Below are 115,644 nucleotides of genomic sequence, written 5' to 3'. Positions count from 1 at the left end.
TGTACTGCTGAAGCCTGGCTTGGAGAATTTTAAGCATTACTTTACTAGTGTGTGAGATGAGTGCAGTTGTGCAGTAGTTTTGGCATTGCCTTTCTTTGGGACTGGAATGAAAACTGCCCTTTTCCAGTCCTGGGGCCACTGCTGAGTTTTCCAAATTTGCTGGCATATTGAGTGCAGCACTTTCATAGCATCATCTATCAGGATTTGAAATAGCTTAACTGGAATTCCATCACCTCCACTAGCTTTGTTCATATTGATGCTTCGGAGAAGGCAATGGTAACCCACTCCAGTACTCTTGCTTGGAAAATCCCATGGATGGAGGAGCCTGGTAGGCTGCAGTCCATGGGATCGGATCGCTAAGAGTCAGACACGACTGAGCGACTTCACTTTCACTTTTCACTTTCATGCATTGGAGAAGGAAATGGCAACCCCCTCCAGTGTTCTGGCCTGGAGAATCCCAGGAATGGGGGGGCCTGGTGGGCTGCCATCTATGGGGTCCCACAGAGTCAGACATGACTGAAGCGACTTAGCAGCAGCAGCAGCAGCAAGGCCTACTTGACTTCACATTCCAGGATGTCTGGCCTTAGGTGAGTGATCACACCATCGTGATTATCTGGGTTGTGAAGATCTTTTTTTGTACAGTTCTTCTGTGTATTCTTGCCATGTCTTCTTAATGTCTTCTGCTTCTGTCAGGTCCCTACCATTTCTGTCCTTTATTGAGCCCATCTTTGCATAAAATGTTCCCTTGGTATCTCTAACATTGTTGAAGAGATCTCTAGTCTTTCCCATTCTATTGTTTTCCTCTATTTCTTTGCACTGATGACTGAGGAAGGTTTTCTTATCTCTCCTTGCTATTCTTTGGAACTCTGCATTCAAATGGGTATATCTTTCTTTTTCCCTTTTGCTTTTCACTTCCCCTCTTTTCACAGCTATTTATAAGGCCTCCTCAGACAGCCATTTTGCTTTTTTGCATTTCTTTTTCTTGAGGATGTTCTTGATTCCTGTCTCCTGTACAATGTCGCGAACCTCAGTCCATAGTTCATCAGGCACTCTTGTCTATCAGATCTAGTCCCTTAAATCTATTTCGCACTTCCACTGTATAATCAAAAGGGATTTGATTCAGATCATACTGAATGGTCTAGTGGTTTTCTCCACTTTCTTTAATTTCAGTCTGAATTTTGCAATAAGGAGTTCATGATCTGAGCCACAGTCAGCTCCCAGTCTTGTTTTTGCTGACTCTGTATAGAGCTTCTCCATTTTTGGCTGCAAAGAATACAATCAGTCTGATTTCGGTGTTGACCATCTGGTGATGTCCATGTGTAGAGTCTTCTCTTGTGTTGTTGGAAGAGTGTGTTTGCTATGACCAGTGCGTCTTCTTGGCAGAGCACTATTAGCCTTTGCCCTGCTTCATTCTGTACTCCAAGGCCAAATTTGCCCATTACTCCAGGTGTTTCTTGACTTCCTACTTTTGCATTCCAGTCCCCTATAATGAAAAGGACATCTTTTTTGGGTGTTAGTTCTAGAAGGTCTTGTAGGTCTTTATAGAAATGTTCAACTTCAGCTTCTTCAGCATTACTGGTCAGGGCATAGACTTGGATTACCGTGATATTGAATGGTTTGTCTTGGAAACGAACAGAGATTATTCTGTTGTTTTTGAGATTGCATCCAAATACTGCATTTCGGAGTCTTTTGTTGACTATGATGGCTATTCCATTTCTTCTAAAGGATTCCTGCCCACAGTAGTGGGTATAATGGGCATCTGAGTTAAATTCACCCATTCCAGTCCATCTTAGTTTGCTGATTCCTAGAATGTTGACGTTCACTCTTACCATCTTCTCTTTGACCACTTCCAGGTTGCCTTGATTCATGGAGCTAACATTCCAGCTTCCTATGCAATATTGCTCTTTACAGCATTGAACCTTGCTTCTATCACCAGTCACATCCACAACTGGGTGTTGTTTTTGCTTTGGCTCCATCCCTTCATTCTTTCTGGAGTTATTTCTCCACTGATCTCCAGTAGCATATTGGGCACCTACTGACCTGGGGAGCTCATCTTTCAGTGTCTTATCTTGTTGCCTTTTCATACTGTTCATGGGGTTCTCAAAGCAAGAGTGTTCCAGAAAAAACATCTATTTCTGCTCTATTGACTATGCCAACGCCTTTGGCGGTGTGGATCACAATAAACTGTGGAAAATTCTTAAAGAGATGGGAATACCAGACCACCTGACCTGCCTCTTGAGAAATCTGTATGCAGGTCCGGAAGCAACCATTGGAACTGGACATGGAACAACAGACTGGTTCCAAATTGGGAAAGGAGTACGTCAAGGCTGTATATTATCACCCTGCTTATTTAACTTCTATGCAGAGTACATCATGAGAAACGCTGGGCTGGAGGAAGCACAAGCTGGAATCAAGATTGCCGGGAGAAATACCATAACTTCAGATATGCAGATGACACCACCCTTATGGCAGAAAGTGAAGAAGAACTAAAGAGCTGCTGAAAGTGAAAGAGCAGAGTGAAAAAGTTGGCTTAAAGCTCAATATTCAGAAAACTAAGATCATTGCATCTGGTCCCATCATATCATGGCAAATAGATGGGGAAACAGTGGAAACAGTGGCTGACTTTATTTTTCTGAGCTCTAAAATCACTCCAGATGGTGATTGCAGCCATGAAATTAAAAGATGCTCACTTGGAAGGAAATTTATGACCAACCTAGATAGCATATTAAAAAGCAGAGACATTACTTTGCCAACAAAGGTTCGTCTAGTCAAGGGTATGGTTTCTCCAGTGGTCATGTATGGATGTGAGAGTTGGACTATAAAGAAAGCTGAGTGTTGAAGAATTGATGCTTTTGAACTGTGATGTTGGAGAAGACTCTTGAGAGTCCCTTGGACTGCATGGAGATCCAACCAGTCCATCCTAAAAGAGATCAGTCCTGGGTGTTCATTGGACGGACTGATGCTAAAGCTGAAACTCCAATACTTTGGGCACCTGATGCGAAGAGCTGACTCATTGGAAAAGACCCTGATGCTAGGAAAGATGGAGGGCAGGAGGAGACAGGGATGACAGAGGATGAGATGGTTGGATGGCATCACCTACTCAATGAATTTGGGTTTGGGTGGACTCCAGGAGTTGATGATGAACAGGGAGGCCTGGCGTGCTGCGATTCATGGGGTTGCAAAGAGTCGGACACTACTGAGCGACTGAACTGACTGACTACTCCAATTCTATGATGTCTGTATCACTATTCCAATTCTAGTGAAGAACAAAATGAAGATTAGACTTCTATATTGTTTACACACTGCATTAGACCTTGTGAATATAAATAGTACAAGATTTATACCTCCTACTTAAGTGACAAGGAAGGCATTTAAGATTAGATTTCAAAGTCCCTAATTGTGTTTTTCTGGCATGTACAAAAATTCTGTTGTATAACACGTTGGATCTATCTCAAGCATAAAAATGCACAGACTTCTCTTATTCTGTATATAAAATATATTCATATATATACATATATTTAACTTAGACTATAATAGCTATCAAGTTATATTTCATTGATTGACTTCCAAAAAGTTCATTATTTTTTATAGATTTTTAAAATATTTATTTTGACTGTGCTGGGTCTGTGGCTATGTGCAGGTTTTCTCTAGTTGCAGTGCATGGTCATCTCACTGAGGTGGCTTCTCTTGTTGCGGACGCAGTTCTAGAGCACATGGCCTTCAGTAGTTGTGGCACATGGGCTTAGTTTCCCTGTGGCATGTGGAGTCTTCCTGGAACAAAGATCAAACCCATGTTCCCTGCATTGGCAGACAGATTTTTAACCACTGGACCACCAGGGAAGTCCAAGCTCATTCTCTTCTTTTTCCCTTTGTAATTATCTGTGGCTTACATTTTTAAAAAATTATTATTATTTAATTATTATTATTATTTTTTACTTTACAGTATTGTATTGGTTTTGCCATACATCAACATGAATCTGCCACGGGTGTACACATGTTCCCAATCCTGAACCCCCTTCCCACCTCTCTCCCCATACCATCCCTCTGGGTCATCCCAGTGCACCAGCCCCAAGCATCCTGTATCCTGCATCGAACCTAGACTGGCGATTCGTTTCTTGTATGATATTATACATGTTTCAATGCCATTCTCCCAAATCATCCCACCCTCGCCCTCTCCCACAGAGTCCAAAAGACTGTTCTATACATCTGTGTCTCTTTTGCTGTCTCGCATACAGGGTTATTGTTACCATCTTTCTAAATTCCGTATATATGTATTAGTATACTGTATTGGTGTTTTTCTTTCTGGTTTACTTCACTCTGTATAATAGGCTCCAGTTTCATCCACCTCATTAGAATAGAACTGATTCAAATGTATTCTTTTTAATGGCTGAGTAATACTCCATTGTGTATATGTACCACAGCTTTCTTATCCATTCATCTGCTGATGGACATCTAGGTTGCTTCCATGTCCTGGCTATTATAAACAGTGCTGTGATGAACATTGGGGTACACGTGTCTTTTTATCTGCTCCTAGTACTTTGGCCACCTCATGCAAAGAGTTGACTCATTGGGAAAGACTCTGATGCTGGGAGGGATTGGGGGCAGGAGGAGAAGGGGACGACCGAGGATGAGATGGCTGGATGGCATCACAGACTCGATGGACATGAGTCTGAGTGAACTCCGGGAGATGGTGATGGACAGGGAGGCCTGGCGTGCTGCGATTCATGGGGTTGCAAAGAGTTGGACATGACTGAGCGACTGAACTGAACTGAACTGAACTTTTTGATGCATGAATTTGAGCCTGCTCAGAGAAGGCAATGGCAACCCACTCCAGTACTCTTGCCTGGAAAATCCCACAGATCGAGGAGCCTGGTGGGCTGTAGTCCATGGGGTCGCTACAAGTCAGACACGATTGAGCGACTTCACTTTCACTTTTCATTTTTGTACATTGGAGAAGGAAATGGCAACCCACTCCAGTGTTCTTGCCTGGAGAATCCCAGGGATGGGGGAGCCTGGTGGGCTGCAGTCTATGGGGTTGCACAATCGGACACGACTGAAGCAACTTAGCAGCAGATATATATACCAACTTTCACTTTCTGTTACAGTATCACTCAGATGTAGCACCATCAATAGTAAGAAAAACACTGCCATTAACACTCTTTTCTGTAGAGTTCTAGTTAGAAGAAATAATTAAGAGTCTTAATGTTTAAGCCATTGCTACATGGATATTCTGGTTCATGCTACTCAAAGCACAAATAAAGAAATTCAGTCTATAGTTAAAGCTTCTGACCTAGATGGCTTTATTTAAGTATCCTTCCAGATTTTCAAAGACTAAATTATTTACTTCTTATGTAAACAGTTCAGAAAAACAGAAAAAGTGGAAATATTCTCCAGCTCTTTCCATAAGACCGTGATAGCCACGATACTAAAACCAGACAGGGAGAGAAAGAAAAAGGCCAATCTCATAAAAATTCTAAATAAATTATTAGTAAACTGAACCTAGCAGTGGATTGAAAAGAGAATATGATAGGTCTAATTGGGTTTATTCCAGGAATGCAAGGAGGTTTAACATTCAAGACAAAACACACAGTCACTGTAAATTACCATATTAACAGATTAGAGGAGGGAAAACTGTGGTCATCTGGGAAGAGGAAGAACAAGTATTTGAATTCAGTACCCATTCATGATAAAAGCTCTTTATTGTTGTTGTTCAGTTGCTCAGACTCTTTGTGACCCCATGGACTGCAGCACACCAGGCTTCCCTATCCTTCACCATTTCCCGGAGCCTGCTCAAACTCATACTCATTGAGTCAGTGATGCCATCGTACCGTCTCATCTTCTGTCTTCCCCTTCTCCTCCTGCCTTCAATCTTTCCCAGCATCAGGGTCTTTTGCAGTGAATCGGCTCTTTGCATCAGGTGACCAAAGTATTGAAGCTTCAACTTCACCATCAGTCCTAATGAATATTCAGGATTGATTTCCTTTAGGATTGAATGATTTGATCTTCTTGCAGTCCAAGGAGTCTCTCTAGAGTCTTCGCCAACTCCACAGTTCAAAAGCATCAGTTCTTTGGCATTCAGCCTTCTTTATGGTCCAACTCTAGTATCCATCCGTACATGACTACTGGAAAAACCATACACTATACAGACCTTTGTTGTCAAAGTAATGTCTTTGCTTTTTGATATGCCATCTAGGTTTGTCATAGCTTTTCTTCCAAGGAGCAAGTCTTAATTTCATGGCTGCAGTCACCATCTGCAGAATTTGGAGTCCAAGAAAATAAAGTCTGTCACTGTTTCCATTGTTTCCTGATCTATTTGCCGTGAAGTGATGGGACCAGATGCCATGACCTTAGTTATTTGCCATGAAGTGATGGGACCAGATGCCATGATGTTAGTTATTTGAATGTTGAGTTTTAAGACAGCTTTTTCACTCTCCTCTTTCACCTTCATCGAGAGGCTTTTTAGTTCCTCTTCACTTTTTCCATAAGGGTGGTGGCATCTGCATATCTAGGTTATTGATATTTCTCTTGGCAATCTTGATTCCAGCTTGTGAGTCGTCCAGCCTAACATTTCATATAAAGTACTCTGCATATAAGTTAAATAAGCAGGGTGACAGTATACAACCTTGATGTACTCCTTTCCCAATTTGGAACCAGTCAATTGTTGCATGCCCAGTTCTAACTGTTGCTTCCTGACTTGCATACTGGTTTCACAGGAGGCAGGTAAGGTGGTCTGGTATTCTCATCTCTTTAAGAATTTTCCACAGTTTGTTGTGGTCCACACAGTCAAAGGCTTTAATGTAGTCAATGAAACAGGAGTAGATGTTTTTCTGAAACTCTCCGGCTTTTTCAATGATCTGATGGATGTTGGCAATTTGATCTCTGGTTCCTCTGCCTTTTCTAAATCCAGTTTGAACATCTGGGAGTTCTCATTTCACATACTGTTGAAGCCTGGCTTGGAGAATTTTGAGCATTACTTTACTAGCATGTGAGATGAGTGCAATTGTGTGGTAGTTTGAGCATTCTTTGGCATTTCTTTGGGATTGGAATGAAAACTGACCTTTTCTAGCCCTGTGGCCACTGCTGAGTTTTTCATATTTGTTAGGGGAAGCACACTGACTGAAACCGCCCACCCTGGCCAGGCCCTTTAGTAACCATTCTCATGAGTTGTTTTATGACAGGAGATCCTGGTAAGGAATACAGAACTAATAAGCCACCACCAACCGGAAGAGTTTGGGAAAGGTCTAAAGGAGGCATTGCATATCCATCCACTTCCCAGAATCCCTCTTGCTAGCATCCATCTTGGCTGAACTATGCCTGCGCCATAAAACCCGAGACTGTGAGCCACGTGGCAGAGCTGTTCTCCTGGGTTCCCTTACTCTACTGCTCTCCACCCAGGTGCCCTTTCCCCATAAAATCTATTGCTTTGTCAGCACATGTGTCTCCTCAGACAATTCATTTCCGAGTGTTAGACAAGAGCCCGCTCTTGGGGCCCAGAAGGGGGGCCTCCCACTTTCTGTAACATATTGAGTGCAGCACTTTCACAGCATCATCTTTTAGGATTTGAAATAGTGCACCTGAAATTCCATCACCTCTGCTAGCTTTGTTCGCAGTGATACTTCCTAATGCCCACTTGACTTTGCACTCCAAGATGTATGGCTCTAGGTGAGTGGTCACACCCTCATGGTTATCTGGGTCATAAAGATCATTTTTGTATAGTTCTTTTGTGTATTCTTGCAACCTATTCTTAATATCTTCTGCATCTGTTATGTCCATACTGTTTCTGTTTATTGTGCCCATTTTTGCATGAAATATTCCCTTGGCATCCCTAATTTTCTTGAAGTGATCTCTAGTCTTTCCTGTTCTATTGTTTTCCTCTATTTCTTTGCATTGTTCACTGAGGAAGGCTTTCTTATCTCTCCTTGGTATTCTTTGGAACTCTGCATTCAGATGGGTATATCTTTCCTTTTCTCCTTTGCCTTTATCTTCTCTTTTCTCAGCTATTTGTAAGGCCTCCTCAGACAACCATTTTGCCCTTTTGCATTTCTTTTTCTTGGGTATGGTTTTGATCACCGCCTCCTGTACAGTGTTATGAACCTTTAGCCATAGTTCTTCAGGCACTCTATCAGATCTAATCCTTTGAATCTATTTGTACTTCCACTGTAAAATCATAAGGGATTTGATTTAGGTCATACCTTAATGGCCTAGTGGTTTCCCCTACTTTCTTCAATTTAAGCTCTTAGCAAACTAAAAAGAAAACTTTCCTAATATGTTAAATCTACAAAAAACGTAAAGTGAAAATCATTTTCAACATTAAAACGTTATAAGAATTCTCTCTAAAACCAGGAACAAGGGAAGTATATCTACCATTTTGCCACTTCTAAACAGAATTGATCCTTTTGAACTATGGTGGTGGAGAGACTCTTGAGAGTCCCTCGGACAGCAAGGAGATCAAACCAGTCAATCCTAAAGGAAATCAGTCCTAAAGGAAATCAGGATGAATATTGGAAGAACTGAAGCTAAAGCTCCACTACTTCGGCCACCAGATACAAAGAACTGACTCATTGCAAAAAATCCTGTTGCTGGGAAAGATTGAAGGCAGGAGGAGAAGGGGATGACAGAGGATGAGATGGTTGGATGGTATCACTGATTCGATGGACATGAGTTTGAGCAAGCTCCAGGAGTTGGTGATGAACAGGGAGGCCTGGTGTGCTGCAGTCCATGGGGTTGCAAAGAGTTGGACAGGACTGAGTGATTGAACTGAACTGAACTGAACTGAAGCAGTATTTTATAGATAAAAGTCCTAGACAGGGAAGTAAGTCAAGAAAAAGAAATAAGAGATAGGAATAAATCTAACTAAATATGTGGTAGATGCAAGGAGTAATATTAAAATTTATTGAAAACATTAAAGAAGCTATAAATGAATAGAAGAATATACCATGTTTACATATAGGAGGACTCAGTGTCAAAAAGATACTAATTATTCCAAATGTATCTATAAATTCAATGCAGTCTAATAAAAATCCCAACAGTATTTTTCTAGAAACTTGACAAGTTGATTCTAAAAGTTATAATAATTAATATATAATATGGTATTGTTGGTACTAGTATTGGTAAATCAATGAAATAGAATATAGGGCTTAATAATAGATTCCTCCCTAAAAGGATTAATTTGATATATAATTAAACATTGCATTTCAGGTCACTGGCTGATGAGGTAGTCAGTAAAAAGTGTTGGGATAATTAGCTATTCATATGGAAAGAGAAGAAATAGTATCCTTTTCACATCAAAATAAATTTCAGGTTCCGTAAAGCCCTAAAATAAACATCTCTACAAAGCAGAGAATAGGAGGATTTGGAGCTAAGTGACAATAATTCAATAACTGGAGCAGTACATTCCACCTGGTACCAATTGGTACCAGTACATTCTATCTTTCTTCTAGGTCATGTATGTGTGTGGTTAGTCACTCAGTCGTGTCCAACTCTTTGCAACCCCATGGACTCCTCTGTCCATGGGGATTCTCCAGGCAAGAATACTGGAGTGGGTTTCCATGCCCTCCTCCAGGGGATCTTCCTAATCCAGGGATCAAACCCAGGTCTCCTGAATTGCAGGCAGATTCCAAACCCAGGTCTCCTGCATTGCAGGCAGATTCTTTACTGTCTGAACCAGCCAGTTTCACTATATCTTATCTTTCATCTCGTCCTCCCCAGTCCATTCTCTATACCAGCAGAATATATGCTCTAAAATGAAAATTTTATTGTTACTCCCCAGTTTAAAATCCATTCATGGCTTCTCATTATCCTCAGTATAAAATTTAGAACCCTCACTGTGGCCTGCTGCATGCTAACATCTCTAGCCTCATCTCTTACTTCACTACCCTCACTCTCCCTTCCCTGCAGGGTAGATTCCAGCTCTTTTGAACTTTAGATCTTGAAGTACAATACTGTCTGGCCTCTGGATCTTCTCATGACAGGCTCTTGAATTGGAATACTTTTTCTTACCGTGTTTCACTTGATTAAATCTTCTTCCTCATTTAGTCCCATCCTAGGGGTCGTTTCTCTGGTAAACTTCCTCTGACACTCTAAACTAGATTAAGCATCCTTTCTAAAATCTCCAATATTAACCTCTAAGTTTACCTATTATTATCACATCTATCAAATCATATGATAAATGCTTGTTTGTTCCTTACTGATTTCTTCCAGTTCATGAAAGCAGGGGTTGTTTATCTAATTGACCACTATTACATCACAAAGGCTTAGCACATTGTTGTATAGGCATTCAAATACTTATTAAATTATCTCAAATATAATTTCCTTATTCTTTTTCTTTCCTGCCTACCTATCCATAATATGACTTTGAAGTGTATACATTTTTATTATTTTATTCCTAAAAAAATTGTTTCTAGGGAATTCCCTAGAAGTCCACTGGTTAGGACTCCAGGCTTTCACTGAAGGGGATACAGATTCCATCCCTGCTTGGGGAATTAATATCCTACATGCTGCATGCAGGGCAGCCAAAAAAAAATTTTTTTTTTTTACTTCTAGTAATGTTTTCATGATAGCTAAATCCACTAGCACATGGGTCAGCAAACTATTTCTATAAAGGATTAGTTAGTAAATAGGTTAGACTCTGTGGACCACAGCATCCATTGCTGCTGCAGTTCTTCTTCTCCTTTCTCTTCTTCTTTTGCTGTTAAAATTCTTTAAACATGTAAAAACTATTTACTATACTAAATAGGTCATGGGTCAGATTTGGTTCACATGCTATAGGTTGCCAATCTCTGCACTAAAACACAATTTGAGTGCTATAGATTTTGTTAAAATTAACTCAGCCAATTAAGTCATTCATTGCTTTTGTAACTTGATGATTTAGATTGAATATTACTATTGCCACTGCAGAAACTGAAAACTGAAGCAAAGAAGGATTAGATGACTTACCTCAGATCGTACTTTCTGTGTAGTAGAGCTCAGACATGTTGTTCTCATGCATCATTTATGTCTTAAGTCAGTCCTAAAATATTCTACCTTTGTAAATAAACTGGTAGAAGTGGAATAAAAGGAACTAAGGGTTTCAGTTATTCTAATGGTCAGAAACATTATTAACATTTTTTAGATCCTAACATTGAAGGAACACCCCAGAACTAGGTCCATTGGATAAGAAGATTGTGTCAAATATGTATGATTAAAGCATGTTGCATTAACAGAAGGACTGATGATGAAGCTGAAGCTGAAGCTCCAATGCTTTGGCCACCTGATGCGAAGAACTGACTCATTGCAAAAGACCCTGATGCTGGGAAAGATTGAAGGTGGGAAGAGAAGGGGACGACAGAGGATGAAATGGTTGCATGACATCACCCACTCAATGGACAGGAGTTTGAGCAAGCTCCAGGAGTTGGTGATGGACAGGGAAGCCTAGTGTGCTGCAGTCCGTGGGGTCACAAAGAGTCAGACACGGCTGTGCAACTGAACTGAACTGAAAGCATGTTGCAATAAATATGTCATGATGCCTTCCCAAGGAGTGAGAAAAGGTCAGCAGTGTCATCCAGGCCATAGCCTTATGCAAACTGACCTCATCTAGAAAGCAAACTATTTATTCCAATCATTTGGAAGCGATGGAAGTTGGTGATAATTGAATTCTGGCAGTTGGTTCTAAATAGTTACCTACAGAATCTTTACCCTAAAAGAAGTCCCAGATCTTCCTTTCACTAGGAGATGTTTTTTTCAATAGATTTTATTAGCAAAGTGAAAGTCACTCCATTGTGTCCAACTCTTCGCGATCCCATGGACTGTATAGTCCATGGAATTCTCCAGGCCAGAATACTGGAGTGGGTAGCCATAACCTTCTCCAGGGGATCTTCCCAACCCAGGGATCAAACTCTGGTCTCCCACATTGCACGCTGATTCTTTATCAGATTTATTAGAGAAGTATAGAATTGTGTTTTAGGGTTGCTTGATTGATTTTGTCTTTTAAGTGTTAGGCAATGCCAGGATCTTTGGTAAACCAGAGTTTTCAAAGATGAATTAGAGCTATGAACTCCAATTAGTTCATTTACCTAAGAGAACTGGAAGACAGTGCTTTAGTTTCAGCACTCTTATAATTAAAAATTAGTACTTGAAGACTGACCATATTTCTTATCTTGATTTCTATTAAGTTGTCCATTTGATGAATAAACTAGATAGAAAGAGAAGGAAGAAAAGATATAGTCCTTCATAAGTAGCTTTTATTCTAGGTGGAGATAATCACCACTTACTTACAAGAAAGACTTTATACTTATCCTCTCATTTTGTCCTTTGCTTGAGGCTCTTCATCAAGGCAAAGCCCTTTAAACTCAAGCAGGACCATGTCCAAAATCTTAAATTGCACTATCCTTAAAAGGACTTTTGTCTTCCAAACAAGTCAGATAATGTTGGAGCTTTCCATTAGTGAGTCATGCTGACCAAACATAGTTTCTGTGTTTTTCTTGCCATAAACTTTTAATCTCTTTCTTTCCTATTGAATGACTACTGTGAATGCAAAACTCAAAGTTAACAAGCTCTTGTATAGAGTACTTTCATGATTTAAGACATTTCTATGATCTAGGCATTGACAGCAGACTATATGGTCAAAGAACAGTTTTTTATTTTAGTAGATAAACAATCCAAATTTTTACTTTTGGTGCACTGTCTGTGGCAGTTTTAAAACATTCACAAATTCTTTGATATTCCTTCCTGCAGGAAGGTAGGGCCCCTCCCCTTGAACATGGATAGTACTGAGGGGCTTGCTTCTAATGAATAAAATGTGGCAGAAATGACAGTGTGGCATTTTTGAGACTAGGTCATAAAATGGCCTTGTGGCTTCATCCTTTCTATCTCTCTTGAATCATTGGTTCTGGGAGAAGCCAGATACCATGTCATAACGATACTCAAGAGGCTCTATGGAGAGATCTACATGACTTCAGCCAGCAATCATGTGAGTGAGCTAATTTGAAAGCAGATCCTCAGGCAACATCTTGACCACAACCTCCTGAGAGACCTTGAGCCAGGACCAGCTAGCTAGACGCTAGTGAATTCCTGACCCACAGAAATTATGAGGTGATATGTGTGTGTTGTTTTAAGCCACTAAATTTTGGAGGTAATTTGTTACACTGACATACCATCATGTAATATTTTGTAGTAAAAGTTTTGATAAACATTTTATGTCTTATAGATAAGCCAACCAACATTGTATTTAGTTCTCCTAAAATCTTAATTTTGTCATTATTTCTTTGGACTATCTTGGACTGAGAGATATTCATTAAAGTCATTATTATAATAGCATCACTAGCATTTTTCTATTTCTCCAAACTTCTCCTGTAGTTGCTACTTTATAAAAGTTGTTGCTGTGTTATTTGTTGCATAGATATTCACGACTATTATATCTTCATAGTGAATTATAGCTTTTAGCACTATGAAGTGTTATTTAATGCTCTTTTTTTTGCTTGAATATTACCTTGTCTGATATTATTATAACTATTGATTTTAAAATTTGCATTTACCCAGTACCTCTTTGTTCATTCTTTTAGGCTAACTTATATAAAGCCAAGAATTAGGTTCTATTTTGTGAGTCAGTCTGAAAATCTTTTTCTCCTAAGTGCATTAACCCTACACACACACACACACACACACACACACACACACACACACACACACAACTGCTGTGTTTGATCTCAGTTATATCATCTTTATAAATACGAAAAGTCCATGGTCTTCCAAAAAACTGTGTTCAATTTTCTTTGCTCTTTGTTTTTCTCTTGATATTTATTTTTTGTTTTAATGATTCCCTTTTATACCAGTATTCACATTATACCTTGGTACTTTTTTCTTTATACATTGCCTATTCGTTTCCAGCTTGGAGCACTAATGAAAGCACTTGAAAGCACCTTCTCTTTCCTCTGCGCTCTCCACCATCCAATTTTAGTTATTCGCGTTATTTTTCTTAATGTTTATTCTTGTGTTCCTAAATATGTTTTGGTTCATATGATTCAGTTTTGGCCTTAAATGACATTCCTTTTTTAAAAAAGAACTTTTATTTGTTTATCGATTTTTGGCTGTGCTGGGTCCTCACTGCTGCACACTTTTCTCTAGTTGCAGTGAGCCGGGCTACTCCCTGGTTGCGACACATGAGCTTCTAATTGCAGCGGCTTCTCTTGTTGCAGAGCACAGGCTGCAGGGTGCACAGGCTTCAGTAGTTGCAGCTCCCAGGTTCTAGAGCATAGGCTCAATAGTCGTGGCACATGAGCTTAGTAGCTCCAAGGCATGTGGGATCTTCTCGGACCAGGGATCCAACCTGTGTCTCCCGCATTGGCAGGCAGATTCTTTACCACTGAGCCACAAGGGAAGCCCCTAAATGACATTCTTTAATTCCCACTTTTAACCTTTTAGACAATCAGTGAGGTTATTCTACTTTTTCCTCATTCCCCCATCTCTCATTTTTTTTCAGTTCTGACTGTATTGTCAGAGCATGTAACGTTTATTTACTATTCTTATTCTCACCTTTGTTTTAGCCTTAGATATATAGCCAAATATATCCATTGAACACTACCAATCCCTTTGCTGAAGTTTTCTCAGTCCTGTCTTAGTTGGGAACACTTTGTTCTCTGGAAGGACTCCTAAGTATAATATTCCCAAGGTTTAGCATGCTGAATTTTTTTCTCCCTAAAGCCTTGCTATTTATGAGACAGTTTGTCTGCATTTAAAATCCATGGTGCACATTTTTTCCCCTTGATTATATTGTAGATGTTGCTTTACTATTTTCTGGCTTTGAATGTTGCTGAGAACTCTGATGACTAACTGGTTTTCTGTCCTTAGAAAGTGACTTGGTTTTCCTGCCAGGAAGCACAGGAAGTTTTTTTTTCCCCTTTATATTAAAATGTAATAATTTTCTATGCTAAATCTAAGAGTTGATTTTGGGTCTGTTTAACTTGGAATATGGTATGCCCTTTTAATGCGTGGATTTGGATCTTCTTCCCCTACACACTCTACCCCCCACCCCAAAAAAGTGTATTGAATTATAGTTCTGTTACATTATTTTTATTTTCTTCATCAAGACATTCAGAAATATGTGTTGGGTGTTGCTCGTCTGATTTCTAGATCAGTTTCTCTTTGATCCTTTTAATCTCTTTGCTTTACCATCCTTATTTCCATCCTCTGTGTCCTAAGTGTTATATTTGGTCCTAGTTACTCTTTTCTGTTGTTTTAGGTTGCATTCCCTGGGACATAGACTCTGAGACAGAGATTTGAATGCATGAAGTATACTGGAGAGTACCTTTGGGATCAATATTTGTGTTGCTGTTAAGGAAGGAGAATTGGACAGAAGGAGGAGCTGAGCTGTAATTAGTGGTATGCTGATGAAAGTTTAACAACCAGTTCTCTGGAGCAGGGGGAGCCCTGATCTGTTGCATTTTCCAGCATGTGTGTGTGTGTGTGTGTGTGTACTAAGTCACTTCAGTCATGTCCAACCCTGCGACTTCATGGACTGTAGGCCACCAGGCTCCTCTGTCCATGGGATTCTCCAGGCAAAAAGACTGGAGTTCCTCCAGGGGATCTTCCCAACCCAGGGATCAAACTCATGTCTCCTGCAGCTCCTGTATTGTAGGCCGATACTCTATGCTGAGCCACTGAGGAAGCCCTTTCCCGAATGTAAATACTTCCATCTTGGCAAATTCTAAGCTACCAACATGATGTCACTGAGCATGGATCTGCATAGTAATACCCATACAGATGCAATAGATATAACCTCAAGAGCATAGATAATAGTAAATGTAATAAAATGATTAGGAAGTAATGAATATTGGGTATTGATTACCTTGGTTTTGAATATAATTTATTTAGTTTTAACTTCTATATAATCTAAATTTTAGTAATGGATTATGGCTAACAACCTGTTTGCAAAATTCCTAAAAATGGTAATTGGCTCCAGTGCATTACTGACCATGACCAGTCACAATAAAGATTTCAGCTCATACCATGAAGAGTTCTGAAGTTGCAATGGCCCTTCAGCACCTCTCCTCCTTGAGGCAAGGGCCTTGTCCCCCGAATGCAGGTAGACCCTGGGGAGAGGGTTAGGCCTTGGATGAGGGAGTTTTCTTTGGCTAAAGGAAATAGAGGACTCATCCTCCAACATTCCAGCAACTTGGGGTATGAGGGTTTCAGTCCCAAAGGGAGTGTCTGGGGAGTATATCACAGGATCCATTACAATTAATTATCTTGTAGTTTAGTCTTAATTCTGCTTTGGGACAGCATTTTTTTCTGGTATCTGGTATACTTTAATTTGTCAAAACTTGTGACTCTTGTTTCTGTTTTTTTTTTTTTTCCTTATAGTAATTTTGTATAGATATTGATTTTTTGGTTATTTTCATTCATGTTCAAATATGTTGGATTTTTCTGGGTCAGCTCTCACTTTTGCAGAGAATGGAGAGGCTTTTGTGGGCCTTTTCTGGTTTTTCAGCTCAACCACTCCCTCTTCTGTTGCTATAGTGAAGAGCAGCTTTCTTAATTGTAATGTGTATGTGGTGGTGGTGTTTTGTTTGTTTTTTGTAGTCAGACTTCTGATTCTCTTGTTCTTTTTTTCAGTACTTTACTTATTACAGTAACTATTTCTCTTTCTTCCAATTACTATTGGCTACTGTCTCCAAGGAACAATGACTACTTTCCGAAGTGCCTTCTCCAAAGGGCACTTCTCTTCCAAAGGGCACTTTCCAAAGTGCCCCTTCCAAGGGCCCTTCTCAAGACTACCGTCTTTGTTCCTGTGAATTTTCTGAGCCATATATATTTTAACATTTATTTTTATTTATTTATTTGACTGCTCTGGGTCTTAGTTGCCCGATGTGGGATCTTTGATCTTTGCTGTGAAGTGCAGGATCTTTAGTTGTGGCATGGGATCTGATTCCGATGTTTTGACTTCTCTTGCCAGTGATGATCTGCCATTTTTCAGACCAGATCTCAGCTGTTCCCGATAAAGTTTGGGTTATTTCCTCCTTGGACATGAATCCTTGATGTTGCTGGGTTCTACCATCACCAAGACCCTCCATATTCCCTTACTCTTTCAAACAGATTCTGTGACCACAGATAAACTTGTAGGGGTTCCAGATGGTCTCTTCTGTATCTTTCTCAACCTGCATATAAATTAGAGATTGTAGGATTTTTTTTTCCCTGTATTTAGTATCAGTTGTAGGAAGTTTTATTTCATTTATTTTTGGCTGTGCTGGGTCTTTATTTCTCTTTGGGCTTTTCTCCAGTTGTGGAGAGTGAGGGATAATCTCTAGTTGTGGTGCATGGGCTTCTCATTGCAGTGGTTTCTCTTATTGAGGAGCATGGACTTTAGGGCTCATGGGCTTCAGTGGTTGCAGCACGTGGGTTCAGTAGTTGTGGTTCCTGGGTTCTAGAGCACAGACTTAATAGTTGTGGCACACAGGCTTAGTTGCTCTGAGGCATGTGGGATCTTCCCAGATCCGGGGTTGAACCTATGTCTCTTGCATTGGCAGGCGGATACTTTACTACTGAGCCACCAGGGAAGCCCCAGTAGGAATTTTATTTGTTTTTCTTTTTGCTCCCTACAGTTTTTTGGAAGAGGTATGGGAAGAGTTGTGGGTTTCTCTGGTAGCTCAGCTGGTAAAGAACCCACCTGCAATGCAAGAGACCACGGTTTGATTCCTGGGTTGGGAAGATCCCCCTGGAGAAGGGATAGGCTAACCCTACCCCAGCCCCAGTATTCTTGGGTTTCCCTGGTCACTCAGATGGTAAAGAATCCACCTGCAATGAGAGAGCCCTGGGTTCAATCCCTGGATTAGGAAGATCACCTGGATGAGGGCATGGCAACCCACTCCAGTATTTTTGCCTGGAGAATCCCCGTGGACAGAGGAGACTGACAGGCTACAGTCCAAAAAGAGTTGGTCAGACATGACTGAGCTGCTAAGCACAGCACAGCACATGGGAAGAGTCATAGAATGCCAGAATGTGTATTTGTTTTTATTAATAATATGCATAAATAATATTGTACTTTAAATATCCTTCCATTTTTTTCACTTCTCATGGTTTAAAATCTGTCTGTGCACTATATGTATAGTAGGTTGTTGCTTTTGCTGATACATTTCTTCTCATCTCCATCCACTCTATTTTATGTACCTGTTCCCCTGGTTAATATACCTGAGTTGGTTCCACTAACCTGCTACCTTCCTGGAAGAACATCTTGACTGTTGAATTCAGTTGTATAATATTTATTTGTATCTATTTTTTAAAATCTATTTTCATTAGTGATGTAGATTATGATTCTCTTTTCTTGTACCGTATGTCTGATTTTGGAATAAATTTTTTCCCTCTTTTTCTATTTTCTGGAGCAATTTAATTGACAAAAGGATTAGTGGTTCCTTGAAGTCTTGGAAACTCACTCTAAAATCATGTAAGCCTAAGGCTCTTTTCTAGGGAGTAAGGTCTTACTTACTTTTCAATTTATTTATGGTATTTGGTTTGTTTATATTTTAATTTCTTTTGCCAATTTGGCATTTTATAATTTTAAAAAATCATATACTGCAGGTAAGTTTTTTAGTGTATTAGTCTATAATTAACCATAATACTCTTTTCAATCTCTGCTGTATTTGTAGCTGGTTCCCTTGATTTTGTTATGTGATCTGAATATTCACATATTTTTTGCTGATTAACTCATTAGGGATTTGTCCATGTTACTCATTTTTGTAAATAAAACAGCAAAAATAAGATCTAATACATCTGAAGTTACAATAAATGTTAACCAGTTAAATAAGACAAAAACTCAGATTGGAGCTTAGACTGGACATAAATTAACAATATATTATTTATAAAATACACTTTAAAAAAATATGGACAAATTGAAAGTGGAGATATAAGTAGATGTTTCAGGCTAATATGAACAGAAACATCAAACAAATAAATGCAGAAACAAAATAGATATATTCAAGGTAGAAATTCAAGGTGAAAAGTATCAGGGACGAAGTCTAAGGAGTAGGCAGACTATCAGGAGCTCAACCACGTGAAAATATCAAGTTGATAGCTGGATACACAGGACTAGAAGGCAGGGGCAAAGTTCAGAAGCAAAATAAAAGCTGAGACACAAGTTTGGAGTCATCAGCATATACATGGTATTTAAAGCCATAAGACTGAAGCTATCAAGGAAGTGTATGCAGGAAAAGAGGTCCAAACAGTAAACTTTGAACTATCCCAACATTTTGCCATCAGAGAGATGAAGAGGAACCAGCAAAATGATGTAGAAGCAGCCAGAAAGATAGGAGGCAAACCAGGAAAGCATGATGTCCTGGAGCCATGTGGAAAAGAAGATTACAAAGAAAAAGAGTGATTGGCACTTTCAAATGTAGCTGACAGGCCAATTAAGAGTAAGGCCAAGTAAAATGACCTTTAAACTTAACAATCTGGAGGTTGTTGGCAACCTTGCTAGGAGTAAGCTGGAAGATGGAACTGGGGCAAAGACCTGATTAGAGTGGGTTCGAGAGAGGAAAGAAATTTGAGACAGTGAGTTTACACAGTATTTAAAAGGAATTTTTCTGTGAAAAGGGTGAGAGAAATGGAGCAATAACTGGCAGAGGAGGTAGATCTAAGAGAGTTGTTTGTTTTTAAGTTAAATGTTAAGAAAATTAACATCATGTTAGAGAGGAAAAAGTCAGTGGTACTGAGAGAAATGGGAGAATTACTGAACGGATGTCCTTGAATAGAAGAGGTCTAGTGTGCAAGTAGAGAAGCTGGCAGTAAATAGGCAGCGTACAGTTAAGTTCATCCACAGATAACAAGAGAGAAAGAAGACTATAGAAGCACAAATTTAGATAATTAGAGACTAAATTTGGTGGCTAATAATGGGGCTTCCCAGGTAACTCAGTGGTAGAGAATCTGCTTGCCAGGAGCTGCTGCTGCTAAGTCACTTCAGTCGTGTCCGACTCTGTGCGACCCCGTAGATGGCAGCCCACCAGGCTCCCCCGTCCCTGGGATTCTCCAGGCAAGAACTCTGAAGTGGGTTGCCATTTTCTTCTCTGATGCACGAAAGTGAAAAGTGAAACTGAAGTCGCTCAGTCGTGTCTGATTCTTCTCGACCCCGTGGACTGCAGCCCACCAGGCTCCTCCATCCATGGGATTTTCCAGGCAAGAGTACTGGAATGGGTTGCCATTGCTTTCTCCGGAGATGCAGGAGATGCAGGTTCAATCCCTGGGTCAGGAAGATCCCCTAGGCTAGGAAATGAAAACCCACTCCAGGATTCTTGCCTGAAAAAATTCCATGGACAGAGGAACCTGGTGTGCTACAGTCCATGGAGTCTCAAAGAGTCAGACAAGAACTGAGCAAGTACACTCTGCTGCTGCTGCTGCTGAAGTCGCTTCAGTCATGTCCGACTCTGTGCGACCCCATAGACGGCAGCCCACCAGGCTCCCTCGTCCCTGGGATTCTCCAGGCAAGAACACCGGAGTGGGTTGTCATTTCCTTCTCCAATGCATGAAAGTGAAAAGTGAAGGTGAAGTCGCTCAGTCGTGTCTGACTCCTAGTGACCCCATGGACTGCAGCCTACCAGGCTCCTCCATCCATGGGATTTTCCAAGCAAGAGTACTGGAATGGGTTGCCATTGCCTTCTCCAAGCAAGTACATACAGGTGGCTAATAATCTGAGTTAATCATGATTGTTTCCATTTTCTCAGTGCAGTAGGGAGCTACATGACTAGCCAAGAAGGAAGATGGAAGAGAAGGCCTCAGAGATCTGAAGGGACAGGAGAAAATACAGAATTTTCTTCCAGGACAGTGAGAGTAATGGATTAGAGAAATAGAGTATATTTGCCAGGCAGTACTATGGGCCACTTGAGGTTAATGATTATTTGAAGTAAGATCAGTCAGCAAGTTTAAATGTTTTCCTGAAGCCACATTCAGCTTCCGGAGTGCAGTTATGAGATAGACAGAGAAAACTGAACTTAAGCTGAGCTGTGATCAGCCAGGGAGTATTTCAGAGCAAGAAAGAAACAAGTGAGTTCAAGTTTAGAGCGTATATCAGAAACTGGTTATAATTATCAACTATGGAATTCTAGCTGGGTTACAAAGGAAGTGAGGACATGTAGGGATGAGAGACAGTAAGCAGGTAGTTAAATCAATAAAGGAAAGGGCCCTGTGGAATTCAAAAGGATTGTTGGAGTTGGGGTACTAGAAGGAGCAAGCTGGAAATAGATGATGTTTGGAGAATGAATTATTTGAAACTGAGACTATGTATGGAAGGGTTGCAGTTTTCCTCCCCCTACCCCCACCCCCACTTTTTTTGTGATGACAAAGTCAAGGTTATGATTAATGGATCAAGGGTTATATCTCTGAAGAAGAATAGATCAAAGAATTGTGAGGCCAGGTGTTGGAAAGAGCTATATGAACATTGAAATTGCCAGTGATGACTGCTGGCTCATTCGGTAAAGAGTCTGCCTGCAATGCAGGAGGCCCGAGTTCGGAAGATCCCCTGGAGAAGAGAATGGTAACCCACTTCAGTATTCTTGCCTGGACATTTCCATGGACAGAGGAACGTGATGGGCTACAGTCCATGGGGTCGCAAAGAGTCGGACATGATTGGGCAACACACACACACACACACACACACACACACACACACACACACACACGACAGAAGTATTGGATAAAGTTGCAGTGAGTCAGGAAGAGGTAAAAGATTTCAAGAGAGAGAGCATGGACGGTATTCAGTCTAATGACAGGAGATTTAAAGTTGACTCTTATTAGAAACTAGGAGAGAATGATCTGGAAGTAGCATTGAGGAGCAAGGAAGATCCCCACCTCATTTCCAGGCCAAGTGAATAAGGGGGATGAGAGTTAAAAGAGACAACATTTGACGGACTTCCCTGGTGGTCCAGTTAAGAATCCGCTTGCTGGTGCAGGGGATGTGGGTTCAATCCCTGGTCTGGGAAGATTCCGCATGCTGTGGGTCAACTGAGCTCATGTGCCACAATTACTGAGCCCCCCGGGCCACAGCTACTGAAGCCAGAGCTCCTAAAGCCTGTGCTCCACAACAAGAAAAGCCACCTCAAGGAGAAGCTGGAACACTACAGCTACAGTAGCCGCTGCTCACCAAACTAGAGAGAGCCTGGGCAACAGCGAAGACCAAGTGCAGCCAAAAATATAAAATAATTAATTAATTTAAGTAAATAAATAAAATAGACATCATTTGAGTGGGTGGCAAGTGAGGAAGTATTATCAGTATTATCAGGGAAGAGCAAGGGGTCAGTTGTTGCTTTGCATATTTTGAGGTTACAGTGTCATAATCATCTTTATTAACAATATAGGTGCATGATATTATCTCTATAGTCTTTATCGACTATCTCCCTTTGCCCCGATGATACTTCTTGCCTTGAATTTTATTTTTGCCTGTTATTACATGTCTGCTTTGCCTTGGCAGGTGTTGGGTGGGGTGTACGTATTTGTCTTTTTCGATCTCTTTGTCTGAACTTTGTCCTGTCCTCCTTTTTAAAATTTTTAATGGCATTTAGTTGATCTACAGTGTTGTGCTGCTTTTTGCTGTGCAGCAAAGTGAGTCAGTTACACATATATCTGCTCTTTTTTCAATTCCTTTTGTCCTGTCCTTCTTTTAAGTGTGTCTCTTGTAGACATTATATTGCTAGATCTTTTTAGATTAAATCTGAAAATTTTATCTTTTCTTGGTAAATTAAACTAATAAATTATTTTTTATGTTGAATATTTTATTTCATCCTAGTTTAAATTTTCTTTCATTTTTTCTTGCTTATTTCCTTCTATTAATCAGTTTTTTCTATGGGTTTGAAAAGTACACATTTTATATTTGTTCTTCCATTGGTTATCTTTAACTTGTTAAGATTCTTACTTGTATTTATCTTTTCCAACTTACTAAACTTATCAACACCTATCTGTGCCTTCGCCCTTAATGGTACAGATACTTTTAAAAAATATTTATTTTTTTATTTGGCTGTACTCGTTCTTAGTTGCGGCATGCATGATTCTTAGTTGTGGCATGTGGGATCTAGTTCCCCGACCAGGGATCAAACCCTGGTCCCCTGCATCGGGAGCAGAGAATCTTAGCCACTGGATCACCAGGGAAGCCCTAGGACAAATCCCTGAATATACACTCTTACCTACCTCTGGATATTGCACTCTCCCCCTACTTTGTTATATCTGGTGTGTGTGGGTGTGTATAACGCTTATGTATATATGTATATACAATGTTTCTTAGACACCAACAAGCTTTACAAAATTATTTTCTCATTTTTACTATCTTTATATTTTATAGCATTTCCTAAAATTTTCATTCAATAGATTACTTCCTTCAAGAATACTTTTAAAAGGGGTCTTAATGACAATCTGATGAGACCTTGAAGGTCTGAGAATATATTTGTTATACCCTCACGTTTAAGCGATAGCTTAGTTGACTATAACTTAGCTTCAAAGTTTCTGTTTTTAATATTTTAAAAATATTTATTATTTTCCTGTCCTTACTGTTGCTCCTAAGAAGTCTGACATCATTCTGATTCATTTTCTTTGTGGGTAAGCTGCTTTGCTTAGAATTTTCTCTTTGCTCTGGAGTTCTTAAATTTCATTAAAATATCAATAAGTATTCAATTTTCCCATATCAGCCTAATTTATACTCCCTATATACCCTTCCAATATCAATCTTTCTTTGAAGGTTCTCACTTTTTTAAAAAAATATATCATCTTCCCTACAATAACTTTTTTCTCTCCTGTTAGTGAAGTCACTCAGTTGTGTCCAACTCTTTGCGACCCCATGGACTATAACCTACCAAGCTCCTCTGTCCATGGGATTTTGCAGGTAATAATACTGGAGTGGATTGCCATTTCCTTCTCCAGGGGATCTTCCCAACCCAGGGATCGAACCCAGGTCTCCCACATTGTAGACAGACGCTTTACCGTCTGAACCACCAGGGAAGTCTCCTATTATATAAATGCTGTCTTTTCTATGTCTGAATTCTTTTTTTTTTTTCAATTTATTTATGTTTATTTATTTGGCTGCATAGGATCTTAGTTGCAGCACGCAGGCTTAGCTGCAGCATAGCATGTGGAATCTTAGTTCCCTGACCAGGGATTGAACCCTCGTTCCCCACATTGGAAGGAGAGTCTTAACCACTGGACCACCAGGGAAGTTTCTCTAGCCTCATATTTACTAATTTTTGTATTTTTTCATCTGTATTCCTTCTCAATATCTTCTAGAAAAGTTTCTTGACTGATCTTAGGTTATGTCCATTTTGCTGTTTATATCATCTAGTGAGTTTATTTCAATTATGCATTGAATAGTCAGTAATCCTACTTGGCTCTTCATAAATGTTTGTTTCTGCTTCATTATCAATATCCTCTTGGGAACATTTATTTGGCTTATTGTTGTTGTTCAGTTGCTAAGTTGTGTCTGACTCTTTGCGACCCCATGACCTGCAGCATGCCAGGCTCCCCTGTCCTTCACTGTCTCCCTGAGTTTGCTCAAACTCATGTCCATTGAGTCAGTGATGGCATCCAACCATCTCAGCCTCTGTCGCCCACTTCTCCTCTTGCTCTCAATATTTCCCAGCATCAGGGTCTTTTCCAGTGAGTCGGCTCATCATATCAGGTGGCCAAAGTATTGGAGCTTCAGCTTCAGCATCAGAACTTCCAATGAATATTCAGGGTTAACTTCCTTTAGGGTTAACTGGTTTGATCTTGCTGTCCAAGGGACTCTCAAGAGTCTTCTCCAGCACCACAGTTCGAAAGCATCAATTCTTCAGAACTCAACCTTCATGGTCTTTATTTGACTTGTATTCTAGTAATTCTTTCATCTAGAGTAGGTTTTAATTTATTTTCTTCCCAACTGTCTAGGTACTTTTCCCTGTGAGGTCATTTTCTTTCATGAGTATCCATTATCTCAGTGGGTAATGGAAGGAGAATGAGGTGGGAAGTGTCAAAACCTAGGCTTTAGCTTGTATACCACTCCTGATGAGTGAGACAGTCCAACTTTGAATATCCTTATGTGTATTGCTCTCATCAGAGGGCTTTGCCCCTTGGCGAACTTCTCTATATCCAAGGCTTTGTTCTTTTCTAAAGATGTATTTGTCTAGCCCTCTGGGTAAAGAGAAAGCCTATGAGGAAAGGTAGGAGGAAACCCTTTGATGCTTGTTTCTTGAATCAGAAGTTACTGGGTTTTTTTCAATCCAACTTTCCAGTAGTGTTCCCCTGTGAACCTACTTTCTGGTATTGTAGGAGAGCTGATGGGAAAGGTAGTGATCTACTCTGGGCAGTGGTGGATAGAAAAGAGTCCAACTCAAGATTTCTCCCCAGATCTACTCTCCATGTTGGAAGCCTGGCCCTCCTCTGTCCAGGGCTTCTATCTCCCTTCTTTATCAAATCGTAAGTATCTCCTGACCCTCCAGGGATTTCTGCTGGTTTCATTTTCATTTTTTTTTTTCCACCCATTCATTTCTTGTTTCTGAGGTATCTTTAGGCTTAGGTTGGCATGGGAGGTATACTGTGCCACTTTGTCATTACACCAGGGATCATTTTGTAACAGCCTACCTTAAAGCTTGAAGCCTACCTTTAAGCTTTGTGTTTCCAGCAATTTAGAGCAGAAGATATTCTTTCTTGAATGGTAGTAGTCTGGAAATGAAGGTGTTTAGCCTGAAGAACTATAGGCAGAAATAAAAGCATAGGATAGGCAAAGCAATGTATATACATGAAAGAGCAAAATAGGCATTTTACTGAAATGTTGAAATTTACTTTCAACATACTTGTATTTAATTTTACAGTCACCTGGGAATCTTCTTAAACCTGGAAACAAGACAAGAAAAACTTATTACAAGTTGCTTTTGAACACATTTGTGGGAATACAGATGATTCATAGGGAAATTGAGTGCCTCCAGAAATCAAAGTTAAACTAGAAAAATTAATATGTAAGCCATATATACAAAAGTCACCTTAACAAGGCAGAATGTCTCCCAGGATAAAATCAGGAACAGCAGGACTTGACAGTAGTTTATATTTATTAGACAGTATTCTTATACCTAAAGTTAGAACATGGCCTGAATATTGACAATGGTTGTTATTTCTAGGCATAGACTTGTCTGTGTTTTCCAGATTTTTTATGATGAATATTCATTACCTTTGTAATTGGAAAAAAATGATTTTATGGGATTTTCATAGGGAAATCTTCATATAAATATACAAACCTCTACCAGGATATTTGCTGCAGCATTGTTTGCAATGTTGAAAAAGATCCAAATTTCTATCAGTGGAAGAACTGTTCAATAAATTATGATAGACCTACATAATAAATATCATATAAACAATAAAAGTGATGCTGTAAGTCTATATTAATGTAGAAAAATTTCAAAGATTCACGTTAAGTGAAACACAAAGTAGGTTAAAAGGTGTGTCTGACATGAGTCCATTTTTGCAACCAAAAGTAAGTGCATGGAAATTTTTTGAAAAATATATGCTAGAAGTTACCTCTCGGTCTTAACAAATAAGTTGAACAAAGTTAAAAATCAGCAACTCTTCTTTGATTCTTCAGAGAAGTGAGGTCACAGGGCAAACCACTGCCCCCAAATTGGAGAGACAGATGATAGAGAATTACAGCTTAGCTAAATCAGAAGCTCATGAGCAGAAGCTTCTGCAGGAACCAGTGCCTGGTAGAAAACCTTAAACTGTAACTGATGAATGGTTGGAGGCTCAGTATGAACAAGTCTGAGAGTTAAAAAATCCAGAGGACCTAGTCAATGGGACCTCCAGAAACTCTACTAAATCCTGACAGTGAAGATTGGAGAAAAATCCCCTGTTTAACCCAGAGGACTGGGGAAGGTAACCATTCTGAAGTAGAGCAGAGCCTTCTGTTCTTCTTAACAAATCTACCCTCAAGAGAAACTATTTACCAAAGTCTAACACGCTGGAGTTTTATCAGGGCCTAACCTGCTTGAAGGAAATACCCAACTCCAGTCAGCCCTAGCCATCCTGTCCCATCTAAGGTGAGGTAAGGGTCAGGGGTACTGGCAAGCATTGGTAAAGTTCACAGTCCAGAGGTACAGGTTCTCCAAAAGATGAGACCTAATCACAGAGCTGTAAAATGTTTCCCCTTCTCCCATACTTCACTACCATACCACTAGGGGCCTATTTGCCAGAGTTCCTTTCACCTAATATATCATGTCTGGATTTTAATTTAAAACTTACAAAGCACACTAGAAGAAAAGCACAGTTTGAAGAGGCTGAACAAGCATCAGAACCAGAGTAAGGTACAGTAATGATATTGTAGTTAAGATAATTACAATCATAATTAACTATGATTAATATGCTAAGGATGTTATGAAAAAGTAGACAGCACACAGGAATACTGTATAAGTGAATTTTCTTTAAAGAAGACTTTTCAAGAGAAATCTTAAAATATTTTGAACTAAATTAAAATGAAAATAGGAACATCAAATATTTTGAGCTGCAGCAAAACAGTGTGCTTAGAGGGGAATTTATAGCATTGAGTGCACATGTTAGGAAAGAAGCTTCCACCTTTGGAAACTAAAAAATGAGGAGCAAACAAAATCCAAAATAATCAGAAGAAAAGTAATAATAAAAATTAGAGCAGAAATTAGTAGAGAAAAACAGCAGATTTAACTGGGCACCTTGGTCAATTATGTGTTTATGTTTTTAAGTACAAAGCCAAATGTGTAGAAATATTAACACCATATTCAGGATCATGGTTTCTCTGGCACATGAAGGAAAAAAAGGTCATTGGTTAGGGGTACAATGGAGAAATTCACTTTTATGTGTGTTTGTACTATATATTTTTAAGTTTTGCTTTTTGGGTTTTTCTTTTCTTTTGTAAAGAGCATATTTTATTTCTGCATATGCAGATTTTTAATATTACTATGTTTCTTGCAATCTGAAATATCAATAATAAATACTGAAACAACTTTAATAGCCCTCTAGATAAAGTCCGGGGAACCTAATATGGATTACAAACACCTTCGTGGTTTCTCTGACCCTACTTACCTCTCTAATCTTAACACTTCGAGTTTGTACATAACAGTCTCACCAGGCTGACCAATTTTCCTCAAAAGACCTCATTCCTTCTCTCCAGCACAGCCATTCCTCCTCCTTTATCACCCATCTTTCTCTTGATATTAAATCTTTGCTTAATTGTGCATATCTTTAGGAAAACTTCTCTGGCACTTTTTCTTTGTCTGGGTTGAATACTTCTTTGTCCTTCCAAAACATTTAGCACTTTCCCCATCACTTACCACTTAATCATATGGTATTGGAACTGTTGATTTACTTCTCTATAGCTCCCATTAGAATATAAACCCCAAAAGTACAGAAAGTTATGTCTCACTTATTCTAACATCCCTGGCCTCTGCTTAGTACTTAGCAATAATAGGCCCTCAATAAATATTTTTATAGAAATTATTTAGTTAATTAATGATAGTCTGGCTTATTTAGCATTCTTGAGGCAAGCTATAATTTTATTTTTAATGTGAACCCAGTTTTCTAATCAGTATTTAGTTGGAATCATAAAATATTACCATCCCATAGTGTGGTTAGAAATTATTTCCTGGAAACAAATAAATAATGAAACCCAAAACAGAAATCATTACCTGGAATAAAATTCTCTTCAGTCATTCATATAACAAAGTTTGGGTTAAACTAGGTCTTGCTGTTGTTTTTAGGATTAGCTCATAGTAAGTGTTCATCAGATTGTATAAACCATTCTTAGACAAATGTGATAAAATTCTTAAAGTTGCATTTTGTTTTTATAAATTCAAATTTTGGACTATAATAGGTATTACTCTCATATATGGTAAATATGTACTGATACCACTGCATTTAAATGAATCAAATAAAAATGCCATTGTTTCTTATGTTTTCTTCTTAGCTTACCCTTTTGCTTCATTTTCCCTAGAGTCTGTGTGCTGCTAACTAAAGATTGTGATTTTTGAACAGCTCCTAACCTCATTTGTTAAAAAAAAAAAAAATTATACCTTAATAGAATAATACAACTTTGCTTTTCAAATAGAAGTTTATATAGCAAAATGTTAGCAGCAGTATTATCCCTGAATGGCAGAGGTCGAAAGTAATTTATCTTCTTTGTTATACTTTCTTATGCTTTATATATTTTTGAAATTTTTAATGAAAATATTTCAAATTATATATTGTTGAAAACTGTTCCTTTGGGAATTCCCTGGAGGTCCAGTGGTTAGGACTCGGCATTTTCACTGCTAGGGGCCTGGGTTCAATTCCTGGTGGGGGAACTGAGATCCCACAAGCCATGCAGCATGGCCAATAAATAAATAAATGAAAACTTCTTAAAATTAAAAAAAAAATGTTCTTCTGATAGTTGCTATCTTTTGTAATTCATCAGTATCTTATCATCCCCTACTTTGATTGTTACCTCTTTGGAGACAGAAACATATATGTATTCATTCATTCAACATTGAACTTTTTTTAATATTTCTAATGGGTCAAAATGTCAGACCTCTTGGGATACAAAGAGACAGATGCATAAACAGATCATTATAATACATATGGTAAATACAATGATAGAGTAATAAGCTTAGGATATTATGGAATTTGGGGAAATGGCACATGATGGCAATATGGAAGATTAGGAAAAGCTTTCCTCAGGGAGATAAAATATAAACTAATTAAGTCAGTAATGTTGTTGAGCTGTAACAGAATCCCTGACTAAGGATGGTTGAAGCTAAGAAGTTATTCATTGCTTGTCTAACAAAAAGGCCAGGGGCAAGTGTACTCAGGGTTGCTCTAGTAACTTAATGTCATCAAAGATGGGGTTTTACTTATCTTCCTCCTCTATAATTCTTGGTGTATTGTCTTTTTGGTCCCGTGGTTATCACCTCAGGGTTGCCAAAGATGACACTAGCTCTAAGCATCACATAACACATCAAGGCAGGAAGAGAAATTTTAATCCCAGTCACCCCTGTGGGAAACAGGAAGAAAGGGTACTGGGGGGATAGGGAGGTTTCTGTTTGTATATATTTTTAATTTTAAAAATTTATGAGATAAAGTAAAAGAAGCAATATGTTATTGGTCCTGAATTTTTTCACATATTGTTCCTTCTGCCTGGCATCCATGGTCTCTTGAAACTTTCTCACATATTGTATCTCAGTGCCTCATTTATAGTACCTGGCACATAGTAAGTAGTGAATATTTTTGAAAGTAAAGCAAAAGGCAGAGCAAAAAGAGAAGCAGCTGAACACAATAAGCAGCTAATCTCCCTAAAATATATTGTCTAAAATCAGGGAAGGTAAGTAATAAGGTGATTACAATACATGGTAGGTGCAAGGATAGTGTTAATTACAAGATACTAGTAAGATTATGCTCAAAATACTTCAAGCTAGGTAGGCTTCAGCAGGACATGAACCCAGGACTTCCAGATGTACAAGCTGAGCTTAGAAAAAGCAGAGGAACCAGAGATCAAATTACTAACATTTGTTGGATCATAGAGAAAGCAAAAGAATTCCAGAAGAACATCTGCTTCTGCTTCATTGACTCCATGAAAGTCTTTGACTGTGTGGATCACAACAAACTGGAAAATTTCCAAAGAGATGGGAATAACAGACCACCTTACTTGTCTTCTGAGAAACCTGTATGTGGGTCAAGAAATAACAGAACCAGACATGGAGCAATGGGCTGGTTCAAAACTGGGAAAAGAGTATATGACAAAGCTGCATATTGTCACCTTGCTTATTTAACTTACATGCAGAATTATGCAGAGTAAATCATGTGAAATGCTGGGATGGATGACCCACAGACTGGAATCAAGATTGCCAGGAGAAGTATCAACAACCTCAGATACGTAGATGATACCTCTCTACTGGCAGAGAGTGAAGAAAAACTAAACAGCTTCTTGATGTGGGTGAAAGAGGAGAGTGAAAAAGATGATTTGAAATTCAACATTCTAAAAACTAAGATCATGGCATCTTTTTCCATCCCTTCATGGTAAATGGAGAAAAAGTGGAAACAGTGACAGATTTTATTTACTTGGGCCCCAGAATCACTGTGGATGGTGACTGCAGACATGAAGTTGAAAGACACTTGCTCCTTGGAAGGAAAACTATGACAAATCTAGGTGCAGTGTATTAAAAAAGCAGACACATCACTGACAACAAAGATGTGTATAGTCAAAGCTATTATTTTTCCAGTAATCATATATAGATGTGAGAGTTGGACCATAAAGAAGGCTGAGCACCAAAGAACTGATGCTTGCAAATTGTAGTGCTGGAGAAGACTCTTGAGGGTCCCTCAGACTTCAAGGAAATCAAACTAGTCAATCTTAAAGGAGATCAACCCTATTCATTGGAAGGACTGATGCTGAAGTTGAAGCTCCAATACTTTGACTACCTGATGCAAAGAGCCAACTCATTGGAAAAGAGCCTGATTCTGGGAAAGATTGAAGGCAAAAGGTAGAGGAGGCAGCGGAGGATGAGAAGGTTAGAGAGCATCACCAACTCAATGGACATGAGTTTGAGCAAACTCCAGGAGATAGAAGGACAGAGGAGACTGGTGTGCTACAGTCTGTGAGGCTGCAAAGAGTCAGACACAACTTAGTGACTGAACAGCAGCAACAAGATTACATAATGTTTTTGCTATTATTTTACTTTATTATAGTAAAATTTTCAGTGTCTTATTTCATGGTATCTGCCACCTAAACAAATTTATGAGTTGATGCTGTTTCTTCTTACCCCAGGACTTGGATTTCACCAGAATAAATGAGACTGCTACCACAGATTCTTTCAGGCTACAAAGTTCAGTCTTCTAAATTGTTGGTTTAGAACATTAAATAATTCCCTTTCCTGAAAGAGGTAATGCAGACTCTAAAACTCTTTAGTTCCACTGGAATGATTTCCAATGATATTTTAAAATCTGGTTTAACAGAATTTGGAAACGTGGAACCACATGACTACCACCTTACTTATTGTTTCCAAGTGTATTTAGTGTATCCTGGGATATAAGCCCTGAATTTCCTTCAGATTGGGCCTAGATATGACAACTGAATTTAAGGTCATGTTGCTGAAGCATGAAGTGAGCAAAAGCATTTTACAATGGTCTTTCTGGTATTTTCAACAATAAATCCCTAAGTGGAATTCAAAAGTGGACTGATCTAGTGTTAGATTAAGTTTTGCCATATTATAACTGTTTTTTTGCCTGTTTGTTTGTTTATATTATTCCAATAGGCCCATGAAAAGAGCCACTAAAAGACTAATGCTGAATTTATGGGTACTTTTTTATAACTGGTGTGAGTTTGATGTCACACCAAGAACCTACTTTTGGTAACTTCCTCGTGCTGTAAGTCAAGTTAAGGAAACAAAAGGTACACGACCAAAGGCCCAATTATCAGAGTTCGCCCAGTCCTTAACTTACCTTGATTGAATACATGTAAGAGATCTTATGAAGGCTGACTGAACATCTAACTGAAGCAGCATAGGAATATCTGGGTACCCACCCAGCTGTGCCCAGAGTGAATGCATTGATGTCTTCTCTGTTATTGGGTAACTCGAAGTGGATAGATCTGCATTCCAGATGGCTTGCAGTTGGTCGTCTTTTCTAGAGAATCAGAGAGCACTCCTTAAGCGTCAGACTCTCCTGAGCTCCAAAGCCATTCAAGATATAATTCCTATCATCCTTCCTTTTCTTCACCACCACCGATAGAGCTTCCCTGTTCTTCCCTTTCCACCTGTCCTATAGAGCTCCCACTGGCACTGAGGAACTTTAGTTATGATCACTTCAACTGAGAGATGGATTAAAAAAGCAGAATTTGCAGAAATAACTTTTTTTTTTCCTGAAAGTTGCCTTTCCATGACTTTATCTACTAATACATTTTAAACAACTTTCTAAGCTTCATGGAGTATGCATTCCATATTCAGGCTATTGCCCTACCTCCACAACAATCTTTTCCCTTTCTTTCCCAAAGTTTCTACCTTTTTTTTTTTTAAGAAAATGTTTCTAAGTTTCTTCATTGTGTATATTGAAATAATTTGTTTCTTACTAAGGAAGAATCAACTTCATTTTTTAAAGGAACTCAAAACTAGATGTTAAAGTTTTAAGTAGAAATAAGCCTTTTGCAGACTAGCTAAGAAGATTAATACTTGCACCACCAATATCCACTGCACCATATCATAACTGTGGAGAAGGGGAATCTCTTGGGCAGAAAAAAAAAAGTATTAGGTTCCATTTATTATCCAAAGAAAGTTTAATGTCAGTCTTTCCTACCACACACCTAAATTTATTGAGAATGTTATACTTCCTGTTCTCTTCTTTCAGTAGCTTTGAACATGGCTGTTGAACAGATTTGGTAGAGGCAGGTATTTGCTTTTTTTCAATGACCAAAGGGGTAGGTTGATCGAGATTCAGTTTATATATCTCTTGAAGCTAAAAGTAAATAAATCAGAAAGAGGAAATCATGAAAAGAAATGGCCAAAGTCTTTAGGATGATCTTCTGAGCTGGCCCTAGTTTCCTCTTCCAAATTCTCTTTCTCCATGCCTTTTCTCCCTTCCTCTGAGCACTCTTCAATCAGTACCCACCTCCAACACACAGTTTCAGAGTTGGTAGCCATTAACATATAAAGACCATGGTCCTGCTTTAAGTTCTAGTTTTAGTTCTCTCATTTCCTAGCTTTGTGACTTTGGGTTAGTTGCCAATTTCATTGGCACCTCTTTCTTCTCATTTCTAAAACAAGAATAATAATACAAGGTTGTTGTGAGAGTTGCATAATATGTTTGGAAAACTTCACAAATTGTGAAGAAGCACTGTGCAAATGTAATGATAGCTAACATTGACTGTCAGATGCTTTCTATACGTTAACTTGCCTGCAGTGTGGGAGACCCGAGTTTGATTCCTGGGTCAGGAAGATCCCCTGGAGAAGGAAGTGGCAACCCACTCCAGTATTCTTGACTGGAAAATCCCATGGATGGAGGAGCCTGTGGGGCTACAGTCCAAAAGGTTGCAAAGAGTCGGACACGACTGAGCAACTTCACTTTCACTTTCATTTAATATTTACAGTCTTATAAGATAGGTGCCATTATTATCCTTGTCTTACATATGGGGATATGAAGCTCAGAAAATTTAAGTGGCTTGCCCAGGGTCTCTTAGCTAGTATGTAGTAAAGCCAGTCTGGTAGCAGAACCAACTTCTGGACCACAATTCTGCATCCGTGTAAGGTATTTATGCATTTCTACCCTTTTATTCCTTTTGTTTTTCCCTCTCCTTTCTTAATAGCGTCATACCTACTTCATTACCTAGATTCTAGCTTTCCTGACCCCAGACCTTTATTCATCTTTTGAAATGCCCTAGACATTGTCATTTCTGTTAGACAGCCCATGACATTGCCAATTCATCGTGCCTTACTCCATCTACCTTGGTCATATTTTCCAAACCCAGAACTATCAAGAATATCCATTTTTAAGGTGCGAGAGTTTTAATATTTATATATTGTAACCTAGAATGTAATTTCTGGACAGTTCCCTGATGGCCTAGTGGTTAGAATTCTCGGCCTTCATTCCAGGCCTGGGTTCAGTCCCTGGTTGGGAAACATGGCTGTGTGGCACAACCAAAAAAAAGTAACTTCTAAAAACTTCACAACATGTCTATAATAAGAAGTTTCTCTGTACCTTCTAGAGTAGCAAGTAAGCTAATCTTGCTAATTAATTACTTTAGTGAAACAGAATGATGTACAAATAGAAAATATTCCTAGAACTCCAAAAACTTTGCAGAGCTGCATGCTGGAGAAAGTAAGGGCAGCGTGTAATTCCAGAGCAAAGAACTCTTATCTCAGCTCTGTAACTTTTGGAAGGTCACTATCACTTCCAAAAGCAATACTGCTGGTTATCAGAGTGAATTCACCCATTCACACTGGGTGAATGTCAGAGTTTAACAGGATCTTCTGTGCCTGGTACTATGTAAGCAAGTTAATTAACTCTTATCTCCTTTTTTGTAAATGCTTGATATTAAAACTTGCTTTCTGATAGTTTTGAGGAAAGAAGTAAACACTAAGAATCAGTTGGAGAGCAATGACTTCAAGAGGTTTCATACCTAGAGGCTGGTAAATGTGGGTTGACTAGGAAGGAGTTGAGCATTTCTGGAAGTCTCTCCCATTCTTACAGGCTTCCAGGTGGCGCAGTGGTAAAGAATCTGCCTGCCAGTGCAGGAGATGCAAGACACGTGAGTTCAATCCCTGGGTTGGGTAGATCCCCTGGAGGAGGAAATGGCAACCCACTCCAGTATGCTTGCCTGGGAAATCCCATGGACAGAGGAGCCTGGCAAGCTCTTCTGGGTTGCAAAAGTCCATAGGGTTGCAAAAGGGTTGACACAACTGAGCAACTAAACACCACCATCAATAGATATAATTAAGTTAAGGATCTCAAGATGAGATCATCCTGGTTTAATCAGATGGGTCCTAAATTCAATGATACATTGGCTTTATAACAGAAAAGAACAAAAAACACACTGGACAGAAGGCCACGGAGAAGACAGAGGCAGAGACTGGAGTTATGCAACGACAAGCCAAGGATTGTCTATAGCCACCAGAGTCTAGAAGAGAAGCTTGGAAAAAATTTCTCCCTCAGAGGGTCTGGAAGGAACCAAACCGTAAGAGAACACATTTCTGTTGTTTTTAAGCCATGAAATTTGTAATATGTTAACAGCAGCACAGGGCATTAATATACATGGTATCTCTAGGGAACTGTTATTAATAGTTTCAAAACCTGCCCCTTTCACTTTTCTTACAACAGACTGGGGAGAGGGAGTAGAAAACAGATTACCTGGCTGAAAAAGTACATCATTTTCCTTAGGCACTGATTCCGTTTCTGCTCTAGAGAATTCTGCTTCTCTGTCCAGATCTGCATCACCTTTTTTTGATAATCATCAATCCTCTTCAGCATTATGTAGAGGTTCTGGGTCTCATAACTTCTTCCAGTATCCTGGATGGCTAGTAATCGTTTAATTATGTTGTTCCTTGGAAAAATTAACAAGAATTAGGTTGATAAAATTTCTGACGCTAACTCAGCTAACCTGGCCTCAGTTACTTCCCATTCTCATCTCATCCTTAGTAAGAAGAGATGGTAGAGGGGTGGCAGGCTTGCTTAATGTGACCATCATCTAGTTCCCTATGTGACCAAACTTGCAAAACTCTATATGACTGTCAAATATTTACTTAACTCCGCACAGAGTTTTTAGTGTTACAGTAGTATTGCTTATTATTTTTTAAAGAAAGTTAAGTCACACAGTCGTGTCCAACTCTTTGTGACCCCATGGACTGCAGCCTCCCAGGATGGAAAATTCGTCCATGGGATCTTCCAGGCAAGAGTACTGGAGTGGGCTGCCATTGCCTTCTCTTAAAATACAGTAATATTTTAGTAGTGATATATATAAGACATATAGAAGGTATTTAATACCTTGAAAAAGACTGTCCTTGCCTTCAAAACACTTACAAGCCAGGTTAGAAGACTCATAAAAATTAACTATGTCAGATAATGAAATAAATGCTAAATAGCAGTTGATCTGTTTGAGCTAACAGGAAAACATAATTAATTCTAACAAGAGGAATAAAGAAGGCTCCATAGGAAAATTTGAATACAATCTGGAGGATGTAGTACTCTCTGTTTTTTGTGCCACAACATTTGGGCCTAGATAGTTTTTTTCCATCCCCATTCTACAGGGAGAAAAAGGAATCTGAACAAATTTTCAAAAGTCACATAATTAATTAATGACAGATTTAGGAAGCAAACCCAGATCTTTCTTTCCACAATACCGATATTTCTCAAAGTGTGGACCCTAATCACCTGGACTGATTCATCTTGTGGGGAGGAGGGAGGGTGGTACTTGTTGAATATGGGGTACCTCCCCAGACCTTTTGAATAAAAAAGCTTGGTGGTAGGCTTCAGGATCTGTATTTTAAACAAAATCTCAGGTAAACCTTACAGCCACTAAAGTCTGAGAAAAGGGGAATGAAGAATTCCAGATTGAGGGAATACTATAAATACAGGCAAGATGATGAAAGTTATATTTTGGGAGTGGTGAATAGTATGGAACTTTTTAGACCGCAGATATGTGAAAGGATACATATTGGAGGATAAGACTGAAACAGCTGGATTATGAAAGGCCTTAGAAAAAGGTGTGTTGTGGTGTTTGGATCTAGGGGGAGGTGGGCCATGGGAACACACTGAAGATGTTTTTCTGAATGAATGTGCTTTTCATATAGAGAGGGGCTTCCCCAGTGGATCAGTGGTAAAGAATCTGCTTGCAAGCAGGAGCTGGAGGAGACACACGCTCAGTCCCTGGGTGGGGAAGAGCCTCTGGAGGAGGGTGTGGCAACCCACTCCAGTATTCTTGCCTAGAGAATCCCATGGACGGAGGAGCCTGGCGGGTCGCGAAGAGTCAGGCCAGAAATGACTGAAGCAACTTACTGCCACACATGCCATACATATATAGAGAGAGGTTGTGGGGGGAAGGGAATAACATTTAGGTCTCCTTTACAGGTTGTAATTAATAGTATAGAATGTACTGTATATATGGATCATTTAATACTTAAATATATTAGCTTTCTAAATTATTTCATTTTAAATTAATTTTCCAATAGCCTCCAGGCAGACACTTTAACCTATGAGCCACCAGGGAAGCCCCTCATATCCCATAGGTGATTTTTATTTTTCTACTTCTATGATCATATTTATTACATGTGTTTTTTCCCAGTTTTTTTATTGAAAAGTATAGTTGATCTACAATGTTGTGTCACAGCAAAGTGATTCAGTTATTTATATATATACATGTGTATAAATAGTATAAATATTATAAATGTATTTACATAGTCTCTTTCAGATTATTTTCCATTATAGGTTATTGCAAGATATTAAGCATAGTTCCCTGTGATACATGTGTTTTTAATCACATGTAATCATACACAGGCATCTCCTGCATCATTTCTCCATGTGTTACCAAATTCCTATCACATCCATTCCTATAAATAAAGGTGTTCTCAATTAAGCAATTGGGTAGCATTCTAATGACCATATTTCATATGGATTTGAGATATAAGCAACTGTGTATATTTATAATTGAGGTATTCACTGCAGATGGTGACTGCAGCCATGAAATTAAAAAACGCTTACTCCTTGGAAGAAAATTATGACCAACCTAGATAGCATATTGAAAAGCAGAGACATTACTTTGCCAACAAAGGTCTGTCTAGTCAAGGCTATGGTTTTTCCAGTGGTCATGTATGGATGCGAGAGTTGGACTGTGAAAAAAGCTGAGCGCCAAAGTATTGATGCTTTTGAACTGTGGTGTTGGAGAAGACTCTTGAGAGTCCCTTGGACTGCAAGGAGATCCAACTAGTCCATTCTAAAGGAGATCAACCCTAGGTGTTCTTTGGAAGGAATGATGCCAAAGCTGAAACTCTAGTATTTTGGCCACCTCATGCGAAGAGTGGACTCATTGGAAAAGACCCTGATGCTGGGAGGGATTGGGGGCAGGAGGAAAAGGGGACGACAGAGGATGAGATGGCTGGATGGCATCACCCACTAGATGGACGTGAGTCTGAGTGAACTCCGGGAGTTGGTGATGGACAGGGAGGCCTGGTGTGCAGCGATTCATGGGGTTGTAAAGAGTCGGACACGACTGAACGACTGAACTGAACTGAACTGACTGATATTTATATAAAATTGAGATATAAATTTAAACTAAGTTTAAGGTGTATAATGTGTTGATTTGATGATACATTTATATACTGCAATATGATTACCACTGTAGTGTTAGTTAATCCCTCTATCATGTCACATTTCTTTCCTGTGATGAGAAAAATTGAGATCTGGTCTCTTAGCAACTTTGAAGTTTACAAACATAGTTTTGTTTTGTTTTGTTTGTTGCACTGGGTCTTCATTGCAGTGCATGGGCTCTTGGTTGCAGTGCCTGAGATTCTCTAGTTGCGGAGCACCGGGTTAGTTTCCCCTCTGCAAGTGGAATCTTAGTTCCTGGACCAGGGATTGAACCTGTGTTCCCTGCATTGGAAGGTGGGTTCTTAAACACTGGACCACCAGGAAGTCCCTATAAATACAGTGTTGTTGACTGTAATCACTATGCTATGTATTAGATCTTCCCAATAAGTCTTATTTTCCACATCAAATCTTTCCTGCCGTTTTTCTCTCTATTCACAGTCTTTTAGATTTTTCCTGTAGTTTTTCCTTATTGAAATTATATGTCCCTACTTGGAAAAGTTTGCAGTTTCATTTCAAACTTAGAGATTTTATTGTTTATGTGTTTTAAAATATAATCCAATATCTAATTACCCAGTCTAGTAGCAACCACTGAGGTATCTCATTATTTAAAATTTTCTATCTAGAAACATTTTTGTTCATTTCTTCCTACCACTTGTTCCCACTCTTTTAGCAAATTGTACTTATATTGATAAAATACTGCCCTCATTCTAATAAATATTTTATAGTATTTGATAGAGAATTATGATTCAAAGGAAGGTGCTTTAACATTTACTGAGCATCTACTATGCATCAATCATTGTGCTGGAGATGTTGTTTCTATTTTAAATTTTATGTTAAATAAAACATTTTAATAGTTTAAAATATATTATTTCATTTAATCGTCACAATCATTCTTTGAAGTATATATCATTACATTATCAGTTTTACAAATTTGAGTCAGCACATTAAAATCTTAGAGACGTTTAGAACGAGAAATTTGAACCAAACTCTTCCTGACATGAAAGAGAGAATATGACTAAGATTTGGATATAAAACTATTACTACCCTCCTACACTGTCAATGGGAATGTAAATTGGTATAGGTGTTATAGGCACTATGGAGAACAATACAGAGTTTTCTTAAAAATCTAGAAAGAGTTACCACATGATCCTACAATCCCACTCCTGGGCATATATGCAGAGAAAACTCTAATTTGAAAAGATACATGCACCCATTGTTTATAGCAGCACTGTTTGCAGTAACTAAGACATGGAAGCAACCTAAATGTTCTTTAACAGATGAATGGATAAAGATGTGGTGTGTGTATATATATATATAAATGAAATGCCATTTGCAGCATTTGGATGGACCTAGAGATGATCATATTAAGTGAACTAAGTCAGAAAGAGAGAGATAAATATCATATGATATCATTTATATTTGGAATCTAAAAAAATAATACAGGGAATTTCCTGGTAGTCCAGTGATTAGGGTTCTGTGCTTCTACTACAAAGGGCATGGATTGGACTCCTAGTCAGAGAAGGCCAAAAAAAGAAAACAGATACAAATAAACTTATTTACAAAGCAGAAATAGACTTACAGACATAGAAAATAAACTTACGGCTACTAAAAGGTTAACCAGGGGGTGGGGGAGATAAATTAGTAGTTTGGGATTAACATACATATACACATTTACACATATACACATCATTAACATATACACATTTGCCAACAAAGGTCCATCTAGTCAAAGCTATGGTTTTTCCAGTAGTCATGTATGAATGTGAGAGTTGGACTAAAAAGAAAGCTGAGCACAGAAGAATTGATGCTTTTGAACTGTGGTGTTGGGGAAGACTCTTGAGAGTCCCTTGGACAACAAGGAGATCCAACCAGTTCATCCTAAAGGAAATCAGTCCTGAATATTCATTGGAAGGACTGATGCTGAAGCTGAAACTCCAGTACTTTGACCACCTGATGCGAAGAGCTGACTCATTTGAAAAGACCCTGATGCTGGGAAAGATTGAAGGCAGGAGGAGAAGGAGATGACAGAGAATGAGATGGTTGGATGGCATCACCAACTCAATGGACATGAGTTTGAGTAAGCTCTGGGAGTTGGTGATGGACAGGGAGGCCTGGAGTGCTGCAGTCCATGGGGTCACAAAGAGTCAGACACGACTGAGTGACTGAACTGCACTACACACATTTATGAAACAGGTAAACAACAAGGACCTGTACAGCACAAGAAACTATACTCAGTTTCTTGTAATAACCTATAATGGAAAAGAATCTGAAAAAGAATATATATATATATATATATACATACATATATATGTATAACTGAATCACTTTACAATTAACACAACATTTTGAATTAACTATATTTCAGTTTTTAATAAATAAACAGTTTATTGCTAAAGAGTGCTAACTGCCATCTGAGCTGGTAGAGTTTTGCCTCAGAGCTGATGATTGCTGACTGATTAAGTAGTAGCTGCTGAAGTTTTGGGTGGCTTTGGTGATTTCTTTTTTTTTTTTAAATAATTTTATTTATTTATGGTGTGTTGAGTCTCCGTTGCTGCGTGGGCTTTTCTCTAGTTGCAGCAACAGGGGGCTCCTCTCTAGCTGGAGTGCGTGGGTTTCTCACTGCAGTGGCTTCTCTTGTTCCTGAGCGTGGGCTCTAGAGCTTTCTGCTTTCAGTAGCTGCAGCGTGTGTGCTCAGTAGTTGCAGCTCCCAGACTCGAGCACAGGCTCAATAGCTGTGGTGCATGGGCTTAGTTGCTGCAAGGAATGTGGGACTTACTGGATCAAGGATCAAACCCATGTTTCTTGCATTGGCAGGTAGATTCTTTACCACTGAACTATCAGGGAAGCCCTGGTGATTTCTCAACATAAGACAACAATGAAGTTTGCCATATCATTGACTTGTCCTTTTATGGATGATTTCTCTGTAGTGTGCAATGCTATTTGATAGCATTTTACCCACAGTAGAACTTTTTAAAATTGGAGTCAGTCCTCTCAAACCCTGCTACTACTTTATCAATGAAGTTTCTGTAATATTCTACATCCTTTGTTGTTATTTCAGCAATCTTGTCAGCATCTTCATCAGAAATAGATTCCATCTCAGGAAACCACTTTCTTTGCTCATCCATAATGCAGCTCCTCATCTGTTCAAGTTTCATCATGAGATTGCAGCAATCCAGTCACATCATTAGGCTCCACTTTTAATTCTAGTTCTCTTGCTATTTCCACATCTGCAGTTACTTCTTCCTCTGAAGTCTTGAACACCTCAAAGTCATCCATGAAGGCTGGAATCATCTTCTCAACTCCTGTTCATGTTGATATTTTGCCTTCTTTCTATGAATCATGAATGATCTTTTAAATAAAATATTTATGTATTCTGGCTGCATCGAATCTTAGTTGCAGCAGGCAGGATCTTTGTTGCAGTGTATGGACTCTCTAGTTGTGACACGTGGGCTCAATAGTGGTGATATGCAGGCTCAGTTGCTCTGCAGTGGGATCTTAGGTCCCTGACCAGGGATCAAAGCTGCATCCCCTGCATTGCAAGGTGGATTCTTAACCACTGGACTGCCAGGCAAATTCTAGAGTGACCTTAATGGCATCTAGAAAGGTGAATGCTTTCCAGAAGGTTTTCAACTGACTTTGCCCAGATCCATCAAAGAAATCATTATCTATGGCAGCTACTGTATAACCTTATTAAATGTATAATAAGACTTAAATGTCTTGAAAGGCAGAACTAATCCTTGATCCGTGGGCTGCAGAATGAATACTGTGTTGGCAGGCATGAAAACATCATAAAATCATTCTGCATCTTCATTAGAGCTCTTGGGTGACCAGGTGCATTGTCAATGAGCAGTAATATTTTAATCAGCTTTCTTCACAGTCCAACTCTCACATCCATACATGACCACTGGAAAAACCATAGCCTTGAAGAAGGCTAAGCGCTGAAGAACTGATGCTTTTGATCTGTGGTGTTGGAAAAGTCTCTTGAGAGTCCCATGGACTGCAAGGAGATCCAACCAGTCCATTCTAAAGGAGATCAGTCCTGGGTGTTCTTTGGAAGGAATGATGCTAAAGCTGAAACGCCAGTACTTTGGCGACCTCATGCGAAGAGTTGACTCATTGGAAAAGACTCTGATGCTGGGAGGGATTGGGGGCAGGAGGAGAAGGGGACGACAGAGGATGAGATGGCTGGATGGCATCACTGACTCGATGGACATGAGTTTGAGTGAACACAAGGAGTTGGTGATGGACAGGGAGGCCTGGCGTGCTGCGATTCATGGGGTCGCAAAGAGTCGGACACGACTGAGCGACTGAACTGAACTGAACTGAACTGGCTGACTAGACAGACCTTTGTTGGCAAAGTAATATCTCTGCTTTTCAATATGCAATCTAGGTTGGTCATAACTTTCCTTCCAAGGAGTAAGCGTCTTTTAATTTCATGACTGCAATCACCATCTGCAGTGATTTTGGAGCCCCAAAAAATAAAGTCTGACACTGTTTCCACTGTTTCCCCATCTATTTCCCATGACGTGATGGGACCAGATGCCATGATCTTCGTTTTCTGAATGTTGAGTTTTAAGCCAACTTTTTCACTCTCCTCTTTCACTTTCATCAAGAGGCTTTTTAATTCCTCTTCACTTTCTGCCCTAAGGGTGGTGTCATCTGCATATCTGAGGTTATTGATATTTCTCCCACAAGCTTGATTCCAGCTTGTGCTTCTTCCAGCCCAGCGTTTCTCATGATGTACTCTGCATAGAAGTTAAATAAGCAGGGTGACAATATACAGCCTTGACGTAGTCCTTTTCCTATTTGGAACCAGTCTGTTGTTCCATGTCCAGTTCTAACTGTTGCTTTTTTAAAATGTAGCCACCTTCATTATTTTAGCTGTATCTGGATAACTTGCTGCAGCTTCTTTATCAGCACTTGCTGCTTCACCTTGCATTTGATGTAATGAAGAGGCTTCTTTCCTTAAACATCATAAATCAACCTCTGCTAGATTTAAATGTTCTTCTGCAGCTTCCTCAACCTCTTTCAGCCTTCACAGAATTGAAGAGAATTAGGGCCTTCGTCTAGATTAGGCTTTCCACTAAGGGAATGTTGTGGCTGGTTTGATCTTCTATCCATACTACTAAAATTTTCTTCACATCAGCAATAAGACTATCTTTCTTATCATTTGTAAGATTCACTAGAGTAGCACTGTTGATTTCCTTCATGAACTTTCCTTTGCATTCACAACTTAGCTAATTGGTGCAAAAAGCCTAGGTTTCAGCCTTTCTTGGCTTTCAACTTGCCTTGCTTGCTAAGTTCATTCATAATCTAGCTTTTGACTTAAAGTGAGAGACTTGAGACTCGTCCTTCCACTTTAACACTTAGAGGCCTTTGTAGGGTTATTAATTGGCCTAACTTCATTATTATTGTGTGTCTCAGGGGATAGAGAAGCCCAAGGAGAGGGAGAGAGGTGGAGGAATGGCCAGTTGGTGAAGCAATCAGAACACACAAAAGATTTATTATTTAAATTTGCCTCCATCTTATGTGGATATAATGCATCATTCCTTGAAACAATTACTCTTTTCACACACACACATACACACACTGTGCTTCTTGCTTCCTTTCTTTGTTCTGCTAGACTCTCTGCCTTTGCTGCCTTAATGACTCTTTTTTTTTAAATTTTTATTTTTACTTTATTTTACTTTACAATACTGTATTGGTTTTGCCATACATTGACATGAATCCACTACGGTGTACATGTGTTCCCAAACATGAACCCCCCTCCCACCTCCCTCCCCATAACATCTCTCTGGGTCATCCCCGTGCACCAGCCCCAAGCATGCTGTATCCTGCATCGGACATAGACTGGCGATTCGATTCTTACATGATAGTATACATGTTTCAATGCCATTCTCTCAAAATCATCTTAATAGTTCTTTGAGACATAATTCAAAAGTGTGAAGGCCTAGAAGCTTCACCTAACTCTTGTGTCTGCTCAGTCTTCTGTATAGAGTTGGTGATATACCATCATTGTTCTTTCCACCTCATTCTATATAGTCATCTGTTTGTGTGATTGTTTCTGAGGAGACTTTGAGTGCCCTCGAGGCAGGGATATGGTTTATCCATTTTTGTATCCTTCCACCCTCCACCCCCTGGGCCTAACTCAGTCCCTGTCATATTATTTAAATGTTGATGATGAACTAAATGATAAGTTAAATCCTATCTATCTATCACTACCACATTTAGTATCTTTAAGAACTTTCTTCAATACATATGGAAATGAAATGTTTCATTATCAGCACATGGTATAATTTTATATCCTCTCCATCATTCTTCTCAGGTATATTAATACTGATCATGTGGTAATATAACTCTAAAACAGTATTTTCATATTTAAATATGAAATATTTACTTACAGAGGCTCTACAAAAATTTCTTTATAATAATAAAGAAATAATTTATATTATTATAAAAATAATTTATATTATTATAGTTTACATTTTCTTTCCAATACAATGTTACAGTCTTCTTGACTCAGGCATTTTTATTATGGAATTGTTCATCTGTCTGTATGTAATTCCTTGTTAGACATTGTTGGTGATTTGATCATTATAACATTAAATAGTAAAGAAGAGCTTACTGAAAAATGAATGAATTGATCCTTGATGGGATTAAAGTTATGTGTATAAATTAAATATTGTGAAATGTTGATCTATCTATTTCAGTTTTTAAATGATTTTACCAAAACAGGTCACATCATGTCACTTAGGTCTTCAAAATCTTCAATAATTATAAACAAACTTAATTGCCATATAAAAATTAAATTGTCAAAGGACTTCCCACAAAAGCACCAAGTTCATATAGTATCACAGGTAAAATCTGTCAAATATAAAAACAACAGCTAATTTTATCATTAAATTGTTCTACAGCATAGAAAAGAAAGTTTTTACATTTTTAAAATGATGCCAAACTTAAAATTATACCAAAACTTAAAATTATACCAAAACTTAAAATTATACCAAAATTTGACAAAGAAAGCACCAAAATAAATAAATAAACCACCAGTCAAACTTATGAATGGATTTCAGTACAAAATAAAATCCTAAATAAAATATTAGCAAATGTAACACCCTCAAAGAAGGATACTGGGTTGGCCAAAATGTTCATTCAGGTTTTTCTATAAGATGCTGCAGAAAAACCCAATCAAATTTTTTGCCAACCCAATACAAATAGGATTTATTCCAAGGATGCAATGATAGTTTAAAACATTAGTCATATTAATAAATATTAGGAGAAAATATTTTCTCTGATAACCATGATAATGAAGTGCTGAAATCATATTTAACAAAATGTAATTTAATAAACTTAACAAAATTAAATATTCACTCTTAATTTTAAAGAAATAATGAAATGGGCTGAAGGATACTTCTTTAATATGACAAAATGTATTTCAACCCAAAAGCCAGCATTTTTTAGTGACAGATACTAGAATGATGTCCTCTATCATCATTATATTTTTAATCAATTCATATTTGCTGCTGCTAAGTCGCTTTAGTCGTGTCTGACCCTGTGCGACCCCATAGACGGCAGCCCACTAGGCTCCCCTGTCCCTGGGATTCTCCAGGCAAGAACACTGGAGTGGGTTGCCGTTTCCTTCTCCAATGCATGAAAGTGAAAAGTGAAAGTGAAGGTGCTCAGTCGTGTCCAACTCTGTGCGACCCCATAGATGGCAGCCCACCAGGCTCTCCCGTCCATGGGATTTTCCAGGCAAGAGTACTGGAGTGGGGTGCCATTGCTTTCTCCCAATTCATATTTACATTTTAGTAATTAGCAGTGAAAGAATGACTTAAATTTTGGCATTCTGAGTTACAAAGGAATGGATAAAATAACTCCCCTCAAAATGAAATTGATTAAGGTTAAAGATGTTTTGCAGCTTTTTTAGAAAGGAAAATATAAATATAAACAATCCTTTTAAACATTCTTGAAGGTGAATTTTTCCTAGAAAAAAATAACATGAGGCCATGGAAAGGCACTACTAGCTGTTACTCTGGGTAAGTCAAGTGAACAAAGGTGGCCTGGTGCTGGTGGCCACATCACCAATATTTTTTAATACAGTTTTTAAGGTTTTAATCAATTCAGGCAGTCAAGAGACAGAAATGAGATATTTAAAAATTGGAAAAATCTAGATGTAAAAACATTATTATTTACAAGGGATATGATTATGTAATTGGAAAACTCAAGAATATCAACTGAAAAACTATTACATGCTTTTGAATACAGTAAGATGAATATGCCATTGAAATTGCATATGAAATGATATGCATATGAATATGCACATGAAATTGATATAGAGAGATCTAGCCTTTCTTTATACCAATAACAATCAGTTAGAAGGTGTCATAGAAGGAGAGAGTCCGTTTATAACATCAAAAATAAAAACTACCAAGATACACACTTATGGAAGAATATTCAAGAGCTTGACGAAAACTTTAATAACTCCAACAGAACACATACACACACACATACACACACACCTGAACAGAAAAAAATGTATATCATTTTCTTGAGTAGGAAGACTATGTTAGTAAAGATAAGCTAGGTTTTGCTGTTTTAACAAATAATCCCCAAATCTCAGTGACTAAAAACAACAAAAGTTTATCTGTTGCTCATAGTACAAATCCATCATCGCTTTGCAGAAAAGAACTTCATTTTATACTCTCCGGAACACAGGGTAACAGAACAGCCATCATCTTGAACACTATAGCTTATCATGCCAATGGAAAAGGAGACTCTAGAGGGTCTCAAACTGACAATGGCAAGCTCAGCACAGAAAAGACACACAATTCTGGTCACATCTCATGGACAAGTACTAGGAAACAGTAGTAATAACTATCACAAAGACTCAGCATCATAAAAATAAAACTACAACAAATAACAGTAATTCAAGTCTATGCCCCAACCAGTTATGCTGAAAAAGCTGAAGTTGAAAGGTTCTATGAAGACCTACAAGACCTTCTAGAACTAACACCCCCCCAAAAAAATGTTCTTTTCAACAGAGGGGACCGGAATGCAAAAGTAGGAAGTCAAGAGATACCTGGAGTAACCTGAAAATTTGGCCTTGGATTACAAAATGAAGCAAGGCAAAGGCTAACAGAGTTTTGCCAAGAGAATGCACTGGTCATAGCAAAGACCCTCTTGCAACAACACAGAGAAGACTCTACACGTGGACATCACCAGACGGTCAATACTGAAATCAGATTGATTATATTCTTTGCAGCCAAAGTTGGAGAAGCTCTATATAGTCAGCAAAAACAAGATCGGGAGCTGACTGTGGCTCAGATCATGAACTCCTTATTGCAAAATTTAGATGTAAATTGAAGAAAGTACTCGCACTACCTGGGAAGCCCCAAAATACTAATAATCAACTATTCAAGTACTATAAGAAATCTCAAAATAATTTTTTAAAAATATATTTCTCAGAGTGGAAAGGGCTTTTTAAAATAAGGCACAAAGCATTATTGAAAATATTAATATAAACATGAACTCCTTATTGTCAAATTCAGACTTATATTGAAGAAAGTGGGGAAAACCACTAGACCATTCAGGTATGACCCAAATCAAATCCTTTATGATTATACAGTGGAACTGAGAAATAGATTTAAGGGACTGGATTTGATAGACAGAGTGCCTGATGAACTATGGACAAAGGTTCGTGACATTGTACAGGAGACAGGGAGCAAGACCATCCCCAAGAAAAAAAAATGAAAAAAAGCAAAATGGCTGTCTGAGGAGGCCTTACAAATAGCTGTGAAAAGAAGAGAAGTGAAAAGCAAAGAAGGAAAGGAAAGATAGACTCATTTAAATGCAGAGTTCCAAAGAATTGCAAGGAGAGATAAGAAAGCCTTCCTCAGCAAGCAATGCAAAGAAATAGAGGAAAACAATAGAATGGGAAAGACTAGAGATCTCTTCAAGAAAATTAGAGATACCAAGGGAACATTTCATGCAAAGATGGGCTCAATAAAGGACAGAAATGGTATGGACCTGACAGAAGCAGAAGATATTAAGAAGAGGTAGCAAGAATACACAGAAGAACTGTACAAAAACGATCTTCACGACCCAGATAATCACGATGGTGTGATCACTCACCTAGAGCCAGACATCCTGGAATGTGAAGTCAAGTGGGCCTTAGGCAGTATCACTGTGAACAAAGCTAGAGGAGGTGATGGAATTCCAGTTGAGCTGTTTCAAATCCTGAACGATGATGCCGTGAAAGTGTTGCACTCAATATGCCAGCAAGTTTGGAAAACTCAGCAGTGGCCACAAGACTGGAAAAGGTGAGTTTTCATTCCAATCCCAAAGAAAGGAAATGCCAAAGAATGTTCAAACTACGGCACAATTGCACTCATCTCACACGGTAGTAAAATAATGCTCAAAATTCTCCAAGCCAGGCTTTACCAATACATGAACCATGAACTTCCAGATGTTCAAGCTGGTTTTAGAAAAGGCAGAGGAACCAGAGATCAAATTGCCAACATCTGCTGGATCATTGAAAAAGCAAGAGAGTTCCAGAAAAACATCTATTTCTGCTTTATTGACTATGCCAAAGCCTTTGACTTTGTGGATCACAATAAACTGCAAAATTCTGAAAGAGATGGGAATACCAGACCACCTGACCTGCCTCCTGAGAAATCTGTATGCAGGTCAGGAGGCAACAGTTAGAATGGGACATGGAACACAGACTGGTTCCAAATAGGAAAAGGAGTACGTCAAGGCTGTATATTGTCACCCTGCTTATGTAACTTATATGCAGAGTACATCATGAGAAACGCTGGGCTGGAAGAAGCACAAGCTGGAATCAAGATTGCCAGGAGAAATATCAATAACCTCAGATATGCAGATGACACCACCCTTACGGCAGAAAGTGAAGAAGAGCTAAAGAGCCTCTTGATGAAAGCGAAAGAGGAGAGTGAAAAGTTGCCTTAAAGCTCAACATTCAGAAAACGAAGATCATGGCATCTGGTCCCATCACTTCATGGCAAATAGATGGGGAAACAGTGGAATCAGTGGCTCCAAAATCACTGCAGATGGTGATTGCAGCCATGAACTTAAAAGACGCTTAGTCCTTGGAAGGAAAGTCATGACCAACCTAGATAGCATATTAAAAAGCAGAGACATTACTTTGCCAACAAAAGTCCGTCTAGTCAAGGCTATGGTTTTTACAGTATGGATGTGAGAGTTGGACTATAAACAAAGCTGAGTGCTGAAGAATTGATGCTTTTGAACTGTGGCATTGGAAAAGACTCTTGAGAGTTCCTTGGACAGCAAGGAGATCCAACCAGTCCATCCTAAAGGAAATCACTCCTGAATATTCTTTAGAAGGACTGATACTGAAGCTGAAACTCCAATACTTTGGCCACCTGATACGAAGAACCGACTCATTTGAAAAGACCCTGATGCTGGGAAAGATTGAGGGCAGGAGGAGAAGGGGATGACAGAGGATGAGATGGTTGGATGGCATCACCAACTCAATGAACAAGAGTTTGAGTAAACTCCAGGAGTTGGTGATGGACAGGGAGGCCTGGTGTGCTGTAGTTCATGGAGTCACAAAGAGCCGGGCACTACTGAGTGACTGAACTGAACTGAACTGAATATAAACATATAAAAATATAAATTATTTAGAAAGCAAAACCCACCAAAAGGAGAGTCTAAACACAAGTGGGGAAAGTTTTGTAGTTTATATCACAGACAAGGGGCTAATTTTCTCAATATTTGAACAGGTCCCAGAAATCAATTAAGAAAGCAACAGAAATAAAAACAAAAATAAACAATTGGGACCTAATTAAACTTAAAAGCTTTTGCACAACAAAGGAAACTGTAAGCAAGGTGAAAAGACAGCTTTCAGAATGGGAGAAAATAGTAGCAAATGAAGCAACTGACAATTAATCTCCAAAATATTAAAGCAGCATATGCAGCTCAATACCAGAAAAATGAATGACCCAATCAAAAATTGGGCCAAAAAACTAAACAGACATCTTTCCAAAGAAGACAAATGGCTAATAAACACATGAAAAGATGCTCAACATCACTCATTATCAGAGAAATGCAAATCAAAACCACAATGAGGTACCATCTCATGCCAGTCAGAATGGCAGCTATCAAAAAGTCTACAAACAATAAATGCTGGAGAGGGTGTGGAGAAAAGGGAACCCTCTTACACTGTTGGGAATGCAAACTAGTACAGTCACTATGGAGAACAGTGTGGAGATTTTTTAAAAAACTGGAAATAGAACTGCCATATCACCCAGCAATCCCACTTCTGGGCATACACACTGAGGAAACCAGAATTGAAAGAGACACATGTACCCCAATGTTTATTACAGCACTGTTTACAATAGCCAGGACATGGAAGCAACCTAGAGGTCTATTGGCAGACGAATGGATAAGAAAGCAGTGGTACATATACACAATGGAGTATTACTCAGCTATATATAAAAAAAAAGAACACATTTGAGTCTGTTCTAATGAGGTGGATAAAACTGGAGTCTATTATACAGAGTGAAGTAAGTCAGAAAGAGAAACACCAATACAGAATATTAACACATATATAGGGAATTTAGAAAGACAGTAACAACCACCCTATATGTAAGACACAAAAAAGGCACAGATGTAAAGAACAGACTTTTGGACTATATGGAAGAAGGCAAGGGTGGGATGATTTGAAAGAATAACACTGAAACATGTCTGTTGCCCTGTGTAAAATAGATGACCAGTGCAAGTTCAATGCATGAAGCAGGACGCTCAAAGCTGGTGTTCTGGGACAACCCAGGGAAGGAGTGGGGAGGGAGGTGGGAAGGGGCTTCAGGATGGGGGGACACATGTGCACCCATGGCTGATTCATGTCGCTACATGGCAAAAACCACCTTAATATTGTAAAGTAATTAGCCTCCAATTAAAATTAATTAATTAATCATTTTAAAAAGCAACTTGATAACCCAGCTGAAAAATGGGCAAAGCATTTGAATAGCATCTTTACAGAAAATAAAATACAGATGGTTCTTAACTCTATGAAAAGATGCTTAACTTCAATCTATAATAAAAGTAATGCAAGTGAAAGCATGGAAGTGCCATATTTCATTCATTACATTGACAATGAACAAAAAAGTTGATAGTATTTGTGGGGAAATACTCTTTTATAATGCTGACTGATATATAAATTGTTCCAACCTCTTTGGAGAACAATTTGACAAAAAATTTATCACAATTACAAAATGCTTACCCTTGATTTAGAAGTTCTACTTTTAGGAACATACATACATGTATACATATGTATATACAAGATTGTTCATTGAAGTATATTTTTATAATGCAAAATATTGAAAACAGCATAAATGTTATGTTAACCTCATCAAAAGTTAAGTAAATTCTGGTAAATCTAGACTTTGGAGAACTATAAAACTGTAAAATGAATGAGTAGACTCTTTATATATTAATATCTAAATTCTAGCTTGTTATGAAAAAATCAAACATTGTAATTTTAAATGTATAAAGAGTGGGATAAAAGAGCCTATGTTCTTTGCTACATATGTAGAAAGTATCTCTGGGTGGAATACCTGGGTAGCCCTGAAGGAGGGGCCTAATGGCCAAGAATAAGAATACTAAGGAGGCTTTTCACGCTATTTGTATTTTTTAAAATACTGCACCAGGTGAATGCAATTATTTATTTTAATTTAATATAACAAAGAAAAAAAGACATGAAGGAACTGGAGAATGACCAGAAACATGTTATTTCAGATTCTCAAGTGGATGAAAGTGCTTATGTGTAAAAACAGATTTAAAAGACTAGGAACAACAACAACAAGAAGACTAGGAACATTCATTCTGGGAAGAGAAAAACACACTATAGAGTAGAAAATATTTCAACAATTCTAAGGTAAGCAGTTTTGAAATGAAAATTTCTGTCTATACACTGAATGTCTTTCTTTTACACCTTGTTATTCCAGTGCTTAGTTTTTAAATGAATTCAGTTCTCAGAAATGTAAATATCATGAGAACAGGGTACTTTGTTTTATTCACTGCTATATCCATAGCATCTAGAACAGTGCTTGCCAAATAGTACGTATTCAATAAATATTTGTTGAATAAATGACATAGATTGTTTCTATAATTAATGATAGCTTTTTCTATCATTGATCTTAGTTTGACATATTGTAATTTTAGGTTAGAAAAATTCTCCAAATAAGATAACACAGTATTATAAATTAACTATTTTAAAAAGGGGAAAGAATTTCTACAATAAAAAAAATGTTTTTAAAATCCCCAAAATAATAAGTTGGCAACCTCTAACACAAAGGCCAAGAATTGGCAGGCTAATTTCAATTTAAAAAATCAAGACTAGAACATGTTTCCTGTAGGTCATTCTAGCATCAAAGCTTCTATGGCAACATGAAGTACATAAACCTGCCTGACATCTCCCACTTTAATAGATCTTCTGTCCAACTTCACTGCAATAAAAAGTAAATTTAAAAAAAAAAGAATCATAGGTCTTCTGGTGAATGCAAGATTAAAGTAATTCAGAATAACTGCAAGCATTTCTAAACTTTTGAAGTTGATATTTTGGAGATCAACCATGAGCCTCAAAATATATTTTAGAATCTCTGCTAGAGATATATATGAGTGAAACGGGTGTTATATGACATTTCTTATTTCTAAAAAATATACCTCCTTTTGATATCTTAAATATGCTTCCATCTTACAAACCTTCTATAAGAGAATCTTTTAGAACACCTAACCTGACAAATACATATATACTGACAGGGTAATGAGGGAGGATATTTGAAATCAGGACTAAATCAGACAACTAGACACATAATATTTACATCTACCTTGCACGCTGGATCAGTCTATAGGCATTGTACTTGCGGAATAGGTATCCCAGCCGAACTTTGTCTGTACGAAGTGTCTCGATTATGAGATTCCTAGCTTCTGTGTGTAGCTGTGAAGGGAGTATAGAAGCTTTTGTGGCCTGATTTAAGAGTATCAGGTTCTTCCGCTGAGCCTCCACATCAACAAAATAGTTCTGTTCTTTGAGCTCTTGGGGATAGGAAGTGGGCACCATCATCTTGGGTTGCCTGGTATCTGAAACTGAAGTCAGTACCCAGGGCTTATTGATAGGGGGAAGTTGGGATTTCTGGTCCCATTCAGAAGGTGAGCTCTGCCGTGTTTTGAGTAGTTGAGTAGTAATAAGAGAAGGTAGTGGAGTTACAGGCCTAATGAGAGTAGTAGGAAGGGTCCCCTCATCAGCATAAGGGGCTTGAGATACTGGTGTCTTGTAATCGGTGAGATGGGACTTAAACATTCTAAATCGTTCCACGGCAAAAGGATCTTCAGGTATCTGGATTTCTTCAGAAGTGTCAGAGACCTCTGCTGTTTGGAACTTCTTAGTGGTGAAAGGGGCTTGAATTACCTTGAAACTTGGAGCACTGGGATGGACTGATACTGATTTCAATTTCAGAGAAGAAATAATTGACAATCTTTCCTTCCTTTTCTCAGAGACAGCAGAGAACAAATCTTTCTGTGGCTTTCCAGGGGTTGAGGGAGTCAATGGTGTTAGGGGACGCCCAGGGGTGGGAGAGACCCATAGAGGGGAAGCTTGCCCAGGAAGGGTCCTTGGTGGCAGATGCTGCCCAAGGGTAGAAGGGGCTTGTAACCCAGGAGATTGCTTATGAGTGGCAAAGGTCTGGGATGCCTGAAACTGCTCAGAGAGTGTTAAGGGTCCAGATTTCAAGAGCTCCTGAGGGATGGAAGTAGTCCCAGAAACCAAGTGCTTCCTAGGAGAGAGAGGAGCCCAGATTTGGGGAATCTGTGCAGAGGTGACTGGGACTCCAGATATAAGGGGCTGTCTGAGGTCATGAAAGGGCTTCAATATCAGAGGTGACTGGGGTGTCATAGAGTCCCTAGATATGAAGAATTGCCTGGAACTAAGGAGGGCCTCTGGTTCAAAGGGCTGCTGTGGAGTGGGAGAGAGCCCAGATATTGGACTGGGAACTGGTGTTGGGAATGGAACAGAGGTTGATAGATCCTTAGACATTAGGGTCTGTCTGGAAGAAGGAGAAGTCTGTGGTGCCAGGGGCTTCCCAGGGTCTGAAGGAATCCTCATTCCCAAGAATTTCTCAGAGGGGGCTTGTTTAAGAGGAAACCTTGACATACGGAAAGGAGTAGAAGGCACCTCAAATACAGGGAACTCCTCAGCAATAGCAGCAGATGATACTGGGGACTCCTTAGGAGTGTGAGGAGCATGTTTCGTGACAGATTTATCAGTAATGGAAGAGATCCCAGTTTTCAGTGTATGTCCTGAAGGAGGACTAGCCCAGGGTGGTAAGGGGTGCTCCTTAAAGAGAGGAGTTCTTGATGTTAGGCCCTGCACAGGCCTAACAGTAATACCCACGGACCAGGCCTCCCCTGGGGTGAAAGGAGCTTCCAAAGGTTGGATTTGTTCTGGGATGTGGGGATATTCTAAAGTATACACTTTATCTGAGGTGAGAGGAACCCCTAATTTTGCAAACTGTTCATGAGAGAGAGAAATCCCCAATGCTTGAGCCTGTCCTAAAGTGAAAGGGGCCCCCAAATCCTGAGGCTGTGGAATGATGACAGGGATTCTCAGTGCCTGAGACTGCTGAGGGGTAAGAGTGATGCCCTGAGCCTGTGCCTGCTCAGGGGTGATGTGGCTCCTCAGTGCCTGGACCTGTTGAGAAGTGAGAGACACCCAAGGTACCTGGGCCTGATCAGGAGTGAGAGTGATCCCTAGTGCATGGGCCTGCTCAGAGGTGACATGGATCCCCAGGGCACGGGCCTGTTCAGGGGTCACATGGATCCCCAATGCCTGGGCCTGCTGAGGGGTAAAGATGATGCCCTGAGGGGTGGCAGGGATCCCCAAATCCTGAAACTGCTGAGGGGTGAGAGTCAGACCGTGAGCTTCACCCTGCTGAGGGGTGATAGGAATGCCTAGTGCCTGAGCCTGTTGAGGGGTGAGAGAAACCCCCACTTCCTGGATATGCTGCAGGGTGACTGAAATCCCCAGTGCCTGGGCCTGCTGAGGGGTGAGAGTGATCCCTGGTGCCTGAGCTTGTTCAGGGGTGAGAGTGATCCCCAGTGCCTGGGCCTGCTGAGGGGTGAGAGTGATCCCTGGTGCCTGAGCTTGTTCAGGGGTGAGAGTGATCCCCAGTGCCTGGGCCTGCTGAGGGGTGAGAGTGATCCCTGGTGCCTGAGCTTGTTCAGGGGTGAGAGTGATCCCCAGTGCCTGGGCCTGCTGAGGGGTGAGAGTGATCCCTGGTGCCTGAGCTTGTTCGGGGGTGAGAGTGATCCCCAGTGCCTGGGCCTGCTGAGGGGTGAGAGTGATCCCTGGTGCCTGAGCTTGTTCAGGGGTGAGAGTGATCCCCAGTGCCTGGGCCTGCTGAGGGGTGAGAGTGATCCCTGGTGCCTGAGCTTGTTCGGGGGTGAGAGTGATCCCCAGTGCCTGGGCCTGCTGAGGGGTGAGAGTGATCCCTGGTGCCTGAGCTTGTTCGGGGGTGAGAGTGATCCCCAGTGCCTGGGCCTGCTGAGGGGTGAGAGTGATCCCTGGTGCCTGAGCTTGTTCAGGGGTGAGAGTGATCCCCAGTGCCTGGGCCTGCTGAGGGGTGAGAGTGATCCCTGGTGCCTGAGCTTGTTCAGGGGTGAGAGTGATCCCCAGTGCCTGGGCCTGCTGAGGGGTGAGAGTGATCCCTGGTGCCTGAGCTTGTTCGGGGGTGAGAGTGATCCCAAGTGCCTGGGCCTGCTGAGGGGTGAGAGTGATCCCTGGTGCCTGAGCTTGTTCAGGGGTGAGAGTGATCCCAAGTGCCTGGGCTTGCTGAGGGGTGAGAGTGATGCCCTGAGCTTCAGCCCACTGAGTGATAGGAATCCCCAAAGCCTGAGCCTGCTGAGGAGTGAGAGAAGCCCCCACATCCGGGATATGCTGTGGGGTGACTGAAATCACCAGTGCCTGGGCCTGCTGACGGGTGAGAGTAATCCCTGGTGCCTGAGCTTGTTCACGGGTGAGAGTGATCCCCAGTGCCTGGGCCTGCTGAGGGGTGAGAGTGATCCCTGGTGCCTGGGCCTGCTGAGGGGTGAGAGTGATCCCCAGTGCCTGGGCCTGCTGAGGGGTGAGAGTAATCCCTGGTGCCTGAGCTTGTTCGGGGGTGAGAGTGATCCCCAGTGCCTGGGCCTGCTGAGGGGTGAGAGTGATCCCTGGTGCCTGAGCTTGTTCGGGGGTGAGAGTGATCCCAAGTGCCTGGGCCTGCTGAGGGGTGAGAGTGATCCCTGGTGCCTGAGCTTGTTCAGGGGTGAGAGTGATCCCAAGTGCCTGGGCTTGCTGAGGGGTGAGAGTGATGCCCTGAGCTTCAGCCCACTGAGTGATAGGAATCCCCAAAGCCTGAGCCTGTTGAGGAGTGAGAGAAACCCCCACATCTGGGATATGCTGTGGGGTGACTGAAATCCCCAGTGCCTGGGCCTGTTGTGGGGTAAGAGTGATCCCTGGTGCCTGAGCTTGTTCAGGGGTGAGAATGGTTCCCAGTGCCTGGGCTTGCTGAGGGGTGAGAGAAACTCCCACTTCCTGTATCTGCTGAGAGGGGACAGGAATCCCCAGTGCCTGGGCCTGCTGAGAGGTGAGAGTGATCCCTAGTGCCTGACCTTGTTCAGGGGTGAGAGTGATCCTCAGTGCCTGGTCCTGTTGAGGGGTAAGAGTGAGGCCCTGAGCTTGAGCCTGCTGAAGGGTGATAGGAATCCCCAGTGCCTGAGCCTGTTGAGGGGTGAGAGAAGCACCTACTTCTTGAATTTGCTGAAGGGTGACAGGTATCCCCAGTGCCTGGGCTTGCTGAGGGGTCAGAGTGATCTCTGATGCCTGAGCTTTTTCAGGGGTGAGAGTGATCCCAAGTGCCTGGGCCTGCTGAGGGGTGAGAGAAACCCTTACTTCCTGGATTTGCTGAGGGGTGACAGGAATCCCCAGTGCCAGGACCTGCTGAGGGGTCAGAGTGATCCCTGGTGTCTGAGCCTGTTCAGGGGTGAAAATGATCCCCAGTGCTTGGGCCTGCTGAGGGGTGAGGGTGAACCCTGGTGCTTGAGCTTGTTCAGGGGGAAGTGTGACCCCCAGTGCCTTGGCCTGCTGAGGGGTGAGCGTGATGCCCTGAGCTTGAGCTTGCTGAGGGGTGACAAGAATCCCCAGTGCTTGGGCCTGTTGAGGGGTGAGAGTAATCCCTGGTGCTTGAGCTTGTTCATGGGTGAGAGTGACTCCCAAGGCCTTGACCTGCTGATGGGTGAGCATGATGCCCTGAGCTTGAGCTTGCTGAGGAGTAACAGGAATCCCCAGAGCCTGGGCCTGCTCTGCACTGAGAGCCGCTCCCAAACCCCGAGGCATCTTAGGAGTAGTAGTTTTCCCCAACGCCTGAACCTGATTAAAGGTGTCCATGATTTTCAGTGCCTCGGCCTTTTCAGAAGTGAAGTCAATTTCCTTTGCTTGGGCAAGCCTAGAGGTAAGAGTGATGGACTTTGCAAGAGACGCTCCAGAAAGAGGAGAGGGTCCATGTGAGGAGGATTGTGTGGAGATGGGAGTAGTGATTGGAATGCGATGCTTTCCTTCAGCCAGATCCCCTAATTTCTTAAGGTTCCCAGTGAAATCTGTTCTTTGGTGTGTCTGCGGTATGTCTTTCTGTGTGCTCTCCCACCTGTGAGACAATGTGATTGAAGTCTGACTGAGCACCTGTTCTAGTTGTTCATATGTCTTCATCTCCTTTGCAGTTTTTTGCTTCTGACTTTCATAGTCCCCTACATTTCTCCTTGCCTTCTGCTTCTCCTCTCTCTCCAAACTGCTTTCTTGCTCCAGATGTCTCACTTCCTTCTGAACCTGCATCATCTGCTGTCCTTTCTCCTCCAAAGGCACACCTTGTTGTTTTGTTGTTTGTTTCCATGCCTCCAACTGCTGCTGCTTTGACTTCTGATACCCTTCTCTCTCCTCTTCTCTTTGCTTTTGCTTCTCATCTGACTCGATCTGCTTTTGTATCTTGAGTTTTTGCTGTCCCTTCCACACCTCTTTTTCCTGCCATTGTTTCTCTTTCTGTTGCCTTTGCTTTCCCTCCTTCACTGGGAGCCATGCCTCTTCCTTCTCCAAATTCTTCTTTATCATCTCAAACCTCCTTTCTTCTAGCTCTTGTTTTTCCTTCTCTTTATAGTCTGTCCCTACTGTAGAGGCTTCTGGAACATTCCTTTCACTTTCTATTTCGGTCAAGATCATTCTTATTAAATTGTCAGTTAGTGGGTCAAGCCTCTCCTGTGAAATTAAGGTGCTAATTTCTGACTGTGCACTAGTTGGTTCCTGAGAATGCCGTTCTGGCATAAATGAGACTGCCTTTCTTAGTTTCAAAGGTTTCTCTCCAATTTGTCCTTCATTTTTTATATCTTTGTATTTTCTTAAGATTTTTGTCACAGTTTCAGCCACTTTATGGAAATATTCCTCCATTTTTGTCTTTATGATTCCTAATTTCTCAACTTCTGATCTTTTTGATAATAACTCTTCTTTTGACACAGTCTTTTTATCCCAGGGCTTTCCTATGTTATCAATTTTCTCTTTAAGGAATGACTCTATGGCTTTCTGAAATTCTTCTAGGTTACTCTGTTCACTTTCGTGATCTGGAATACCTGATTTAGCAAGTTCAAGAGACTTGAATTTCTTCGTGAAGACTGACATATCTTTCTCTTCAGATTTTTCTTCTTTTCTTGTAGTGCTTCCTGGAGAGATGTGGTGTTTCTTTCCTTTTATTTTCTCAGAGGAAGGATCAAGTTTGCTCCACCTGGATGGCTCTGGTGTGCTACTCATCTCATTTCTGCCATCTTTGTCCGTTGGCTCAGTGGTGAGCTCCTCTTCATTCTCTGAAGACATTTGACTTTTACTCTGTAAATATTCCGATTTAGCCTCCCTCACTTGTTCCACTTTACCACTTGTTCCACTTCTACCACCTTGGCTCTTGTCAGAAGGGAAATCAGAAGGAAAATGTTGACTTTTTGATTCAGTGAGTGACTTTGATTTGGCTTCAGGAAAGGATTCTGTTTTGTTTCTCTTCTTATCCAGTGCTTGTAATTCTAAGTGGTGATCAAGTTTGGTCCCTGTGACTTTCTGTTTACCTTTATCATCATTCACATTTGATTCAGAGGTCTCCTGCACAGACAGGCCTTTTGTACGCTTTTTTTTCTGTGACTGGAACTCGTCAGCCCCATCTTTCTGAAAGGCACCACCTTTCTTCACTGATATCTTATCTTCAGTGATCTCTCCAGAAGACTTTTTCTGCTGGCCAGTTAAATCTGGAGTTGTTTCACCTTGGGCTGCATATAATTGCGATGAGTCCGACTTGATTCCCAAGGCTTTGGTCTCTTTTTGAGGGGCCTCATCTACCATGTTTTCAAATTCTTTGGTCAAAATACTGTCTAAACTGTTTTCTGTGTCAGCTTGGCTAATGGTTGATTGTGGAGAAGGCTCAGGTAACACTTTTTGTGTTGATGTGGGCAATGCTTGGTGCTCTACAACTTTGGATCGAATAAGGTGTTCATATTTTTCTTCTGCTTCTTGAAGTTTTTGCTGAAGCATTTCATTTCTTTTACTGAGATCTTCTATTATCTTCAGGGAAATCTCTTGTTCTCTTTCAACTGTCTCATTTGCATATGTATCAGAAGTATGGAGGTTAATAGCTTTCACTTCATCATTTAGTGTACTCAAAGCTTTAGAAAGGTTTACTGTTGTTGATGATATATATTTAATAGCATTGTTTTCCAGTTTATTGAACATTGAAGTACCTATGAGATCCTGAAGCATATCTTGGATTTCTGACACCTTTGTTTTTGTGGCAAATTGATCACTAATCATCTGATCTGGTCTTAAAGCATGAGCTGTTGCAGGTCGCTTTATAACTCTTTCTTTCCATGATTTCCATAGAGAACTTCTAGATGCTAGAAGAAAAAAAAGCATAAAACATAAATGAGATTGCATTTTTCCTTTTGTGCTGTGCTCTAAGTTTAAGACTAAGGAATTTAGCCTAAATTAACAGATAGATATAGGATGAAGTTTCATTAGGGAAGTTTGGCCCCAAAATAAATGACATTATTTTCAAAAGGATGACTCTTTCCCCACAATTATCTAGACGTTCTTCTTCCAGAGTTTAGAAGAACTCAGCTGTGACCTCAACTTACTTTAGGTTACAATTTTGAGATTAGCTAGGATGAATACCAAAATTTTCCTTTGGTTTTATGCTTGGTGCTTTCCATTTTATTTAATGGGTTCTTATCTTTCTTTTTTCTCTTTTCTGAGTCAAAGCTAAACTTAGTTGTTTCAGAAGGATCACTAAAAATAGAAGGCAAACATTTGAAGGGATTTTCAAAATGGCTGAATGAGAAACTCAGCAAATTTTTCGCAAAAGTACAAGAAAAAAGCTGAGCAAAATTGCCAAAAACAACCATTTTAGGACTTTGGAAACTGACTAGAAACATACAACAAATTGAGAAGAATTAGTTCAAGAAAAATTTGCTGTGATGTTTTAGCTTGTAGCTGCTTCCATCTTCAACTTCCTAGCCCTATGGCCTGGTAGTTCTACCAGAGTAAAACAGGCTGTGAAGACTGACAACTCTGCTGCCTGAGGGGGTTGATTTGATCTGAAGCAATGCAATATTATAACAATACTACTTTAACCCGTAAACAGATTCATTAGCAAAGAGTATAAGCCTTACTAGATAATCTGAATTAATTGATGATTGACTGATCATTGACTGACCACTAAGCTATGCTGAACCAAACAAAACCCCCTAAAATTCAGGCTTAAAAATAAAAACAGGGGTTTCCCTGGCAGTCCAGTGGGTAAGACTCCTCTGGTGGGTTTGATCCCTGATCAGGGAACTAAGATCCCACAAGCCTTAAGGTCAAAAAACTAGAATGTAAAACAATAGAAGCAATAAAGACTCAGACATCAGATTCAATAAAGACTTTAAAAATTGTCCACATTAAAAAAAAAAACAACTGTGTACACCTGTGGTGGATTCATGTTGATATATGGCAAAACCAATACAATACTGTAAAGTAATTAGCCTCGAATTAAAATAAATAAATTTATATTATTAAAAATTTTTTTAAAGTAAAAAATTAAATTAAATTTAAAAAAAACTTAAAAGCAAACCAAGTGGAAAAATTGGAGTTGAATAGTACAATAACGGAAATGAAAAATTCACCAAAGTTGCTCAACAGTGTATGTGAGCTGACAGAAGAAAATAACCAGCAAACCTAATGCTAGATTACTAGAGACTGTCTAATCTGAAGAACAGGGAGGGAAAAACAATAAAGAAAAATGCAAAGGCTCAAAGATTTGTGGGAGACCATCAGGCATACCAGTATACAAGCAATAGAGGTCTCAGAAGAAGAGAGAGGGGCATTTAAAATATCTGAAGAGAGGACTTCTCTGTGGGCCAGTGGCTAAGACTCCATTCTCCCAGTGCAAGGGACCGGGGTTTGATCCCTTGTCGGGGACAAGATCCTACATTCTGCAACTAAGAGTTTGTATGCTGCAACTAAAGATACCCCATGCCCCAGTGAAGACTGAAGACCCCATGTGCTACAACTAAGACCCATCACAATCAAATTTTAAAAATATATAAATAAAAATACTTTAAAAATGTATTTGAAGAAATAATGGACAAATGATCCCAAATTTGTGGGAAAACATTAATCTACACATTCAAGAAGCTCAGCAAATTCTAAGTGGGATAAACACAGAAAGAGCCATACATGGAACATCATAGTCAACTGTTGAAAGCCAGACAAAATAAGAATCTTTAAAGCAAAAAGAGAAAAATGACTAAACAATCAAAGGAGACTCAGTTAGAACCTAGGAACCACAGGAAATTTAATGGGTTACTTCTTACTGGAAACAATGGAAGCAGAAGTCGGGGAATGATATATTCAACGTGCTGAAAGAATAATGTGTGTGTGTGTTAGTCGCTCAGTAGTGTCTGACTCTTTGCGACCCCTTGGACTGTAGCCCAGGCTCTTCTGTCTACAGAATTCTCCAGGCAAGATTACTGGAGTGGGTTGCCATTTCTTTCCTAGAATTCCATATCCAGCAAAATTCTTCTTCAAAAATAGCTACCAAACTTGATGCTATATTACTAGAAGGTAATACATCATTCCCTGGACTAACACTCTTCCCGAAGCACACACACGTACAACTCTCATGTTGTTGTTCAGTCGCTAAGTCTGTCCGACTCTGCCATCCCATGAACCACAGCACACCAGGCTTCCCTGTCCTTCACTATCTCCTGAAATTTGTTCAGACCCATGTTCATAGGGCCGATGATGCCACCAACCATCTCATCCTCTGTCACCCACTTCTCCACCTGCCCTTAATCTTTCCCAGCATCAGGGTCTTTTCCAGGGAGTCAGGTCTTTGTATCAGGTGGCCAAAGTACTGGGGCTTCAGCTTCAAAATCAGAACTTCCAATGAATATTCAGGACTTGTTTCCTTTAGGATTTACTGGTTTGATCTAGTAGTCCAAGGGACTCTCAACAGTCTTTTCCAGCACCATAATTTGAAAGCATCTAATTCTTCGGCACTCAGCCTTCTTTATGGTCCAGCTCTCACATCTGTACATGACTACTGAAAAATACCATAGCTTTGACTAGGCAGACCTTTGTCAGAAAAGTGATGTCTCTGCTTTTTAATATGCTGTCTAGGTTTGTCACAGCTTTGCTTCAAAGGAGAAAACATCTTTTAATTTCATGGTGTGCAGTCACCATTGCTGTGATTTTGGAGCCCAAGAAAATAAAATCTGTCACTTTTTTTTTCATTCTTTTTTCATTTTGACATTTTGCATTTCACACAAAGAAATAAAGAGCACTAGTATATGTAGGTAAATAAAAATACAGGAAAAATTTTTTTTCTTTTTCCTCTCATAGTTAATTAAAAGACAAGCATATAAAACAGTAATTATAAAGCTATATTGTTGGGCTTAAATATGTAGTATACATGGCAAAGCACAAAGGAGAGGAAGAGGGTGGAACTATTGGAGCAAAGATTCTATATTTCACTGGAATTAAGTTAGTACCAATCTGGAAAAGATTGTGGTAATTTAAGATATATACTGTAGTTCCTATAACTACCACTAAGAAAATGTAAGAAAAAGTGGAATTAAAAGGTACACTAGAAAATACCTATTTAACACAGAGGCAAGAAAAGAATAGAAGGAAAAAAAAGATACATGAGCAAAATAGCAGATATATATCCAACCATATCAATAATTACATTAAATGTGAATTAATTAAACTCACCAGCTAAAAGTCTAGAGTTGGACTATAAAGAAAGCTGAATGCCAAAGAATTGATGCTTTTGAACTGTAGTGCTGAAGAAGACTCTTGAGAGTCTCTTGGACTGCAAGGCAATCCAACCAGTCCATCCCAAAGGAAATCAGTCCTGAATATTTATTGGAAGGACAGATGCTGAAGCTGAAACTCCAATACTCTGGCCACCTGATGTGAAGAACTGACTCATTTGAAAAGACCCTGATGCTGGGAAAGATTGAGGGTTGGGGTGGGGGGAGCGGTGGAAGGGGACGACAGAGGATGAGATACTTGGTGGCATCACCAACTCAATAGACATGAGTTTGAGTAAACTCTGGGAGTTGGTGATAGACAGGGAACCCTGTCGTACTGCAGTCCATGGGTTTGCAGAGTCGGACATGACTGAGTGACTGAACTGAACTGAGCTAAAAGTCAGAGATTGTCAGATTGTATTTAAAAAAAAAAACCCCAAACATCCAAATATAAGCAACACATCTTAGATTCAATTATACTAACAATAACCACAGTACTCGGGTGCAGTCTCAAAAATGACAGAATGATCTCTGTTTGTTTCCAAAGCAAATCATTCAGTATCACAGTAATCCAAGTCTATGCACCAACCACTAATGCTGAAGACGCTGAAGTTGAACGGTTCTATGAAGACCTACCAGACCTTCTAGAACTAACACCAAGAAAGATGTCTTTTCTATTATAGGGGACTGGAATGCAAAAGTAGGAAGTCAAGAGATACCTGGAGTAACAGGAAAGTTTGGCCTTGGAGTACAAAATGAAACAGGGCAAAGGCTAACAGAGTTTTGCCAAGAGAGCACACTGGTCACAGCAAACACCCTCTTCCAACAACAAAAGAGACGACTCTACACATGGACATCACCAGATGGTCAATAGAGAAATCAGATTGATTATATTCTTTGCAGCCAAAGATGGAGAAACTCTATACAGTCAGCAAAAACAAGACTGAGATCTGACTATGGCTCAGATCATGAACTCCTTATTGCAAAATTCAGACTTAAATTGAAGAAAGAAAAAACACCACTAGAAAATTCAGGTGGTGTATGAAACTGTATGAAAACTGTATGAAATCACTTATGATTATATATAGTGGAAGTGACAAATAGATTTAAGGGATTAGATCCAATAAACAGAGTGCCTGAAGAACTATGGATGGAGGGTTCATAATATTGTATGGGAGGTGGTGATCAAAACCATCCCCAAGAAAAAGAAATGTAAGAAGGCAAAATAGTTGCCTGAGGAGAACTTACAAATAGCTAAGAAAAGAAGAGAATGAAAGGTAAAGGAGAAAAGGAAAGCTATATCTATCTGAATGCAGAGTTCCAAAGAATAGGAGAGATAAGAAAGTCTTCCTAAGTGATCAGTGCAAAGAAACACAAGAAAACAATGAAAGGGAAAGACTAGAGATCTCTTCAAGAAAATTAGAGATACCAAGGGAACATTTCATGCAAAGATGGGCTCAATAAAGGACAGAAATGGTATGGAACTAACAGAAGCAGAAGATATTAAGAAGAGGTGGCAAGAATACACAGAAGAACTATACAAAAAAAGATCTTAATGACCCAGATAACCAAGATGGTGTGATCTTCCACCTAGAGCCATACATCTTGGAGTGCAAAGTCAAGTGGGCCTTAGGAAGCATCACTATGAACAAAGTTAGCAGAGGTGATGGAATTCCAGCTGAGCTATTTCAGATCCTAAAGATAATGCTGTGAAAGTGCTGCACTCAATATACCAGCAAATTTGGAAAACTCAGCAGTGGCCACAGGACTGGAAAAGGTCAGTTTTCACTCCAATCCCAAAGAAAGGCAATGCCAAAAATGCTCAAACTACTGCACAGTTGCAGTCATCTTACATGCTAGCAAGAAATGCTCAAATTCTCCAAGCTAGGCTTCAAGAGTACGTGCACTGAGAACTTCCAAATGTTCAAGCTGGATTTAGAAAAGGTGAAGGGACCAAAGATCAAATTGCCAACATCCATTGGATCATTGAAAAAGCAAGAGAATTCCAGGAAAACATCTACTTCTGCTTCAATGACTTCCAAACCCTTTGAATGTGTGGACCACAGCAAACTCTGGAAAATTCTTCAAGAGTTGGGAATTCCAGACAACCTTAACTGCCTCTTGAGAAATCTGTATGAAGGTCAAGTAGTAACAGTTAGAAACAGATATGGAACAATGGACTGGTTCCAAATTGAGAAAGGAATATGGCAAGACTGTATACTGTACCCTGTTTATTTAACTTATATACAGAGTTCAGTTCAGTCGCTCAGTTGTGTCTGACTGTGACCCCATGGACTGCAGCATGCAAGGCCTCCCTGTCTATCACCAACTCCTGGAGTTTACTCAAACTCATGTCTATTGAGTTGGTAATGCCATCCAACCATCTCATTCTCTGTCATCCCCTTCTCCTCCTGCCTTCAGGAGATGCCTCCAGCATCAGGGTCTTTACAAATAAGTAAGTTCTTTGCATCAAGTGGCCAAAGTATTAGAGTAATGCCATCCAACCATCTCATCCTCTGTCATCCCCTTCTTCTCCTGCCTTCAGGAGATGCCTCTAGCATCAGGGTCTTTACAAATGAGTCAGTTCTTTGCATCAGGTGGCCAAAGTATTAGAGTTTCAGCTTCAGCATAAGTCCTTCCAATGAATATTCAAGACGGATTTCCTTTAGGATAGACTGGATTGTTCTCCTTGCAGTCCAAGGGACACTCAAGAGTCTTCTCCAACACCACAGTTCAAAAGCATCAATATACTTCAGTACTTAGCTTTCTTTATAGTCAAACTCTCACATCCATACATGACTACTGGAAAAATCATAGCTTTGACTAGACGGACCTTTGCTGGCAAAGTAATGTCTCTGCTTTTTAATATGCTGTCTAGGTTTGTCATAACTTTTCTATTTGAGGTTTTTTGTATTTCCATACAAATTGTGAAATTATTTGTTCTAGTTCTGTGAAAAATACCATTGGTAGCTTGATAGGGATTGCATTGAATCTATAGATTGCTTTGGGTAATATACTCATTTTCACTATATTGATTCTTCCGATCCATGCACATGGTATATTTCTCCATCCATTAGTGTCCTCTTTGATTTCTTTCACCAGTGTTTTATAGTTTTCTATATATAGGTCTTTAGTTTCTTTAGGTAGACAAATTCCTAAGTATTTTATTCTTTTTGTTGCAATGGTGAATGGAATTGTTTCCTTAATTTCTCTTTCTATTTTCTCATTATTAGTGTATAGGAATGCAAGGGATTTCTGTGTGTTGATTTTATATCCTGCAACTTTACTATATTCATTGATTAGCTCTAGTAATTTTCTGGTGGATTCTTTAGGGTTTTCTATGCAGAGGCTCATGTCATCTGCAAACAGTGAGAGTTTTACTTCTTTTCCAATTTGGATTCCTTTTATTTCTTTTTCTGCTCTGATTGCTGTGGCCCAAACTTCCAAAACTAGGTTGAATAGTAGTGGTGAAAGTGGGCACCCTTGTCTTGTTCCTGACTTTAGGAGAAATCCTTTCAATTTTTCACCATTGAGGATAATGTTTGCTGTGGGTTTGTCATATATAGCTTTTATTATGTTGAGGTATGTTCCTTCTATTCCTACTTTCTGGAGAGTTTTTTTTTTTATCATAAATGGATGTTGAATTTTGTCAAAGGCTTTCTCTGCATCTATTGAGATAATCATATGGCTTTTATTTTTCAATTTGTTATGTGGTGTATTACATTGATTGATTTGCAGATATTGAAAAATCCTTGCATCCCTGGGATAAAGTCCACTTGGTCATGGTGTATGATCTTTTTAATGTGTTGTTGGCTTCTGATTGCTAGAATTTTGTGAAGGATTTTTGCATCTATGTTCATCAGTGATATTGGCCTGTAGTTTTCTTTTTTTGTGGCATCTTTTTCAGGTTTTGGTATTAGGGTGATGGTGGCCTCCTAGAATGAGTTTGGAAGTTGACCTTCCTCTGCAATTTTCTGGAAGAGTTTGAGTAGGATAGGTGTTAGCTCTTCTCTAAATTTTTGGTAGAATTCAGCTGTGAAGCCATCGGACCTGGGCTTTTGTTTGCTGGAAGATTTCTGATTACAGTTTCAATTTCCGTGCTTGGGTCTGTTAAGCTTTTCTATTTTTTCCTGGTTCAGTTTAGAAAGTTGTACTTTTCTAAGAATTTGTCCATTTCTTCCACGTTGTCCATTTTATTGTCATATAATTGCTGATATTAGTCTCTTATGATCCTTTGTATTTCTGTGTTGTCTGTTGTAATCTCTTCATTTTCATTTCTAATTTTATTGATTTGACTTTTCTCCCTTTGTTTCTTGATGAGTCTGGCTAATGGTTTGTCAATTTTATTTATCCTTTCAAAGAACCAGCTTTTGGCTTTGTTGATTTTTGCTATGGTCTCTTTTGTTTCTTTTGCATTTATTTCTGCCCTAATTTTTAAGATTTCTTTCCTTCTACTATCCCTGGGGTTCTTCATTTCTTCCTTTTCTAGTTGCTTTAGGTGTAGAGTTAGGTTATTTATTTGACTTTTTTCTTGTTTCTTGAGGTATGCCTGTATTGCTATGAACTTTCCCCTTAGCACTGCTTTTACAGTGTCCCACAGGTTTTGGGTTGTTGTGTTTTCATTTTCATTCATTTCTATGCATATTTTGATTTCTTTTTGATTTCTTCTGTGATTTGTTGGTTATTCAGCAGCGTGTTGTTCAGCCTCCATATGTTGGAATTTTTAATAGTTTTTCTCCTGTAATTGAGATCTAATCTTACTGCATTGTGGTCAGAAAAGATGCTTGGAATAATTTCAATTTTTTTGAATTTACCAAGGCTAGATTTATGGCCCAGGATGTGATCTATCCTGGAGAAGGTTCTGTGTGCACTTGAGAAAAAGGTGAAATTCATTGTTTTGGGGTGAAATGTCCTATAGATATCAATTAGGTCTAACTGGTCTATTGTATTGTTTAAAGTTTGTGTTTCCTTGTTAATTTTCTGTTTAGTTGATCTATCCATAGGTGTGAGTGGGGTATTAAAGTCTCCCACTATTATTGTGTTATTGTTAATTTCCCCTTTCATACTTGTTAGCATTTGTCTTACATATTGTGGTGCTCCTATGTTGGGTGCATATATATTTATAATTGTTATATCTTCTTCTTGGATTGATCCTTTGATCATTATGTAGTGTCCTTCTTTGTCTCTTTCCACGCTTTTGTTTTAAAGTCTATTTTATCTGATATGAGTATTGCTACTCCTGCTTTCTTTTGGTCTCTATCTGCATGGAATATCTTTTTCCAGCCCTTCACTTTCAGTCTACATGTGTCCCCTGTTTTGAGGTGGGTCTCTTGTAGACAACATATATAGGGGTCTTGTTTTTGTATCCATTCAGCCAGTCTTTGTCTTTTGGTTGGGGCATTCAACCCATTTACATTTAAGGTAATTATTGATATGTATGATCCTATTGCCGTTTACTTTATTGTTTTGGGTTCAAGTTTATGCACCCTTTCTGTGTTTCCTGTCTAGAGAAGATCCTTTAGCATTTGTTGGAGAGCTGGTTTGGTGGTGCTGAATTATCTCAGCTTTTGCTTGTCTGTAAAGCTTTTGATTTCTCCTTCATATTTGAATGAGATCCTTGCTGGGTACAGTAATCTGGGTTGTAGGTTATTTTCTTTCATCACTTTAAGTATGTCTCGCCATTCCCTCCTGGCCTGAAGAGTTTCTATTGAAAGATCAGCTGTTATCCTTATGGGAATCCCCTTGTGTGTTATTTGTTGTTTTTCCTTTGCTGCTTTTAATATTTGTTCTTTGTGTTTTATCTTTGTTAATTTGATTAATATGTGTCTTGGGGCGTTTCGCCTTGGGTTTATCCTGTTTGGGACTCTCTGGGTTTCTTGGACTTGGGTGATTATTTCCTTCCCCATTTTAGGGAAGTTTTCAACTATTATCTCCTCAAGTATTTTCTCATGGTCTTTCTTTTTGTCTTCTTCTTCTGGGACTCCTATGATTCGAATGTTGGGGTATTTAACACTGTCCTGGAGGTCTCTGAGATTGTCCTCATTTCTTTTAATTCATTTTTCTTTTTTTCTCTCTGATTCATTTATTTCTACCATTCTATCTTCTAATTCACTAATCCTATCTTCTGCCTCTGTTATTCTACTATTTGTTGCCTCCAGAGTATTTTTTATCTCATTTTTTGCATTGTTCATTATATATTAATTCTTTTTTATTTCTTCTAGGTCCTTGTTAAACCTTTCTTGCATCTTCTCAATCCTTGTCTTCAGGCTATTTATCTGTGATTCCATTTTTATTTCAAGATTTTGGATCATTTTCACTATCATTATTTGGAATTCTTTCTCAGGTAGATTCCTTATCTCTTCCTCTTTTGTTTGGTTTGGTGGGCATTTACCCTGTTCCTTTACCTGCTGGGTATTCCACTGTCTCTTCATCTTGTTTATATTGCTGAGTTTGGGGTGGCCTTTCTGTATTCTGGCAGTTTGTGGAGTTCTCTATTGTGGAGTTTCCTTGCTGTGGGTGGGGTTGTACAGGTGGCTTGTCAAGGTTTCTTGGTTAGGGAAGTTTGTGTCGGTGTTTTGGAGGGTAGAGCTGGATTTCTTCTCTCTGGAGTGCAATGAAGTGTCCCGTAATGGGTTACGAGATGTCAATGGTTTTGGAGTAACTTTGGGAAGCTTGTATATTGGAGCTCAGGGCTATGTTCCTGTATTGCTGAAGAATTTGCATGGTATGTCTTGCTCTGGAACTTGTTGGCCTTTAGGTGGTGCTTGGTTTCAGTGTAGGTATGGAGGCGTTTGATGAGCTCCTGTCAATTAATGTTCCCTGGAGTCGGGAGTTCTCTGGTGTTCTCAGGGTTTGGACTTAAGCCTCTTGCTTCTGGTTTTCAGTCTTATTTTTACAGTAGTCTCAAGACTTCTCCTTCTGTACAGCACCATTGATAAAACATCTAGGTTAAAGATGAAAAGTTTCTCCACAGTGAGGGACATCGAGAGAGGTTCACAGAGTTACATGGAGAAGAGAAGAGGGAGGAGTTAGAGGTGACCCAAATGAGATGAGGTGGAATCAATAGAGGAGAGAGAAAGCAAGCCAGTAATCACTTCCTTATGTGCACTCCACAAGTGGACCGCTCAGAGATGTTCACGGAGTAATACAGAGAAGAGAAGAGGGAGGAAGGAGACAGAGGTGGCCAGGAGGATAAAAGAGGGGAATCAAAAGGAGAGAGACAGATCCAGCCAGTAATCAGTTCCCTAAGTGTTCTCGACCGTCTGGAACACACAGAGATTCACAGAGTTGGGTAGAGAAGAAAGAGGGTAGGAAGGAGACAGAGGCGACCTGGTGGGGAAAAAGTGGAGTCCAAAGTGGGAGAGAGCAGTCAAGCCAGTAATCTCGCTCCCAAGTAAAAATGGGTACTGAAGATTGGGTTCTTAAAGGTACAAAATTGATAACAAATACCAAAAAGCAAAGATTAAAAATCTAGACTAGAGTTTGGAATTTCAAAAATATGATATTAAAGAAAAGAAGAAAAAAAGAGAAAAAAAGGTCACAAAAATTATAAAATATATATATATGAAGTTTGCTTTTAAAAAGTGGTATCTTTTGTTTGCAAAGTAATAGTAGGTTATAAAAGTGAAAATTAAAGGAGTAATAGAGGACTTAAAAATTTTTAAAAAAAGAATGATCATAAAAATAATAAAAAATGTATCTAGGACTTTCTCTGGTGTTGTTGTGGGTATTGCAGGGTCAGTTCAATTTTGGGTATTTCCTTGGTCTGGCTTATATTTCTCAACATCTATAGGCCCCTTCCCATGTAGTCGGTACTAACGACAGGGTTTTAATCTATTGCACCTGTCACTTACAAGGCGGTTCCCTCTGTTTTAGCTTCTTCTGTTTGCTGGTCTCTTCAGTGTCTGATTTCCACCCTGACACAAAGGGGGCGGTGGTGGACACCTTTTTTAGGCTCACTTGTTCAGTCAGGCTACGGGGAGGGAGGGACGCTGCAAACAAATAACACTGGTGTGTGCTGGCAGTGCCTCAGCCACACTGGGCCTGCCCCCACTCACAGGTCATGCGCCCTCCCTGCCCACACTGCTCAGGCTCTGCTGCTGCTAAGTCGCTTCAGTCCTGTCCTACTCTGCGCGACCCCATAGATGGCAGCCCACCAGGCTCCCCCATCCCTGGAATTCTCCAGGCAAGAACACTGGAGTGGGTTGTCACTTCCTTCTCCAATGCAGGAAAGTGAAAAGTGAAAGTGAAGTCGCTCAGTCGTGTCCGACTCTTTGTGACCCCATGGACTGCAGCCGACCAGGCTCCTCCGCCCATGGGATTTTGCAGGCAAGAGTACTGGAGCGGGGTGCCATTGCCTTCTTTAGGATGCTCCAACGGGAACTGTCTGAGGCCGGCCCTGGGCTGCATGCACCTCCCAGGTCTAAGCCGCTCAGGTTCAGGCACTCGGGTAGTCCTCAGAGGTGCAGACTCGGTTGGGCCTGCATTTTGTGCCCTTCCCAGGTGATGAGGTGTTTGGCGTGTGCAGTCACTGCGACTTATCGCCTCCCCAGTCCCTGTCGCTCGGTTTTCTGGGTGTACAACCCACGCACCTTCTCAGGCAGATGTTGACTGTCCAGAACCCCAAGAAGTCTTAGTTAGCAAAGAAGCCTGCTTGCAGTTTGGTAGATAATGTCTCTCTGGGGCTGCGATTGCCCCCTTCCAGCTCTGGCTGCCTGTCACCAGAGGGGGATGGTCTGCAGCTGGCTAGTTCTGTTCACTCCTTGTTCTGTGCGCGGGCCTGGCAGTTTTCCCATGGTAGCTATCCCACAGTCTGGTTTGCTAGCCCAAGTTAGTTTGCTCAGATTGCCCTCGGGGCATTCAGGCCAGATCCTTACTCTGAGCAATGCAGCCTGCACCTTCCTGCCCAGCCCCTGCTTGCTAGTGGTGGGTGCAGGCGTCAGCGCTGCTTCTCCACTGGGGGAGTTACCGTTGGGCTTGTAATCTGTGGGTTTTAATTATTTATTTATTTTTCCTCCCTGTTATGTTGCCCTCTGTGCTTCCAAGGCTCGCCACAGACTCGGCAGTGAGAGTGTTTCCTGGTGTTTGGAAACTTCTCTCTTTTTAAGACTCCCTTCCCAGGACAGAGCTCTGTCCCTACCTCTTTTGTCTCTTTTTTTGTCTTTTATATTTTTTCCTACCTTCTTTCGAAGACAATGGGCTGCTTTTCTGGGTGCCTGATGTCCTCTGCCGGCATTCAGAAGTTGTTTTGTGGAATTTACTCAGCGTTTAAATGTTCTTTTTATGAATTTGTGGGGGAGAAAGTGGTCTCCCCGTCCTATTCATCCACCACCGCACCCCCCCGGTACATTTAAAAGGATTAAAATAATACCAAATATGTTCCAAATTGCAGTGTGCTAGATAGATGGATAGATAAAATATAATCTCCTTTTGGTTCTGTTTTCAGAGTTGAACCCTGACTGATACAAGTTCTTAATGCAACACTAAAACCATGATCCATATAAGAAAAAAAGAAAGATAAACTGATGGAACTTCATCAGAATTAAACACTCTTGGGCTTCAAGGCTCCATTAAGAAAATGAAAAGACAAGCCACAGACTGGGAGAAAACATTTGCAAATTACTTTTATGAAAAAGGACTTGTATCCAGAATATCTAAGAAGCTCTTAAAACTCAATAATGAAAATGATTAAGTATTTGGATAGATGTTTCATCAAAGAAAATATAAGAATGTCCAATAAGCACATGAAAAAGTACTCAGTATCATTAGTCAGGGAAATGCAAATTAAAGCCACAATGAGAAACCACTTCACACCTATTAGGAAAGCTATAATAAAAAAGACAGTAGAAACTAAGAGAACGTTGTAAAGCAATTATACTAAAACAAAAAAAGCCAATAACAAGTGTTGTTGGAAACGTGAAGTAAGTGGAACCCTAATACATTGCTGGTGAAAATTTAAATGGTGCTATCACTTGGGAAATCAGCTAATAATTTCTTAAAAAGTTAAATATATGTTTACCAGCAATAGATAAATAAATGACATAGAAATTCTGCTCCTAGGTATTTCCAAAAAGAAATGAAAATTTACGTTCATACAAAAACATACATGTGTGTTCATAGCGGCATTATTCAAAAAAATGAAAAAGTGGGAGCAATGCAAATAAACTGGTAAATGGATAAATAAAGTTTGGTATATGCAAACAACGGTGTACGATTGGCACTAGAAAGGAAGAAACTACAAACTACAGACTAAAACTATGTGTTACATTTGGTAGCATGGCTGAATGTCGAAACATTACGCTAAATGAAAGAAACCAGACATAAAGGACTATATGAAAATATGATTCCATTTTATGAAATATCCAAGAAAGGCAAATCGATTGAGATAGAAGGTAGATTATTTATTGTCTGGGGCTGAAGGTGGGAATGAAGATTGACTGCAAATGGGCCTGAGGGATCTTTCGTGGATCATAAAATGTTCTAAAGTTAGACTGTGGTGATAGTTGCACAATTCTAAATGTATTAAAAGCCATTGAATTATACAACTATTGTGGGTAAACTTTATGGTATGTAAATTATACCTCAATAAAGCTATTTTTTAGAAAAAGTAAAATCTATATCCAATGTCTTAGAGCACTCTTACCTGTTTTTTTCTTTTGTTTCTTCTTTTCTTCAAGCAAATATGTAGTAATTCTGCTTAGTATCTTGACATTGCTCTCAATAGCTTTGAATGTTTCTGGTAACATCTCCATTTGTGCTAAACAGTGATGGTGTTCTTCAATATCAATTGCAGTGATCTCAGACAAAGTGACATCTTGAAGAGAGTAAAAAAAATTACTTTTGTGCAGAAAAATAATTACAACCATATAGGCTTACAATATTGGCTACCTAGTCAATATTATAGTATTGGGAAATACAGATAGCTTATACCTATTTCTATTCTGAGGCTTTTCTCTGTGAAGAAATGAAAAAAGAAAAGACTTGGGCTTGGGCATGAAAATATGCTTAAAATATAGCTGCTGCTGCTGCTAAGTCGCTTCAGTCGTATCTGATTCTGTGCAACCTCATAGACGGCCTCCCCACCAGGCTTCTCTGTCCCTGGGATTCTCCAGGCAAGAACACTGGAGTGGGTTGCCATTTCCTTCTCCATTGCATGAAAGTGAAAAGTGAAAGTGAAGTCACTCAGTCGTGTCCGACACTTAGCGGCCTCATGGACTGCAGCGCACCAGGCTCCTCTGTCCATGGGATTTTCCAGGCAAGAGTACTGGAGTGGGATGCCAAGGTGTCTAATTGGTTTAATTATCTGATATCAAGGATAAAGATCTAAAATGTGATTATATGCTTTAATACTGGGGATTAAAACCCCAATTAACTCCCTTGGTAAGTTTTCTAGTATTTCATAACCCTTGTTATATGAGATTTCTTGTAACTAAATGAAATTTCTCTTTTTTGTATTCTTAGCTTATTCATTCTTTCATTTAACTAGAGTCTCCTCTGTCATATACTGTTCTAGATGCTGAAGACACAGCATTGAATAAAACAAATTCCCTGATTTTATTACTGTTTATATTCTAGTGAAAGGAAACAAACAAAATTTTTTAAAAATATTAATTATTAATTATAAACTGTGCCAGATGGTAAGAAAAGCTATACATAAAAAATTGTAAAGAATAACAGCCAGTGCCAGGGTGTAGAGAATGGGGATGGTCAGAGAACACCTCATTTTAAAGTGAGGTATATAAAAAAAATAAATAAATAAATAAAGTGAGGTATAAGCAGAGAATAAACCATGTGGCTACCTGGTATAAAATGTTTCAGGCAAGGGACTAGGAAGCATTAAGACACTGGGCAGGAGCATGCTAAGTGAGCAAATTTGTTTTCCTTCCTGAAACAGAGAGCAACTGTTTAACCATCTTAGCTTTTCCTTCTTTAGTCTTCTAATCCTTCAAAATTTACTTATAATTCTGTTCTGTAGGTTTTTCATTAACTTTAAATCACTTCTGGGAACTTACTCCATTCTTCCAACCAGGCCAGAATGTAGGCAAGAGTCTTGTCTTTAATTTCAGCAGTCTTAGCACAAGCAACTATTTTCTCCAGCAAGCTTCCTCTCCGTTTCTTATGTTCTATAAGGGACATTTTCCTTCCAGCATGCATATTCTCATTCATAGTATAGCGATTTATTATACGCTTCACATTTTGCATTATGTCTGTCAGCTGCATATTAAGATACTATAAGAATAAAAAGGGGGATTATAGTAATAAATCCTGTTTGACAATAAGATTTGATCACCTTTCTTCCCAGAATGTCAGTGATAGTCACTATAAAGCTCTCTAATCAAAAGCTTTTTAATTCTAATCTTTCTGTAAGTCTAAGATTTTCCTCTTAATTTTTTTTTCTCTGCCTTCATCCTAGAATTTCTATGATATAATGAAAAGAATATTTGGTTTGAAATTATATCTGGATTCTAACTCTAGCTCCCTCCTTAAAATGACTTTTAGTGGACTTCCTGGTGATCCAGTGGTTAAGAATCTGCCGGCCAATGTAGGGGACATGGGTTCGATCCCTGGTCTGGGAATATTCCACATGCCATAGGGCAGTAAGCCCATATACCACAACTACTGAAGTCCCCTCTCTGTAGAGCCCATGTTCCACAAGAGAAGCCACCTCAATGAGAAGCCTGAAACTAGAGAATAGCCCTCCTCTTGCTGCAACTAGAGAAAGCGCTCACAGCAATGAAGACCCAGCACAGCTGAAAAATAAATAAAAATTGTTTTTAAAAAGATAACTCTTTAAAAAATTATTTTCTACAGTCATGACTCATCTGTAAAATAATGGAGATGTTAAGTTCACAGTTGATCTGAGACATGTAACATGTGTGAAATGCCTTATAGACTTTGGCTGCTGTAAACAAACTAATTAAAGGAAATTACTTTAAAAAAAATTAACCCTTACACCTGGAAAGCAGCTATTGGAATATTCCACAACATGATTTTTATTTCATTATTTCCCCTCCTCAAGAATCTATCAGTAAATTTCTTCTGTCCATCACTTTATCCTAGTAGTTCTCGGTGGGGGTAATTACTGCCTCATATCTGGCATTTAGAAATGTATGGGACTTCCTGGTGGTACAGTGGATAGGAATCTGCCTGCTTATGCAGGGGATATGGGTTCGATGTTGGGTCCAGGAATAGTCCACATGCAGCAGATCAACTAAGCTCATGCACCACAGCTACTGAACCCCTACTCCAGAGCCCTGGAACTGCAACTACTGAGCCCAGGTTCTACAATTACTGAAGCCCGTGCTGCTAGAGTCTGTGCTCGGCTGCAAGAGAAGCCTGAGCACTGCAACAAAGAGTAGACCCCGCTCACACAACTGGAGAAAGCCCACGTAAAGCAAAAGAGACCCAGCTCAGCCAAAAAAAAAGAGAGAGAGAGGTGGACTACCCTGGTGGTTCAGTGGTTAAGAATCTGCATTGCAAGGCAAGGGACACTGGTGCAATCCCTGGTCCCAGAAAAATCACACATGCTGCAGAGCAACTAAGCCCTCAAGCCTTCTACTGAGCCAGTGCTTTAGAGCCCGCGAGTTCCAATTATAGAACCTATGTGCTGCACCTACTGAAGCCTGTATGCCTGGAGCCCATGCCCCACAAGAAGAGAAGCCACTGCAATCAGAAGCCCACACATTGCAACAGAGAGTAGAACCCCCACCCCACCACCGCAACTAGAGAAAGCCCATGCACAGCAATGAAGACCCACCATAGCCAAAAAATGAAGATAAATATATAAGCTTCAAAAAAAAAAAAAAAGTCACAATGTCTGCCAAAGAAAAGAAGCACTTTTGGTTGTAACAAGGAATGGAAGGGAAGACATTGTACTTAGTAAAGGATGCTAAGTTGTGCCAGCCCACCCTATGTGCAATGGACAGTATACATATTTAAGAATTGGCTCATCCTGCGTAAATTTTCACTGTCCAATGGGATATTCACATAGGTTACATAAAATCTGTTTATAATTACCTGAGCCTAGAAACTTATTCTTTTTAAAGTATAAATGGAAAGTGAGTTCCTACCAAGTTTAATTGCTTACTGAAATTTCCAGGAATGCAAATATTATGCTAATCAAAGGAAAATGTTCTTTAGGATTTTGCCAATAAAACTTCACCATTCACCAATAAAATGTTCACCATAGTACCAACCAGCAATGCACCATTGCTAATAGTATGTAGTGTCACTGCAATAAACCTGCATTTGTTTCAGCCTATATTCATAGCTTTCATATTTATTTTAATTCTGCATAAAGATGCAAGCCTCTGCTACCTCTTTGTAATGTCTTCTATTGAAGTTTGACTTAGAATTTACACATTGAAATGCATGTTATTAAATTTAGCACTTTTATTTACCTTCATATAATAATTTCTTAAAGTATGAGTATAGATATTTTATCTATGAAGTTCACTTCAGAGGAACAAAAGGGAAGTTAAAAGTATTTTTAAAAGGCATAATAAATCTGATAGATGTAGAACCACTGCTCCATCTTTCCAACTTTATCAATTACTTTCTCAATTTGGCTTTAGATAAACCTAACTTCTTCTACACTCCTTATAATAGCAGTGAGATTGGGATTTTGCAAGCCAAATCGCCATGCCAAAAGAGTAATCAAATGTTAGGTGCTAGAATTACTGCAGTCAGAAATAGGTAATGCAGTTGCAGTAAGTCAGAAATGCAGAACAGAGACAAAGTTTGATAAGACAAGTGATGAAGAATAACATTACAAACTAACACATAACATGGTGATTAAGGAAAAAGTATTACCAACTTCTCATATATTCTCCCACAGAATGGAAAAGAACTCTTCTCAATTCATTCTTTGTGGCCAGAATTACCCTCATACCAAGATGGATAAAGATATTGCAAAAAAAAACCAAAAAACTACAGATCAACATCTCTATAAATTTTGTTGCAAAAATCCTCAACAAAATACTAAATAGGATTAGCACCTTATTAATAGAATTGGATACTGCAAACACGTGGGATTTATTCCAGGAATACAAAAATGGTTCAACATGTGAAAATCAATGAATGAAATACACCAAATTAACAAAATGAAGGAAAAAAATCATATGATCATCTCAACTGATACAGAAAAAGCATGCAACAAAATTCAACACCCTTTCATGATGAAAGCTCTCACCAAAGTAGGTGTAAAGGGAAAATACTTCAATATAATAAATGTCATATATGACAAGCCCAAAGCTAACATACTGAAAGGTGAAAATCTGAAAGTTATTCCTCTAAGATTAGGAACAAGTAAAGGATTCCAACTCTCATCAGTTCTATTCAACATATTGCTGGAAGTCCTAGCCAGAGTAATTCAGGAGAAAAATAAATTTTAAAAAATCAAAATTGGAAAAGAAAAAAAAAATGTTTGCAGATGATATGATCTTATATGTTGAAAACTCTAAAGCTTACACACACACACACACACACACACACACCCCAAACCTGTTAGGAGAAATAAATGAATTCAGCAAAGTTGCAGGATACAAAATCACACACACAAAAAAAACATGTTTAATTTTCTGGGACTTCCCTGGTGGTACAGTAGTTACCCTCCTTGTAATGCAAGGACATGCATTTGATTCCTGATCGGGGAGCTAAGCTCCCACATGACACAGAGCAACCTAGCCCATGCCCCACAATTACTGAGCCTACGCACTCTACAGCCCACATGCCACAACTAGAAAGTCCACGCACTACAACAAAAGATTCCACATAGCACAACAAAGATCCTGCAAAGCTAAGACTTGACCCAGCCTAATAAATGAATAGATATGTTTAATTTTCTGTATGCTAGTAATGAACTGTCAGAAAGAGAAATTAAGAAAACAATCCCATTTACAATGGCAAAAAAAAATTACATACCTGGCAATAAATTTAACTGAGGTAAAAGACCTATATATTGGAAATGAAAGAAATGAAGAAATTAATATTGTTAATTCTCCTAAGAATTAAAATATTCATACCACCCAAAGCAGTCTACACATAGAAAGCAATCATTATCAAAATTCTAAGAACATTTTTTATAGAAATAGAACAAAAAGCCCTAAAATTTGTATGGAATCATAAGAGACTCTAAATAGCTAAAGCAATACTGAGAAAGAAGAACAAAGCTGGAGCTCCTTGATTTCAAACAATAGTACAAAGTTATAGAAATTAAAACAAATGATATTGGCATAAAAACAGACCCACAGATCAATGGAATAGAAAGGAAAGTCCAGAAATAAACCCATACACACATACGGTAAATTTACAACAAAGCAGCCAAGAATATACACTGGGAAACGACAGTCTTTTCAATACATGGTGCTGGAAAAACTGGGCAGCCACATACAGAAGAAAGAAACTGGGGATTGCTATCTTATACCGTGCATAAAAATTAACCCAAAATGGATGAAAAACTTGAATGTAAGACCTCAAACTATAAAAATTCCAGAAGAAAACACATAGGCAGTAATCTCCTTGACATTGTTCTTGGTGATAATTTTTTGGATTTCACACCAATAGCAAAGGTAACAAAAGCAAAAATAAGCAAGTAGGACTGCATCAAACTAAAAAGCTTCTTCACAGCAAAGGAAACCATCAACAAAATGAAAAAGCAACCTACTGAGTGGGGGGAAATATTTGCAAATCATATGTCTGACAAGGGGGTAATATTCAAAATATATAAAGAACTCATACAACTCAACAGCAAAAACCCAAACAATCTGATTAAAATATGGACAGAAGATCTACATAGACATTTTTCCAACAAAGACATATAGATGTTCAATGGGTACATAAGAAGATAATTACTGTCATTAATCATCAGGAAAATGCAAATCAAAATCACAATGAAATGTACCACACACCTGTGAGAATGACTATTATCAAAAAGATTGAAAATAATAACACTTGTTAGTATTGGCAAGGATGTGAAGAAAAGGAAATCCTCATGCATTGTTAGTGGGGTAAATTGGTGCAGCCACTATGGAAAAAAAAGCTGAAGCTCCAATACTTTGGCCACATGATGCTAAGAGCTGATTCACTGGAGACCCTGGTGCTGGGAAAGACGGAAGGCAAAAGAAGGGGGCAGCAGGAGATGAGATGGCTAGGTAACGTCATCAACACAATGGAAATGAATTTGAGAAAACTCTGGGAGATAGTGGAGGACAGAGGAGCCTGGTGTGCTGCAGTCCATGGGGTCGCAGAGTCAAACATGACTTAGTGACTGAGTAACAATAACCATGGAAAACAAAATGGAGGTTCCTCAAAAAATTAAAAATAGAACTACAATAATGATCCAGGAATTCCGCTTTGGGGTATTTAGCTATAAAAAACAAAAATAGTAATTAGAAAACAAATATGTATTCCCATGTTCACTGTAGCATTATGTACAATAGCCAAAATATGGAAAGGAACCAAGCACCCATCAATAATGAACAGATAAGTATATGTGTATTATATACACCTACACAAATATACAATGAAATAGTATTCATCTGTAGAAAAAGATAAAGGTTTTCCATTTGCAACAACATGGATGGAATTTGAGGGCATTACATTAAGAGAAATAAGTCAGAGGAAGAGAAATACCATATGATCTTTCTTACATGTGAAATCTAAAATAAAACTAAGTTCATAGCTACAGAGAAGAATTTGATTGTTGCCAGAGGTGGCGGTAGGGATGGTGTGAAAAGTGGGTGAACTTTTTTTTTTTTTTAGTTTAGTTGAAATAAATTGAATTTAAAAAATCAATTGTGGACTTCCCTGGTGGTTCAGTGGTTAAGAATTTGCCTGCCAACGCAGGGGACACAGGTTTGATCCCTGGCTTGGGGACGATTCCACATGCTGCAGGGCAACTAAGCCCTAGCATCCCAGTTACTTGAGACCATGCACCCTAGAGTCTGTGCTCCAAACAAGAGAAGCCACTGCAATGAGAAGCCTGTGCATCGCAGCTAGAGAAAGTCCGCATGCAGCAGTGAAGACTCAGTACAGCCAAAAACAAATAAATAAATAATTTTTTTTTAATAAAAAATGTTTAAATAAACAACTTTTTTAAATCTGAAAAGGAAATTAAGAGAACAATTCTACTTACAGTAGCATCAAAAGAATAAAATTATTTATAATAAACAACCAAGAAGGCAAAAGACAATGTTAAAACAATGCTATTGAACGAATCTACAGCTAATGCACTCCTTAGCAAAACCTCAATGATTTTGCAGAAATAGAAGTACATCTTTAGGATTCATGTGGAATCTCAAAGAACCCCAAATACCCAAAACAGTCTTGAAGAATGAAGTTGGAGATCTCATACGTCTCATTTTCAATTATTATTATAAATTTACAGTAGTTAACTGGCACATTTTAATTATAAGAGACATATAGAATACAAAGCCCAGAAACAAACTTTCACACATATAGTTAAATAAATTTTTTTAACTTAAAAAATGTTTATTTGGCTGTGCTGGGTCTTCGTTGTGGCACTCGGAATCTTGGATCCTCTGCACCATGCACAATCTATAGTCACAGAACTCATACTCTCAGTTGGGGGATGTGGGGTCTAGTTCCCTGACCAGGGATTGAACCCCGATCCCCTGTATTGGGAGTGTGGAGTCTTAGCCATTGGGCCACTAGGGAAGTCCCTGGTCAAATAATTTTTGACAAGAGTGTCAAGGCTTTTTAATGGGAGAGGCCAATCTGTCAACAAATGATGTTGGGAAAACTGGATACACCCATGCAAGAACGAAGTAGGACTCTTATACCATATACAAATATTAACTCAAAATGAATTAAAAAACCTAAGCATAAGACCTAAAACTATAAAACATAGAAAACATAGAGAGAAAAGCTTCATGACATTGGATTTGGTACCAAAAGTACAGGCAACAAAAGTAAAAATAGATTGTTTAGTTGCTAAGTCGTGTCCGACTCTTTTGCCACCCCATGGACTATAGCCCGCAAGGAACCTGTCCATGGAATTTTCCAGGAAAGAATATTGGAATGGGTTGCCATTTTCTTCTCCAAGGGATCTTCCCAACCCAGAGAATGTTGCAGGCAGATGCTTCACCACTGAGCCAACAAATCAAAATGTAAAACTTTTCTGCATCAAGGAACACAATTCACAGAGTAAAAAGGCAACCTATGGAGTGGGGAAAAAAGAATTTGCAAATCATATATCTAATGAAGGGTTAATACTACAATATATAAAGAATTCTTACAACTCACATCAAATGAATAAATAACCCAATTGATAAATGGGAAAAGGACTTGAATAGACATTCAAAAGACGTATAAATGTCCATGAAATTAAGACCCTTAGTCCTTGGAAGAAAAGCTATGACAAACCTAGACAGTGTATTAATAAGCAGAGACATTACTTTGCTGTCAAAGGGCCGTATAGGTAAAGCTATGATTTCTTCAGTAGTCATGTTTGGATGTGAGAGTTGAACCATAAAGAAGGCTGAGTGCTGAAGAATTGATGTTTTTGAACTGTGGTGCTGGAGAAGACTCTTGAGGGTCCCTTGGACAGCAAAGAGATCAAACCAGTCAATCCTAAAGGAAATTAACCCTGAATATTCATTGGAAGTTCTGATGCTGAAGCTGAAGCTCCAATACTTTGGCCAGCTGTTGGGAAGAGCCGACTAATTAGAAAAGACCCTGGTGTTGGGAAAGATTGAGGGCAAGAAGAGAAGGGGCAAGAGAGGATGAGATGGTTGGATGGCATCACCAACTTAAAGGACATGAGTTAGAGTAAACTCCAGGAGATAGTGAAGGACAGGGAAGGCTGATATGCTGTAGTCCATGGGGTTGCAAAGAGCTGGACAAAACTTAGCAACTGAACAACAAAAACAGCATCAATGGCCAACAAACATGAATAAAAGCTCAACATCACTAATCATTCAGTTCACTTCAGTTCAGTCGCTCAGTTGTGTCCGACTCTTTGCGACCTCATGAATCGCAGCACGCCAGGCCTCCCTGTCCATCACCATCTCCCGGAGTTCACTCAAACTCACGTCCATTCAGTCGGTGATGCCATCCAGCCATCTCATCCTCTGCTGTCCCCTTTTCCACCTGCCCCCAATCCCTCCCAGCATCAGTCTTTTCCAATGAGTCAACTCTTCGCATGAGGTGGCCAAAGTACTGGAGTTTCAGCTTTAGCATCATTCCTTCCAAAGAACACCCAGGACTGATCTCCTTTAGAATGGACTGGTTGGATCTCCTTGCAGTCCAAGGGACTCTCAAGAGTCTTCTCCAACACCACAGTTCAAAAGCATCAATTCTTCAGCACTCAGCTTTCTTCACAGTCCAACTCTCACATCCATACGTGACTACTGGAAAAACCACAGCCTGGACTATACAGACCTTTGTTGGCAAAGTAATGTCTCTGCTTTTGAATGTGCTATCCAGGTTGGTCATAACTTCCCTTCCAAGGAGTAAGCGTCTTTTAATTTCATGAGTGCAATCACCATCTGCAGTGATTTAGGAGGCCCCCAAAATAAAGTCTGACATGGTTTCCACTGTTTCCCCATCTATCTGCCATGAAGTGATGGGACCAGATGCCATGATCTTTGTTTTCTGAATGTTGAGCTTTAAGCCAACTTTTTCATTCTCCTCTTTCACCTTCATCAAGAGGCTTTTTGGTTCCTCTTCGCTTTCTGCCATAACGGTGGTGTGATCTGAGGTTATTGATATTTCTCCCAGCAATCTTGATTCCGGCTTGTGCTTCTTCCAGCCCAGCATTTCTCATGATGTGCTCTGCATATAAGCTAAATAAGCAGGGTGGCAATATACAGCCTTGACGTACTCCTTTTCCTATTTGGAACCAGTCTGTTGTTCCATGTCCAGTTCTAACTGTTGCTTCCTGACCTGCATATAGGTTTCTCAAGAGGCAGGTCAGGTGGTCTGGTATTCCCATCTCTTGAAGAATTTTCTACAGGTCTACTAGCATAAAGCATTACTTTACTCACATCCATTAGGTAAATGCAAATCAAAACCACAGTGAGATATCACTTCATATCCACTTAGGTGGCTACTATGAAAAACAAATGCTAGTAAAGTAATGCTCAAAATTCTCAAAACCAGGCTTCAGCAATACGTGAACCATGAACTTCCAGATGTTCAAGCTGGTTTTAGAAAAGGCAGAGGAACCAGAGATCAAATTGCCAACATCCGCTGGATCATTGAAAAAGAAAGAGTTCCAGAAAAACATCTATTTCTGCTTGATTGACTATGCCAAAGCCTTTGACTTTGTGGATCACAATAAACTGCAAAATTCTGAAAGAGATGGGAATACCAGACCACCTGACCTGCCTCTTGTGAAACCTACATGCAGGTCGGGAAGCAACAGTTAGAACTGGACATGGAACAGACTGGTTCCAAATAGGAAAAGGAGTCCATCAAGGCTGTATATTGCCACCCTGCTTATTTAACTTATATGCAGAGCACATCATGAGAAACGCTGGGCTGGAAGAAGCACAAGCTGGAATCAAGATTGCCAGGATAAATATCAATAACCTCAGATATGCAGATGACACCACCCTTATGGCAGAAAGCGAAGAGGAACTAAAAAGCCCCTTGATGAAAGTGAAAGAGGAGAGCGAAAGAGTTGACTTAAAGCTCAACATTCAGAAAACGAAGATCATGGCATCTGGTCCCATCACTTCATGGCAGATAGATGGGGAAAAAGTGGAAACAGTGTCAGACTTTATTTTTTTAGGCTCCCAAATCACTGCAGATGGTGATTGCAGGCATGAAATTAAAAGACGCTTACTCCTTGGAAGGAAAGTTATGACCAACCTGGATAGCACATTCAAAAGCAGAGACATTACTTTGCCAACAAAGGTCCGTCTAGTCAAGGCTATGGTTTTTCCAGTAGTCACGTATGGATGTGAGAGTTGGACTGTGAAGAAAGCTGAGTGCTGAAGAATTGATGCTTTTGAACTGTGGTGTTGGAGAAGACTCTTGAGAGTCCCTTGGACTGCAAGGAGATCCAACCAGTCCATTCTAAAGGAGATCAGTCCTGGGTGTTCTTTGGAAGGAATGATGCTAAAGCTGAAACTCCAGTACTTTGGCCACCTCATGCGAAGAGTTGACTCATTGGAAAAGACTCTGATGCTGGGAAGGATTGGGGGCAGGTGGAAAAGGGGACAGCAGAGGATGAGATGGCTGGATGGCATCACCGACTCAATGGATGTGAGTTTGAGTGAACTCCAGGAGTTGGTGATAGACAGGAAGGCCTGGTGTGCTGTGATTCATGGGGTCACAAAGAGTTGGACACGACTGAGTGACTGAACTGAACTCAACTGAACTGAACAAATATTGGTAAGGATATGAAAATTTGGAACTCCTGTGCACTATTTGTGGGAATCTAAAATGGTGCAGCCATAATGGAAACTGTATATGCAGTTCCCCAAAATATTAAAAATAAAATTACCATACGATCCAGCAATTCTACTTCTGAGTATACACCCAAAATAACTGAAAACAGGAAGCCTATCAGATAGTCATACACCTGTGTTCATAATAGTATTATACATAATAGCCAAGAGATAGAAGCAACCCAGGTGTGCATTGACAGCTGAATGGATAACAAAATGTAGACTATATTTACAATGAAACATTATTCAGCCTTAAAAAGGAAGGACATTCTGAAACAGTAAATCCCATGGGCAGAGGAGCCTGGCAGGCTATAGTCCTTATGGTCGCAGAGTCAGACATGACTGAGCATCTGAGCACACGTGTGGTTAAACCATAAGACGTTAAGCTAAGCTGGGACTTCCCTGGTAGTCCAGTGGTTAAGAATCTGCCTTCAAAACTGAAGAAACAAAAACTTATGGCCCAGGAATAAATGCTGCAAAAAATAAATGCAAATAAAAGTTAAAAAAAAAAATCTGCCTTCAAATGCAGGTAAAGGTGGTTCGATCCCTGTTCAAGGAACTAAGATTGAACATGTGTTGGGGCAATTAAGCCTGTGTACCACAACTAGAGAAGTGTGGTCATCAAAATGAAGCCTAGCACAGCAACTCTTACCCCCAAAAAGACATTAAGCTAAGTGAAACAAGTCAGTCATAAAAAACAAATACTGGGGACTCTCTAGGTGGTCCAGTGGTTATGATTTTTCCTTCCAATGCAGAGGGTATGGGTTCCATCCCTGATTGGGGAGCTAAGATCCCACATGCCTCTCAGCCAAAAAACCAAAACATAAAAAAACAGAAGAAATATTGTAACAAATTCAATAAAGACTTTAAAAATGGTCCACCTTTTAAAAAATACTGTATGATTTCACTAATATGAGGTATCTAGATTAGTTGAATTTACAGAAATAAGTGAAATGGTGGTTTCCCGAGGTGAGAGGGAAGAAGGAAATAGGGTATTGGAAGGTGAAAAAGTTCTGAGGAAATTCCCCAGTGTCCAGTGGTTAGGGCTCCACTCTCTCACTGCAAGGGCTGTGCAGCTCTGTCAAAAAAAGAGTGAAGACGTTCTGGATGTTGATTGCATGACAATGTGATTATGCTTAGCAGTACTGAACTGTATACTTAAAAATGATTAGGATGGTAAAATTTATGTTATGTGTATTCTACTACAATTAAAATTAGATAAAAATGTTTTAATATATAAAAGGAGTAATCAGATGTTAGGTGCTGGAAATATTGCAATAAGAAACAGAAGATCTAGTTGCCACAAATAATGTGTCAGATATATAGGAGAACCGAGACAGAGTTTGCTGGGTCAAGTGATGAAGAATACACTACAAGCTAAGCAGTTGCTTATAAATTCTTCCAGAAATCTGAGGTGGGAAAACATTTCACAACTTATTCTTTGAGGCCAGTATTATCCTGATGCCAACACCAGATAAAGACATAAGAAAATAAACTATATCAATATTCTTTATGAACACAGTCACAAAAATCCTTAACAAAATATTAGAAATTAGATCAAACAATGTACTAAAAATACAACAGTATGAACAAGTGGGGTTTATTATTAGAACATAAGGCTATTTCAAAACTGGAAAACTAATAAGTGTAAATAACCATATCAACAGACTAAGAAGAAGCATATGATCATCTCAATAGATGCAGAAAAAGCAGTTAACAAAATTCAACATTCATTCATGATTTTTTTTAAATTCTATAACAAATTAGTAATAAGGATAGCTTCCCCAAACTGATGAACATTTACAAAAAATTTACAGCTAACATTATACTTAATGGTGAAAGCCTAAATTGCTCTGAGGATTCCTTTTTATTCAATCTTTTATCAAGGTCCTACCCAATGCAATAAGGTAAAAATAGGAAATAAAAGAATATTAATTGAAAAAGGAGAAATAAAAAGGTTTCCATTCACACATCAAACAAAACCAAAAACAAACCAAAAATTAAACAAACAAAAAACTGTATAAAAATTCCCAAAGGAATATATCTTTTAAAAGCTGCCAGTATATAAAAATCAAAATCATACCTCTATACACTAGCAATAAACAATTAGAATTTGAAATTTAATAAAACTATCATCTGCAATTACACTAAAAACATGAACTATTTACAAATCTAACAAGAAAATTGTACATTGAAAATTACAAAACCATTGATGAAAGAAATCAAGAAGAACTAAATAAATGGTGACAATACTAAGTACAGACAAGGATGAAGAGCAACTGGAACTCTTACAGTTTTCTGATGGGAATGCAAAATAGTAAAGCCATTTAAGATAACAGTTTGACAATTTCCTATAAAGGTATGCTACCACAGGACCTAGCAATACCATTTCTAGGTATTTAGCCAAGAGATGAAAACTTATGTTTATAAAAGAATTCATACATGGAATGTTTATAGTGACTTTATTCATAATTGCTCCAAACTAGAAACAACTCAAGTATCTTTCAGCTAGTGATAGATTCAAGTGACATAAGGTATGATTCCATCTGTATGGCATTCAGGAAAGGAAAACTGTAAGCACAGAAAACTAATGGCTTCAGGAGGCTATCAGCCAGGAAAAGGGTGGCCATGGAAGGGTGTAAGGGGATTTTTCAAGGAGTTAGAACTGTTTTAAATCTGAATTTTGGTGGTGAGTACACATCTATATGTCTTTGTCAGAATTCTCGAACAGTACACCAAAAAGGGTGAATTTTACCTTAATTTCTTTTAAAAGGCAGTAGAATCACAGAATACTTGGATTTGATTCCAGGACCCACTATGTATAACAACCATGACCTTGAGGCCAGCCTCACATATTGTCAGTTTCCTCATCCGTGAAATAAGATTAATAGTAATATCTATCCCTGTTGAATTATTCTGGGGATTAAATGAGATAATCTATAGATAAACTTATACCATGCATAACATGGTAAACACTTTAAGTGCTACCAGGTTATTAAGGGCCTGCTATGTGCCACACCCTGAATATTCATTGGAAGAACTGATGCTGAAGCTGAAGCTCCAATACTTAATCCACCTAATGTGAAGAGAAAAAGACCCTGATGCTGGGAAATATTGAAGGCAAAAGGAGAAGGGAGCGGCGGAGGATGAGATAGTTAGATAGCATCACCAACTCAACGGACATGAATTTGAGCAAACTCTAGGAGGTGGTGGAGGACAGAGGAGCCTGGCATCTGTCACCAGACAGACATGTTAGAAACATGTGCCACAGGGGTGAAAGGGTCAAAGTAAGAAGATGGGTAGAGAAAGCACCATAACCTCGAGCAGGATAGAATCTGAGAGGCAGATAATAACAATAGCAGTGCTAGGGAAAGCACACTGACTGAAACTGCCCACGCTGGCCAAGCACCATTAGCGTGAATTGTTTTAGGACAGCAGATCCTGGTAAGGAACATGGAACTAACAAGCCACCACCAACCGGAAAAGCTCAGGAAAGGTCAAAAGGAGACACCACCTGTACTGCTACCTCCCAGAATCCTTCTCGCTGGCATCCATCTTGGCTGAGCAATTTGTGAACAACCGAGAAGGACCCTGAGTCAGAATGAGTGGCCAAAGACAACCCAGAAAATAATGCCATCACCATAAAACCCAAGACTGTCAGCCACAAGCCAGAGCAGGTCCCCTGGGTTCCCTTACCCTGGTGCTCTCCGCTGGGGTGCCTTTTCCAATAAAGTCACTTGCTTTGTCAGCACATGCATCTCCTCAAACAGTTCTTTTTCTGAGTGTTAGATAAGAGCCACTCTCAGGGCCCTGGAAGGGGTCTCCCTTCCTACAACAACAAAATGAGCATATGGCAACCCACTCCAGTACTCTTGCCTGGAGAATCCCATGGACAGAGGAGCCTGATAGGCTACAGTCCAAAGGGTCACGAAGAGTTGTACACAACTGAAGCAACTTAGCATGCATGCATGCACCTATTCTTCAGCTGAAGAAGCAGAAAATCCTTAAAGGTTCCTGTGTTCCCAATATCAACTGCATTGCTTTCCCAATGTCCAAAGATAAATACTATTCTGAATTTTAGTCTCTGTACTTCTAACACAGTAGTAAACTGAATGATGTCCCTCCTGCAAAAATATTGTAACCAAACACAAGTTCACCTGCCCAACACACAGTGAGGCCAAACAAATGGAAATGTTGGAACAGAAAAGGGTTTACTGTAGAGTCAAGCAGGGAGAAAGGGTGGCTCCTGCTCAGAAACCCGTAACTCTCCAATGGTTTGGGGAAAAAGTTTTTATAGGCAAAATCGGGGGTGAGGGCTGCGGTGTGTGTGACTTTCTTCTGATTGTTTGGTGGTGTGGTAACAGGGCAGTACTCTAGGAATCTTGTGCTCAGCCTTAAGTTACCACCCTCCATCTGGACAGAGGCCTCACTACCTGCAGAAGAAGGATTGTTATGAATATTTCTTGAGGAGGAACCTGACCTGCCCCCAGGCCACACTGTTGTGCCTAGACTGCTCCCCCTTTGTTTCTAAATTCCCTCCCTTCTCTGATTAGCAACTATTTGAATCTGCCCTTTGGAACACAGGGAAGGTCAAGGAGGCTGAAGCCTTTTTTCCTATAAATAAGAAACTGGGGACATGGAAAGGATTTGTACCAGGGAGGGCCCCACAGTGTCTTACTCCCTTTCTGGAATGTGTAAATGTTACTTTATATGGAAAAAGGGTCTTGCAGGTGTGATTAAATTTATGATCTTGGAGTGGAGAGATTATCCTGGATTATCTAGGAGAACCCTGTTGCAATCACATGTGTCCTTATAAAATGGAGGCAGAAGGGGCAATATTTAGACACCTAGGAGAAGGTTCAATGTGAGGATGGAGCAGAAAGAGATTTAAAGCTGGAGATTGGAGTGTTGTGGCCACAGCCAAGGAATGCCAGCAGCTACAAGAAACTGCAAGACACAAGGCATGGATTCTCAGACAGAGTCTAGAAGAAGTGTAGCCCTGCTGACAACCAGTCCAGTGATTTGCAGATTTCAGACCTCTAGAATTTCTGACCTTTAAATTGTGAGAAAGTAAATGTTGTTGCAGGCTTCCCAGATGGCTCAGTAGTTAAGAATCTGCCTGCCAATGAAAGAGAGGCAGGTTCCATCCCTCGGTTGGGAAGATCCCCTGGAGAAGGAAATGACAACCCACTACAGTATTCTTGCCTGAGAAACACAGAGCTCCAGAGGTGCTGGAATGTAATGTGGAGGCTGAAGGAAAGAAACCCGAGGAATGGTCACAGGCATGTGTGGAAAAGACTCTTGAGGATCTTGGACAGCAAGATCAAACCAGTCAGTCCTAAAGGTAATCAACTCTGAATATTCATTGGAAAGACTGATGCAAAAGCTGAAGCTCCAATACTTTGGTCACTTGATGCGAAGAGCCAACTGATTGGAAAAGACCCTGATGCTGGGAAAGATTGAAGGCAGGAGGAGAAGGGGGTGACAGAGGATGAGATGGTTGGATGGCATCATCAACCCATTGGACATAAGTTTGAGCAAGCTCTGGGAGATAGTGAAGGACAGGGAAGCCTGGCATGCTGCAGTCCATGGGTTTCCAAAGAGTCAGACAGGACTGAGTGACAGACAACAACAAAATGCTGCTCTTTCTTTTTCTCCCATAAGAATGCACAAAAGGAAGATTAAAAAAGCTCAAACTATTAATACTTCTGTATAACTTAACTAAGGTCTCAAAGTTCAGAATATTTATAGGATTAGAAAAAAAATACCCAACACTTAACAAGATAAAATTTATAATATCTGATAACTGATTGAAAAATATCAGACAAGGGACTTCCCTGGTGGTACAGTGGGTAAGATTCTGCCTGTCAATACAGGGAACACAGGTTCAATCCCTGGCCTGGGAAGACTTCACATGTTGCAGAGCAACTAAGCCCCTGCTCTACAACTACTGAGTCTTCCCCCTAGAGCCTGCACAATGCAACTACTGAGCCCACGTGCTGCAGCAACTGCAGGCCGTGCACCTACAGCCTGTGCTCTGCAACAAGAAAAGCCATTGCAATGAGAAGCTGACATGTCACAAAGGGCAGACCCCGCTGGCAGCAACTTGACAAAGCCTGTGTGCAGCAAGACCCAGCACTGGTCTTTAAAAAAAGTTCAAAAAAACATTCAGGCAGGAGGGGTGATACCAGGGAAATGGCTGAGCAGAAAGCATGAGGAATCGATTGGTCCAACCAGACAAAGCTGTTTTGGCAGAATCTATCTGATTTAACTGTCTTGAAGTTCTGGCGTCTATTCAAAGGCTTCCATATTTCAAAGGAAATCTTGACCAGGAAATTCTTGGTGAGTGTGTGCTAAGTCGCTTCACTAGTGTCCGACTCTTTGTGACCCTATGGACTGTAGCCCACCAGGCTCCTCTGTCCATGGGATTCTCTAGGCAAGAATATTAGAGTGGGTTGCCATGCCCTCCTTCAGGGGATTTTCCCAACCCAGGGATCAAACCCACATCTCTTACATCTACCTGCATTGGCAGGCAGGTTCTTTACCACTAGCACTACCAATTTCATTCAACTGAAGCTTTTAGCATAATAGTTCTGGAGAAGGCAATGGCACCCCACTCCAGTACTCTTGCCTGGAAAATCCCATGGATGGAGGAGCCGGGTAGGCTGCAGTCCATGGGGTCGCTAAGAGTCGGATACGACTAAGCGACTTCACTTTCACTTTCATGCAATGGAAAAGGAAATGGCAACCCACTCCAGTGTTCTTACCTGGAGAATCTCAGGGATTGGGGAGCCTGGTGCCGTCTATGGCATCGCACAGAGTCGGACACGACTGAAGTGACTTAGCAGCAGTAGCAGCATAATAGTTCAGTCACTCCGTCATGTCAGGCTCTTTGCGACTCCAAGGCCTGCAGCACTCCAGTCTTCCTTGTCCTTCACCAACTCCAAGAGTTTGCTCAAACTCATGTCCACCAAGTCAGTGAAGCCACCCTTCCATCTCATTGTCTGTCGTCCCCTTCTCCTCCTGCCTTCAACCTTTCCCAGTCTTTTCCAATGAGTCAGTTCTTTGTATCAGGTTACCAAAATATTGGAGTTTCAGTTTCAGCATCAGTCCTTCCAGTGAATATTCAAGACTAATTTCCTTTGGAATGGACTAGTTGGATCTCCTTGCAGTCTAAGGGACTCTCAAGAGTCTTCTCCAACACCACAGTTCAAAAGCATCAATTCATCTGCACTCAGCTTTCTTTATAGTCCAACTCTCACATACATACATGACTACTGGAGAAATCGTAGCTTTGACTAGAGGGACCTTTGTTGGCAAAGTAATGTCTCTGCTTTTGAATATGCTGTCTAGGTTGGTCATAACTTTTCTTCCAAGGAGCAAGCGTCTTTTAATTTCATGGCTGCAATCACCATCTGCAGTGATTTTGGAGCCTCCAAAAATAAAGTCTGTCACTGTTTCCACTGTTTCCCCATCTATTTGCCATGAAGTGATGGGACTGAATGCCATGATCTTAGTTTTCTGAATGCTGAGTTTTAAGCCAACTTTTTCACTCTCCTCTTTCACTTTCATCAAGTGGCTCTTTAGTTCCTCTTCATTTTCTGCCATAAGGGTTGGTGTCATCTGCATATATGAGGTTATTAATATTTCTCCCAGCAGTCTTGATTCCAGCTTGTGCTTCATCCAGCCTGGCATTTCGCATGATATACTCTGCATATAAGTTAAATAAGCAGGGTGACACTATTCAGCCTTGATGTACTCCTTTCTCAATTTGGAACCAGTCTGTTGTTCCATGCCCAGTTCTAACTGTTGCTTCCTGACCTGCATTAGGTTTCTCAAGAGGCAGGTAAGGTGGTCTAGCATTCCCATCTCTTTCAGAATTTTCCAGTTTATTGTGATCCACACAGACAAAGGCTTTGGCATAGTCAATAAAGCAGAAATAGATGTTTTTTCTGGAACTCTCTTGCTTTTTCCATGATCCAGCGGATGTTGGCAATTTGATCTCTGGTTCCTCTGCCTTTTCTAAATCCAGCTTGAACATCTGGAAGTTCATGGTTCATGTACTGTTAAAGCCTGGCTTGCAGAATTTTGAGCATTACCTTGCTAACATGTGAGATGAGTGCAATTGTGTGGTAGTTTGAACATTCTTTGGCATTTCCTTTCTTTGGGATTGGAATGAAGACAGACCTTTTCCAGTCCTGTGGCCACTGCTGAGTTTTCCAAATTTGCTGGTGTATTGAGTGCAGCACTTTCACAGCATCATCTTTTAGGATTTGAAATAGCTCAAATGGAATTCCCTCACCTCCACTAGCTTTGTTCATAGTGATGCTTCCTAAGGCCCACTTGACTTCATATTCCAGGATGTCTGGCTCTAGGTGGGTGATCATACCATTGTGGTTATCTGGGTCATGAAAATCTTTTTTGTATAGTTCTTCTGTGTATTCTTGCCACCTCTTCTTAATATCTTCTGCTTCTGTCAGGTCCATACCATTTCTGTCCTTTATTGAACCTATCTTTGCATGAAATGTTCCCATGGTATGTCTAATTTTCTTGATGAGATCTCTAGTCTTTCCTATTCTATTGTTTTCCTCTATTTCTTTGCATTGATCACTGAGGAAGGCTTTCTTATCTCTCCTTGGTATTCTTTGGAAGTCTGCATTCAAATGGATATATCTTTCCTTTTCTCCTTGTTTAGCTTCTTTTCTTTTCTCAGGTATTTGTAAGACATGATAGCAACTACTCATTTTTTACCCTCCACATCTGTGACAGAAGTGTTCCTAGAGCAGCTTAGAAGAGCCAGAGGGGGCAAGAAGAACCTTATCCTCCAAATATGAGAGATCTGTTATGATTGTGAATTGCTATTTCAAATCACAGAGGTGTAGACACAAAGGCCAGCTACGATTGTTGTAACCTCCACCAAGTGGAAGCAGCTTTCAGGGGATTTAGAGGCAATTTCAGGTTTTTTCCCCTCACTTTTCCGTTTTCTCCTTTGGAAGCCAGACATTTAAAGATTAGGAAATTGAATGCAATTGTATTTTCAAGGGAACTTAGAAGGTCACCAGGTTCAGTTCAGTCACTCAGTCGTGTCTGACTCTTTGCGACCCCATGGACTGAAGCATGTCAGGCTTCCCTGATATGTCCATTGAGTTGATTATGGCATCCAACCATCTTATCTTCTGTTGTCCCCTCCCCCTCCTGCCTTCAATCTTTCCCAGCATCAGGGTCTTTTCCAATGAGTCAGTTCTTTGCATCAGGTGGCCAAAGTATTGGAGTTTCAGCTTCAGCAGCAAGTCACCAAGCATGCCCATAAAAAGATGCAGGTTCAGAAAAGACCTGTAAGGACCTAAAAATTATACCTCAGGCTGATCCCTGGCACATAGTAAATACCATACAACTCTAAAAACAAGCAACAACCTTAGGAGAGAAAGAGAATTTATTTCTAGACTGATCACAGTATAAGATTCAGATGTCCAATTTTCAATAAAAAATATCATAAAGCATATAAATAAATAGGAAAGCATGTCCCAGTCGAAAGGAAAAAAATTACAGAAACCATGGGGAAGAAATTAAGACATTATCAGATAAAAGCTGAGGAAGTACATTACCACTAGAACTGTTTTATGAGGTATGCTAAAGGCAGTGCTTCAGGTTGAAATCAAAGTAATCAAAACTGCATGAAGAAATAAAAATCTTTGATATAAGCAAATACATGGGAAATTATAAAAGCTAGTATTGATGTAATTTTGGTTTATTATTTATTATTATCTGAAATGAAGTGAAGTAAAATGAAAGGTGCTTAGTCATGACCAACTCTTTGTGACCCCATTGACTGTAGCCTACCAGGCTCCTCTGTCCATGAGATTTTCCAGGCAAGGTTACTGGAGTGGGCTGCCATTTCTTTCTCCAGGGGATCTTCCCAACCCAGGGATCAAACCCAGGCCTCCCACACTGTAGGCAGATGCTTTACTGTCTGAGCCACCAGGGAAGTTAGAGGGGCAGAGTTGTATGCTATTAAAGTTTAACTGGTATAAATTCAATTTAAGAGTGATAACTTTATAATGCTATGTGCAATTCCCAAGATAAACACAAAGAAAATAAGTATAGGATATACTCAAAAGGAAATGAGAAGGGAATTAAAGCATTTCACTAAAAAAAATTAATAAAATAAAAGATGACAACAATGAAAGGAATGAAGGGGGAAAAGTTTGAATACAAATAGAAAACAAACAGCAAAAGCTAAACCCTCCTTATCAGTAATTACTTAAATGTAAGTGGATTAAACCATCTTATCAAAAGTTAGGGACTGACAGAATAAATTTTAAAAAGCCAATGATCCATGCCTTCTATAAGAGACCCACTATAGATCTAAAGACCCAAAGAGATTGAACATGAAAGGATAGAAAAAGATACCTGATGCTGGGAAAGACTGAAGGCAGGAGGAGAAGGGGACAACAGAGGATGAGATGGTTGGATGGCATCACTGACACAATGGACATGGGTTTGGGTGGACTCCAGGAGTTGGTGATGGACAGGGAGGCCTGGTGTGCTGCAGTTCATGGGGTTGCAAAGAGTCGTAAATGACTGAGCAACTGAACAGAATAACCAAAAGGTGGGTAGTTATATTAATATCAGACAAAATAGACTTTAAATTTTAAAAAAAGATGACAAGATGGGGGAGAATGGATACATGCATATTTATGGCTGAGTCCCTTTGGTGTTTAGCTGAAACTATCACAACATTTTTAACTGGTTATACCCCAATATAAAGTAAAAAAGTTTTTAAAAAATTACAAGAGGCTATAATGAGAGTTTCAATTGAGCAAGAAGCTATAACAATTATAAACATGTATGCACCTAATAACAGATCCTCAAAATATAAGAAGCAAAAATTAACAGACTTGAAGGCAGAAACAGATAGTTCTACAAAAATAAGGCAAGATTTCACTTTGGCAATGGATAGAACAACTAGATAGAAAATAAGTTAGGAAATAGAGGACTTGAACAACCAATAAATCATCTAGATGTATATAGAATACTCCATGAAACAAGAGTATTAAAAAAAAGAAAAATAGCAATATATGATTTTCTCAATAGCAGGTGGTACCTTCTCCAGGATAGACGATTTCCAGGCTAGGCGACAAAAGCTCAATATATTTATTTACTTGTGTTTGGCTCTGATGGGTCTTCTTTGCTTTGCACAGGCTTTCTCTGGTTGTGGAGAGCCAGGGCGATTAGGCTCTAGGGCGTGCGGGCTTCAGCAGTTGTGGCACACAGCCTAAGTAGTTGTGGCACACTGGCTTAGTTGCTCCACACCATGTGGAATCTTCCTGGACCAGAGATTGAAACCATGTTCCCTTTATTGGCAGGTGGATTCTTATCTGCTGTGCCACCAGGGAAGTACTCAATATATTTACGTATATATTACACAAAGTATCTTTTCCAACCACAATGAGATTGTTATAAATCAACTACAGAAGGAAAACTAGAAAATTCACAAATATGTGGAAACATATTCTTAAACAACAAGGGAGTCAAAGAAGAATTACAAAGGAAATTATAAAATACTTGGAGAAGAAAATGAAATCACAACATACAAAAACTTATGGGATGTAACAAAAGCAGCACTGAGGGAAATTTATAGGGATAAACATGAAAAAAGGAAGGTCTCAAGTCAACAACCTAACTTTATGCCTTGAAGGAACTAGAAAAAGAAAAATTAAACCCAGTTAGCAGAAGGAGAGATCAGAAAAATTAGAGCAGACATAAATAAAGAGTATAGAAAATCAATGAAACAAAAAGTTGACTCTTCTGCCCAAATCAACATAATTGACAAACTTTTAATTAGATTGACAAAGAAAAAAGAGATTACTCAAATTACTAATTCAGAAATCAATATGGGAACTTTACTGCTGATTCTATAGAAATAAACAGGATTAACAAAAACACAAATTTGAAAAGATATCTGCACCCCAAGGTTCATAGCAGCATTATTGACAAGAGCCAAGATATTGATACAGTCTTAGGGTCCATCACAGATGAATAGATAGAAAAGATGTACAGGACTTCCCTGGTGGTACAGTTGATAAGAATCCACCTGCCAGTGCAGAGGACAAGGGTTCTATCCCTGGTCTGAGAAGACTTCACGAGCCCCAGGCAACTTAAGCCAGCATGGCTACCACTACTGAAGCCTGTGCACCTAGAGCCTCTGCTCCGCAAGAGAAGCCACCGCAATGAGAAGCCTGTACACTGCAAGGAAGAGTAGTCCGCCCATGCTTATTACAACTACAGAAAGCCCATGCACATCAGCAAAGGCCCAGCACTACCAAAAGAAAACAATTAATTTAAAAAATGAAGAAGTACACACACATAAACCATGGAATACTACTTAGTCATAAAAAGGAATGAAAACTTGCCACGTGCAGGGACGTGAATGGACCTGGATCTTTTCAAAGTGAAATAAGTCAGACAGAGAAAGACAAATACTGTATGATATTACTTAAATGTGAAATCTAAAAAATGCAACAAACTAGTGAATATAACAAAATAGAAGCAGATTCCCAGATATAAAGAACAAAGTAGTGGTTACCTGTGGGGAGAGGGAAGTGGCCAGGAGCAATATAGGAGTAGGGGATTAAAAGGTACAAACTATTAGGTATAAAGTAAGTTACAAGGATATATTGTGTAACACAGGGAACATAGTCAATATTTTATAATAATGATAAATGGAGTCCCTTTAAAAATTGTGAATCACAGAATAGCTGGGTGGATAGGTGGGTGGATGAATGAATTGGTGGGTGGGTAGATGGATGGATGAGTGAATGGGTGATGGGTGGGTTGGTGAAAAATAACTGTGAATCACTATATTGTACACCCATAACTTATAAAATATTATACATCAACTATACTTCAAGTAAAATTTTTTTCTAAAAAAAGTGAACAACCGTATGCCACCAAATTGGAAACTTAGATGAAACAGAAAAATTCCTGAAAACACAAAACATATGAAAACTGAATAACAAAGAAATATAAAATCTGAATAGATCCATAATTAGGACAGAGAACAAAACAGTAATAAAAAACCTCACAATAAAGAAAAGCCATAGACCAGATGGCTTCACTGGTGAATTCTACCAGATTGGAGAGTTGATGGAGAAGGAAACAACCCACTCCAGTAATCTTGCCTGAAAAATCCCACGGACAGAGGAGCCTGGAGGGCTGTGTTCCAAAGGGTCACAAAGAGTTGGACATGACTGAGCAACTAAGCGTGAAGAATTGATACGTCCCTGAGGCAGACCAGTAAAAGTGTCTTGCTCACCTTGCCAACTGAAAGAAAACTGATTCTGGTGGTTCGTATTGATAGGTATGGCGAAAAGCCACATGCCGAATCAGTAGATGCATACCAGCTACCAGAAGGTATGATAATTTGCTTAAGCAATGAAACCACATCTGGTACATCAGCTGCAATTGAGGTCAGTTCAGTTCAGTCACTCAGTCGTGTCTGATTCATTGCGACCTCATGAACCACAGCACGCCAGGCCTCCCTGTCCATCACCAACTCCTGGAGTCCACCCAAGCCCATGTCCATTGATTTGGTGATACCATCCAACCATCTCATCCTCTGTCATCCCCTTCTCCTCCTGCTCTCAATCTTTCCCAGCCTCAGGGTCTTTTCAAATGAGTCAGCTCTTTGAATCAGGTGGCCAAAGTATTGGAGTTTCAGCTTCAACATCAGTTCTTCCAATGAACACCCAAGACTGATTTCCTTTAGGATGGACTGGTTGGATCTCCTTGCAATTCAAGGGACTCTCAAGAGTCTTCTCCAACACCACAGTTCAAACACATCAATTCTTTGGTGCTCAGCTTTCTTTATAGTCCAACTCTCACATCCATACATGACCACTGGAAAAACCATAGCCTTGACTAGATGGACTTTTGTTGGCAAAGTAATGTCTCTGCTTTTTAATATGCTGTCTATGTTGGTCATAACTTTCCTTCCAAGAAGTAAGCGTCTTTTAATTTCATGGCTGCAATCACCATCTGGAGTGATTTTGGAGCCCCCCAAAATAAAGTCAGCCACTGATTCCACTGTTTCCCCATCTATTTGCCATGACGTGATGGGACCAGATGCCATAATCTTAGTTTTCTGAATGTTGAGTTTAAGCCAACTTTTTCACTCTCCTCTTTCACTTTCATCAAGAGGTTCTTTAGTTCTTCTTAACTTTCTGCCATAAGGGTGGTGTCATCTGCATATCTGAGGTTATTGATATTTCTCCCAGCAATCTTGATTTCAGCTTGTGCTTCTCCCAGCCCAGCGTTTCTCATGATGTACTCTGCATAGAAGTTAAATAAGCAAGGTGACAATATACAGCCTTGACGTACTCCTTTTCCTATTTGGAACCGGTCTGTTGTTCCATGTTCAGTTCTAACTGTTGCTTCTTGACCTGCATACAGGTTTCTCAAGAGGCAGGTCAGGTGGTCTGGTATTCCCATCTCTTTCAGAATTTTCTACAGTTTATTGTGATCCACACAGTCAAAGGCTTTGGCATAGTCAATAAAGCAGAAATAGATGTTTTTCTGGAACTGTCTTGGTTTTTAATGATCCAGCGAATGTTGGCAATTTGATCTCTGCCTTTTCTAAAACAGCTTGAACAGTGGGCCTTAGGAAGCATCACTACGAACAAAGCTAGTGAAGGTGATGGAATTCCAGTTGAGCTATTTCAAATCCTGAAAGATGATGCTGTGAAAGTGCTGCACTCAATATGTCAGCAAATTTGGAAAACTCAGGAGTAGCGACAGGACTGGAAAAGGTCAGTTTTCATTCCAATCCCAAAGAAAGACAATGCTAAAGAATGCTCAAACTACTGCACAATTGCACTCATCTCACACGCTGGTAAAGTAATGCTCAAAATTCTTCAAGCCAGGCTTCAGCAATACGTGAACTGTGAACTTCCAGATGTTCAATTGAGGTCACCACCTGGTTAATTTTACAGTGATCCACTGTCATTCTCGAAGGTCCATCTGTCTTCTGCACAGGCCAGATAGGCAAGTTGAATGAAGATGTGGGAATTACCACTCCTGCATCTTTCCCTGATGATGGCATTTATTTCTGCCATTCCTCTAGAAATGCAGTTTCAGTTTACTACCTTCCCAGGTAAAGGCAGTTCTAATGACTTCCACCTGGCCTTTCCCACTGTGATAACCCTCACTCCACAGTCAGAGAACCAATGTGGGGATTCTGCCAGTCGCTGAGTATGTCTTTTCCTTTTATGTATTCCAGAACTGGCAAAAATAGCCACAGGATGGCTTCAGGGACGCATTGAGCCCACTGTGACATAGACCTGAACTAAAACTCTACTGATCACATGACTTCCATAAGTGCCTACACTCTGACTGGTAGATCACAATGATATTCTTGATCTCCTCGAATTAGCATCAGTTCAGAGCCAGTATCCAGGAGTCCAAAAGGTTTCATTATTTCCTATTCTTCAATACACAGTCATCCTAGTAAAAGGCCAGGTCTCTTTGAAGAAGACTTGGAGAAGAATTAATAGCATGAATTTCTGACTATGTCCTTCCTCAAAGGAACCCATCTGCTCCTTCATTCAGGGGGTTCTGGGTCTGTAAACTGCCTTAAGTCTGAGAATTGATTGAGGAGCCATGACTCTCTGTTGTTATGATTCAGATTAGACTTCGGTTCACTTGACCTAGAAATTTTCCACTTATGCAGATCAAGTGAGAGTTTAGTAAGTGAAAGTCACTCGGTTGTATCCAACTCTTTACAACCATACAGTCCATGGAATTCTCCAGGCCAGAATATTGGAGTGGGTAACCGTTCCCTTCTCCAGGGGATCTTCCCAACCCAGGGATCCAGCCCAGGTCTCTCGAATTGCAGGTAGATTCTTTACCAGCTGAGTCACCAGGGAAGCCCAATTTTACTTTCAGTAGAAATACTACAATCAACTAGCCAATGCCATAGCTCTTCATAAGTCATACTATTCTGATTGGTGTCTAACTGGACTCTGCTGTGCATTATGTAACCATGCCCACTCGACCTTTGGTGGTTGTATGCCCCCACTTGGCCCTTGCTACCTCAGGATCCAATTATTCCCAATGTTTTTAGATTTTCCAATTCCACTATAAGGTCCGGCCTACAGAAAAGAGTGATCACAGAGTTCTCCAAGGATGCCAAGGCTGCTCTTATAAAGTTATTTCTCACAATTATGATGAAAGATGTGTCTTCTGGATTCTCCCAGGGTGGATGAATAGATCTTAAATCCACCTTAACATTCCAGTCTCGCTAATCCTTCTAATTATTCCCTACATTAAACCAAGACAAGTCTGGCATGTCTAACTTATTCACTGTGTGTGAGTAACTTTTTGGTCCATGTTTCAGCGAACCAACCAAACAAACTGTTAGAGCCTTTTCTAACTCAACAAGCTGCAACGTTAAATACTAAATCTTGCTTTAGTGAGTCTACATCAGTTAGCCTGATCCAACTTTATGTTTTTTAATACAATTTTTAAAAATTTATTTATTGACTGTGCTGCGTCTTCATTGCTGTAAGGACTTCTCTCTAGTTGTGGCAAGAGGGGGCTACTCTCTAGTTGCATTGTTCAGGCTTCTCTTCTCTTGTTGCTGAGACAGGCTCTAGGGTACTCAGGCTTCAGTAGTTGCGGCTGAGGGCTCAGTAGTTGCAGTTCCCCAGCTCTAGAGCACAGGCTCAATAATTGTGGCTCTCAGGCTTAGTCACTTGCAGTATGTGGGATCTTCTCGGTCCAGGGATCGAACCGGTGTCTCCTACATCGGCAGGCGTATTCTTTATCACTAAACTACCAGTGTGTGCGTGTGCATGCTTAGTCACTCAGTTGTGTCCACCTCTCTGAGACCCCATGGACCATGGCCTGCCAGGCTCCTTTTTCCATGGGATTCTCCAGGCAAGAATGCTGGGGTGGGTTGCCATTTCCTTCTCCAAAACCACCAGGGAAGCTCCAACTTTATGTTTTTTCTGTCACTATCCCACACCCACACCTTCAACATCCATTCCCATACATATTCCCTGGACTTCCATCTGTAAAAATTAGAAAATTCAAGTAGGTCTTTTGGAATGTAGTGCACTTCCTCATGGGTCACACTTTATACCTTGTCTTCAGTGGCTTACTGGATTTTAATCTAGTTCCCTGGTGGCTCAGAGGTTAAAGTGTCTGCATCCAATGCGGGAGACCAGGGTTCGATCCCTGGGTCGGGAAGATCCCCTAGAGAAGGAAATGGTAACCCACTCCAGTACTCTTGCCTGGAGAATCCCATGGACGGAGAAGCCTGGTAGGCTACAGTCCATGGGGTCGCAAAGAGTCGGACACGACTGAGTGACTTCACTTTCACTTCACAGGTCTAGAAACAAAGAGATGTTGTGGGAGCGGTTTCTGAGGGAGCAGCAGCATCTTGCTTGGTACAACTGCTTCAGGAAAGGTCATTGTAGTTTCCTCAGGCAATACAGGGTTAATCCTCTGAGACAGGTGTGGAGCAGCCATTCTCATTGGTGTTGGGTAAAGAGGCAGCTTCTCTGGCAAAGGAAACTCATCATTACTTAGAGCTTTCAATATTCCAAGCTGTAACAAAGTCTTTGCATACATCCCCATTCCAGTTTTCAGGATCCCAGTCCTTTTCAATGTTCTCACTGTAACATCAGCCACCCAGTGACACTGGGAGCTCAACTTGTACTGCAGTTCAGCAAGTCAGAGATTGAGTTTCTTGGTTTAATTTTCATCAGTTAGCTGGCGCTACAGTTCCTCAATAAATAAAAAATAAAATTACCATATGATGCAGCAGTTCTACTCCTGAGTATACAAAGAATTGACAGCAGACACTTAAATAGATATTTGCACTTCTTTGTTCATAGCAACATTATTCACAATGGCAGGAAGGGGGAAGCAACTCATGTGCCTAAAATATGATATATACATACAATGGAATATTATTTAGCTTTAAAAAGAAAAAATTCTAACAAGTGCTACAACAGAGATGAACTCTGAAGACACACTAAACGAAATAAATCAGGCACAAAAGGACAAATACTTTATGATTTCACTTACATAAGGTGTCTAGAGTAGGCAAATTCATAGAGACAGAAAGAAAAATGGTTTTTGCTAGGGTTTAGGGGAAAAGGAGAATGGGTAGTTATTGTTTAATGTGTCAGAGTTTGTTTGGGGTGATGAAACATCACGCCAGGCTTTCTTGTCCTTCGCTATCTCCTGGAGTTTGCTCAAACGCATGTCCATTGAGCTAATGATGCCACCCAACCATCTCATCCTCTGTCGCCCCTTTCTCCTCTTGCATCAGGGTCTTTTTTCTTTCCCAGCATCAGGGTCTTTTCCGATAAGTTGACTCTTCACATCAGGTGGCTAGAGTATTGGTGCTTCAGCTTCAGCATCAGTCCTTCCAATGAATATTCAGGGTTCATTTTATGGTTACATAACACTATAAATGTATTTAATGCCAATGAAGTGTACAATTAAAAATAGATAAAATCACAAATTTTGTTATGTATATTTTATCAGGATAAAAATTTAAAAATAGATTAACTGCTTGTTTCAAACAAAAATAATTGGAAAGTAATAGACATTAAGTTTATAATACATGTAGAAGTATGATATAAATATCACATAGGCCAGGAGAGGAAAAAAGGAGAATACTGCGGCAAAGTTTATACGCTGCTCAAAATTGGTGTAATACACTTTAAGGTAAATGGTGATAACCTAAATACATACCCTATGAACCCCAAAGCAACCAATGAAAAGTAAAAGTATAGCTAGTAAACCAATAAAGGAAATAAAGTGGAATCATGAAATATATTCACTCTAAAAGAAGTCAGAAATAATAAAAGGAAACAAACAAAAAACATGGGACAAACAAAACAAATAGCAAGATGGTAAATTTAAACTTAACCATATTGATAATTGTGTTAAATATAAATGGTCTAAACATCCAATTAAAAGGCAGAAATTGTCAGGCTGGATAAAAAAGAAACTCAGTTATATGCTTCTTGTAAGAAACCCATTTTTAAAATTATTTATTTATTTATTTATGGTTGTGCTGAGTCTTCATTGCTCTCAGGCTTTCTCTAGTTGTGGCAAGTGGGGGCTTCTCTCTAGTTATGATACAGGGGCTTTTCATTGCAGTGGCTTCTCTTGTTGCAGAGCACAGGCTCTAGGCGCACAGGCTTCAGTAGTTGTGGCTGATGGGCTTAGTAGCTCTGAGGCACATTGCATCTACTGGGACCACAGACTGAACCCATGTCCCCTGCATTGGCAGGTGGATTCCTATATCATGAGGTATAGGTATACTGTTCCTATTCCTATACCTGTATCACCATGAAAGTCTATGTAAGAAATCTATTTTAAATATAGTAAGCCAAATATATTTAAAGTAAAAGAATAAAAGAAGGGAAAGGAGGACTTCTTGGAGGTTCAGGTAGAAGACTCCATGCTTCTACTGCAGGGGGACATGAGTTCGATCCCTGGTTAGGGAAATAAGATCCAACATGCTCACAGTGTGACCAAAAGAAAGAGAGGAAAAAGGAAAAGGATGGTAATACTCATCAAAGGAAAGCTACAGTGGATATAACAAACAAAGTTTGTTTGTTAAGTTACAAACAAAGTTTGTTTTAGGTTACAGAGAAAAGTATATTGTGGTTTAGTCGCTAAGTCATGTCTGACACTTGAGACCCCACGGACCGTAGCCTGCCAAGCTCCTCCGTCCATGGGATTTTCCAGGCAAGAATCCTGGAGTGGGTTGCCATTTCCTTCTCCAGAGGACCTTCCCAACCCAGGAACTGAATCTGGGTCTCCTGCAGGCAGATTCTTTACCAACTGAGCTAGAAGGGAAGCCTGAAAAGTATATTACTAGAGATAAATAGGATCATTCCATAATAGTAAAGTAGCCAATTCATTGAGAAAACATAACAATTCTAAATGTTTAGTCACCTAATAATAAAGATTTAAAGTACATGGGGGAAATTTGATAGACTATCAGAAGAAATAGAAAATTGCACAGTTATAGTCAAACATTTCTATATCCCTCTTTCAATAAGTGATAAAGTTGAGAAAAAAACAACAAACAAGTCTTCAAGAAGACTTGAACAATACTATCAACTGATTCGAGGTAATTGTTATTTATATTCAATAACAGGATGAAAATTATATTCAATGGCATACATAACATTTACTAATATAGACCATATTCTGAGCCATAAAACAAATTTCAAGAGATTCACTAGGTTTCAGATCATATGAAATAAGGTCTCTGACCCCAGTGAAATTGAATTTGAAATAAATAAGAGCAAGAAGTCTCCAAATATTTGGAAACTAAATAAATAACACTCTTCTAAATAACACATGGGTCAAAGAAAAAACTAAAAATGAAATTATAACATGTATAAAACTGAATGAAAATGAAAACACAGCATTTTCATTTGCAGAGGGGGAATATATGGAACTAAACACTAAAAATGTTAACAAGCCGAAGCAACTAGAACCTGTGCTCCACAATAAGAGATACCACTGCAATGAGAAGCCCATGCACCGCAATGAAGAGTAGCTCCTGCTTATTGCAACTAGAGAAAGCCCTGGCACAGCAACAAAGACTCAGCACAGTTAAAAACAAAACAAAATTAAAAAAATGTTATCAAATCAGTGACCTCATCTTGTCCTTAAAGAAACTAGGAAGAAAAGAAGAGCAAGTTATACGCAAAGCAAATAGTTTATTCCAAAAGCGTAAGGTTGGCTTAACATTCACTACTGAGGAAATTTAGACCTAAATAAGTGGAAAGATATGCTATGATCAGGGGGTTAGAAGAGTCAATATTGTTAAGATTTCAATTCTCCCGGAATTGATATACAAATTCAATACATTCCCAATCAAAATACCAGTAGGCATTTTTCCCCCAATAGAATTTGACAGATTGATTCTAAATTTCCTATGGAAAAGCAAGGGAGAAAGTAGTTTGAACAAAGACAATTTTTAGGTTACGAATGTTTAAGTATTGAGAGAAATGTCCAAGAAGAGGATAAAGAGTTAAAAGGCAGATGTCAGAGAAGTTGGGCACAACTAAAAAACTACAAAGTTGAGGAACTAAAACTACATGATTTCAAGAATTATGAAACTTCAGTAATCAAGACACTGTGGTAGTGGCATAAAGATAGTTAAATAGTCAAGAGAACAGACTGGAGACTCTGTTAACTCAAACATATATGTTCAACTGACTTTCAGTAAAGGTGCAAATGCAATTTAATGGAGAAAGAGTAGTCTTTTCAACAAACAGAGCTAGAATAATTGTTTTTAAAAAAGAACTTCGATCCATATCTGATATGATATACAAAGATTAAAACAAAATGGATCATAGACCTAAATGTAAAATCTAAAAGTATAAAACTGCTAGAAAAACACATAAGAAAAAACGTACTGTCTTTGTATTCCTCTTGGCCAATAAACCCCTCTTCTATGAAGTGTTCAGGGGAAAGAAAAGGAGCTAGAAGTCAATCACATTTCTTCTTCTAAATAACTATTTGATAAAAGCTCAGTGGACAACAAATGAAAGCTATTGACTAAAATTAGGTATCAGTATTAGCTGTAGAATGATTTTTTTAATCACAATCACTCAGTAACACATGTGATTCATTTCTTAAAAAGCTTGATTAACTCTGATATGAAATTGAAAGCAATTAATATAGAATTGGAGCTTGTAGGAACTTCCCTGGTGATACAGTGGACAAGAATCCACTTGCCAATGCAAGGGACACGGGTTTGATCCCTGGTCTGGGAGATTCCACTTGCTGCAGAGCAACCAAGCCCATGTGCCACAATTACTGAGCCCGAGTTCTAGAGCCCGTGAGCTGCAACTAATGTGCCCTTGTGCTATAGTTACTGAACATCTGTGCTGCAAACACTGAAGCCCCTACACCTAAAGCCTGTGGCCTGCAACAAGAGAGGCCACCACAGTGAGAAGCCTGTGCACTGAAATGAAGAGTAGCCCCCTCTCGCTGCAACTAGAGAGAGAGCCTGCAAGCAGAAATGAAGACCTAGCACAGCCAAAAATAATGAATAAATAAATCGTTTAAAAAAAAAAAGAATTGGAGCTTGTTATCCAGAGTCTGGCTCTAGGTGAGTGATCACACCATCGTGATTATCTGGGTTGTGAAGATCTTTTTTGTACAGGGGGCTTCCCTGGTGGCTGAGAGTTTAAAGCGTCTGCCTGCGATGCGGGAGACCTGGGTTCAATCCCTGGATCGGGAAGATCCCCTGGAGAAGGAAATGGCAACCCACTCCAGTATTCTTGCCTGGAGAATCCCATGGACGGAGGAACCTGGTAGGCTACAGTCCATGGGGTCACAAAGAGTCAGACACAACTGAGTGACTTCATTTTTTTTCTGTGTATTCTTGCCACCTCTTAATATCTTCTGCTTCTGTTAGGTCTATACCATTTCTGTCTTTTATTGAGCCCATCTTTGCATGAAATGTTCCCTTGGTATCTCTAATTTTCTTGAAGAGATCTCTAGTCTTTCCTAATCTATTGTTTTCCTCTATTTCTTTACACTGATCGCTGAGGAAGGCTTTCTTATCTCTCCTTGCAATTCTTTGGAACTCTGCATTCAAATGGGTATATCTTTCCTTTTCTCCTTTGCTTTTCTCTTCTTTTCTTTTCACCGCTATTTGTAAGGCCTCCTCTGAGGGCCATTTTGCTTTTTTGCATTTCTTTTTCTTGGAGATGGTCTTGCTTCCTGTCTCCTGTACAATGTCAAGAATCTGTGTCCATAGTTCATCAGGCACTCTGTCTATCAGATCTAGTCCCTTAAATCTATTTCTCAAAGGGATTTGATTTAGGTCATACCTGAATGGTCTAGTGGTTTTCTCCACTTTCTTCAATAAGGAGTTCATGATATGAGCCACAGTCAGCTCCTGGTCTTGTTTTTGCTGACTATATAGAGCTTCTCCATCTTTGGCTGCAAAGAATATAATCAATCTGATTTCGGTGTTGACCATCTGGTGATGTCCATGTATAGAGTCTTCTCTTGTGTTGTTGGAAGAGGGTGTTTGCTATGACCAGTATGTTTTCTTGGCAAAACTCTACTAGCCTTTGCCCTGCTTCATTCTGTACTCCAAGGCCAAATTTGCCTGTTACTCCAGGTGTTTCTTGACTTCCTACTTTTGCATTTCAGTCCCCTATAATGAAAAGGACATCTTTTTTGGAGGTTAGTTCTAGAAGGTCCTGTAGGTCTTCATAGAACTGTTCAACTTCAGCTTCTTCAGCGTTACTGGTCGGGGTGTAGTCTTGGATTACCGTGATATTGAATGGTTTGCCTTGGAAATGAACAGAGATCATTCTGTCGTTTTTGAGATTGCATCCAAGTACTGCATTTCAGACTCTTGTTGACTATGATGGCTACTCCATTTCTTCTAAGGGATTCCTGCCAGAGTAGTAGATATAATGGGCATCTGAGTTAAATTCACCCATTCCAGTCCATTTTAGTTCGCTGATTCCTAGAATGTTGACGTTCACTCTTGCTATCTCCTGTTTGACCATTTCCAATTTGCCTTGATTCATGGACCTAACATTCTCAGGTTCCTATGCAATATTGCTCTTTGCAGCATTGGACCTTGCTTCTAGCACCAGTCCCATCCATAATTGAGTGTTGTTTTTGCTTTGGCTCCATCCCTTCGTTCTTTCTGGAGTTATTTCTCCACTGATCTCCAGTAGCACATTGGGCACCTACTGACCTGGGTAGTTCATCTTTCAGTGTCCTATCTTTTTGCCTTTTCATACTGTTCATGGGGTTCTCAAGGCAAGAATACTGAAGTGGTTTGCCATTCCCTTCTCCAGTGGACCACATTCTGTCAGATCTTCACGACCCAGATAATCACAATGATGTGATCACTCACCTAGAGCCAGACAATGTGAAGTCAAGTGGGCCTTAGGCAGTATCACTATGAATAAAGCTAGTGGATGTGATGGAATTCCAGATGAGCTATTTCAAATCCTAGAAGATGATGCTGTGAAAGTATTGCACTCAATATGTCAGCAAATTTGGAAAACTCAGTAGTGGCCATAGGACTGGAAAAGGTCAGTTTTCGTTCCAATCCTAAAGAAAGGCAATGCCAAAGAATGCTCACACTACCACACAATTGCACTCATCTCACGTGCTAGTAAAGTAATGCTCCAAATTCTCCAAGCCAGCCTTCAGCAATACGTGAACTTCCAGATGTTCAAGCTGGTTTTAGAAAAGGCAGAGGAACCAGAGATCAAATTGCCAACATCTGCTGGACCATCAAAAAAGCAAGAGAATTCCAGAAAAACATCTATTTCTGATTTACTGACTATGCCAAAGCATAGTGGATCACAATAAACTGACCTTGTGGATCACAATAAACTTGGAAATTCTGAAAGAGATGGGAATACCAGACCACCTGACCTGCCTCCTGAGAAACCTGTATGCAGGTCAGGAAGCAATAGTTAGAACTGGACATGGAACAACAGACTGGTTCCAAATAGGAAAAGGAGTACGTCAAGGCTGTATGTTGTCACCCTGCTTATTTAACTTCTATGCAGAGTTCATCATGAGAAATGCTGGGCTGGAAGAAGCACAAGCTGGAATCAAGATTGCCAGGCAAATATCAATAACTTCAGATATGCAGATGACACCACTCTTATGGAAGAAAGTGAAGAACTAAAGAGCCTCTTGATGAAAGTGAAAGAGCAGAGTGAAAAAGTTGGCTTAAAGCTCAACATTCAGGAAACAAAGATCATGGCATCTGGTCCCATCACTTCATGGCAATTACATGGGGAAACAGTGGAAACAGTGTCAGACTTTATTTTTGGGGGCTCCAAAAATCACTGTAGATGATGATTGCAGCCATTAAATTAAAAGACGCTTACTCCTTGGAAGAAAAATTATAACCAACCTAGACAGCATATTAAAAAGCAGAGACATTACTTTGTCAACAAAGGTCTGTCCAGTTAAGGCTATGGTTTTTCCAGTAGTTATGTATAGATGTGAGAGTTGGACTATAAACAAAGCTGAGCGCTAAAGAATTGATGCTTTTGAACTATCGTGTTGGAGAAGACTGTTGAGAGTCCCTTGGCCTGCAAGGAGATCCAACTAATCCATCCTAAAGGAAATCAATCCTGGGTGTTCATTGGAAGGACTGATGCTGAAGCTGAAACTCCAATACTTTAGCCACCTGATGTGAAGAACTGACTCATTTGAAAAGACCCTGATGTTGGGAAAGATTGAAGGCAGGAAGAGAAGGGGATGACAGAGGATGAGATGGTTGGATGGCATCACCAACTCAATGGACATGAGTTTAGGTAAACTCTGGGAGTTGGTGGTGCACAGGTAGGCCTGGCATGCTGCAGTTCATGGGGATGCAGAGTTGGACACGACTGAGCAACTGAACTGTACTGACTGATCCAGTCAGAGGAAATTGTCACTTGGAATCAAAGTTACCTAAGTCAAATATTATGAAAACAAAGTGAGTCTTTGAAAAAAAAATAAAGTAGCTGCTCATGGAAAGGTTAAAAAGAAAGTTGCAATCCAAAACTTTTCATTTACTACCTACCTCTCTGGCTCGCTGGAGCTGTGCTTGCTCAATCTTACTGATGACATCCTGAACTGCAAATGGAATCTCAATATTAGGAACCTCTGATTTTTCTAGGACAGTTTTGTACATTTTGGTGAAATCGAAAGTTTCTTTTTCTGCTTCATGTTCATCGTTGTTCTCAGCTGACATTTTGATAAATGTTTTGGAAAGTTGAGTGATTTTCTTTTATTTCTTCGTTTTTTACAAAATATAGGCAAATGCTTCTAAGCCATCCACAAGGAAGCTAGAAGAGGCTTTTCTTGCTCCCAGAGATTGTGGAGTACCCTGATCTTCCCCATGGTGTTCCGGTTCTGGTGATGTCATATTAGATCCATTGTGACATTATCATTAACTCAAATACTTAAAGAGTGCTTACTGTATGCAGAGAATTAGGCATTCTATATGCTGTGATGGTAGTGGGTGAAGGGGGGAGGGTGGGTAGGAAAGAATAGACAACAGGAACTATAAAAGAAATAGACGATATAGCCTTGCTTAAATGAGCTTAAAATCTAGGTGTTAGAATTCAAGATCCAGTATATCAATTTTAACTCCTGGTTCTTCTCTCTTCCTGAGGTTTTGCTTAAGAATGTTTAAGCTTGTAATGGAATAATCGCATTACAACTTCCTCAGCTGCCCCTCAACTTTTCCTAGACTTGTAGTAACTTGGATGATAGTATTTGGATGAAGATTACAGTCTTTGCACTGCCTAGAGGCTCATTTATTCAAGGAGCCTGACTGAAGAAGGCTTTGAAGTTTCATAGTTGGCTGAGAAATTGAAGGGTATGCTTAGAGGCTGCTTTCTAACTGAAAAATTCACTTTGGGCAGCTCCTTTGTAGAGGAGGTGAAAATATTTTGGACACCAGATAAATTAAAGGACAGATGGTTTTGTTGGCTGTGTAGATTATTTTTTAATTTAAAAAAAAAAAGTACAGAAAGTAATATAGCAAATAGCCATGTGCCTATCACCTAGAATGAACAGATATTAACATTTTGTCATATTTGCTTCAGATATTTTTTAAATAAAGCATTAGAGATAAAGTTTGTTATTCTCTCTAGATTCCTTCTTTCCCCTTTGCCCATTTTCAGAGGGCCATAACAAGCATAAATCTGATGTATTTATGTCTAGTCTATGTTTATATAGTTTTACTGCAGGTGTGTTCCTAAACTATGTAATATCATTTTGTAGGTTTTAGATTTTATACAAATTATAGATGTATACCAATTACTCTATGAGACTATGAGTACTTTATGAGTGCTTGTTGAAAAACTTATAAATTTAAACAATTTGTTTCAGTCCTTGGAGAAAGGAATACAGGGGATCATAATGTAATTGTCTTTTAAAAGTATCAAGCAATATATAAATATTTTCCCTTCTCTTTAAGACCCTGTTGTCTAAGTTATCCCTCTCCTGTGGTCCCAAATCATCTTGTAAACTTTATATGATAGTACTTATTGAAGTGCAACTATTTGTTATTTGTTTCTATCCACTAGTTGTTGAACTTCTCACAACCAGATGCTGTACCTTAGGTTTCTTTTTCTCCTTTCTTGGCTGTGCCAGCTCTTCTGTGCAGCATGCAGACTTCTCTTGCTGCAGAGCACTGGCTCTAGGGCACACGGGCTTCAATAGTTGCAGCCTACAGGCTTAGTTGCCCTGTGCCATGTGGGATCCTATTTCCAATCAGGGATGGAACCTGTGTCGCCTGCATTGGATGGTAGATTCCTAACTACTGGACCACCAGGGAAGTCCCTGCAATTTAGGTTTATCCTACGTTTGGCACTCTTTTTCAGTACCTCCATGGAAACTGTCTAAAATATTTGGACATTCATTATAGTTTAAAACTCCTTCCCTGGTGGTTCAGTGGCTGAGACTCCGTGCTCCCAATGCAGGGGGCTCGGGTTAGATCCCTGGTCAGGGAACTAGATCCCACATGCTGCTACTAAGAGTTCACATGCCTCCACTAAGACCAAGTGCAACCAAATAAGTAAGTAAGTAAGAAGATAAATAAATATTAAAACTCCTTTCCTTGTGGAAACTTCTCTAAGTCCGGAACACTTTCTTTTATTAAGATTATACCCTCCTCCCCCTCCCCATAAAATATCACTCCCTCCTTTTCTATAAATCACAATTTAGTCTATTTATTGAAAGGAGTTCATAATGTTTTCTGAAAGGGTCACAATTAAGGAGAATTATTTGTTTTTAGAAATGTGAGGTTTCATTAAAATACCCATCATTACCCAATATTCCTTGACATTATCAATTAATCTATTAAATTACTTTGTTGATATTATTAAATTATGAGGTCCTTTAATAACTTAATTCCTCTTGATTCCTTTACATTGCTTACCCTAGTAGGCATTCACAAAGCAGCCTACATGCTGGTCAACTAAACTAATTTAGTATTATTGTGCTTTCTCTTTCCCTCATATTTTTTATGCAGCATGGAATTCATCAGCAACTGGCAATGAAGGCTTTTTAAAACAAATTTTAAAAAATCTCTTCAATTTGACGAGCATTTGCTGAGATACTACTATGTGGCTACCATTATCCTAGACTGTGAAGAATATATGCTAGGGTATCTGTGAAGAAACTGAAAAACAACAAAAAAAGCAAAAAGAATTTAAGTTAGAATATAATATTCAAGTGCTAAACAAGGGACATGAAGAGATCTGTGAGGAACGGAGTCTTTGGGAAAACCTTATGGAGAGAGAAGGTTGATTGACAAATGAAGGCATTCCAGACAGGGAAGACACCTTGAGCCATGGCTTTGGAGGTGAGTGCTGAGTTTGTACTTCAGGGAGAAAGTAACTGGTTTAATTGAAGTGAAGTAATTTTGAATTTAGACTTCCCTGGTGGCTCAAACTGTAAAGAATCTGCCTGCAATGCAGGAGACCAGGATTCAGTCCTTGTGTTGGGAAGATCCTCTGGAGGAAGAAATGGCAACCAACTCCAATATTCTTGCCCGGGGAAATCCAATGGACAGAAGAACCTGGTGGGATGCGGTCCATAGGGTCACACAGAGGCCAACACAACTGAAGCGACTTAGCACGCACACACACAAGGGAGATTACATGGGATATAATAGCAGTTTGGTGAAAATGAAACCTTCAATTTAGGAAGATTTTTTTGAAATAATGTAATAGAAAAAATTTATTGAAAATCAAGACATGATTATTTCAAACGACAATGTCTGAGTTAAGATATAGAGGTGGGACTGTTAAGGGAGGGATAAATCGTAGTAAGTGTGGCTAAAGACAATAAAGAATTTGGATCACCTAACAGTTAATTATAAAGATTAATTTTAAAAATTTGTTTTTATCGTATTTCATTTGAATTGATGGCAGGACATCAATGAAGAGGCTATCCAGACTAACTATTAATATTATCAAATAACATACTGAGCAAAGATGTGGGTACCTGATTCAAGAGAACGTGGGGCCAAGTTCTTTGAATGTGTGTCTTAGGG

General features: G+C 39.6%; 1 protein-coding gene across 1 annotated transcript; it reads right to left on the bottom strand.

Moving 5' to 3' along the window:
- Nucleotides 1-25,781: 25,781 nt before the first annotated feature.
- Nucleotides 25,782-112,329, bottom strand: FAM186A (family with sequence similarity 186 member A). Its single transcript, XM_052640547.1, has 11 exons — nt 112,159-112,329; nt 76,146-76,362; nt 74,777-74,947; nt 58,284-60,732; nt 56,738-57,704; nt 55,817-56,632; nt 53,613-55,615; nt 35,794-35,986; nt 33,254-33,405; nt 32,398-32,580; nt 25,782-25,803 (listed from the first exon to the last, which is right to left on the bottom strand). Exons 1-11 carry the CDS (start codon nt 112,327-112,329, stop codon nt 25,782-25,784), a joined length of 7,344 nt encoding a protein of 2,447 aa, XP_052496507.1.
- Between the last annotated feature and the right edge of the window lie 3,315 nt (nt 112,330-115,644).

This window comes from Budorcas taxicolor, chromosome 5 (genome assembly GCF_023091745.1).
Source record: "Budorcas taxicolor isolate Tak-1 chromosome 5, Takin1.1, whole genome shotgun sequence".
NCBI classification, from domain to species: Eukaryota; Metazoa; Chordata; class Mammalia; order Artiodactyla; family Bovidae; genus Budorcas; species Budorcas taxicolor.
The sequence above is the reverse complement of the archived record's forward strand: the minus strand, read 5'-3'. Positions and strand labels throughout refer to the sequence as shown.

Bases quoted from the DNA above. Each gene is read 5' to 3' on its own strand.
- FAM186A (XM_052640547.1), bottom strand. From the start codon at position 112,329: ATGTCAGCTGAGAACAACGATGAACATGAAGCAGAAAAAGAAACTTTC. The intron at 32,581-33,253 runs GTGTGTGGTAGG...CTGATTCTCTAG, and splicing joins AACATTCTCAATAAATTTAG to AAAAGACGACCAACTGCAAG. The intron at 25,804-32,397 runs GTAAGTTAAGGA...TCTTGTTTCCAG, and splicing joins CTTACATGTATTCAATCAAG to GTTTAAGAAGATTCCCAGGT.